Source organism: Bufo bufo, chromosome 3 (genome assembly GCF_905171765.1).
Source record: "Bufo bufo chromosome 3, aBufBuf1.1, whole genome shotgun sequence".
NCBI lineage: Eukaryota > Metazoa > Chordata > Amphibia > Anura > Bufonidae > Bufo > Bufo bufo.
Genome location: NC_053391.1, coordinates 674922587 through 675066765, shown reverse-complemented (window position 1 = coordinate 675066765; position 144179 = coordinate 674922587). Strand labels below are relative to the sequence as shown.

At 43.8% G+C, this 144179-nt stretch overlaps 4 protein-coding genes across 6 annotated transcripts in view; 1 reads left to right on the top strand and 3 right to left on the bottom strand.

The window, feature by feature from the left end:
- Positions 1-18280, bottom strand: part of DLG2 (discs large MAGUK scaffold protein 2) — a 1330756-nt gene extending 1312476 nt beyond the window's left edge. The window contains exon 1 of the mRNA XM_040426389.1: positions 18028-18280. Within this exon, the coding sequence (XP_040282323.1) occupies positions 18028-18046 (19 nt within the window). The 5' untranslated portion in view covers positions 18047-18280. The remainder of the gene's footprint in view (positions 1-18027) is intronic.
- Positions 18281-18317: 37 nt separating this feature from the next.
- LOC120996467 (transmembrane protein 126A-like) lies at positions 18318-29298 on the top strand. 3 transcript variants are annotated; one of them, XM_040426394.1, is made up of 5 exons: positions 18318-18867; positions 22784-22883; positions 24267-24460; positions 26325-26439; positions 28923-29298. In XM_040426394.1, exons 2-5 carry the CDS (start codon positions 22804-22806, stop codon positions 29116-29118), a joined length of 585 nt encoding a protein of 194 aa, XP_040282328.1. In that variant the 5' UTR covers positions 18318-18867; positions 22784-22803; the 3' UTR covers positions 29119-29298. The 3 variants fall into 3 exon arrangements, with proteins under 3 accessions (XP_040282328.1, XP_040282327.1, XP_040282329.1); XM_040426393.1 differs by having other exon boundaries at positions 18320-18862; positions 22782-22883; positions 28923-29296; XM_040426395.1 differs by lacking the exon at positions 18318-18867 and adding an exon at positions 22227-22250.
- A 7690-nt stretch (positions 29299-36988) lies between these two features.
- Positions 36989-43008, bottom strand: CREBZF (CREB/ATF bZIP transcription factor). Its single transcript, XM_040426391.1, has 3 exons — positions 42076-43008; positions 41563-41636; positions 36989-38608 (listed from the first exon to the last, which is right to left on the bottom strand). Exons 1-2 carry the CDS (start codon positions 42933-42935, stop codon positions 41621-41623), a joined length of 876 nt encoding a protein of 291 aa, XP_040282325.1. The 5' UTR covers positions 42936-43008; the 3' UTR covers positions 36989-38608; positions 41563-41620.
- A 26937-nt stretch (positions 43009-69945) lies between these two features.
- On the bottom strand, positions 69946-137898 carry SYTL2 (synaptotagmin like 2). Its single transcript, XM_040426396.1, has 21 exons — positions 137808-137898; positions 129958-130329; positions 119928-120082; positions 116760-116916; positions 115066-115141; positions 112358-112472; positions 109520-110275; positions 103724-103789; positions 99082-101559; positions 88024-93222; positions 87348-87443; positions 83094-83132; positions 80745-80827; positions 78256-78375; positions 75778-75947; positions 75319-75421; positions 74880-75041; positions 73106-73184; positions 72917-73022; positions 71273-71478; positions 69946-70639 (listed from the first exon to the last, which is right to left on the bottom strand). Exons 2-21 carry the CDS (start codon positions 130056-130058, stop codon positions 70494-70496), a joined length of 10413 nt encoding a protein of 3470 aa, XP_040282330.1. The 5' UTR covers positions 130059-130329; positions 137808-137898; the 3' UTR covers positions 69946-70493.
- Positions 137899-144179: the final 6281 nt, after the last annotated feature.

Here is a 144179-nt window from a genome sequence, read left to right as displayed (position 1 = left end):
GAAAACATGCATTATGGGAAACAGTCCAAGGTCATGTCAGTCAGAGAACAATCAAACTGTTTCATTCTCTGCAGTTTTGCCTGTGCATAACCTGCAGCATGACAGGCAGATGCGCATTAAGGAATTCAATGTATAGCTTGGTGAATGGTGTCTGAACCAAGGGTTTGGCTTTGTGTCTCATGTTAGCTCTCGTTGGAATGGAAAAGAACTGTACAAGAAAGATGGTTTGCATCTTTCTCTCAAGGGAATGAATGTCCTCAGTGAACAGTACAAAGTATTTGCTAAGGAGCATTTAAACTAGGAAAGGGGGGCAAAAAAATGATAATCCAGCAGTCCGACTGCCCCCCGGAACAATGCCAGAAGATGCCAGTAGCACATAGGTTAAGAAATTACAAGCTCTTGTCTACAAATGCTCGCAGTTTAGGGAATAAGATCAATGAACTTGAGTCTATAATGGCATCTGAGAATATAGATTTAGTGGCTGTTACTGAGACATGGTTCAATGGGAGTAATGACTGGGATATAACAATACCATGGTTCTCTCTATATAGGAAAGACAGAGAAGGCAAGAAAGGGGTAACTAGTGTAGGTGTGATATATAGACCACCTGGCCAAGTCAAAGAATTAAATGATCTATTACTTGAGGAAATAGCTAAAATGACATTGAAAGGGGACGTTATCATTATGGGAGACTTTAATCTTCCTGATGTAAACTGGAAAACCAAAATAGCTAGTTCTGCCAGGAGTACAGATATTCTAAATTCCCTAATGGGATTATCTCTACAGCAAGTAGTGGAGGAGCCAACCCAGAAGGAGGCCATTTTAGATTTAGTATTCACAAATGTGAATTTGGTATCTGATATTACTGTAGGAAAAGAACTTGGGATCTAGTGATCAACAGTCAGTGTGGTTTACTATAAGTACAGTGACTGAGTATCACGGATGATGTTGCAGAAAGCTGGAACTTATAAATAAACATCCGACTGGCTTGATCCCAAACTAAGGAGCATATGGGTGAACCCTATAAATCCCCTAGAGCTTTCCCTGACTACTATGCCCATGCAAGGGTCTGAATGGTAGACGATTGCATGCCCACGTACCTAATACTGTGTGACACCTGAAAACCCTATAATAGTGAGGGGACACGACCACCGGCTCCCTGCACTTAATACGGATAGAGTCAGGGTCACCTAGAATCAAGCCAGCAAGGAAACACAAATAAAGGAAAAAGCCTTATCTGAAGAAACAGCAGCAGCAGCCTCCAGCAGTGAACACCTCATCCAGGAAGTAGTATAAACCGCAAAGTGAGGCAGTATGGGAGGGAATATAAAGGGAGACAATTAGTCTAAATAGGTGACACCTGGGAGAAGGAAAGGAGATGACAAAGTGAAACCAAAACAAAGAACGTCATGCAAGAGGTAGAGAAGAACGTCTGCCAGACCTTCTCACAGAACTGGCGGTGACACTGAGTCACACCACACAAAAACAAAAGTTTTAGATTTTAGAAAAACTGACTTTTCTAAAATTAGATTTGTGGTATACGAGTCCCTATCAGACTGGAACAGTTTCAATGGAGTCCAGGAGAAATGGGACTACTTAAAAGTGGCATTATTGAAGGCAACAGATAATTGCATTAGGCTTGTCAGTAAAAGCAAAAAAAGGAAGAGACCACTGTGGTACTTAGCAGAAGTGGCCAAAATCATTAAAAACAAAAAGATAGCATTTAGTAATTATAAAAAACACAGCAAAACGAGGATGACAGGGAAATTTATAAGATTAGGCAGAGAGAGGCCAAGCAAGTTATAAGAGCTTCTAAAGCACAGGCAGAAGAGTAATTAGTAAAAAAGGTGATAAGACATTCTTTCAGATACATAAATGAAAAAAGGAAACTAAAACAAGGAATTACCAAATTAAAAACAAAAGAAGGAAGGTATATGGAAGAAGATAAAGAACTAGCTGACTGCCTCAATGAATACTTCTGTTCAGTTTTTACAAAGGAAAAGGAAGGGAAAGGACCTCAGTTATGGAGGAAGACTAATGAATCTTTTGATGCATGTGTCTTTACAGAGGAAGATGCTCTAAGTCAGCTGTCTAAAATTAATACAAACTCACAGGGGCCTGATGGGATAAATCCAAAGCTATTAAAAGAGCTTAGCAGTGAACTAGCAAAACCATTAACAGATTTTTTTAACCAATCACTGGTAACAGGAGTCGTCCCAGAAGATTGGAAATTAGCAAATGTGCCCATTCACAAGAAAGGTAGTAGGGAGGAATCGGGCAACTATAGGCCAGTAAGCCTGACATCAATAGTGGGGAAATTTATGGAAACCATACTCAAGGAGAGGATTGTGGAACTTCTAAAATCCCATGGATTGAAAGATGAAAAACAGCATGGGTTTATTTCAGGGAGATCATGTCAAACTAATCTTATAGATTTTTTTGATTGGGTGACTAAAATAATAGAAGGCGGAGGTGCAGTAGACATTGCTTATCTAGACTTTAGTAAGGCTTTCGATACTGTCCCACATAGAAAGCTTATCAATAAAGTGCAGTCTTTGTGCTTGGACTCCCATATTGTTGAATGGATTAGGCAGTGGCTGAGGGACAGGCAACAGAGGGTTGTAGTCAATGGAGTATATTCAGACCATGGTCTTGTTACCAGTGGGGTACCTCAGGGATCTGTTCTGGGACCCATATTGTTTAATATCTTTATCAGCGAAATTGCAGAAGGCCTCGATGGTAAGGTGTGTCTTTTTGCTGATGACCCAAAGATTTGTAACAGGGTTGATGTTCCTGGAGGGATACACCAAATGGAAAAGGATTTAGGAAAACTAGAGGAATGGTCAAAAATCTGGCAACTAAAATTTAATGTTGATAAGTGCAAGATAATGCACCTGGGGCGTAAAAACCCAAGAGCAGAATATAAAATCAGTAATACAGTCCTAACCTCAGTATCTGAGAAAAGGGATTTAGGGGTCATTATTTCAGAAGACTTAAAGGTAGGCAGACAATGTCATAGAGCAGCAGGAAATGCTAGCAGAATGCTTGGGGGTATAGGGAGAGGCATTACCAGTAGACAGAGGGAGGTGCTCATGCCGCTCTACAGAGCACTAGTGAGACCTCATTTGGAGTATTGTGCTCAGTACTGGAGACCATATCTCTAGAAGGATATTGATACTTTGGAGAGAGTTCAGAGAAGAGCTACTAAACTGGTACATGGATTGCAGGATAAAACTTACCAGGAAAGATTAAAGGACCTTAATATGTATAGCTTGGAAGAAAGACGAGACAGAGGGGATATGATAGAAACTTTTAAATACATAAAGGGAATCAACAAGGTAAAAGAGGAGAGAATATTTAAAAGAAGAAAAACTGCTACAAGAGGACATAGTTTTAAATTAGGCAAAGGTTTAAAAGTAATATCAGGAAGTATTACTTTACTGAGAGAGTAGTGGATGCATGGAATAGCCTTCCTGCAGAAGTGGTAGCTGCATATACAGTGGAGGAGTTTAAGCATGCATGGGATAGGCATAAGGCTATCCTTCATATAAGATAGGGCCAGGGGCTATCCATAGTATTCAGTATATTGGGCAACACATTCTATGTTTCTAAATACATAGAAAATGCACAGGTCAGGTAGCGGAGGGTCAGAATCCAGGAAACGGGCAGAATTCAGTACACAAGTCAGGGGCGGACTGGCCATAGACCCTACACGGAAATTTCCCAGCGGGGCGATGAATTAGGGTGCACGCTCTGGCCACTTATAACCATGGGGGCGTGTCACCTATGGGCAGGAGGGAGAGGCATAGCCGGCAGGGAGCAGGCTGTGATGCACATTGGAACAGAAGACCCGGTGGCCAGGCCAGGCCCACTAGAGGGAAGGAGCACAAAAGTGGAGGGTCTAGGCCGCTGGAGAGGATGGTTGGGTGAGGCGGCGCTCGTGCCTGCCAGGGAAAGCAGGACAGCGGCGAGCACAGGATGCAAACGTAATACATGGAAACCTAAAATACAAAAGAAGGCAAAAAAGAAATATCATAGAACAACCATGTTGGACACTGGATCTGCAATTTCATTCATTTCACAGTTTGAGAAGGCAGGGAAATCCTCGAGGAAAACCTGCTGCAGTCTGCAAGAGAACTGTGACTTGGCAGAAGACTTATTTTCCAGTGATAATATATCTAATCAACTCCTGCAGCTAATCAGGACATTTGTCACCTCCATGACTTAGATGTTTTACGGCCATGTAGAGATCTTTGGTCGCTTCCGTTTTTTTTACTTTATTTCATAATAGCATGATGACATAGAATCAATAATCAATAAACATGTATCGCACAAAAGCAAGTCGCGAGATGCAAAAGCGTATGGCTACATGGCGACATTTGTCACGTCACATGAATGCTGCACGACATTTCATATAATGTACTTCAATGATGTTGCAAAGCAATATGCTGCGCATAGATGGATTTTTTGGGACTGTGGCGTTGCTGCATGACGAATTGCGACACCATTGAAATGCATTATATAAATATCGCAGTGCGACACCATTGACTATCATTATAAAAAATGTCATGCGACTTTTTTGCGACACATGTCGCCGTGTAGCCCTAGCTGTATCCTCAAAATCCACAAACCAATCCCACCCATTGGCCGCTTTCACACGAGCATATTTGCAATCCGTACATGGCTCAGATTTTATGTACCGGAATCTGCTGCTAATGTTAATGAACAGGGCTATTCACATGGGCATATAATTCTTGTCAGTATTTAAAATCCGCAACATGTCCGAATTTCATGCATATTTGCTTTCAAATACACCCATTATAGTCTATGTGAGTTCTTTAAGAATGCAGGAAGGGAGGAGTACGCATAGAAATCCGGATGAATTACTGAAGCAATACTGATGACAATACTGATGGTATATGATCCAGAATCCGTGCGTAATCCAGAGCTGGAATAAGGACGGATTTCAATACGCTCGTGTGAAATCGGCCTTTAGAAGGAAAGAGAGGAAAATAAGTAAATTAAATAAAAACAAAAAAATAATTAAATATTTTAAATAATTCTAAGAACAAACTATATATCCATCAAGTTAAAAAATTTGATTTAATCAATATTCGATTCCATCTCAATTTCCATTTATTAGAACTTGCAGCCTTCAGAGATGCGGCCTTCTCAAGCTTTATGCATCTATACAGGATAGATTTCCAGTGATGCCTCCATGAAGATGTCCGTGATGGATCAGTGTGTGGTCGGTGTGTCCGGTTTTTGTTGTCCGTGTGTCATCCGTGTTTCACTGACCCTGCACAGCTGAAAAATAATTTTGAAAGCATCTCTTCCTAATGATCCGTGAAACACGAATGGCATCTGTGTTGCATCCATGGTTTTCACGGACCCATAGATTATGATAGGCGTGATGGATCCGTAAACACAGACAAAATATAGCATGCATCCGTGCTAAAAACACGGACCCACGGACCGTGGTAAAACACTGATGTCTGAATACACACATTAAAATGAATCGATACGTGTGCTGTCCGCTGAGAACACGTACAACACACGTACGTGGAACACTGACCTGTAGGGATAAGCAAACTTTGTGTTTCAAGTTTGGTGTACAAGGTTAACTAAGAAATTTGTTATGGATTCCGCTACCGTGGACCATATAACTCATGGTCCGTGGTAGCAGAATCCATTAGGGAATTCTTAGATAACCCGAACCTTGTATGCCGAACTTGAAACACAACGTTCGCTCAACCCTACTGACGTGTGAATGAGGCTTTATTGGGAGCCAAGTACGGCATTGGCCAGGTCTTTAAAGATGGCTCCCACTCTGGAGCGGGCGCGATAGGTTCCTGCCGTTTCATACATCAGATACCCACGGCTCATGTCCGCGGCCAGCAATAATGCCGGTTGCGGACATTTAACATTTTGGATGCCGTGGTCAATCCCGACAACGGCATCCGAGCACACGCTTCCAGGTATGCTCCCGCAACCTCCAGTGGCGATCGGAGGAGCCGGAGCGTGTTTGCAGCAGCCCCTGCCATTGAGAATGACAGGAGGCTGCTGCATAGTGTTAGGAAATCAGTACATTTCTCATAGACTCCAGTGCTAGTGCATTGGAGTCTATGAGAATATCAATCTAATGATTGCTTGTTATAGTTCCCTATGGGAACCATAAAAAAAAGTGTAAAAAAAAGAATGTTTTTAAAAATAAAAAAATATAAAAAATTCAAATCACCCCCTTTCCCCAAAATAAAAAAATTCACATCATGGGTATCGCCATGTGCGAAAATGTCCATATTATAAAATAGCCTGCTCCCCCATACAGCAAACAGTGAAAAGGTATAATGTCACAATGGCCGATTCGCCATTTTTGGTTGTTTCATTTCCAACAACAAATGTACACAGCCCAGAATGATATCAATGAAAAGTACAGATCACCCCGCAAAATATGAGCCCTCACACAGCTCCATACACATAACTACAAAAAAGTTATAGGGGTCAGAATATGGGAACGAAAAAATATTTTCTCAGTATCAAAACGCAATGAAAAACTATACAAAACTGTGGCGGAATTGCTTTTTTTTTTCCAATTTCCCCCCATTTGGAAAAAAAATTCCAGCTTCCCACTACATCATATGAAATATTATATTAAATGGTGGCATTGGAAAGTGCAACTTGTCCTGCCAAAAAAGGCCCTCATACGGCTAAGTGAAAGAAAAAAGAAAAAAGTTATGGCTCTGGGAAGGCAAGGAGCGCAAAACGAAAACGCAAAAATGAAACAACCTTTGGGGTAGAAATGATTAAACCCCATTTTTTAACTTAGAGAGGGATACTATACTATATACACACCTGGGAAATACACTGAGACAAAAACAAAGACATAGAAAAGATATTACTCAATATCCTATGGAACAGGATCTTTCTCCCAATTTTCTTTATCATATGTAAGCGGAACGAGGCTCTCAGTTCTCATCGGCATCTAATGTATTTTTGAGGCAGCCGATTTCATAAATAACATATTTAAAAGAAAACCACATTTCTCAAAATCTTTAAAATAAATATACTTATCGCAACCTATTTCTTTTAACCCAGATCTTAATTGAAAAAAATTTAACAATATGCTCTTTGGAAGATCATATTCCAGGGATAGTAAATCAAAACATTTAACCTCTTCTTGGTTATAGAAGTGACTGAGCCGTGTAAACGCAAATCTTTTGTACATGGATAAAGCGCCAACTTCTCTCAGACTCTTAAAACTCTCAATATTCCGCGATACATAACTGAACTTCATACATCATGTTTCCTGTAATAGTAAATTTTTTCCTTAACCCCTTAAGGACTCAGACCTATTTCACCTCAAGGACTTGGCCATTTTTTGCAAATCTGACCAGTGTCACTTTGAGTGCTGATAACTTTAAAACGCTTTGACTTATCCAGGCCATTCTGAGATAGTTTTTTCGTCACATATTGTACTTCATGACACTGGTAAAATGAAGTAAAAAAAATAAATTTTTATTTATAAAAAAATACCAAATTTACAAAAAAAATTGTAAAAAATTGCAAATTTCCAAGTTTCAATTTCTATACTTTTATAATACATAGTAATACCTCCAAAAATAGTTATTACTTTACATTCCCCATATGTCTACTTCATGTTTGGATCAATTTGGGAATGATATTTTATTTTTGGGGGATGTTACAAGGCTTAGAAGAAAATCTTGAAATTTTTCCGAAATTTTCAAAAACCCACTTTTTAGGGACCAGTTCAGGTCTGAAGTCACTTTGTGAGGCTTACATAATAGAAACCACCCAAAAATGACCCCATTCTAGAAACTATACCCTCAAGGTATTCAAAACTGATTCAATAAACTTCGATAACCCTTTAGGTGTTGCAAAAGAGTTATTGGCAAATGGAGATGAAATTTCAGAATTTCAATTTTTTGGCGAATTTTCCATTTTAATTAATTTTTTCCAGTAACAAAGCAAGGGTTAACAGCCAAACAAAATGCTATATTTATTGCCCCGATTCTGTAGTTTGCAGAAACACCCCATATGTGGCCGTAAACTACTGTACGGGCACACAGTAGGGCGTAGAGGGAAAGGTGCGCCGTATGGTTTTTGGAAGGCAGATTTTGCTGGACTGTTTTTTTTGACACCATGTCCCATTTGAAGCCCCCCTGATGCACCCCTAGAGTAGAAACTCCATAAAAGTGACCCCATCTAAGAAACTACACCCCTCAAGGTATTCAAAACTGATTTTACAAACTTTGTTAACCCTTTAGGTGTTGCACAAGATTTAATGGAAAATAGAGATACAATTTCAAAATTTAACTTTTTGGCAGATTTTCCATTTTAATATTTTTTTTCCAGTTACAAAGCAAGGGTTAACAGCCAAACAAAACTCATTATTTATGGCCCTGATTCTGTAGTTTACAGAAACACCCCATATGTGGTCGTAAACTGCTGTACGGGCACACGGCAGGGCGCAGAAGGAAAGGAATGCCATACGGTTTTTGGAAGGCAGAGTTTGCTAGACAGTTTTTTTGGACACCATGTCCCATTTGAAGCCCCCCTGATGCACCCCTAGAGTAGAAACTCCAAAAAAGTGACCCCATTTTAGAAACTTCGGGATAGGGTGGAAGTTTTGTTGGTACTAGTTTAGGGTACATATGATTTTTGGTTGCTCTATATTACACTTTTTGTGAGGCAAGGTAACAAGAAATAGCTTTTTTGGCACCGTTTTTTTTTTGTTATTTACAACATTCATCTGACAGGTTAGATCATGTGGTATTTTTATACAGCAGGTTGTCACGGATGCGGCGATACCTAATATGTATGCAATTTTTTTATTTATGTAAGTTTTACACAATGATTTCATTTTTGAAACAAAAAAAATCATGTTTTAGTGTCTCCATAGTCTGAGAGCCATAGTTTTTTCAGTTTTTGGGCGATGAGATGACGGTTTGATTGGCACTATTTTGGGGTGCATATGACTTTTTGATCGCTTGCTATTACACTTTTTGTGACGTAAGATGACAAAAAATGGCTTTTTTTACACCGTAAAAAAAATAAAAACGGTGTAAAAAAAGCCATTTTTTGTCATCTTACGTCAAAAAAAGTGTAATAGCAAGCGATCAAAAAGTCATATGCACCCCAAAATAGTGCCAATCAAACCGTCATCTCATCCCACAAAAAATTAGACCCTACCTAAGATAATCGCCCAAAAACTGAAAAAACTATGGCTCTCAGACTATGGAGACACTAAAACATAATTTTTTTGTTAGGGTTAGGTCATGTGATATTTTTATAAAGCCGGTCGATACGGATGCAGAGATACCTAATATGTATACTTTTTATTTATTTATGTAAGTTTTACACAATGATTTCATTTTTGAAACCCAAAAAATCATGTTTTAGTGTTTCCATAGTCTAAGAGCCATAGTTTTTTCAGTTTTTGGGCGATTATCTTGGGTAGGGTATGATTTTTGCGGGATGAGATGACGGTTTGATTGGTACTATTTTGGCGTACATGTGACTTTTTGGATCACTTTTATTACCTTTTTGGGAAGTAAGGTTGGCAAAATTTCAATTTCCTCATAGTTTTTATTTTTTTATTTTTATGCCGTTCACCGGGCGGGGAAAGTAACATGAGCATTTTATAGATCAGGTCGTTACGGACGCGGCGATACCTAATATGTGTAGTGTATTTTTTTATATTTTTTTTTATTCAGTGATAAATGTTTTTTTTTATCTTAACTTTTTTCACTTTTTTTTTTACCCAGACCCACTTGGTTCTTGAAGATCCAGTGGGTCTGATGTCTGTATAATACAGTACAGTACACTATATAGGGTATTGTACTGTATTTTACTTACATTTTGTCTGAACAGATCTATGCCTTTAGCACAGATCTGTTCAGCACCATGGACAGCAGGATGCCTGAGAAGGCGTCCTGTTGCCATGGGAACCTTCCCGTCTGCTCAGTTGTGGCCACAACAGACGGGGAAGGGTAAGGAGGGGGGCTCCCTCCCTCTGTCACCCCATTCTATCGGGGGGCTGCAAAGGCACAGCAGCCCCCGATGGGAGAGGAAGGGAGCCCCATCTTACTGTTAACTTTTTCCATACAGCGGTCCGTACGGACCGCGGTATGGAAAGGGTTAAACGGCTGACATCGCATCACAGATGTCAGCCGTTTATACCAGAGTATCAGCAATGTGCTGACACTCTGGTATAACCACTGTACACCAACGATTATTCAAGAGGAGGCGGGCGGGGGATCGCGATTGCGATCCCGCCTCCCGCACTGCCTGCAACACCCCCCCTGCACCACCCGCCGCCATAATATCATTCAGGGGTGCAGGGGGGTGAAAAAAAACTTTATATGGGGCATTTTAAAGTTTAATCCCCGCGGTCCCTCAGAATCGGCAGAAAGCGCAACAAACCGCAGGTCTGAATTTGAGAATTGGACGGATACAAACCACAGCGTGCAGCTATACCCTATGTACAGGATAGGGGATAACTATTAGATCGGTGGGGTCCTACCACTGGGACCCCCACTGATCATGAGGACAGGGGCCCCTGCAACCCCCCTGAAAAGAACAGATCGGACAGTCACACATGCACGTGGACGCTCCATTCATTTCTATTGGAGTCCTGGAGATAGCCGAGTACAGCACTCCACTATCTACAGAATTCCTATAGAAATGAATAGAGCAGCAGGGCGCATGTGTAACTGGCCGCTGCATTCTTCTCAGGAGGGCTGCAGGGGGTACAGGGCAGGGGTGCACCACCAATGAGGCCAGGTGAGGCGATCTCCTCAGGCAGCACCAGGTAGGGGGAAGAGGCTGAAGGGAAAGGGTTAGGTTAAGAAATTGGCATTGGGGAGGGAGGGGCGCCATTTCAGTTTTTTGCCTCAGGCAGAAGAAAGGCTAGGTGCACCCCTGGTACAGGGGCCCCAGTTGTGATTGGTGGGGGCCCCAGCGGTAGGACCATCACCGATCTAATAGTTATTCCCTATCCTATGGATAGGCGATAACGTGTAACAACCGGAATACATTCTGGGCACAACTGATCCATTGTTAAACCAAGTGCAAGGCCTGAGGAGGTGGCACAGGGAGGGAAAGAACACCAAAGAAAGCAACCTTGTGCCACGCTTCACCGCCCCAGCGCCTGCACCAACTATAACAGTGTCCTGAGGGCTCCTCCAACACTGACAGACTAGGAAGAACAGAAACTATGAGTGACGCACCACACTACCATTAAAACGCCGTATGGTATGTTAACCCTAGAAGGAAAAGAGGAGGAAATACTGTAAGATGTGATGTAGATTATGCAGAATGTTTCACTTGCATCTTCCAGAAATCCATGATTTTTTTTTTACAGCATGATGATTCATATGCATTAGATTTGAGACAGGTTTTGATGTGGATTCTGTGTCCAAATTCATGTTCAAGTGAATGACAATCCACTTCCTGCGCATGTGCAGTTCACGTCACAGAAAATGTCTGCAGGAATAAATAGCACGCTGCTTAGGCTGGGTGCACATAAATCAGCTGTGTCCGGCCGGTTTGATCTATGTGTACCGCACTATAGTGCACAGGTCCAACGTCTATAGACTGTAGCATGCAGCATTTTTCTATTACGACTGATGCGCTGGATGAATATGAAGGATCTCATAGTAAACTACGGCATCAGTTCGAGCGTCAGTTTCCCTCCGATGTTTTCTGCACCATGCCAAGGGGAAAACGGAAAAGGATTTCCTCAGATTCTGCAGAGAAAAGGCAGCGGATAAGCCCCGATAAATGAAGCTAATCCTTGTGCAGATCTACGGCACATCACACTGCAGATCCACAGCAGAAATCCGAGCGGAAGTCGCAGGTTTTGTAGAATATATGTCAGGTTTGCAATATGGTGTTGAGCTAATTGTGCTTCGGATCAGCGATCCGAAGTCGATTCAGTTAAACACTTTGATTTTAATACTGTTTTCTTACAGAATTAAAATGTATTGGCTCCGTGGAGCCAAACTTCGTTTCACCCGAATTCAGCAAACCCGACTTTGAATTCCTAATTTTAAATGTTTTTAAAGACGCAGAAATAAATACCGAATTCATTCACCTTGTATTACACGGCTGTCCGTCCACTAGAATAGGCACCATTTAATACTATATTTGTGAAGCCACGAGCATCTGATTACTAGGGGGTTCCAGTTCGGGACCTACGGCAATGAGGTCATCCCCTATAGCATCCATACTAAATGAAGCATATCATTTTCTATTAAAATAAAATAAAAAAATCGGGTTCTTGCCTGATACAGGGAAATAAGATTTTGAGATGGCACTGCAGACAGGGATTCATGTGAGGAAGTGTACCATGTACCATGTATAGCGCTGTAGAATATGACAATATATAATAGATAAAGTAAAATCAATAAAAATACACTTTATATAACAGGCCTCATTGAGCAAAACAAGAGAGCAGGCCTTGTTGCCCATAGCAACCAATCAGGGCTTAGCTTTCATTTCTGAAACTGCTCTGGGAAAATGAAAGCTGTGCTCTCATTGGTTGCTGTGGGCAGCAAGGCCTGTTTTTTTTCTGTTAAATTATGATGTGTTCACATGGCTTCTCCTTTTATATGATAGATCCTAAAGGCAACCAAAAGACATATAAGGGAGTCCATCAGAGTTACACTGAATAGTGCATCTTCACCAATAAAAAGTGATAAAAACCTCAACAGAGGCGTGTAGCTCACATGTGAACACAGCCTTAGGGCTTATGCACACGACAGTGTGCCGGCCGGGCCCGTGCTGTGGACCGCAAATTGACTTGAATGGGGTCCGCGATCCGCATCCGACTGTCCGCACCACAAAAAAGTAGTGCATTTTTTCGATCTGTGCCTCCATTCCGCGCTGCATCTCCCAGATTGCGGACCCATTCAAGTGAATGGGTCCGCATCCGTGATGCGGGGTGAACACTGCCAGTGCCTGTGTATTGCGGACCCGGCCAGGCAACGGTCGTGTGCATGAGCCCTTAACCTATGATGCTGTGCGCTCCCGTGCGCACGATGTATGCCGCTCCGGGACATATGGCCCGCTCACGGACCATATGTCTCGGAGGGTATACGGTCGTGTGCATAAGCCCTAACACAGCATCTTATACGTGGACAGGAAGCCAGTTTCTCTATGTAATCCTGTGGGAGTCTGATAGGAATGAATAGAGAAGTAACTGACTTTCTGCCCTGTGTCAGTTGGAGATCAGAGTGTTGGTCACATGACACAGCTGAGGATCAGAAGGGAGGAGATAACTCACAAATACAGTCACTAGTAGGAAGTTTACCTAACAGGTCAGAGACTTAAAGGGAGTCTTTCACCAAATATGACCATTACAGACCACTCAGATCAGGTTCTCCATCAGTGATGGCCAGTTCGCATTGTTCGCCTGCGAACATATGCGGGCTGCCATTTTTTTTCACAAGTCCGGCAAGGCACAGGTAAGCCCTTACCTGTGCCTGTGCCGCGAGCCGGTCTGAAAACAAATGCGGTCACCGGGAGCAGGCAGCTCCGAGAACAGCCGCCGGGGGCCTTCATCGGGCTGTTCTCGGAACTGCCTGCTCCCGCTGACCGCACTTGTTTTCAGACCGGCTCGCGCACAGGCACAGGTAAGGGCTTACCTGTGCCTCGCTGGACTTGTAAAAAAGATGGCAGCCCGCATATGTTCGCAGGCGAACAATGCGAACTGGCCATCACTGTTCTCCATTACTTTCCCCAGATTACTATGGTACCTTTCATATTGCCGTCCATCGCCGATTTGCTCCAAAAAACACTTTTATACCATATGGTAATTAGGTTCTGAAGATGCCCGGGGCGGCGTTCATGCGGCCGGTGCCCAGGCCCCTCTGCGCTTTTCTTACCAAACTCCTCCTCTCTCACCCCTCTGGCCTGCCCTTGTTTAATCTGATTACCTCCTCCTCTCTGTCTGAAATCCTGTGTCTCTGCCAGCTGGATCGGGTTGCGCAGGCTGGCGCATGCCCATTGAAAGTCCCTGTTCCTCTGCCCATAATGAGCAATGCAGTGCGCACTCGCCGGGAATGTGTTGAGCGGCGAGGACACGGGATTTCAGACGGAGAGGAGGAGGTAATCAGATTAAACAAGGCGGGCCAGAGGGGTGAAAGAGGAGGAGTTTGGTAAGCAAAGAGCAGAGGGGCCTGGGCACCGGCCGTATAAACGCCACCCCGGGCACCTTCAGAACCTAATTACCATATGGTATAAAAGTGTTTTTTGGAGCAAATCGGCGATGGACGGCAATATGAAAGGTACCATAGTAATCTGGGGAAAGTAATGGAGAACCTGATCTGAGTAGTCTGTAATGGTCATATTTGGTGAAAGACTCCCTTTAAAGTTTTTGAGGGAGTGCTACTTTAAGGGCTGGATAAAGGGGGGGTCTAAGGTCTGTGGTTTTTAGGGGGCCTTGTCTGGTGTCTCTAAGTTTAGGGGCTCTGGGGAATCTGTATTATTTATGGGATCTGAAGAGAGCCTGTATTTGTGGTCTGCATATGGGGGGCCTGCTTTGGTGTCTATGTTTATATAACGGGCTGGTGTATGGTAAGCTACAGTTATATTGAGGGACTAAGGTGTGGTCTGATTTATGGTATGCATGTATTTATATATAGAGTCTGATCTGCGAACTGTATTAATTTATGGGGGTCTGGACGGTGGTCTATGTCAGCTTAGGGGTCTGTATAAATGGCTGGTCTGGTATCTGTAAGTAGGTCTGGTTATGGGGTCTGTATAAAGGAAAGTCTGGGATCTGAGGTCTATTTTTGGGAGCCTGTCTTGGGCCTGTAGTTATTTAGAAAGTTTTGTCTGGGGTCTCTATACGTTTATGGAATCTGTGGAAACTGTATTTATATAGGGGTCTGCATTTATTGATGAGTTCTGTATTTTTTAGGGGGTCTGATGAGTGGTCTGCATTTATAGAGGGGTCTGGTTTGTTGTCTGTATTTATAGAGGGGTCTGGTCTGTGGTCTGTATTTATAGAGGGGTCTGGTCTGTGGTCTGTATTTATAGAGGGGTCTGGTCTGTGGCCTGTATTTATAGAGGGGTCTGGTCTGTATTAGTAGAGGGGTCTGTATTTATAGAGGGGTCTGGTCTGTCGTCTGTATTTATAGAGGGGTCTGGTCTGTATTAGTAGAGGGGTCTGGTCTGTGGTCTGTATTTATAGAGGGGTCTGGTCTGTGGTCTGTATTTATAGAGGGGTCTGGTCTGTATTTATAGAGGGGGTCTGGTCTGTATGTATAGAGGGGTCTGGTCTGTGGTCTGTATTTATAGAGGGGTCTGGTCTGTGGTCTGTATTTATAGAGGGGTCTGGTCTGTATTTATAGAGGGGTCTGGTCTGTGGTCTGTATTTATAGAGGGTCTGGTCTGTATTTATAGAGGGGTCTGGTCTGTATTTATAGAGGGTTCTGGTCTGGTCTGTATTTATAGAGGGGTCTGGTCTGTGGTCTGTATTTATAGAGGGGTCTGGTCTGTATTTATAGAGGGGTCTGGTCTGTGGTCTGTATTTATAGAGGGGTCTGGTCTGTATTTATAGAGGGTTCTGGTCTGGTCTGTATTTATAGAGGGGTCTGGTCTGTGGTCTGTATTTATAGAGGGGTCTGGTGTGTGGTCTGTATTTATAGAGGGGTCTGGTCTGTATTTATAGAGGGGTCTGTGGTCTGTATTTATAGAGGGGTCTGGTCTGTGGTCTGTATTTATAGAGGGGTCTGGTCTGTGGTCTGTATTTATAGAGGGGTCTGGTGTGTGGTCTGTATTTATAGAGGGGTCTGGTCTGTATTTATAGAGGGTTCTGGTCTGTGGTCTGTATGTATAGAGGGGTCTGGTCTGTGGTCTGTATTTATAGAGGGGTCTGGTCTGTATTTATAGAGGGGTCTGGTCTGTGGTCTGTATTTATAGAGGGGTCTGGTCTGTATTTATAGAGGGTTCTGGTCTGTGGTCTGTATTTATAGAGGGAGCAAATAGTAGTGTAGAAGCAGCACTATGCGGTCTCAGGATATTGCGTCTGTATCAATGCAGCAGCCTAACCGTAGGCCCTTGATCCATCAGGCCATATAGTATACATGTGAGAAAGAAGATGGCTTCGGCAGCATGTCGCAATATCAAAAAGATTCTTTAATTGTACCTCCAGACACAAATGGCAACGTTTCGACTGTACACCAGTCTTTGTCAAGCCTAATGACATACATTCTGGTAGGCATATATATACCCCCCACACATAAAATACACACCCCATTACATCATTAGTGCACATCACTGGGCAATAGAATACACATGTTCATATTACAACTCACAGTCAATGTCATGTATACCAAGTTCATGTTGTTCGTCTCGGCGTTCCCTTGTCTGTAATGCGCAGCCGCATCTCAATGCGGCTGCGCATTACAGACAAGGGAACGCCGAGACGAACAACATGAACTTGGTATACATGACATTGACTGTGAGTTGTAATATGAACATGTGTATTCTATTGCCCAGTGATGTGCACTAATGATGTAATGGGGTGTGTATTTTATGTGTGGGGGGTATATATATGCCTACCAGAATGTATGTCATTAGGCTTGACAAAGACTGGTGTACAGTCGAAACGTTGCCATTTGTGTCTGGAGGTACAATTAAAGAATCTTTTTGATATTGCGACATGCTGCCGAAGCCATCTTCTTTCTCACATGTATTTATAGAGGGGTCTGGTCTGTGGTCTGTATTTATAGAGGGGTCTGGTCTGTATTTATAGAGGGGTCTGGTCTGTATTTATAGAGGGGTCTGGTCTGTATTTATAGAGGGGTCTGGTCTGTATTTATAGAGGGGTCTGGTCTGTATGTATAGAGGGGTCTGGTCTGTGGTCTGTATTTATAGAGGGGTCTGGTCTGTATTTATAGAGGGGTCTGGTCTGTATTTATAGAGGGGTCTGGTCTGTATTTATAGAGGGGTCTGGTCTGTATTTATAGAGGGTCTGGTCTGTATTTATAGAGGGGTCTGGTCTGTATTTATAGAGGGGTCTGGTCTGTGGTCTGTATTTATAGAGGGGTCTGGTCTGTGGTCTGTATTTATCTAGGAAGAAATGTATTAGTTTATGGTGATCTGGTCTGTGGTATGGATTCACTTTAGGATGTGCTGGATGGATCCGTATGTACTATCTGGGATTCGAATGCCATCGATGAGCGCGACATACGGGCAAAACATTTGCCTTGCTGTGTGTGTTCTTCTTCAGGATCTCCAAAGCTGGCAATTATGGACTCAATGGCAGACGCACACAACTGTACGGCACATCAGCCTGAATGTACCTCATACATATCTTCAATGTTACACTTCAGATGTGTACGCCGAACATATAACATACGTGCACTGTAGACATATATATGTATCCATAACCTCACAGGACAATATAACAATGGCAGTGGAGGAGAGAAGGAGAATGGACATTTACTTACAACAAAAACATTTTATATATAAAAAATATGAATCAATAATTTATTATAAATCATTAGTTCACTAAACACCAGAAAAAAAACCAAAAAAAACCATACATATTTAGTGTCATTAAAAAACATTTTTCAAATATCCTTAAAATACAGTACAATATATATATATTAAAATGACATGAAAATTAAAAAAATATAATATATTTTATACTAAAATTCTAATAATTTTTATAATAATACAATTTTGTAGGTAATAATACAAACCGTGCACAACAGAAATAATATTTCAAAGCGGACATTACAGAATTTGTCATTTAATTAATACAATAATTATATATTTAATCATAGCTAAAAAATGAGTATATGGTTTACTAATTTTTTTTTAAAATATTTTAGCATTAAGATCATTTTATTATAATATACAGTAATAAAAAATAAAATTTGTAAAAAAATAAATAATAATAATAAAAATTATGTCATTTGGATATTCCAGAATTTGTAATAAAATATACATACTAATAATAATAATAATCATTAGAAGAAAGTAAATGCCCACCTTTCTTCTTCACTGGCATTCTCCCTGGCTGTTATAAAATGAAGTTGAATTGAAAATTATTGCAATTGTAAAATACATGAATTGCTTCCGATGGTTCCTTCTTTTGGCAAAAAACACACAAAGAATTTTTTTTTAAAAAGTCCCAGCCAGGAATAATTAATGAAATTTTGCGAAAAAATAAAAATGTGAATACATTTGAATTTTAAAAAAAAAGTAAATAAAATGGAAAAAATAGAATAAGACATTAAATATCCGTCAGCTGACGAGCAGAGGAGTCATTTTAATTGTCATGGCTCAGAAAAAAATAATGCATTGAAAAAAATTGATAATGCCATCTGGGAAGCTCCAAAAGTTTTTTGTTTTTTTTCCTGTTTCAAAAAGAGCGCATGCTGTGAGAGGAGGGCAGTGAGGGTGCCCTGCCAGGAATGCCAGTGCCCAGGGGTGAAGGGTACAGCAGGCAGCCCCTTGCACTGAAGAGGTGTATCCCAGAGGTGCCAGTCACCAGCTCATCCTCCCGCACTGAGGGTGGGGGGAGTTGTCACAGGGGTCTGGGGCAGCCAGGCAGGCATTTCACAGGGCATGGGAGCCCATCCCGGCTGCCAGGCCAGTAGGCAGGATCACACATGGCTGCAGGGGGCGCTGCCGGTCCCCCTCCTGTCATCGCACACACCTCGGGTCATGTCAGGTGCACTCACACAGCGCACAGGCTGCAGCTCAGGCTGGTCCAGGCGTCTGCGCGGTCACGTGACTCCCCCGCTTCACCCCACGTGACGGGCAAGATGGCTGCGCCCGCGAAGGCACGGGTCTGAAGGTGAAGCGCCCGCGATCGCTGGGGACTAGGTGAGGGCCTGAGAAGTGGGTGGTCTTGCTTTACGGCAGCATGGTGGTCCTTAGATGATACATATGGTCACTCTTCACACATTGTCTAACTGGGCCATTGGGACTCTTCTTCTATGATATCTGTGTAAAGAGTCAGCATGTCACCTCATATATATGTGATGTTGGGGGGTAAATGATATTTTTGCAGTAGCAGTGATTGATTCCCAGCCCTGATGCTGAGGAACGGCCACACTCCAGACAGCGACCATCAGCATCTAGCGGACATGTCATATACCCAGATACTGAGCTATGCCCCTGACCCGACCCTCCCATCTGGGCACCCATGGGCACCGTACCCGGCTGGTTGCCGTCTCCTCTTAGCTGCCCTGTGTGTTTTTATTTGGGGGCTGGGTGGTCGTGGATCCCTGCGGAAGGACCAATGAGGACTCAGAGCTGGACTCGAGAACGCCATCGTTAAATTGGTGAAACTTTTTTTTACAGGGGTTCCCTAGTGCTAAAAAGTTCGGGAACTACTGCCCTAGAGCCACGTCCACGTGGGACGGATACACTGCAGATTGTCCACCGGTGTAGAATCCACAGCGTTTACAGGAGCAGCAAAGTGGATGCGATCTGTGGGAAAATCCACGTGGAAACCGCATTATATCAAGTCCCTCCCCAGACTTCACCGTTGCAACATGTAGGATGAATTCCACACAAAGGGGGTCATTTTGTAAGACCAGAGTTTTAGACGCCGGTCTTAATGAAGCCCTTGCGCTGGCGGGGGATCGCCGAAGTTATGAAGAAGCTCCGGCCTCTTCATAACTCGAGCAGGATCCACCACCGCTTCTAAATGTACGACGGCTTCCTCGCTGTCTTACATTTAGACCTTTTTCTACGCCTAAAACAGACGTAGAAAATGGTAAATGACACAGGCCTGCCGTCCCCTTCCCCACCCACTTTTTTTAGACCTGGCGTGAGCGGGGATAAATCGCAGATTGTGGCGCAACCAACCATTGCACCACAATCTGTGCCTAAAATACACCTAATTTAAAGGGGTTATCCGACTTAAATAAATCTATTCTAATTGCATTTATTGTAGACCAGTGAAAGATTCTTAAAATCACTTTCATCACCTATCTATCACTGTTTGGCCAGTTCAGTTCAGGGTCATGTTACACCTGACGTCAGTAAGCCTGCTCTGCTGGTGACTTCTCGTTTACAAGCTTCTCTCTGCTTGAGGGAGTGTCCAGGCTGTGTAAACGAGACGTCAGAGCCTCTGGTGCCCTCCCCCCTCCAGCTCTCCTCACTGCCTCGGCTCTGCTATGCGATCGCTCATGTGCAGTACATACCAAGGTGATCTCTTCTCCAGCAGCACAGGGTATGTTTGTCCCTCCTGCATTCACTGGGGCGAGAGGTGGCAGTTTGTAAACGTTCCCCTCTGCATCTGGGGATCGTTATTACAGCCCTGGGTCCCCCCCCCCCCACACTAGTACACATTGAACACCCCCTGGGTAATATAAATAAATTATTGGCCATCATTATTATCATCATCATCATCATTATTCAGCTATATAAAATCCTTATCTGCCACCAATATATGGATTTATCTAAGCAATATCCATATTGAATATAGATATTGCTTAGATACAGATAATGCTAATGATATTTTCACACTAGCGGCAGGAAGTATCCGACAGGCTGTTCACCCTGTCGGATCCGCCCTGCCGCTATTTGACGGTGCCGCTGGACGGATCCGTTATTGCAATTCATTTCTAGACGGATCCGCAACTGGATCCGTCTACAAATGCTGTCACTTGTCACACTGATCGGCGGATCAAGCAGGCACGCAGCTCCGACGATGGAGCTGCCGTGCGGATCCGGCGTTGCAAAACAACTGAAGGACGGATCCGCCCTTCCGGTCTGCGCATGCGCAGAACATGAAAACTGTGAAAAAGACTGAAAGAGGGATCCGTCCATCCGCATGACAAGCGGATAGACGGATCCGCCCTTCCGGTCTGCGCATGCGCAGAACATGAAAAATGTGAAAAAGACTGACAGAGGGATCCGTCCATCCGCATGACAAGCGGATAGACGGATCCGTTATTGCAATGCATTTCTAGACAGATCCGCACCTGGATCCGTCTACAAATGCTGTCACTTGTCACACTGATCGGCGCATCCAGCAGGCACGCAGCTCCGACGACAGAGCTGCCTTGCGGATCCGGCGTTGCAAAACAACTGAAGGACGGATCCGCCCTTCCGGTCTGCGCATGCGCAGAACATGAAAACTGTGAAAAAGACTGCAAGAGGGATCCGTCCATCGACATGGCAAGCGGATAGACGGATCCGTTATTGCAATGCATTTCTAGACGGATCCGCACCTGGATCCGTCTACAAATGCTGTCAGTTGTCACACTGATCGGCGGATCCGGCGGGCAGCTCCGACGATGGAACTGCCTGCCGGATCACACTAACGCTAGTGTGAAAGTACCATAAAAAGTCGAAAATCCAGGACTTTTAGTCAAGTGGCCGCTCGCTGTGCACTGCCGTACTGCGCCATAGCTCCACCACCATCCCCTTTATAGTCAATGGGGACGGAGCGGCAGTCCAGCGGCTGGCCGGATCCGACAGGGTGAACAGCCTGTTGGATCGATCCTGTCTCTAGTGTGAGAGTACCCTTAGGCTCCATTCACACATCCGCAAATGGGTCCACATTTGTTCTGCAATTTTGCGGAACGGGTGCGGACCCATTCATTTTCTATGGTGACGGAATTTGGAATTAGTGCAAATACGTCCTCCTTGATATACTGTAATAACAGAAAGAACATTTTTAGACTAGAAACAAAACCAAACATGAAAGAAATGTATGTAAAATAACATAACTTACACTGTGCAGCTGCAATGTGACAGGGAGGTCTTCTGCCCTGTGGGTGTATTTATTTATTTTTATGCAAAGTGCAGAGCAGGGGGAGGGGAAGGTCAGGTTGTTCACGCCCAGAAATATTCATGAGGCAGAGTTCAGGCTTTGTTGTTACACGCCCCTCAGCATTGTACTTCAGCATGTAAACAAAGCAATGACAGAACCGTGAAAAAGTGTACATATGGGTTTTAACTTGATGAAATCAAGCTTAACCAAATTATATGTATATCCTGATGGATTTTAAGTGTTTTTTTTTTTTTTTTTATTAACTCGGATAACCCCTTTAATCATATTTCAGCTTCATAAATGACCCCCAAAATTCTGCATGTCACTTCTTCAGCAAATGTGCAACCAATATTTTCCGGTAGCAGTCTGGCGGACGTGACCTTATGACTGGCGCTATCAGAACATGCTGTTTACATCGGGCCGCCCTGCAGTTTGGCCTGAGATCTGCCGTGGATGGAGGTCTTAGGTTCCTGGGAAGGTGGGGGACGCCCACAACAAAAATCTCTATTTCTCACTGGTCCAGTATTGGGATTGGGAACTCGGTCTCTGGGAAATTATGTCTATGGCTACATTGGGGATATGTTCGCACGGCTAAAATCCGCAGCTGAAAACAGGTGGCAGATTTGTAGTTTGATGCTAAATGTATTTCGGAGGGCCACATCCAGTCCGCATTCTCTGCGGATCATGCACAGATCCGCTCATTTCTATGGTCCTCAAAAAATGCAGACAGCACATGGATGTCCAAATCATAGAACATGTCCTATTCTTGTGCGTTTTGTGGGCAAGAATGGCCATTGTGGCACGCACGCGGACGATAGCCCCATTTTAGGGATTCACGTTTTGCAGACCGTAAAACGGATACGGTCGTGTGCATGAAGCCTCAGACTTTTTCTTCCAGCTGTTGCAAAACTACAACTCCCATCGTGTGCTGTCAGGGCATCCCAGGATTGTAGTTTCACAGCAGCCAGAAAGCCACCGCTTAGAGACAGTATTTCATGATGTATGTTACAGGCTACAACACCACAGCTGTGATGGAACCCGAAGAGCGTCCGGAAAGTCAGTTTGCGAAGCTCTTACGAGAGAGATTCAATCAACTTCCTGCAATAGACCAGTGAGTAACACGTCATGGAGCTGATTTACTACTTTACTTAAAGGGGTTATCCAACCCCTAAAATGCCTCCCCATACGCCCGTGCCCCTCACACAGGTTGTACTTACCTCGCTCCCTGGCACCCGCGCCGCTTCTGATGGCCGCCACTGCATTTTCCCGTCGCGCGGATGAAAACATCCGGCTTGGGGGGGGGGGGGGGGGGTCAAGTGGGCAGCCAATAATAGACCATGGCGGGTGAAGCTAGGAAGGCTCGTTCCCGTCACCGCCTGCTATTGGCTGTCCGTTTGTGAGATCCGTTCAGGGCTCTCACAGGCGGTTCAAAACGGATCAGTATTACCCTAATGCATTGTGAATGAATAAAGGATCCGCTCAGAACGCCTCAGTTTGGCTCCGATCCGTCTCCATTCCGCTTTGGAGGCGGACACCAAAAGGCTGCTAGCAGTGTTTTGGTGTACGTCTGACAAAACTGAGCCAAACGGATCCGTCCTGACACACAATGCAAGTTAATGGGGACGGATCCATTTTCTATGACACAATCTGGTACAATAGAAAACGGATCCGTCCTCCATTGACTTTCAATGGTGTTCAAGACGGATCCGTTTTGGCTTTGTTAAAGATAATACAAACGGATCCATTCTGAACGGATGCAGACGGTTGTATTATCTGAACGGATCCGTCTGTGCAGATCCATGACGGATCCGCACCAAACGCGAGTGAAAGTAGCCATACTCGCAAAGGGGAGATGCAGTGGCGGCCCTGCGGGAGTCAGAAGTGACGCAGCTGCTGGGGAGCGAGGTAAGTACAACCTATGTGAGGGGCCCGGGCGTATGGGGAGGCATTTTAGGGGCTGGATAACCCCTTTAAAACCAGACTGGCCCCTTATGATATTAAACAGGAGTAGAAAAACATGGTTGCTTTCTTGCAAACACAGCGCCACCCCTGTCCACAGGTTGCCTGTGGTATCGCAGCTCGGCTCCACTGAAGGAAATCACTTCGTCCCATGTAGAATGATTTAAAATACTTGTCATAACCTATTGTAGACCTGGGACCTTTCTTAAAGGGGTTGGCCCATCTCACACGTTGGTGGCATATTGCTAGGATACACCCCCAATATCGGATAGAGGCAGGTCCCACCTAGAATGGGCCTTGAGGCATGACTTGGAAATTTAATAAGCCAGCGTCTCATCTGCAGATTGCCCCTCATCAGAGCAGAGGGTGAAGGGATGATTATTAGTTTTTGGCCCAAGGGTGGTAGTATTTCTGAAACTGCGCTGCGGTGAGAAAAAAAAAATATTAGTTCCATGAGAGTTGCTCAGTGAATATGTATATAAGGGCCCTGCTCTCAGTCTGTTATCCTGACGTTTTATCCCTTTCTGTCCTATAGGAAATATTTCCATTATGGAAGTCTAATAGTTGGTCTAAGTGCCTCGGCTTCTGGACTTCTGTCCAACAAGATATTCAGAGAAACCCTGAAGGTCAGACGGGGCTTCCTGTTGTCCTCTCTCGTCGTGACCAGCCTCCCACTGTTCCAGACCACCATCTTGTATCACACTGCTATACCCAATTCCATTATGGCTGGTAAGAATATATACATCGTATATGAGTGTATATTGGGGACTACAGTTGTTACAGGGGTTGTGCCAAGTTTTTAACCAGCTGATTGCTGGGGGTCCAACCTCTGAGACCCCCACCGATCATGAGGGTCCTGTTCCCCCCCATTCTGATGGGGCGGCAGTTAATTTCATTCATTTTCTATGGGAGCGCCAGAGATAGCGGAGTACAGCACCCAGGTATCTCAGTTGCTCCCAAAAAGAATCAATGGAGCGGAACCTGACACTCCATCAGAATGGGGATTGGGACCCTCATCAGTGGGGGTCTCAGCGGTCGAACCATAAGTTAGTTATCCCCTATCCTGTTGGCACAACACCTTTAACTCATGCTAAATATTCCATTCTTCTTTTTTTTTTTTTTTGGAGATCCATTTAGTAACTTTCCAAATATCATGTTTTACCTCCACACACACACACATATATAACTTTGCTGCTTTTACACAGTTGAGTCCCATTATTCTGACTGCTTCCCATGTCGGCAGCGCGTAGCTCTTGAAGGAACGTGTGCTGAGCGGGCTCGGTGGGTATATAAGGTGGGTGATAGGCTGTCCACACACACATCCTTCGTTGGTGTCATGGGTAAAAGGGGCGATTTATGAGAGTTGTGAAAAGGGATGATTATTGGTTTTCACGCCAAGGGTGTAGGTATTTCTGATACTGCGCAGTATCAACTGTTCTCTGCTACTGTGCTGACCGTGTATGGCGAGTGGACAAATGGCGCCCCTGTGAATAAGAAACGTGGAAGCTGTGGAGCACCCTGGTTGCATCGACAGAAAAGGCTTCAGATTTCACTGTAGTATCGGAATCTGACCTCTGCTGATTGGCAAAGGGTTGTCTTCTCCGATGAGTCACGTTTTCTGCTTCATAGCTTTGAGTGTCAGGAGAACAAACACCCTGCAACCATTGCTGGAAGAACACAAGCTGGTGGTGGCAGCGTTATGGTCTGGGGGATGCTCTGGACCACTCATCCATGTGGAAGGCGCTTTCTACCGATTTGGGTATGAATCAATCCTTGCAGATCACGTACACCCATACGTGCTGATTGTCTTCCCTGGGGCAGGTGGGATCTTCCAGCAAGACCTCACACGGCTAGAAAGTCTAACATTTGATGGAAGAGCATGACCAAGACGTCCAAGTACCACCCCGGCCCCCTAATTCTCCAGACTTGAACCCAATTGATCATCTGTGGGACCACCTCGATGGTCGTGGATCATCCTCCGAGCCCCCTCCAGCAGCTGTGGGATGCACTGCAGTCCGCATGGCTCCACATACCAGGACCTTATTGAGTCCCCGCCGCCCGTCTAGCTGCTGTCCATGGTGCACACGGTGGTTACTCTGGACATTAGCTGGTGGTCATAACAATAATAGGACTTGACATTGTAAAATGCAGTTGGTTACCCTTGGAAACAGACTTCTGCTGTCAGAAATAGCACCACACTTCGCATTCACACAACCGTGCCGTGTTTTGCGATCCGCAGAACACGGATACCGGCCGCGTGCGTTCCACACATTTTGCGGAACGCACATGGCCAGCGATATATATAGAAAATACCTACTCTTGTCTGCTATTTTTGAAATGAATGGGTTCACACCTGTTCCTTTGTGGAACATATGTGGACCCATTCATACGGTCGTGTGAATGAGCCCTTATCAGTAGGTTTCCAGCTCAGTCCCACTGAAGTCTATAGTGGCACTGTTTCTGAAAATGTTATACAACCCCTTTAAGACCAAGCTCTACACAAATGATGAATTTTTCCAGTCACACCAGGATTTGTTGGGGCCCCCACCTAATGTAGTACGGATTGTATTGGTTGCTTTTATCTCCCCCGCAGGTAAGATGAATTGTCCCCTATGTAACACGCTGCGTGGCACCACGGTGGGAGCTGTTGTTGGGGGTCTGGGATCAGCGTCCTTAGCTGCGTTAGTCAGCACAATGTACTTTCTGAAGTAAGTATATCCATCTCCACTTATTGTAGTAAGACGCTGCATTATATTCTCAGAGGAGTTAATGTAGCTGTATGTCATCTATGCCCTTAGTTAGCTTACAGTCATTCTAAATAGCCCCATACTGTAAAGGGCAGCCGTCAGCAGTTCTGTACCGATGACACCGGCTGACCTGTTACATGTGCGCTTGGCAGCAGAAGACATCTGTGTTGGTCCCATGTCCATATGTGCCCACATTGCTGAGAAACATGTTTTAATATATGCAAATTAGCCTCTAGGAGCAACGGGGGTGTTGCCGTTACACCTAAAGGCTCTGCTCCCTCTGCACCTTGATTAATAGGTCCAGACATGAAAACATCATCACGCCTGGCCCTATCATTCAAAGTGCAGGGGGTGCGGCGTTTACAGAGAGAGCTGAGCCTCTAGGTGTAATAGCAACACCCACATTGCTCCTAAGTTCATTTGTATATATTAAAACATTTTTTTCTCAACGACGCGGGCAAATATGAATAAAAGGGTTATCCAGGAATTGATTAGATAGGTCATCATTATCACATCAGCAAGGGTCCGAGTCCCCCCTAATCAGCCGTTTCAAGGTGGCCGCCGCCGCGCTCTCTGGTGGACACAACCGGCTCCTGTACATCATACAGCGGCACTGCTTGGTATTGCAGCTCAGCTCCATTGACTTGAAGGGGGCTGAGCTGCAGCCTTGGGCATGTGACTTATGTACGGTGACATCCCATGGCCAAGGAAAAGGCCGCAGCGCTCACGGAGTGCCTACATCTTCTAACAGCTGATTGGCGGGGGTCCTGGGTGTTAACCCCCTGCCGATCTGATCGGTCATCAATATACATTCCCAGATAACCCCTTTAAGCAGACCAGTCCTGTATGGAAACTTACTGGAGGCGCTCCATGGTATGGAGACTTATTGGCAATGTTCCATCCAGTGCCACCTCTTGGATCCAAGGCATCGCACCCAGCATCCTTCTCTAGACTGATGAGCGGCAAGCACCCTGAAACAGACGTCTACAGATGGATATCAGTTACATTCTCTTGTCAAATTCCAAGTTGTTGGAAAGTCAGATTTTGACTCATTGGGAGCCACTTCCAGGCAATGGGACTGAGCTACTGGGCATGTGTGACCACCATTACTGGACATATCATGTAGAACAGCAGGGACAGTAACACCAAGATGTACCAGAATTTAGGTTCCCGGTTGTTTGTTATGGCTGATATAAAATACAGTAAAGGGGTTGGACACTTGGCAAGTCTGATGGTCACTGCTCTTTTCTTCCTCGCTGCTGCTCCTGTATACAGCGGCTGTGGTGTGTTTCGGCGCCGCAGCCCTTACATCTGACGTCGCTGTGTTCGCTCCCACCTGGAATTGCACTCTCCTGTGCTTCCTTCTGCTGCGCAAGCGGCTTGCACAGTGTGCTCCAGACGCTTCACTTGACATCTGCGCACAAGAACATAGGACGGGACACTGAAGGCAGAGAATGATTGCACAGTAGAAGAGAGGCCAGAAGGGCTCAACGCTGGATGGTCGGGTGAGGGAGGCAACACAGCCACGTCAGATGTAAGGGCCACGGTGGCAAACCACACTACAGGAAGCGAGGGAGACCAGAATGTGGACGGAAGTGACCCACACAGTAAGTTACAGGAAAAACTTTGTAAAGTGGCCAACCCCTTTAATCTTTTTTTCATGGGTTTATCTGAATGGCATCCCTGCTGTGTGCCAGAGCCAGGCATGGCCGCTATACAGTTACATACCTGCTGCCGCTCCTGCAAACAGTTGACTGGCAGAGGCGCCAGGAGTTGGACCCTGTGGTTTGCATATTGATTTCTTAAATATATCTTTATACAGGTTGCAGCTTTGTTTCTGTGATACAGAGCTCATAGTTATGGCACCACTAGGGGGCGCTTATGGCTTACATTGAGGTCAATGATAGAGTATTTTGGGTGCTCCCCATTGTGTTTCTGGTGCAGACGCGGGCAGAAGTGCTCATCTGAGTGTCGTCCCCTGTAATCTGTCAGACTACAGACTTCCAATGAATCTGTGCAATGCTGAAGGGGATGCTCTGAAGGCTGAACTCACACGTCACAGAAATTTGTGCGACTGAAAATCAGATTTATTCATTTTGAAAAGGGCAGCAAACATGGACTTGTGCAGGTGAATGGAACCAATTTTCAGTTGTGGAAAATTTCTGCGAAATCCGTAGTGCGAGTGCATCCTAATAGCGCTGCTCTTCCTTTTTTTTTTTTTTTTTTAAAGCCTGGACCTCCAACCCATCAAAACTTCTGCCATGTCAGAAGTTGGTTAAAATGGCAGGAACCATTTCAGGCTCCATCTGATATAACCTGCTGCACTGCCTGTGTATAGAACGGGCCCTGACCCAATATTCGGTGGAGGTACAGAATAGACCCCCCTCCCCCCAAATCAGTGGGCGTCTACCAGGGGGCATCAGCATCTCTTTTCTTTGTTACAGGTACAATAAGAAGCCGCTGCCCAATGACGCGTTCCGCTTCTGCATTAACCTCTACAGATCTGCAGTGATGAGGATGAAGTATTTCTTCCTTTTTCAAGCTGTTCTGTGCATGGCGGTCAGCGCGAGGTATTACGCCGTGTACGAGAAGATGCTGCTGATGCCTCCTCTGCAGCACGAGGAGGGGCCGAAGGAATAAACACGCTTTTTTTATTTATTATCCAGAGTCTCTTCATTACAATGCTTGTCACACATCCAGCAATTATTTGTATCTCCTTTCCCTGTTTCTCACATTAGTGTGCCAAGTTTGATGTTTTAAAAGGGGGTGTTCCAGATTGGTGGAGGTGTGAAGCCCATTAGCCCCACCACCGGCACTGAAAGCAGAAGGTTCCATCCGCTGTATAGTGGCCGTGAAAGGGATGAAACATCCAAAGTCGATTCGCATAAAACTTCGTTCCAATACTGTACGGATCAGGAGCTCCGTACACTATTAGAATGTATCGGCTCCGATGATCGAAGTCTCGTGAGACTAATTAATTTCTACTCTGTTTCGGTTCCAAGTGGCACCTTGGTCGGTTCGCTCATCCCTAGTCACAGCCTTCCATCCAATGTATAATGGCTGATGCAGAGCGTCAGACCCCCCCACCAATCAGATACTGAGATCAATCCTGAGGATAGGTTATCAGTATCCACGTCCCAGAAAAACCCTTTAAGGGGGTATATTAACAATACACATTGCAAGAGGACCTTTCACCAATTTTTCTTTATAAAAGCAATACCTCACACTGTGGCCCATGTTCACTAGGTGTCATATCGCAAATTTTTTCGTGATCTGTTCCCCATATGCTAATAGAATCGGTACAAGGAGGTGGAGACATCAGCTTTTCTCAGTGGGCTTCTCCCTGGCCGTGGTACAGTCCAATTGCAGCAGACCGCGTCACAGCCGGGGAGAAGTTGAGCTGTTTTTTCCCTCCATGGCTGTGACTGGACCACAGCACAGCACAGCGAAGGTGATGACGCCGCCTCCTCTTTCCTGTACTGATGCTATTAATTAGCATACCAGGCGCCAAAACCAAACGGGTAGCGCAGCGGAGGAACATATGAAAAAAAAAATTGTGATATGACACCTACTGAACATGGGCAAGGTATTGCTTTTATAAAGTAAAAACTGGTGAAAGTTCCTCTAAAACTTAAAGCGGCCGTGACCAGGATCTACCTTCTTAAACCAGGCACTTCAGCACATGGCATTTATCATGTAGACAGAGTTAATACAAGGCACTTACTAAGGTATTGTGACTGTCCATAATGATTCCTTTGGCTGGCTGGATTCATTTTTCCATCACATTATACCCTGTGCATATCCAGGGTTAAGACCACACTATAGGAAAAAGCACCAGGCCCTCTGGTGGCAGGGACTGTGCATAGGTACACATGCGCAGCAGCTTCCAGCCTAGAGTTGCGACAGGTATCGATACGATAGTAGGCTGCGCAGCCTAGTATCAGTTAGAGAACATGGCACCCACTGCTCTCAGCGCGTGCCATGTTCTCTTCACTAGCACAGTGGTTAGTATTAGTATAATTGGTGGCACAGTGGCCACAGGTACACCCCCCAATGGTTATATTTATTAGTGGCAGTGGCCACAGGGTGCCCTCCATCGTGGGGCTCTGATTGGTTGCCCTGGTAACCTCCCTGCTGCTGTGTGTACTATGCACAGGGCAGCAGATCGTGAAGTCCTAGTCACCCGAATAGAGCTCTATTAGGCTAAATAAGACACAGGTTCTATTCCCTAAGGGGGGCTAATAGTTATTAAAGGCCGGCGCATGCACACTTCGCTCAACGAAGCCGCTGCCAGGAGTCTGCGGCGCATCAGGCTGAGCCTAGTGCGCAGGCGCCGGATCTAGCAGAGGGACGGGAGGATTGCGGAGGTGGGGCTGAGGTGAGGAAAGCGGCACTGGGCACCAGACGGCGAGGGGTGCGGGCTGGCTTAAACCCCTTGGGCACCTTAGGTAGGTGAGTGACAGCTTATAAAAACCTGTTTTTTGGGCTAATAGAGCCACAAGCAGGTTTAATAAGGGCAGTTTATGATTCATGTTATTAGTACGGACCTGGCCATATGTTTAGCTTATAGGGCTCAAATCTCATGACAGAATCCCTTTAAATAAAAAGTATAAAAAAAAAATAAAAAAAGCCAAAATAAGTTTAAATCACTCTTTCCCAATTTTACATATAAGATTTACAAACAATAAAAAATAAACATATTACATACCACCACACCCAAAAAAGTGCAAACTATTAAAATATTTCCTATGTGTTTCCAGGGGGAAAAAAATAAATAAAATTGGATAGGACTGTTCTATTATAAGCCGGACATTTCATAAAATAAAAAATTTGCATAGTATCGCAATACTTTTTTATGTTATCGTGATATCTCTATTCCATCCACCTCATATCTGCACTGCAGCCGTAAACCCCTGGATAGGAGCAGTGTATAACGTGATGGAGAAATGAACGACGCCAGCAAAGGAGGCGATAAGGACAATCACTACACATTAGTAAGAGCCTTGTATTAACTTTCTCTACATGATAAATGCAATTTGCTGCATTGAGACAACTCCTGTAAGGGCTCTTTCACACTTGCGTTGTTCTTTTCTTCCGGCATACAGTTCCGTCGTCGGGGCTCTATGCCGGAAGAATCCTGATCAGGATTATCCTAATGCATTCTGAATGGAGAGAAATCCGTTCAGGATGCATCAGGATGTCTTCAGTTCCAGAACGGAACGTTTTTTGGCCGGAGAAAATACCGCAGCATGCTACGCTTTTTGCTCCGGCCAAAAATCCGGAACACTTGCCGCAAGGCCGGATCCGGAATTAATGCCCATTGAAAGGCATTGATCTGGATTTAAGCTAAACGTCGTTTCGGCGCATTACCGGATCCGACGTTTAGCTTTATCTGAATGGTTATCATGGCTGCCAAGACGCTAAAGTCCTGGCAGTCATGGTAAAGGGGAGCAGCATACTTACCGTCCGTGCGGCTCCCCGGGCGCTCCAGAGTGACGTCAGCGCGCCCCAAGCGCATGGATCACATGGATCACGTCATCCATGCGCATGGGGCGCTCTGACGTCATTCTGGAGCGCCCGGGGAGCCGCACGGACGGTAAGTATACCGCTCCCCCGCTCCTACTATGGCAACCAGGACTTTAATAGCGTCCTGGGTGCCATAGTAACACTGAACACATTTTGAATACGGCTCAGTCTTCAAATGCTTTCAGTACACTTGCGTTTTTCCGGATCCGGCGGGCACCTCCGGCAACGGAAGTGCACGCCGGATCCCAACAACGCAAGTGTGAAAGAGGCCTGAGTCTGCAGACATATTAACCCCTTAGTGACCACCCATACGTGTTTTTACAGCGGTCACTAAGGGGCCTTGGGCTGGAGCGCCGCCTTTTTACGGCGGCACTTCAGCCCAAGTTAGCGATAAAATCAATCGCTGTAGCTCCGTGCCCGCAGCTACTGGAGGTAGCTGAGGGCTCGGGCCAGTGATCAGAGACAGTGACAAGCGGTCTCTGATCACATGATCGTCGTGATACACTTTATCACGGCGATCACAGAAAATGCCGGCAGCGGAGCTGCCTGCACTAAACGTTCTCCCTCTTCTCATGTAAGAGAGGAGGGAGAAAGTCTCCGGTGCAGCGATCGGGTCCCCCAGCGCTTCTGGCCCTAAGCTGGGTCCCGATCCTCACCCCCCCCCCCCCCTTACCCACAAGAAAGATGATGGCGGCCCTGCGCATGCACACTGAAAGCCGGCCGCCACTCACAGTAAGGTCTCTCTCCTCAGGAGAGGAGAGAGAAGTTCAAATTATGCCCCGATCGGGGCAATATGGCCCCCAGATGTTTACATAAAGTCATTAGCAGACAGCTCACTACACCAGGGATCCCTCCACATAGGTGATCAGAAGCCCCGGCTCACTACACCAGGGATCCCTCCACATAGGTGATCAGAAGCCCCGGCTCACTACACCAGGGATCCCTCCACATAGGTGATTAGACGCAGACAGCTCACTACACCAGGGATCCCTCCACATAGGTGATCAGACGCAGACAGCTCACTACACCAGGGATCCCTCCACATAGGTGATCAGACGCAGACAGCTCACTACACCAGGGATCCCTCCACATAGGTGATCAGACGCAGACAGCTCACTACACCAGGGATCCCTACACATAGGTGATCAGACGCAGACAGCTCACTACACCAGGGATCCCTCCACATAGGTGATCAGACGCAGACAGCTCACTACACCAGGGATCCCTCCACATAGGTGATCAGACGCAGACAGCTCACTACACCAGGGATCCCTACACATAGGTGATCAGACGCAGACAGCTCACTACACCAGGGATCCCTACACATAGGTGATCAGACGCAGACAGCTCACTACACCAGGGATCCCTCCACATAGGTGATCAGAAGACCCGGCTCACTACACCAGGGATCCCTCCACATAGGTGATCAGAAGACCCGGCTCACTACACCAGGGATCCCTCCACATAGGTGATCAGAAGACCCGGCTCACTACACCAGGGATCCCTCAAACTGAACGTGTGTCCAACCTCAGCACATTTACCAAAGGTGGGCATAGTAAAGGCTATTTAATAGAGACAGCAGAGGGCACTCTCCTAACATTATTCCAGGAATATATGTGAATATAACTACAGTGATCCCTCAAGATACAATGGCCTCAGGATACAATATTTTCAACTTACAATGCTTCTGACTCGGATCCATCCAATCAAGGACACTTTTCTGGTAAAATAATTGAATTAGTTGCAGGCTAGCAGCTATTCCTGACTGTTATATGTCATATTGCTTTATCTGTCTCAGTTATCTGCTTATTTTTCTTAACCCCTTAAAGGGAGTCTGTCACCAGATTGTGACCTTATAGACTGCTTACATAGCGCTCTAGCATAGCAGTCTGATTCTAATGGTACCTTTGATGTTTTCTTGTGAAGTTCCCCAAGGCAAAAACTAACTTTTATTCATATGTAAATTAGGGCTCGCAAGTGCCCAGGGCGGCGCTCACCTCGTTCAAGCCCAGGCTGTTCTGCCTCTTTTCGTCATATCCCCGCCCCAGCCGCTTCCTTTGCGTCCTTCTCTGCAGCAAGATCCCGCACCTGCGATATCCATAGCTTTGCCGGGGCATGTGCACTGCGATGCCCATTGTGGGCACAGCATCGCAGTAGCTACTGCGCATGCCCCAGCCAAGCAATGGAGAGCGCAGGATCTCGCTGCAGAGAACTTGAGAAGGAGGAAGCAAAGGAAGAGCGGGGCGGGCAGAGGCTGGTGACAGACTCCCTTTAAGGACTCGGCCCTATTTCACCTTAAGGACTTGGCCATTTTTTGCAAATCTGACCAGTGTCACTTTATGTGGTGATAACTTTAAAACGCTTTGACTTATCCAGGCCGTTCTGAGATTGTTTTTTTCATCACATATTGTACTTCATGACACTGGTAAAATGGAGTTAAAAAAAATCATTTTTATTTATTAAAAACAGACTAAAATTTGCCAATTTCCAAGTTTAAATTTCTCTACTTCTATAATACATAGTAATACCTCCAAAAATAGTTATTACTTTACATTCCCCATATGTCTACTTCATGTTTGGATCATTTTTGGAATGACATTTTATTTTTTGGGGATGTTACAAGGCTTAGAAGTTTCGAAGCAAATCTTGAAATTTTTTCAGAAATTTTCAAAAACCCACTTTTTCAGGACCAGTTCAGGTCTGAAGTCACTTTGTGAGGCTTACATGATCCCTGCCAAAAATGACCCCATTCTATAAACTACACCCCTCAAGATATTCAAAACTGATTTTACAAACTTTGTTAACCCTTTAGGTGTTCCACAAGAATTAATGGAAAATAGAGATAACATTTCAAAAGGTCACTTTTTGGCAGATTTTCCATTTTAATAATTTTTTTACAGTTACAAAGCAAGGGTTAACAGCCAAACCAAACTCATTATTTATGGCCCTGATTCTGTAGTTTACAGAAACACCCCATATGTGGTCATAAACCGCTGTACGGGCACACGGCAGGGCGCAGAAGGAAAGGAACGCCATTTTAACACCATGTCCCATTTGAAGCCCCCCTAGAGTAGAAACTCCAAAAAAGTGACCCCATTTTAGAAACTACGGGATAGGGTGGCACTATTTTAGGGTGCATATGATTTTTGGTTGTTCTATATTACACTTTTTGTGAGGCAAGGTAACAAGAAATAGCTGTTTTGGCATCATTTTTATTTTTTTGTTATTTACAACATTCATCTGACAGGTTAGATCATGTGATATTTTTATAGAGCAGGTTGTCACGGACGCGACAATACCAAATATGACTACTTTGGTTATTTGTTTCAGTTTTACATAAAGCATTTTTTTAATTTATTTTTTTATGATTCTTTAGTGTCTCCACATTCTGAAAGCCAGTTTTATTTATTTTTTGGGCGACTGTCTTGTGTAGGGGCTAATTTTTTTCGGGATGAGATGACTGTTTGATTGGCACTATTTTGGGGTGCGTATGACTTTTTGATCGCTTGCTATTACACTTTTTGTGATGTAAGGTGACAAAAAAGGTCTTTTTTTACACAGTTTTTATTTTTATACTGCGTTCACCTGAGGGGTTAGGTCATGTGATATTTTTATAGAGCAGGTTATTACGGACGCGTGATGTAAACTTTTTTTTTATTTACTTAAGTTTTACACAATAACATATTTTTTAAAACCTAAAAAAATGATGTTTTAGTGTCTCCATATTCTGAGCCATAGTTTTTTTTTTTTCTGGCGATTGTCTTAGGTAGGGGCTCATTTTTTGCGGGATGAGGTGACGGTTAGATTGGTACTATTTTGGTGGGCATACGCCTTTTTGATCACTTGCTGTTGTACTTTTAGTGATGTAAGGTGACAAAAAAAAATGGTTTATTTAGCAGTTTTTATTTTTTACGGTGGTCAGCTGAGGGGTTAGATCATGTGATATGTTTATAGAGCCAGTCAATACGGACGCGGCGATACCTAAGATGTATACTTTTTTTTCTTCTTCCTATTTTTTACCAATTTTTTTTTAACTTTATTTGGGGGAAATGACTTTTTTTTTTACTTGAAATTTAATTATTTTTTTTTGGGGGGGGGGGGGATTTTTTTTTTGGGGGGTCTAATCCCCCTAAATTTTGGGGGTCTGATCCCCTTTACAATGCATTCCAATACTTCTGTATTGGAATGCATTGGCTGTATGAGTAATACAGTGTGTATTACTCATACAGCTTCCTGCCTGTGAGTTCCAGGGGGCTGGATCTCACAGGCTCTTCACCGGAAGGCAGCCCCGTTGCCCAAGGATGGCACCGCCAATCCCAGCCGCAAGGACCCGTAAACCGCAGGTCTGAATTGATTCACAGGATTCCTCCACCTAGCAGTGCCCAAATGTAAACAAACAGCCCTGAGCGATGCAGCATAAAAAGCTCTGATGCTCCACTCATTCATAGTGAAGGAGTGCAGATCAGGTTGTGTCTAGATTCAGGTCTGAACCTGGAAAACCCCCTTAAAGGGATATTCTAATCGTAGACCTTTATGGCATAGCCACTGTGATTGGCATTTTTTCCTTTGCTGTCAATAGGCATTTGTGTGTGCCAAGTGGTGGGGTCACAAGACTCCTTACCTCATGAGAATGTGATAGCGTAGATTTGCACTTGGCATCGCCATAAGTACCTATGTTTGGAATACCTCTTTATACATACTAACACCTGTAGGCCATGCGTGTGCCTCTGTTATACCAAACCATAGTACACGTAAACCAGGGCAGACCATAACTGCACTTGTCGGGCATTAACAGGGTAATGCACCATCTGCTGCAGACGAGAGTTATGTACTCTGCAATCTACCGACTTCACCTCCATGTAATAGACGATGAGGGGGGAAGCTGTTTGAAACAAAGAGGAGATGTTAATTTATCAGGCTTCCTATGCAGATCATACGTCACACAGCCCCTCCCCCACCTATTTACTAGAATGAACATACCACGCAATGTGCAGCAACTGCTTTATTCCATCTTTCTCTTACACTAACCAACATAAGTCACATCCATGGTACATAGTAATACAATGACAATTGAAACATACGTGTAAGCGCCTGCATTTCTTCCAGTGCTGCCTTGTTCCCAAAACTGAGACAGAATTCAAGTAAAGTGTATACAACACGTGAACAAGTAATTGTACAGAACGGGAAACGTCATCCTCTGCAGGTTTACCCTCACCTCTGATTCACGTGTGGGGCTCATATTTGGAAGCAGATGGCCAGGTACTACACCCCATCATAGGCTGCACCCTAGGACGATATGGTGGAGTTAGCTCAGTCCAGTAAAACCTGGTAATGAATACCGAGATCTGCACTTCCCATACATCCACTGGATACGTTCTGAATGACCAAAGCTGTTAAATATCAAAAAAGGGTCATCTTCCCATTTGCCAGATCTCAATGTTGAGGTCTTTTTTAAAGCGCGTCTTAAAGGGGTTGGCCCTAGTGTTGAGTGAACTTGTGTTTTAAGTTCGGCGTCTAAAGTTCAGGTTATCGAAGAATCGCGTTATGGCTTCCGCTACCACGGACCATAACGGAATTTAGAATCCATAACGCGATTCTTCAATAACCCGAACTTTAGACGCCGAACTTAAAACACAAGTTCGCTCAACACTAGTTGGCCCATATCATACATTGGGGGCATCTATAGAACAGAATCCGCAAAGTAAAGAAGTTCCTGCATGGCCGCCCTCCATTCACTTCTACGGGACTGCCAAAAAAAGCCCTGCAACGCGCTCAGCAATTTTTTTGTAAGTCCCACAGAAATGAATAGGAAGTGCACCGCACAAATGCAACCACCGGCCCATTCACTTTTATGGGGGCTGACTGAAAAAGCCAAGACAGCGCCCAGCAAGTTTCGACACTCCAATAGAAATGGAGGGCGGCTGAGCATGCGCGCTCCACTCTCCTTCATTGTGCAGGTCCTGTTCTAGAGATAGGCACCTATCAGACACTGGGAGAATATCCTAGCAATATTCCCCTAATGTAGGAGACGGACCAACCCCATTAAAACTGCTTCGTTTACGTCCCAGCACATCTGTTAAAACAGGCATGCTCAACATGCGGCCCTCCAGCTGTTGCAAAACTACAACTCCCAGCATGCCCGAACAGCCTAAAGCCATCAGCCTACAGCAGGGCATTGTGGGAGTTGTAGTTTTACAACAGCTGGAGGGCCACAGGTTGAGCATGCCTGTGTTAAAAGGACTCAAAACGGATGATCTGTCCCTCATGGGCGCCCATGTTACCAGGATACTTTACAGGATGCCTTTATGATACAGGACTGTATATTAGGTCAGAATCTTGTGGCTGCCACTACTATACAGTCACTATAATGGGGTACAGCAGCCAGGCATCTGCTTTTATATCCAAGTCCCCAGAACGTCTGCCGTCCCCCACATTATAGACACATTGCAAACAGGGATAGAAAAACAAAATGGAAAAGAAAGCCCTGGGATTACCTCTGGTCTCCTCCTGTACCATACCAATACCATACTACCTTTTAATACAAAGCAGGACATGTGTGTTCAGCAGCAGGTCCCGAATCTTCCGCCCCATACAGCTGAATCCACTTTAGCATAAAGAAAAACAAGGATGCTAAATACACAAGCTCAATGGAAAGAAGCGAGATTTCAAAAGGTTTCAGGAAATGTTCCATTAATGGACTTTATAGTGAAGCTTAGAATGAGGGGCGATTCACGCGTCCACGGTTCAGCCCCTGATGGGGAGAGTTGTAGATGTAGTGGCTTCTATTCCACGTCACACTGTGGACGGGGCCTGGTCGGCAGTTCTGGGATCAGAGAAGATTTGGGGAATGTCCACAGACATGTACCAGAAGTTGTGGCGGTAAAGTAAGCTGCAGAAAGGGGAATGGATTTGACCCTCTCCATTGCACCGGGCGATATCCACAGTATTAAAAGACACGCTGCAGATTTCAATTCTGCGTCGCAAGTCAGTTGGCCGCCATTTTTGTACGCATCGCGTGGACGAGATTTCTTAAACTCCCGTCCACGTTGCTGGCACTGTAAAACGCTGCGGATTTGCAGCAACAGCAAAGGCGCAACTAGTCAGTCACGTGTGAACTCAGCCCAATGGCTCAATGCTGATCCCTTTTGAAATCTCACTTTACAAACAAGTTCAACTTTGCACAAAATTAACCCTCGCTAACCTTCCTCTAAGGCCTGAGTGACACCAGGACTCTGCCCTCTGTGCAACTTATATTCTAAAGGCAGCGTTCAGCAACCTCCGGCACGCCAGCTGCTGTGAAACTACAACTCCCAGCATGCACAATTACTCTGCTATTCTTGTAACTCCCATAGAAGTGAAAGGAGGATTCTGGGAGTTGTAGTAGTTTCAGAACAGCTGGAGTGTCGGAGGTTGCTGATCCCTGTTCTAAGGGGAAACGAGCACAGGAATGTTTCCTGTAATGGTAGCCATCACTGCCACATTGAACCTTAAAGGGGTTTTCTGGACTTTTAATATTGATGACCTATCCTCAGGATAGGTCATCAATATCATATCGGCGGGGGTCCGACACCTGGCACCCCCACTAATCAGGAAGTAGCTTTTGCAGGGTGCATGTGCCGTCTCTCTTCCCGTGTACGGCAAAGCAGAAGTGAGCAGGAAGGCAGACGGCATACAGCTGCGATCATACAGCTGATCGGTGGGGTTGCCGGGTGCTGGACCCGGTAGGTCATCAATATAGGAGAGCCCAGAGAACTCCTTTAATTTAACCGCATAAGGGTGCAGTCTGAATGGGGCTGTGACAGTTACTAAAATCCCCTATTACAGTCATACAAGGGTGAGCCCAACATAAAGCTGGCCTGTCCCCTTCAAACAGCGGACGAGAAGTTATTGTGGGGCCCCACAGATCTCCTTCCCTCTGCTGTGATCAGTTGCCGGGCTCCGTACAAAAGTTTCTGCCATTGAAAAATCCATTCTGTACATCTAAATGCAGTCGTTTCTACAGCGAGTGCATGGATTCCTGCAAAGCCCCATTCAGGCGACAGAGAGAATGGTAGAAATGTCTGCTAGAAGTCTACTGTATGGACGTGTACCCTTACAGTCCTAGGGACTCGTGCTGGTGACTCTGGAGTACTTAAAGGGCCCTGCCCAGAATTAGAAAAACATGGCTGCTTTAGACCATAAACAGCAGCACACGTGTCCACTTGGGGGTTGTGTGCGATATTACAGCTCAGCCTCATTCACTTCATTGGAGCTGAACTACAATACCAGACATATGGACAGTTGTGCTGTTTCTGGAAGAAAGCAGCCATGTTGTCGTAGTCCTGGACATCCCTTCTAACCCCCTATCCACAAGACAGGAGATAAACTGACTGGCGGAGGTCTGACCAGAACTGAGATCGCAAACGCTATGGCTACTTTCACATCTGCGTCTTTGCTTCTGTTACGATAATACAAATGTCTGCGTCAAACCTGGACGGATCCGGTTCTATTAGCTCTATTTAAGTCAATGGGTGCCGGATCAGTTTTCTTTTGTGTCTGAGAAAAAAGATCCGGCACCACTAACTTACATTGTGTTCCATGCCGGAACAGTCTCGCTCTCCATACCATGACGCACTGAAAAACGCTGCTTGCATCATTGTTTTTTTCTGTCCGGTATTGTAACGCAACCAAACTGAACAGGATGCATTCTGGCACAATCCGCTCAGTTTTGTCCCCATTGACCATGAACGGGGACAGAACTGAAGTGTTTTCCTCCGGTAATAAGATCCTATGACGGATCTCAAAAGTAGAAAGTAAAAGCGCCGATGTGAAAGTAGCCCATCTCGGACCGTGCTCAAAAAAAAAAAAAAAGTTGCAGTTGAGGGAACACCACCCCAGTTCTTCAAATTAGAGATGGGTCCAGCGGTCAGACCACCACTGATCAGCTATCCTTTATCCTGTAGATATGGGAATGGCTTCAAACCTTGGACAATCCCTTTAGGTCCCAGAGCTCAGATCCTGAGGACTATGGTTGATGCACTTCTTAAAGCCACAGCCGAGGGATCTAACATATTTGGCTGATGCCCAAGCTCGGGCCTCGTGCACACGACGTTATCCGCTTTGCAGTCCTGCAAAACTCAGATCCCGCATGTGTGCGCTAGAGGTGAGCGAAGCGAGCATCGGACATTACATCTGAAGTCGCTTTGTTCAAAACTTCGTATTAATACCGCACGGAGATCGGTACAAGCTGTAACCGAAGCAGAGTTCGATTTCAAGTTTTAAAGTGGTTTCCCCACTTTAAAAATCAGCTACCGAAGTTACACTCCGCTAATAACTAACCTCGGCTCATCGGAGCCCGTACATTTTAATATTGTATGGAGACTGATCTCCGTGAAGCATTGATCTGAGGTTTTGAACAGATGATGATGTTGATGATCTACAAGTATCTGGAAAGGGCGGCTTGCAATGATCTCCACCATGACAAGTGCTGGCGGCAGGGGTCCAGGTAGATAGACGACCCTACAGGTATCTGCACCTCACATAGCACTAGGCGTCTGCGTTAGCGACTTAGATCCTTACCAGGTTGCGAGACGTAAGGGACTGCTCTTTAACTCCTGCAATGGAGCAAGCCGACAGTTCACCTAAAAGAGAAACTGTCAAGAGAGGTTTACTAGTATGATGCAATGACAGCAGGTTCAGAACACATGCCCCCACATATAACACCATATACAGGTCCAACCCCCACCCCACCGACCACCATCAAGTGCAACAACCCAGTGTCAGATAAACAGTATGTAAAACATTGCCCGACCTGGGCTCTGCAATTATCCAAACCCATGATTAAGGGGGTCCTCCGGTATCTCAGGGTGTTGGGATTGACACCCTTTACATCTCTGCTCCCCTATAGGTAACTGGGGCATGCTAAGTCCTGGAGAACCCCCTTCTAAGGCCCTGGGTTAGGTACAGCAGCTTCCTCTGTCCATAACACGTGAGCAGCGGACCCCCATATCCCCCCCCCATCGTCTGTCCTCAGGACGTGTCCCATGGCCCCAGCTGGCCGGCACATAAGTCAGAAAGGCTACTTGACCCTACATTTTGGCAGAAGAGGCTGCGCTCCTGGCACAGGCCGGGCAGAACTCCACCGACACCTTCTCCTTGTCCACATGCAGGCACACTCCGCCAGAGGGCGCTGCCGCAGAGTCTTCTTCCGCCAGGTCACCGGCACAGACAAGTCCGGGCAGCGCATAGTCGTGGTCATCAGGCTTCTTAGGATGGTCGCGGAAAAGTGACGTCGACAGCTTGACTCCGCCCAGTCCCGTCAGCCGGCTCAGGAGCTGCGACAGGGCGCTGTCATTGGCCAGCACGGCTCTGAGGTAGCGCGCCTCCGACTCCAGCTCGCGCACGCGCACCCCCAGGGCCCTGCGCTCGTGCTCCAGCCGGGCGTTCTCGTCGGAGAGCCGGGCCACCTTACACTCCAGGCCGCTGACGTATTCTTTCTTGCGCATGCGGTTTAGGCGGGCCGCCACTGCGTTCTTATTCCCGGCGCCGCGCCCCCTCGTGGCCATCTGGTGCAGCGCGTCGGTCGCGCCTAGGCTTGTGAGGGAGGGCGAGGCTTCTTCCAGGCAGTTAGGCCTCAGCTCTGACAGTGCGCCGTGCTGAGCGCCGATGTGCTCGTCAGCCGCGACTAGTTGCTGCAAGAGGTCGGCGAGGGAAGGGTCCTCGGGGCGCTCGTCCTCCTTCCACCACGTCGCGGCATCCGGCACGGACAGCAGCTCGTCTAGTAAAGCTTCGTCACAGGGGTCACTCCACTCACCGGGCGTCTCCCGGGAGGACTCTTTCGGAGCCGCGGCACGACCCCGCCTCTCTCTCCTCCTCGTGCGGGCCGCAGCTGCGGGGCGCTCTCTCAGACTGCGTCTCATGGTGGCCTCCACAGCCGCTCTCCGCCGCGTCATGCCACGCGAGGGAAAGTCCGCACAGAGACGATGTAACGGCGTCTAAACGAGCAAAGCGGAAGCCGGAAGTAGATTGTCAGGTGATGCCGTACGTCATAACATAAACCCCGCCTTATTTTTTTGGCGGGAGGGAAGTGCGCGCGGCAGAGCCATGTGACCAGGAGCAGCCAATCAGAAACAGCGGTTCTGTGGTAGCCTAGACTAGAGCAACTCCATGCTGTGAGGGGACATTTTTTGCAGTAAAGTGAACTGAACAGTGTACAGATCGTGCAGTAAATACTAATAAAGTAAAGCGTATTATAATAATAATAATCTTCATTACTATAGCGCCAACATATTCCAGTTCAGGTACAAACGGACAACAAGTATGGCAGCACAATATTTCACATACAAACAATAAAACTGGGAAATAGCGATTATACTAAATTAAAGTGGTACTATACCTACTATAGATGAAAAAATAGAAGCTCTTTGCTCACATTTTTCATCAAACGTGTGTCAGGCCCATCTACCGGCGTCAAGGTGGCTTCTGCAGATGGGTACGTAACACTGACAGAACTGCCTGTCCAGGGCCTAACCTGAGCCTACACTTAGGGATGAGCGAATCGACTTCGGATGAAACATCCGAAGTCGATTCGCATAAAACTTCATTTCAGTACTGTACGGAGCGAGCGCTCCGTACAGTTTTAGAATGTATTGGCTCTGATGAGCCGACAAACCATTTCCCGAACTAGGGTTAGGTTCCAAGTGGTACCTTGGAACCCAACCCGGGTTCAGGAAATGTTTTTTTTTTTTTTTACGGTATAAATCAATTTCTGAAGTTATTACCCGAAGTCTTGCGAGACTTCGAGAAGCAATAACTTCGGCTCATTGGAGCCAATACATTCTAATACTGTACGGAGCGCTCGTTCCGTACAGTATTGAAACAAAGTTTTATGCAAATCGATTTCGGATGTTTAACCCGTAGAGGACCCGCGTCGAACATGTACGGCGCAGAAGTCCGTGACTTAAGGACCAGCGCCGTACATGTACAGCGCTGTGATCGGGAGGGTGCAGGAGATGCGCCCGCCCGATCCACGGCAGAGGTCCGGCAGTCACTGATAGCCGGGCTGCTGCTGCATGCGCCACATCAGTAAAATCACAGATGCTGGCGCATTAACCCTTGATGTGCCGCGGTCAGCGCTGACATACAATGTCCTTCCGGGTATCGGAGCTGCTGTGACGGGGACCCCATGGCAGGGAAGGCAGCCTGTTGCCTTCCTTAGGCATCGTGGCTCCCTTCCGGGAGAGCCTGTGAGATCCAGCCCCCTGGATCTCACAGGCAGCAGGCTGTAAGCGTATTAAAGTGTGCAATACACTTACAGCCAATGCATTACAATACAGAAGTATTGTCATGCATTGTAAAGGGGATCAGAACCACAAAAGTTGAAGTCCCAGAGTGGGATAAAAAATAAAGTGAAAAAAAAGTTAAAGAAATAAAGTTTTCCCCAATTTTTTTTAAAAGTTTCTAGTAAAAAAATAAATATCCTTTTGCCAAAATCAGGCATGCTCAACCTGCGGCCGTCCAGCTGTTGCAAAACTACAACTCCCAGCATGCCCGAACAGCTTACAGCTATCAGCCTACAGCCCGGCATGGTGGGAGTTGTAGTTTTAGAACAGCTGGAGGGCCGCAGGTTGAGCATGCCTGGCCAAAATAAAGGGAAAAACAATTGTAAAAAATAGGGAAAAAAAGAAAAGTACACATATTGGGTATCGCCACGTCCGTATTGACCGGCTTTATAAAACTATCACATGACCTAACCCCTCATGTGAACACTGTCAAAAAAATTAAAACTGTGCTAAATAAACCATTTTTTGGTCACCTTACATCACTAAAAGTGCAACACCGAGCGATCAAAAAGGCGTATACATCCCAAAATAGCCCCTACCTAAGACAATCGCCCCAAAAAAATAAAAAACTTTGGCTCAGAATATGGAGACACTAAAACATAGTTTTTTTTGTTTCAGAAATGCTGTTATTGTGTAAAACTTAAGTAAATAAAAAAAGTATACGTATTAGGTATTGCCACGGCCATAACGACTTGCTCTATAAAAATACCACATGACCTAACCCCTCAGGTGACCACAGTAGAAAAATAAAAAAGATGTCAAAAAAGCCATTTTTTTGTCACCTCATATCACAAAAAGTGTAATAGCAAGCGATAAAAAAGTCATACGCACCCCAAATAGTGCCAATGAAACCGACATCTCATCCCGCGAAAATAATATCCTACCTAAGACAATCGCCCAAAAACTATGTCTCTCAGACTATGGAGACACTAAAACATGATTTTTTTTGTTTAAAAAATGATATCATTGTGCAAAACTTACATAGATAAAAATTGACTTATTAGGTATCACTGCGTCCGTAATAACCTGCTCTATAAAAATATCACATGACCTAACCCCTCAGGTGAATACCGTAAAAAAAATTAAAACGGTGTCAAAAAAGCCATTTTTTTTGTCACCTTACACACAAAAAGTGTAATAGCAAGCGATCAAAAAGTCATTTGCACCCTATAATAGTACCAATCAAACTGTCATCTCATCCCGAAAAAAATTAGCCCCTACACAAGACAGTCGCCTAAAAAATACCGTAAATAAAACTACGGCTTTCAGAATGTGGAGACACTATTAAATCATTTGGTCATATTTGGTATTGTCGCGTCCGTAACAACCTGCTCTATAAAAATACCACATAATCTAACCTGTCAGATGAACGTTGTAAATAACAAAAAATAAAAAACTGCCAAAACAGCTATTTCTTGCTACCTTGCCTTACAAAAAGTGTAATATAGAGCAACCAAAAATCATATGTAAGCTAAAATAGTACCAATAAAACTGCCACCTTATCTGTAGTTTCCAAAATGGGGTCACTTTTTTGGAGTTTCTACTCTAGAGGTGCATCAGGGGGGCTTCAAATGGCACATGGTGTCAAAAAACCAGTCCAGCAAAATCTGCCTTCCAAAAACCGAATGGCGTTCCTTTCCTTCTGCGCAATGCCGTGTGCCCGTACAGCAGTTTACGACCACATATGGGGTATTTCTGTAAACTACAGAATCAGGGCCATAAATATTGAGTTTCGTTTGGCTGTTAACCCTTGCTTTGTAACTGGAAAAAATGGATTAACCTGTTCGGGACATAGGGCGTACCGATTTCCCGATTGTTAAGGAAACAGGGCGTACCGGTACGTCCTATGTATTTCCGATCACCACCGCTCAAAATCATTGAGGAGAAAGTTAACGGGGCCTTAAATGAAGGCATAATAGATACACAATTGGCACAGTTTCTGGTAGTGAAGTCCCCAGTGACTCCTTTGATATACGTCCTTCCAAAAATCCACAAGAGCCTGATTGATTCCCCCGGGTCGCCCGATCATCTCGGGCAGGGGATCAATCTTGTCCAATATTGCAATTTTTTTGGACAGAGCATTGAGGCAGTTTGCGATGGAAGCAAGGTCATATATCAGGGACACTGGAGACTTTTTGCAGAAGATTGCAAAGATTTCAGTTACAGAGGGTGTGATATTGACGTCCTTTGAAATTGTCTCGTTATACACATCAATAGGGCATGAACAGGGACTTGAAGCGGTACGTAATATGTTACAATATTCCCAATATACGGAACAGGCGAGGAGTTTTTTGCTTGATATGCTGGAGATCATGTTGCGGCATAACTACTTTGCTTTTCAGGACAGGTATTATGTGCAGAGGGTGGGCACGGCGATGGGTTCCAACGTCGCGCCCACCTATGTAAATATCTTTGTGCGATCATTGGAGGAACGCGTCATCTATGACTCTCCCCACTTCAGCAATGTGCTGGGGTGGTGGAGATTCGTAGATGACGTGTTCATTATTTGGAATGGTACCAGCGATTCGCTACATGTATTTCACAACTTTTTGAATAGTATGGATACCAATATAAAATTTACGTTAACAGCCTCGAGTGAACGGGTGCAATTCTTAGACACACAGGTTTATGTGGATAATGGGAGCCTACATACAGATTTAAATATTAACCCCTTAAGGACTCAGCCCTATTTAAGGACTTGGCCATTTTTTGCAAATCTGACTAGTGTCACTTTATGTGCTGATAACTTTAAAACGCTTTGACTTATCCAGGCCGTTCTGAGATTGTTTTTTTCGTCAAATATTGTACTTCATGACACTGCTAGAATTGGGTCAAAAAAGTTTTTTTTTTTTTTGCATAAAAAAATACCATATTTACCAAAAATCTTGAAAAATTTGCAAATTTCAAAGTTTCAGTTTCTCTACTTCTGTAATACATAGTAATACCCCCCAAAATTGTGATGACTTTACATTCCCCATATGTCTACTTCATGTTTGTAGCATTTTGGGAATGATATTTTATTTTTTGGGGATGTTACAAGGCTTAGAAGTTTAGAAGCAAATCTTGAAATTTTTCAGAAATTTACAAAAACCCATATTTTTAGGGACCACTACAGGTCTGAAGTCACTTGGCACTTTGCGAGGCTTACATAATAGAAACCGCCCAAAAATGACCCCATTCTATAAACTACACCCCTCAAGCTATTCAAAACTGATTTTACAAACTTTGTTAACCCTTTAGGTGTTGTGTTGCACAAGAGTTATTGGCAAATGGGGATGAAATTTGAGAATTTAATTTTTTTGCCTAATTTTCCATTTTAACCCATTTTTTTCACTAACAAAGCAAGGGTTAACAGCCAAACAAGACTGTATCTTTATTGCCCTGACTCTGCCGTTTACAGAAACGCCCCATATGTGGCCGTAAACTACTGTACGGGCACACAGTAGGGCGTAGAGGGAAAGGTGCGCCGTATGGTTTTTGGAAGCCAGATTTTGCTGGACTGTTTTTTTGACACCATGTCCCATTTGAAGCCCCCCTGATGCACCCCTAGAGTAGAAACTCCATAAAAGTGACCCCATCTAAGAAACTACACCCCTCAAGGTATTCAAAACTGATTTTACAAACTTTGTTAACCCTTAGGGTGTTGCACAAGATTTAATGGAAAATAGAGATACAATTTAAAAATTTCACTTTTTTGGCAGATTTTCCATTTTAATAATTTTTTTCCAGTTACAAAGCAAGGGTTAACAGCCAAACAAAACTCATTATTTATGGCCCTGATTCTGTAGTTTACAGAAACACCCCATATGTGGTCATAAACCGCTGTACGGGCACACGGCAGGGCGCAGAAGGAAAGGAATGCTATATGGTTTTGCTGGACTGGTTTTTTGACACCATGTCCCATTTGAAGCCCCCCTGATGCACCCCTAGAGTAGAAACTCCAAAAAAGTGACCCCATTTTGGAAACTACGGGATAGGGTGGCAGTTTTGTTGGTACTAGTTTAGGGTACATATGATTTTTGGTTGCTCTATATTACACTTTTTTGTGCGGCAAGGTAACAAGAAATAGATTTTTTTAGCACGTTTTTTTTTTTGTTATTTACCACATTCATCTGACAGGTTAGATCATGTGGTAATTTTATAGAGCAGGTTGTCACGGACGTGGCGATACCTAATATGTATACCATTTTTTTTATTTATGTAAGTTTTACACAATGATTTCATTTTTAAAACAAAAAAAATGTTTTAGTGTCTCCATAGTCTAAGAGCCATAGTTTTTTCAGTTTTTGGGCGATTATCTTAAGTAGGGTCTCATTTTTTGCGGGATGAGATGACGGTTTGATTGGCACTATTGTGGGGTGCATATGACTTTTTGATCGCTTGCTATTACACTTTTTGTGACGTAAGATGACAAAAAATGGCTTTTTTTACACCTTTTTTTTTTTTTTTACGGTGGTCACCTGAGGGGTTAGGTCATGTGATATTTTTATAGAGCCGGTCGATACGGACACGTCGATACCTAATATGTATACTTTTTTTTATTTATTTAAGTTTTAGGCTGGGTTCAGACCTGAGCGTCTTTGATATGCGCGTTTAACGCGCGTTTTTGACGCGCGTTTTTGACGAGCGTTTTTTGCAATAGTAAACGCGCGTTTGACGCGCGTTTGTGTGATTGACTGCAATGTCCTATGGCCACAAACGCGCGTCAAAACGCCCCAAAGAAGCTCAAGTACTTGTTTGAGCGTAGGGCGTTTTACAGCGCGTTTTTCAGAGCTGTAAAACGCTCAAGTGAGAACCAGGGCCATAGGGAAGCATTGGTTTTCATGTGTTGAGCGTTTTACAGCGCGTTTGAACGCGCTGTAAAACGCTCAAGTGTGAACCCAGCCTTACACAATGATTTCATTTTTGAAACAAAAAAAATCATGTTTTAGTGTTTCCATAATCTAAGAGCCATAGTTTTTTCAGTTTTTGGGCGATTATCTTGGGTAGGGTATGATTTTTGCGGGATGAAATGACGGTTTGATTGGTACTATTTTGGCGTACATGCGACTTTTTTGATCACTTTTATTACCTTTTTTGGGAAGTAAGGTGGGCAAAATTTCAATTTTCTCATAGTTTTTATTTTTTTATTTTTATGGCGTTCACTGTGCGGGGAAAGTAACATGACCGTTTTATAGATCAGGTCGTTACGGACGCGGCGATACCTAATATATGTAGTGTATTTATTATTTTTTTTTTTTATTCAGTGATAAATGTGTTTTTTTAATCTTAACTTTTTTCACTTTTTTTTTACTTTTTTTTGACCCAGACCCACTTGGTTCTTGAAGATCCAGTGGGTATGATGTCTATATAATACAGTACAGTACAATATATATTGTATTGTACTGTATTTTACTTACACTTTGTCTGAACAGATCTCTGCCTTTAGCAAAGATCTGTTCAGCACCATGGACAGCAGGATGCCTGAGACGCGGCGTCCTGTTGCCATGGGAACCTTCCCCGTCTGCTCAGTACTGGTCAGAACTGCGCAGACGGGGAAGGGTAAGGAGGGGATCTGTCGGGGGGCTGTCTGGGGGCTCTCTCCCTCTCCCATCAGGGGGCTGCAAAGGCACAGCAGCCCCCCGATGGGAGAGGGAGGGAGCTCCCTGAGCTGTTAACCTTTTCCATACAGCGGTCCGTACGGACCGCTGTATGGAAAGGGTTAAACGGCTGACATCGCATCACCGATGTCAGCCGTTTATACCAGGGTGTCAGCAATGTGCTGGCACCCTGGTATACCCACTAGACGCCAACGATTATTCAAGGGGAGGCGGGCGGGGGATCGCGATCCCGCCTGCCGCACCGCCCGCCTCCCGCACCGCCTGCGACACCCCCCCTGCACCACCCGCCCACATAATATCATTCAGGGGTGCAGGGGGGGTTAATAAAATTTTATTTAGGGCATTTTAAAGTTTGATCCCTCCGGTCAGAGACCGCGGGGATCAGAATCGACTAAAAGTGCAGCAAACCGCAGGTCTAAATTGACCTGCGGTTTTCTGCGATCGTCGATATGGGGGGGGGGGTCAAATGACCCCCCCCCCCTGCGTTGTTACGGGATGCCGGCTGAATGATTTCAGCCGGCATCCCGTTCCGATTAACCCCCGCGGCGCCGGAATCGCGAATTAAAGCCATGACGTACCGGTACGTCATGGGTCCTTAAGGGGTTAAAGCTACAGATAAAAATACGATTTTACATTTTGCAAGCGGGCACCCACGAAAAACGATCAGGTCATTACCATATGGCCAGATGCTGCGGGTAAAAAGAATTGTAGATAATGAAGAGCACGCGGAAGGCGCTTTAAAAAAATTGGAAAATTCATTTAATATAAGAGGTTATCCTAAAAAGGTTATTCAGGAGAATAGGATGAAAGCTGATCAAGTAACTTGTGATACTTTGTTGAAGGGCAAAACGAAACTTAATACAGAGAGGATACCATTTGTAAGAACATTCAATGAGCTAAGTCCGGCAGTGGAGCGGATTGTGCGTTTACATTGGGGTGCATTGAGGAGCGGATTCCCTGTGATTTCGGCCTTCGCTGCACCACCTTTGATGTCAAATAAACGCTTCAGAAACATCAAAGACCGAGTGGTGAGAACTGAGGTAGAGGGACAGAAAAAACAACAGGTCCAGCAGATTTTATTTAAGTCCAAGAGGACAGGTTGTTACCCATGTCTGCGGTGCATGAATTGCAAGTATCTGCAGAAGGGTAGGGAATTCACACATCCGCAGACTGGGGAACGTTTTGAGATTAAAGAATATTTGACTTGCGATTCGTCGTGGGTAGTATACGTTTTATGGTGCCCATGTCACTTACTCTATGTAGGGGAGACTACGTGTGATATCAAGGCGAGACTAAATAACCATCGACAGTCTATTAGAGATAAAAGGAAAGATCTGCCTGTGGCTAAACATTTTTCGGACAAACAGCATAAGGAAAAAGATCTGAAATTTGCAATTTTAGAAAGAATTAATGTGTTAAAAAGAGGGGGGGATAGAACTACTCTTTTGAAGAAATGTGAATTAAAATGGATACATCGCCTTGGTACATTGAAACCTCACGGTTTAAATATAGATTATCGTGTTACAGTGGGTATGAGATAGACGGTATTGGCTCCCGATTGCATGATCTCCGGACACATTATTACATTGAATGCAGGGCTCCAGACTAAAAAAATATTAAGGAGCCATTGGCTCCTAACCTGAAAAATTTAGGAGCCAAACGAAATTTTTAGTCGCCAAATTTAAAATACATAATATAACTGGGATGCTTAGGAGCATGGGGTTTTCTAAGCTACAGCCCACGCAGTTAAAGGGGTTGTGCACTCATTTCCATGACCTGTCAGACTAGCCAGATTCGCGTTGGTAATCCCTAGGTGCTGGGTCCAGGCTCATTCGCTTCCCGGCCTCCGCTGCTTGTCTTGGGTTTCTCCATGAAAACGTTTGGCTGCAGTGGCATCAAGACAATCTCTGGCCACGGTGGAGATCTGCTCCCCTGGCATCACTTGACCATTTAACATAATGCATGGGAAGCAGTGGTCAGTCATTGGCTGTAACACCGTCAAATAGGAGGTTTTCATGAAGGGACTCAAGACAAGCAACAAAGGCTGAGGAGCAAATGAGCCGGGATCCAGCACTGGGCATCAGGCAAGTATGATCACCAACAAAGGTCCTGCCAGTCTGAGGTCCAGAAATTAGTGTATCCAAACCCTTTAAGGAGTAATTTTTATATTTTTCTTTAAGGGGTTTCAAACCAGTATTATTCTATATGTGACACAGAATGAGTTCAAAAACACTATCCCCACTGCACTCCTTAAAAGGCCAATCACTTGAGAGTCGCCACTGCAACCAGTGACCACATCAGCCGGCATCACGTGTTGACGGGACCAGCATGACAGTGGGGGGAGGGCAGCTTTTTTTTATTTTTTTACATTAAGAAAAAATATAACAGCTAAAAATATAATACTACACGAGCTTTACTCTTTATTCTCAACCCCTCTGCTTGCCTGTCAGTGAATGAAAACCTCTTGTTTGCTGTTGTTTCTTGAGGAAAGATCGCCCATATTCTAGTGCTGCTCACTGTGTAACTGTGGCTGGACATTCAGTCTGTCAATGTCAACCTTAAAGGTTTCCATTCACTGCCAGCAAGCAGAGATGTAGGAAAGCTAGGGGACCTCCTCTGGCAGCTGAACTAGCCTGTGCTTAACCCCTTATAGGCTGCTTCAGTGCCATTTTCCCTCTTTTTAACTCTACCACATGTCTTTGGCACAGAAAGGAGCAGTTAAGGGCTCTCTGCCCATCACCCCCGTGTCAGTAAGGAGCCGTGCACGGACATCGCAGTATAGGCGGCAATCTCTCCTTGTCAATTGGTTTCACACCGGAGTCTGTCTGCAGGAGCTCTGCACTGCGGGGTCGCAGAGCATTATATTGATTTATGATGCTATGTAACCCTTACAGTTCTGGAATGTATCGGACAACACTGACCGCATTAGGTCAGTGTTATCCAGTACATTCCAGACCTCTAAGGGTTACATAGCATCATAAATCAATAAAATGCCATGCAGACCAGGACAGCGAGTGTTAAAGCAGCACAGCCGGTGCTTATACTTGTTCTTACGGATCTCTGCCTTCTCCTTGTGACCCCAGGACCCAGTCCTATAAAACACACTAATAAATCTGCATACGGGTGACTCGCCTCGTGTTATCAGCCGTGGACTGTGCGGCCCTAGTTGAAGTGTCTCCAGCAGCTCAGCGCCACAACACAGACTCAACTCCAAAACTTGCCAGACTGCTGGAAGCGGGAGCACAAGCCACGCCCACCCTCTATGCCGGGTAATCTGAGGGGCGGGTCTTCACCCAGCAGACGGCTGCAGCGTGTCTCTGTCTGCTGGATGAAAGCCTTTTTTTTTTAAGAGGCAGAGCAGCGAGCGGAGGGTCTAGGCGCAAATGGCGACAAGACTACAAAGTCTTGTCGCCATTTAGCAGTTCTAAGTCGCATTGGCGACCATTTTGGTCGCCATCTGGAGCCCTGGAATGTATAGACCAGTTATGAATTCTTGCAAAAAAATGATCTTTTTTCTGTATTACAGATATGGAGTTTCATGGGATGAGAGAGGCGTCCTGCAGGATGATAAATATGACCCAAATTTTTTTTATGCGACACTTGATTTAGACGGGAAGTATACACAATGCCGCATGCGGGTATTGACGGTAATTCGCACCGACTCTCAAGCATGCGTTTGTTTGTGGGGAAGCGTTGTCTATGTGATGTGGATGAGTGACTGCACATGAATTATTCGTGCATTGAGGTGGAGTGCAATAGAAAGATATAATTTATTAGAATATGAGAATAGAAGATGATTCCAAATAATTTTTTCCTGGGGGGAGAAATGGTCATCTTATGCGCAATTTAGGCGCTACATGATCTCACGTTACTAGAGTACTGTGCGGACTGGTCCGCACCTCAAGAGATAACATCGGCATGAGCGTTGATATAAATAAATAAAAAAAAATATTTGTACCCTGCAGTTGGATGGTGTTCACACCATGCGTTTTAAAAAAAAAAAACAGCAAGTTGGATGAATTGCATTCAATTGCAGCACGCGTCTCTCTATCCTGATGAACTGATGAATTTATTATAGCCAAAGTGATTTTATTGTGATTTTAAAATGCACTTGCACTTTTTATAATATGCGATTGTTTATGTATACCGTACTTTGATGTGAAGCTACACCTTATTGGCACAAGCACTTTATATATATAGATGTATGAGAATATATAACAAGATCACAATACAAGAAGATACTGGAAATAGTGGAATGGAATAGATCGATTTTTAAAAAAAAGAACACTTGATTTTGTATCAGCTGTCACTAATTGTAATCACTTGATTAAATGATGTTGTACACATGTATTGAAAAGCTGGATATGTATTTAGATGCCAGCATGCTGTTGGTCTGTGCACTTGGCATGAGAAGGATCCCGGAAGGGGATTGAAACGTTGCCTATTTTGTGTCACATGTGTGAATAAAGACACTGCGTTTTTTTACAAGAAGAGTGCTGCGTTGATTTTCTATGAATATATATATATATATATATATATATATATATATATATATATATATATATATAAAAAGAAGATATCCCGAAAAGTAAAACCAGGGAGGGACCACAGCCTGAAGGACCTTACGTCCGAAGGAAAGATTAGACACCACAGAGAGATGTAATCTATAATGTCTATAGAACGTCAAAGCAGAAGTCCAAGTGGCCACCTTGCATATGTCTTGGCTGGAAGCTTCTGCTGTTTTTACCCATGAGGTGGAAATTACCCTGGTTGAATGGGCCGTCCATCTCTAATGCAGCGTGCCAGACCGCAGGGAAAAAACACGTGAGGCTCACAGTGGGCCGATGGCAGCAATAAGGAGATTTTTGTATAACTTACCAGTAAAATCTCTTTCTCGCTCTTTATTGGGGGACACAGGAACCTTGGGTATAGCTATGTCCTCTAGGAGGCGTTAACACTAGATAAAGCTCCTCCCCTGGCAGCTATACCCCCTCCAGCCTGGAAAGAGAGCTTCAGTTTGTGTACAAGCAGTAGGAGAAGCAAGCCAACCAAGAAAAACACCAACCATGTCAAAAGACCCAACGGGGTTCTAACCAGCAACAGCTACAACTGTGGCCGGACAACAATATTGGGTGGGTGCTGTGTTCCCCAATGAAGAGAGAAAAAGAGATTTTACTGGTAAGTTATCCAAAATTCTCCTTTTCTCGCCCATATTCATTGGGGGACACAGGAACCGTGGGACGTCCAAAAGCAGTCCACAGGGAGGTAAAAAACCACAGACCAATGGAAGCAAGTGTCCCTGCAGGCATCAAGAACTGTCGCCTGCAAGACTACGCGGCCCAAGCAGCGACCGCCGATGCATAAGTATGCACCTGGTAATTTTATGTGAACATGTGTAAGGAGGACCAGTAGCCACCGTACACAATTGTGCAGCCGAAGCGCGATTCCTCCGAGCCCAAGAAAACTCCCACCACCGTAGTGGAGTGAGCCGTGACACCTAAGGGCGGAACCCTGCTCCGGCGAGGTATGCTTCAGCACTTGCATACCGAATCCAACGTGCAATCGCCACCTTGGAGGCCGCCAATCCCTAGCGAGGACCCTCCGGAAGACAAAAAGGGGTTCCGTACGCCGGAAGGGACTGGAGGCTGCCAATAATGATTAGAGCTCTGACAATGTCCAATAATGTAACTCCCTTCCGTAGGGTGTGAAGGAGAGGGACAGTGAAGGAAGGACAATTTCTTCATTAATATGGAAGTCAGAGACCACTTTCGGGAGAAGAAGGAATGGGCAGGAGGACCGCCTTATCCTTGTGAAGAACCAGGGAGGGGATTTGCAAGAGAGCACCCCCAACTTAGACACCCGTCTAATGGATGTGATAGCCACAAGAAAAACTTCCTACTAGGACAGGAGCCGTAGTGGAACTCCCGCAAGGGCTCAAGGGGAGAAGACTGGAACGCTGAGAGAACTATATTCAGATCCCAAGGCGGTAAGGACGGTACGGAGGAACCGTGTGTGCCACTCCCTGAAGAAAGGTTTCCATGGGCACCAGGGGAACCAGAGGACGCTGGAAGCTGCCCCAGGACAGAAGCGCCAACACCTGACCCATCAAGGAACTAAGGGCTAAACCAAGGTCCAACCCTGATTGTAGAAAGGATAGGACCGTGGGGAGAGAAAAAACGGAGTGAGGGGATGTCCCGGCTTTCACAGTAGCCCAGAAAGGACCTCCAGGTCCCATAATAGATCCTGGTTAGATGCAGGCTTCCTGGCCTGAATCATAGTGCGGATGACATCCGCCGAAAACCCTCTCCACGTCAGAATGGCAGTGTCAATAGTCACGCCGTCATCTAAATGCTGATGTAAGACCGGACCCTGTGAAAGAAGGTCGACTCTGAGTGGCAGTGACCAAGGGACGTCTCCTAGAAGGAGAACTAGGTCGGCGTACCACGCGCAACGGGGTCAATCCAGAGCGACTAGAATTTGTCGGAATGTCCTCCATCCTGATCTTCCGTAGAACCCTCGGAAGGAGGGTTAGAAACACGTAGGGAGGGAGAACTCCTGCCAAGGAGAAATTAGGGCATCTACGTCGCATGCTTCCGGAACTCCGGCTCTGGAGAGAAAGGTGAGAAGCTTTCATGTAGATACCGTTAGCACACCCGGACCAATAGAATATTCCCTGTAGGAGGAGGGATGTGGAGGGCGCCACAGCCCACCAGTCGTGACCGAAGTGTGCCTGGAATGGAAGGCCACCAAACGAATACCCCGTGCAATGCACGGGGAAGGTAGTAACGTAGGAACTACCAAGGCATTCGGGGTGGCTATGAACCATGAGCCAGAGGAGGAAAAGACAGGAGAAGAATAGGCTAGGTCTAAGCCTATTCCCAGTCTGAGACCGGCGATATACAGAAGTAGCCAAGGATTAAGTGGCTGTGCAAAAATTCCGCCTGAGAAAGAAGCCAGGCAAGGGGAGTCACACTGTATTGCAAGCCCCATACCCCAGCAGAGGAGGGGGGCCACCCACAGAGGCCACCGAATTCAGTGCTAAAAAGAGTCCACCGCCTGACGAAAGAGCTGTGCAGTAAGAACCCAAGTATGTAGTGGTAACGCAATACCGCTCCCACAGTAGTCCCACAGTAGTAGCCAGCGCTTGTCCCGTCAACGCAAAACTGAGGGGGAGACCTGAGACTATCTGTAGAAGCCACGTACCATACTGCTCCAGTTAAGTAGAGCGAACCTCAAAAACTCTACCTGGAAGGGCACTGAACAGGCGCAACTGCCAAGCTAGCGCCAGGGTAGGACCCCTACCTGAGGGGGATGTCCCACTGCAGCGACCACGAACTCGAACATTAGCAAAAAGCTGCACCTGTGGAGGATAACAAGCTGTAGCAGCTAAACCAGAGTGCCCGCATAACCACTTTCCCAAGAAGGAGTGGTGGATAGAGAATACAGAGTCAGTGAACACTCGACTCGCTGGAACATACTTACGATATATGTGCAATGGTGTACGCACTACGTATTGATGCGGGCCATATCATGACCGACTGTAACAATGGAGGCCCATGGAAATGAGGGGTCTCTAGGACACATAAGTGATGCTAGGTAACCCCCTGCCCAAAACCAGCACCAAAAGAAAAAGGATACAATGAGGAATAGCCACCGTATCCACTAGCAGCACCCATATACCACTAGAGAAAGAGTAGCGGGTACTGACCGTTGCCACGCCCCCTTGTGAACTAAGCGAAGGCAACTAGAGCCGTGGCGCAGTTGAATTGCAGCATCCGAAGACGCTTAGATATTCCCCAGCTAGTGGATCACTTGTGGAAGGGGAAAATGCAACAGGAAGCACAGTGATGTGCAACACTCCGCCTATGGAAGGATAGCGCAACAGTCGGACTGTATCCAATGGTGGAGCAATTACCCTACCTATGGAAGGTGGAATGCATACGGCAAGTACCGAAGCCAGTGGTAGGAAAAAAATTACACCTATGAAGTGGGTTAATGCCCACAGCGAGAACTAGTGCATGTGGCGAGTCCTGTACCCCGTGGGAGTGCAATTAATGCACCTAAGTAAGGGGGTAATGTACAGTCGTGGCCAAAAGTTTTGAGAATTACATAAATATTGGAAATGGGAAAAGTTGCTGCTTAAGTTTTTATAATAGCAATTTACATATACTCCAGAATGTTATGAAGAGTGATCAGATGAATTGCATAGTCCTTCTTTGCCATGAAAATTAACTTAATCCCAAAAAAAACCTTTCCACTTCATTTCATTGCTGTCATTAAAGGACCTGCTAAGATCATTTCAGTAATCATCTTGTTAACTCAGGTGAGAATGTTGACGAGCACAAGGCTGGAGATCATTATGTCAGGCTGATTGGGTTAAAATGGCAGACTTGACATGTTAAAAGGAGGGTGATGCTTGAAATCATTGTTCTTCCATTGTTAACCATGGTGACCTGCAAAGAAACGCGTGCAGCCATCATTGCGTTGCATAAAAAGGGCTTCACAGGCAAGGATATTGTGGCTACTAAGATTGCACCTCAATCAACAATTTATAGGATCATCAAGAACTTCAAGGAAAGAGGTTCAAATCTTGTTAAGAAGGCTTCAGGGCATCCAAGAAAGTCCAGCAAGCGCCAGGATCGTCTCCTAAAGAGGATTCAGCTGCGGGATCGGAGTGCCACCAGTGCAGAGCTTGCTCAGGAATGGCAGCAGGCAGGAGTGAGCGCATCTGCACGCACAGTGAGGCGAAGACTTTTGGAAGATGGCCTGGTGTCAAGAAGGGCAGTAAAGAAGCCACTTCTCTCCAAAAAAAAACATCAGGGACAGATTGATCTTCTGCAGAAAGTTTGGTGAATGGACTGCTGAGGACTGGGGCAAAGTCATATTCTCCGATGAAGCCTCTTTCCGATTGTTTGGGGCAAACGGAAAAAGGCTTGTCCAGAGAAGAAAAGGTGAGCGCTACCATCAGTCCTGTGTCATGCCAACAGTAAAGCATCCTGAGACCATTCATGTGTGGGGTTGCTTCTCATTCAAGGGAGTGGGAATGGGCCCAAAAACACAGCCATGAATAAAGAATGGTACCAAAACACCCTCCAACAGCAACTTCTTTCAACAATCCAACAACAGTTTGGTGAAGAACAATGCATTTTCAAGCATGATGGAGCACTGTGCCATAAAGCAAAATTGATAACTAAGTGGCTCGGGGACCAAAATGTTGACATTTTGGGTCCATGGCCTGGAAACTCCCCAGATCTTAATCCCATTGAGAACTTGTGGTCAATCCTCAAGAGGCGGGTGGACAAACAAAAACCCACTAATTCTGACAAACTCCAAGAAGTGATTATGAAAGAATGGGTTGCTATCAGTCAGGAATTGGCCCAGAAGTTGATTGAGAGCATGCCCAGTCGAATTGCAGAGGTCCTGAAAAAGAAGGGCCAACACTGCAAATACTGACTCTTTGCATAAATATCATGTAATTGTCGATAAAAGCCTTTGAAACGTATGAAGTGCGTGTAATTATATTTCACTACATCACAGAAACAACTGAAACAAAGATCTAAAAGCAGTTTAGCAGCAAACTTTGTGAAAACTAATATTTGTGTCATTCTCAAAACTTTTGGCCACGACTGTATACAGCACACATTGTAGCTAGAGATAATGTCATCGCGCCACCCAAGGAAGGGGCTAATGCATACGGCAGGTACTGAACCCAGTGGAGATGGAATTCAGCCACCTACAGAAGGGGGAAATCATACGTCCGGCACTGAAACCAGTGATACTGTGGCAGGGGACAATGTATAAGGCAAGTACTGCATCCTGAAGTAGTGCAAGTATTCCGCCTATGGAAGGGCGACAAGTACCGCTGGCCACCGTAGACGCAATCTTGGGAGATTGCTTCAGATTCATGTCAGGGTCTGAATAAGTGATTCTCTCCCCCCCTCGGACGGACCCTCTCCTGTGAGGTGTGTCTGAGCATGACCCAGGGAGGAAGGGTGGGGTTGCAAGGAGAAAGATGTGCTGTAGCTCGCACGCACGTAGGTGTACCCCGCAGAATCTCGCCTCTGGCAGTTGCGGACTGCGCAGGTGGGGACTTATCAACCAAACGACCCAGGGGGTGGAATGGGAATTCTAGATGTCTGTCCACTGGATCGCGCAGGCGGTGCATTATCAATCAAACGACTCCGGAGGGTGGATTGCACAGGTGGAGAATTATCAACCAAACAACGGGGAGGGTGGATTGGGAAGGTCTGAGGTCCTTAATTGAATGGCACCGGCTGAGAATTATCAACCAAACGACCCCAGAGGGTGGACTGGGAAGTTCCAGCGGGCCCCCACTGCATTGCGCAGGTGGGGAATTATCAACCAAACGACCCAGGGGGGTGGATTGGGAATGTCAGAGGTCCCTTATGGAATGCGCTGGTGGAGAAGTATCAACCAAACGACCCAGGAGGGTGGATTGGGAATGTCAGGGGTCCTTTATTGAATGCGCTGGTGGAGAATTATAAACCAAACGACCCAGGAGGGTGGATTGGGAATTCCAGAGGTTCTCCACTGTATTGTGGAGGTGGGGAATTATCAAACGGCCCAGAGGATGGATTGGAATCCTTCAGAGGTCCTTTACTGAATTGAACAGGTGGAATTATCAACCAAATGACCCAGAGGGCGGATTGGGAATACTTCAGCTGTCCTCCACGGGATCTGCGAAGGTGGAGAATTATCAACCAAACGGCCCCGGAGAGCAGATTGGGAACTATGAGAAGTCCTCCCTATCCAATATGACACGGCCCAGCGTGATACCACCAGACAGTGTGGTCCTGCGGTAGTGAGGGCAGAAGAGGGGGACCCATATGGCGCACATTTTTTTATTTTTAAACTAAGATGCCGGCCTCAAGCGCACAAGAGGCAAGAAGAGGTTAAGTTTTTCCACATTACAAAACTTGCACTAGAGTAGATCCCCAGATATGCCGGCCTAAGAGGTGGCTGGGCAGAAAGGGTTAAGGCCAGTTAAGGACCGGGGCGGAGCTCAGCATGTTTCTGGGGGAGGGGGAAGTAGGGCGGGAAGAGTTCGCGCCAGAGAGCCCCCCCCCCCTCCTGGGGACTAAGTTTGCGGCGAACCAAGCCCATGCGCACAGCCGATTAGGGCATTGCCAGTCCCTGCATCGGCCGGCCACAGAGAACAGAGCAGCGGGCGAATGCGCCGGGGAAACAATAACGTGGCCGGAACACCATGCGGTGCCGGTCGAACGCATGGCAGTTAACCCCAGTTAAGGGGTGGCAATGAGGTAGGTGCCGCAATAGTGAAATCCCTTCTCGTATGTGGAAGAATTACTGTCGGGGAGCGGGAGACTCTTGCGCTCCCCTCTCTGCATGTGCGCTCCAGATGGCGGTATTAACCCCCTATGTGCCGATGTCTCCCGGTTTGGAGGACAACAAGAAGGGGAGTGAAGGGAATGACATCAGGGGTGCTGGGAATGACTCCAGAGCTGGGAATGGCCTCAGGGGTGCTGGGCTATGCTGAAGCCCTGTGCTGTTGAAGACTATTGCCACCAAGAGAGAGGGAGGGCCAGGAGTGTTAACATACTCACCTAGTCCCATGTACTCACCTCTCTTCTCTTCCCTGCCGCCATCTTCCCCTTTCTCTTCTCCAGCAGGGTCACCCCTTCAGCTACTGGCACCGTAGTGGCAGGATGCTGGAAAAGGGGCTTGGATGGGTGACCCTTCTGCTGGCGGGATGCAGGGGAGCGAGGCTGCCCTGGTCCACCTATTCTTGTGGAGGGGAGGAGGCAGCGTAGAGAACCAACGCTGGCGTGCTCCCCCGGGAGAACAGGGAGGCGAGGCGACCACTGTTTCCCACCTGAAAACGGAAAATAAAAAACTAAAATAAAAAATCTTTAGGAGCTACCCTGCAGAGCAGGGAGGTCTTGCCTCCTATTGACACTAGAAAAAACTGAAGCTCTCTCTCCAGGCTGGAGGGGGTATAGCTGCTGGTGGAGGAGCTAACAGCTTTTACTAGTCTCAATGCCTCCTAGAGGACATAGCTATGCCCACGGTTCCTGTGTCCCCCAATGAATATGGGCGAGAAATTTCATGTACTCACGGTTAGCAGATGCCTCCCTGGGCCGGCGTGCAGTGGATGGGAAGACAGCATTAAATCCTCCGGGGCACTCTCTGTTGCAGGGAACACCAGCCAGATGTTGGTTGAGGTGCCCTTGATGGTGGTGATGTTTAGGGTGCTTGTGGCTGGGCCCCTGTGTTCGTGACTCCAGCACTGTTAGGTGCAAATGTTGAGAGTAGTAGTTGTAAGAATGAGGAGTCAGTAATTGTAAACCAGTTGAACATTTACTGAAGATCAATAGTCTCTGGACAGTTGGTACAGTTCATCAATGGACAGCTTTTGTATGCATAAAAAGTTCAATGGTATTCTAGTCTCTGGTAGTGGCAAATGTATTCAAGGAATTGTCCTTTTAGGAGTAGACTTTTGACAGGCAAGGATCCTGATAGAAATCCTATATTTACTTTACAGCACACTGGCACTGAAGATGCTAATAATTATTAATCTAGGAGTATTCCTTTAAGGGCGTCCCCCTCACGGCAGGCAAACACATCTGCTTAATTCTTTGCCAGGAAACTCTTCTAGAAAACGGGTTTTATGGTTTCTCACTACCACCTGGAAGGTTAAGTCTATGATAAATGACAACTTGGCCTAAGTTATCTGGTTGTGTCCAGGCACTCTGTAAGCTTCTCCTGGTCACTGGTGCTAATGAGGTCTATAAACCTTGGTTAGCTGTTACCCTCAATAGTCTCCTTGCATCTCTGTGTATAGACTCACTGTCTGGTGCTGGTCTTCTGTAGGTATCTTCTCCAGGCTTGATCAGGGCCCAGAGGAAAATAAAGCAGCTACATGGTGAATTTGGCCTGTCTCCTTCCTCCATGGCCTTGCTTCTTACTCTGACTACATTCTAATCTCAACTCTTTACTCTCCTCTCTACGCTAGACACACCCCACTATATACACACTATGTGGTGCCAGCACCACCTAGGGTCGAATGGATGTAATTACATTGCCAGCCAGAAAATAAAGAATACTATACATTACAATTCAATAGGTACAGATATTCAGATGTCTGAAGTGTCCCTTTTTCACACATATGTGGGACACTGCACATCCTGATGTAATGGGTTTCTGCATGGAAAGCTAAGCTTGAACAGGGTTTCTCAACTCCGGTCCTCGGGACCCACCTACCAGTCATGTTTTCAGGATTTCCTTAGTATTATGCAGGCGATGTAATTCGTGTCCATGCATCAGGACTTACCACAGGTATTTATTCTATGGGATATTCTTAAATCATGACCGGTAGGTGGGTCCCGAGGACCGGAGTTGAGAAACCCTGAGCTAGAGAAATAGCTTGTTTATTCCATCTAGCTAAAGTCCCCTTGTTCTGACCTGAAAATAGTACAAACAAGGAAGAGGATTTCCTCCAGTCCTTAGTAGCCTCAAGATACGCTAAAACACATCTCCTGACATCTAGACAGTGAAACTCTGCTTCTTTCCGATTTTTCGAGGCTGCACAGAAGCAGGGGAGGACTATTTCTTGAGCCTTGTGGAAATCAGATACTTTGATTTATGATTATTATTATGTCCCATTACTTTTGGTCCCTTAACAAGTGGGAGGCCCATATGCAAACTGTTGTAATTCCTACACCGTTCACCTGATTTGGATGTAAATACCCTCAAATTAAAGCTGACAGTCTGCAGTTAAAGCACATCTTGTTTGTTTCATTTCAAATCCATTGTGGTGGTGTATTGTTAAAGATGTGTGAATTTGACTGTTAAAGATGTGTGAATTTTATTCTATATTCAGTATCTCTAGAACTGTAATGAGTTAAACTTTTTCTTCTCCAAGTGCCTCCCTCCCACCCCTCTCTGTCTCAAGCAGGAGAGGAAGGGGGGCAAAGTGCTGCGGGCAGTGTCTGATTTCTCACCTTTCTGCAGGTGTCCCATGGAGTGTGGTGGAATGCTTAAACCAATCACATGACTTGATGATATATGTTGTTCACTGCCTATAGAGAAGCACCTCTTTGAAGTGTCACATATGACGTATGCAGTAGTAGTGTTAGACCGTCCACCATTAATAAATGGCGACCCTTAGATGTTTACATTAGCTTAACATTCCAAAGTGGTACCTACTGCGCAGATGTGAAGAGTGTTATCTCTGTTTCTCTTATCTCTTCTTAACTTTGACCAATGAAACAATGGTTTGTGTCTCAGTGAGGACTGCCCTCTTCTGAAGATATATATACGCTTACCTGATGTAATAAAAGTTAGAGATTGCTTTGACCAACTTCTGTGTCAGTGTTCAGTCTCTCAGCCGTGCGTGGATATTAACCCCCTGGGGGGGTACATTGATCAGGAACACCAGAGTGCATCTAAAATGCCCTAATTTAGGGCTGCTTTAACAAATGGCCCCCAACATGGGGGCCCCAAGGCGAAGGGAGCATCAACAGCCGACACACAAGAGGCCCCAGGACTTGACGAACGGCAGAGAGGAGATGGCTGGCTTTCATAGAACGGTAAGAATACTCTTACCTGCCTTTCTACCTTTTAGTTCGTCACTTCATGTTGGCTTAGTCTGCTGTGAGGTGGTACCCATGTAAGTATAGTAGTCGGCTGTAATGCTGAAAGCCTGGGGTCCATAGAACCATAGTCTGAAATCATAGATCATTCTGGTGTGTATATGTTTTGTGTGTGTCTGTGATTTATGTGAGGAGTGAGTTGAGCACAGACGGTAAAACCACAGACAAAGGGAGGGGATAGTAACCTCCTGGTTTGGAAGGGGGCGCTGTAGCGCCGAGGTGTGGGACAAAGGAACTCCGGCTGACCTGACCAGGAAGACGGTAGTTCCACATGACTCATTGATCAAAGGGAAGACTGCGGAGACTACCTGACCTGACCTGACCAGATTTGAGCAAACCATTGGGGAGGGTGAATCCTTTGTCTGCGGAAGAAAGGGCTAAAAGGTGCTGATCACTCCTCTGTTGTGTGTGTGTCAGTCTTAAATACTGTTTTAAGATGGGTTAGTCCCACTCACATGGAGAAGGAAAATATACTGCTCCTCAGATTGTAGCGAGAGAAGAAGGAAGTCAACATGTGAAGAACAATAAGAAGTTAAGGGAGATTATAGGATGTGATATGGAGAATTGAAAGTTAAAATGTGACAAAGAATGTTAGAGAAAGTGTGGCCTCGGACAGAAGGTCGGCCGGCTGGCAACAGGGATGAAAATCTGTAAGAAATTGTGAAGTTAGAGCTTACAGACTGAGGGCATCAGAACTCCTGTGATGTTAAAGGGGGAGTTTTAACGAGTGAGAAAACAGAGCAGTGTCAGGATGATAATTAATGGCATTAGCAAGAAAGAAAGTGCCCCAGTGTCTGCAATCAGAAAGGCGCTTGTGTTAAATGTTCAGAAATGAACTGGTTAAATAGGGAAGATCCTAAAGGAAGGTCAGTTAATGGAACTGTGAAATAGAGAAATTCATTCCCCCCCACCTTCACACAGAAACATTCCTGAGATAAGAGGAGCAGGGAAAGGGGGGAGGAAATCATGGGGGCAGGGAATCATGCAGAGTAAGTGATGTTATATGTGTAATATATTATACAAGACAATTCTGTTCAATAACTTTTTCTTCTTTCCCAAGCAGTGTACTGTGGGAATCCAGCTTTTAACAAAATGACTGTATGATTATAACATGTATATTGTCTTACAGCGACAGACCATCAGCAATTCTGGGTGTGGTGTGGCTATCTGTTTCCAGGAAAGCTGTGTTTGTCTGTGCTGCAAGTTTTTGGGATGAAAACAGTGTGGCTAGGTTGGAAGACATAAATGATTCAGTGGAATGTGAATGGGTGTGGCTTTGTGACTGATGGATGTTTTTAGCAGAGCTGTGAATGCAATTCATATTTTATGTGTAAGGGCGTGGTTATGAGCTGTTAATGAAAACGAGTACATGAAAATGTATATGAATGCGTGTGGAGTACGGTATTTTTTTTAAAATATGCGCATTGAGGATTTTATTTTCTTTTTCTTGGAAGTTTTTGGTTTTTATTGGTGCCAACAGCATTGATCAAGCTGTACATTTTTTTTTTATATCGAAGTCAATGAAAAGTTTTTATGGGCCCTTTGTGTGTTCATGTCTGTATTGTCAGATCTGTTTGTCAGATGTTTGAAGTTACGTGTTACATGTTAAATGTTGTGCTAAACATCAGAGCTCTGTTCTTATAGATAGCTGGCACATTACTGATGGACAAAAAGGAAGACCACAGCGTCCGACTGAAGGGGGTGGACTTAGATGACTCAGAGCGGAGGGAGGAGGATAGGGGTGGACGTTACAGACAACGACAGCCCTTGTGCCCATCCCCTAGTTATAAGACACTCCCATGGAAGATGAGAAGTCCTGTTTTGTTTTCCAGTCTACTAATTCCGCGATAGGGAAAGTTGGATACTTCTGTAAGCTAAAATGCAGAGTAACATCAAGCGGCATTGGGTGGTTCAGTGCTGCCAACCATAGGTAGTGTTCCTTAGGCATTGCTACAGCCCTGATGTCAAACGCCTCATTGAAGTGAGGAAAAAGTAAGTCTGCCACCCTATGATGGGCCTGCAGAGTCTGTGGGACCCAGATCCCAGAAGAGAGAGTGTTGTGCTGTGTGTGGTACTCCTCGTCCACACCACACGAGAGGATTGTATTCTATGTTGACCATGTCCGGATCACTGTCCGTCCCCACAGACACCCATGTTTTTTTGTCATAAGGAGAACACAAAGGCAGGTAAGGGGGGGGGGGGGAGTTAGATCAAGATTAGGAAACAGGAAATCCAGTATCTGCTCTACTTTTAAACATTTTAAGCAGATTCAGTCTGGCCCAATGATATCCCCCACTCTGGGTGATAAAAAAGTAGTCCCGTTTTTTGATTGATACTGGAGCAGCCAAGACAGTTGTGCACAGCAAACATGGCCTCCCCTGATTTACTCTCCAAGGACTCCAGTCTTTGGGTAGAAGTGGATGGGAAAGTAGTACGCTCCTTTTTCAACAGAAATCATCCATATTAGATTTGCCCCTAACCAATATGCGCTTGCCCGTTTGCTGGTCAGTGGTAACGCCCCTTGTTGCCTCCTGGGTGCAGATTTGCTTGCAAAAGAACATGCTGGTATCTCACATCAGGAGGACGGCACTGTGAAGCTTACAGGTGCCCTCAACGACCAGGAACTTTGTTTGTTGGCCATTAGTGATAAAATTCCCTGGTCCATGTTTGTATCAGTACTCCCAGAAGCTGAGAAAAGCAAAACCACTCACCATTGGATGGTACATGACCTACATGCCGTTAATGAAGCCACAGTTTCTAACACCCACATCGTGCCCAATACACACACACCTTGTTGGCTCAGGTTCCCATTACCCCTACTCACTCCACTGTGATTGATTTGTCCTTTAGTCCCTACCGCCTCACAGATGAGGTGGTAGATGCTTTTTATGCCTAGAACTGGCAATTTTGTGTTCCCCCACAATGTACTATCAGATTATTACATTTAGATTGTATTGTTATGAAGTGAGTGGCCATGACTCAGCTGTCCTCACCCAACTGCATGGCCAGCAATAACGCCCCGTAGCATATTATTCAGTCAGACTTGATCCCGTGGCCAGAGGTGACCCTTTCTGCATCAGAGCTGTAGTAGTTGTACTAGCTATGCTTGATGAAAGCTCGGAGATCGTTCTGAACCACAAAGTGATGGTGATATTACATCTATCCTCATGAACATACAATCCAAATGATTGTTTTGTTGCCCGTTATTTGAGAATGCAGTGTTCCATTTTGTTGCCTGACAATGTTGCTCTCCAAAGGTGTAATACTTTGGACCCAGCCACCCTGTTGCCTCTGGACCAAGGGGGGAGGGAAGAGTTAGGGCACCGCACTTTAAACTTTTCTTCCAGATTCAAAGGAAGAGGCTCCTGACTGTTTGCAGATGTCACGAGAGGTAGTGGGATTTGGTAAATCAGCCATTAGGTAATCTAGATCATGTGCTCTTTGTGGATGGATCGAGGTATGGCCAGGATGGCAGGTACTACACAGGTTGGGCAGTGGTGATTAAACGTGAACTACCACACATGTCTGCTCAAGAAGTGGAGCTAAAAGACTGAAGATGGCTTGCAGATATGCAGATGGAAAAAACAGCCAACATTTACACTGATTCCAGGTGTGCTTTTGGGATAGCCCATGACTATGGGCCCATATGGAAAGCCAGAGACTCCTTGATCGCTTCAGGTAAACCCATTGAAAATGGGGAAGCAGTGAGGTCTCTGATGGAAGCCCTCTTGTAACAGATTATGTGATCAGTTTTGTACAAGCATTTGACTAAAGTACATTTTCGAGTTTTTGCTTCACTTCCAGGTTTTGATAAAGTACCAGGAACCCACCCACTTGTGTCTGGAGATTGGGTGGTAGAAAAAGACACGTTAGAAAAGTCCTAAAACCCTGGTTTGATGGTCCATTCCGAGTGTTGTTGACCACAAGCACAGTGAAGCTCAAAGAAAGCATAATTGGATTGATTTCAAGGAAGTGTTGAGACTGGTTTTCCCTTGTGTGACTGTTAATCATGACTCAAAAGAATATGGAAAAATTGTATGAAAACATCGATCCGGAAAATCAGAAGCATTGATGACCTCCAGTCCCCCCATATAATGTCAACGCCAGTTAGGGAAAGATCATCTGACTTCCCCGTGCTCAAATCCAGTGTCACGGGAAGCTGTTCGCTAGGAAAGACTTGTCGTGGAAGCTGGTGAAGAGGAGGCGGAGCATTGGGACAGATGGTTAGGTTTAGGGAGAGAATGAAATTCAAGGGGGGACTGTTAAAGATGTGTGAATTTGATCACACATCTTTAAAAAAAAAAAAAAAAAGAAGATGTGTGAATTTTATTCTATATTCAGTATCTCTAGGACTGTAATGAGTTAAGTCTCTCAGCCATGCGTGGATATTAAACCCCTGGGGGGGGGGGGGGGGGGATAATTGATCGGGAACACCAGAGTATCTAAAATGCCATAATTTAGGGCTGCTTTAACAGTATAGAGCCAAAAATGTTAGAATTGTGTCCATGTCCCAATATTTATGGACCTATGTTCTCCTCGTGTTTGCGTAGGTTTGCTCCCACACTCCAAAGACATACTGCTAGGGACAGGGGCATAGCTATAGGAGGTGCAGAGGTATCAGTCACTACTGGGCCCAGGAGACTGAGGGGGCACAAAGACCCTTATGCCACATAAGAAGACACTGGTTTTATAGAAAGTGCATGAAGGTCAAGCTACACCTCTGGCTGAAGCGAAGGGGTTAGGTCAAGAATATGGTGTGTGTGGGGGGCTGCTATTTCAGTTTTTGCCTCTGGCAGCATGAAAGCTATGTGCTTCCCTGCCCCTGGCCACAAAGCACTGAGGAAAGTGGGGCCGAAGCTAAACTCTTGCACCAAGGTCTATAGTCTTTAGCTATGCCCCTGGATAGGGAACAGATTGTGAGGCCCATTGGGTACAGCTTGATGCTAATGTCTGTAAAGCGCTGCAGAATATGTCAGTGCTATATAAGTGCATAATAAAATGTGCATTTAGCTGATAGGCAGTCAAAAATACAAACCACAATCATTTTTTGAAAATAACAAAAATAAAAGAAATATTTGGTTTGGAATTCAATCACTTTATTGAGATAATTACATATATACATTTACATTCTAAGTTTATTTTTCCTCTAACGCTCTATTTTGTATAAAACCCATAGACACAAGTACATGTATCTAGCCGTAGTTTACCTTTTACATTTATAAAATACAGAAAAAACAAAGAAAACTTCATACCACGCTGAAAGTCGGAATATTTAAACTCTTCCTACCCAGTCGCACCAGTATAGACACAAGGCAGTAATAATTAAATATTTATAGAGATCTATATTTACCATATTTTACACCATTTGCCCCCATTTTTTGCAAAAAGCTCATAAGTAGAGGAAGAAACTTACAGATCCAAAAAATAATTCAAAACAAACAAAAAACAAAACAAACTCATGACATAAATCTTGCCCACGGTAGTCACATGAAGCCTGAGCCATAATGGTAGCAGCGTAAGTGCAGGGAGAAACAGAACAGAATGTTGACCATTAAAATGGGTCTTCCCCTTTAGCTACAGGGGGATATATCATGAAGACATAGGTAGCATTTAACGGGGATTCTTCATCTTGGACCCCAAATGATTTCAGATGCAAAACAGCCATGACCCTAGGTAACACCCCCGGACCCCTTTAGGTATATTTGTGAAACAGGGCATCTCTAATAATGGTTGCCTTCAGACATCTCATGGACTTTGATGGCCAATCCAGGCTCGAATAAATCATTGGAGCTGCCAAGCCACATGAATTTTCTGAATTTGTACCCCTGTTTTGGGGGATTCGGCAGAAAGAGAGTGAGGATCATAGTGAGGATCATAGTTATGGAAAGTGATCACAGTGCCGCAAAGTTATGGAAGCATATACAATATTTTCTCATTTATTTAGAGAGCTTGGCCATCTTTAACATGCGTAGTGGCAGAATCGCATCAATACAGATGTTGGGCGAGGTGATCATTTTTTCCCAGATGATTGATTCCTCATGACTAGAGTCCATCCAGTCTACAGGTGTTCCATAGCTCTTTCCTGGGGGAAAAGTAACAGTCGGTTGTAAATGACAAGGTTATTATTTTGCTGTATCCCTAAAAGATGGTCCCAGGAGAGGGAGGTTCTCCTACTAAAATGAATGTTTATGTTTGCCTGGACAAAGCAGGATTACAAGGTGGGCAAAAGTCTCTGCTACCTGGCTGATAGGAAGGGTTTTTGTTTATGAGGTTACCCCTTATAGGACATGTGGAAGTCATAGCAGGGAGTCCTGATTTGGATGAGCACCTCTTGCTCTGGCAGAACCAGCCTCTCCTCCTAATTCATGGTCAACCATTTATCTGATGACCAACACTTTCTGTGTTGATAACTTTTGAACCACTGATTGCAGCAATCGATTTCTGAGAAAATTCTGGTCTTCTTTGACATGCTACATGAGCCATTTCCCATTGGAAAAAGATTGCCCTTTATCCAACATGGCGGCCATATTCTGGACATAGCCTAAAAGATAGGCTCCCTCACCTGTGACTTTTGACTCACCCATTCTTTTTACCTCTTGATCCGGACTACAGAGGGCTGTACAGCACATTGGGAGCAATACTCCCCCCCCCCCCCCCCCCCCAAATCCTATAATTATGACATCTACTATAATAACTCTGCTGCTCCTCTTCTTACCTGTTCCAAATCCTATTCTTGTGCCTCCCAAGAAGTGATTGGTCAGCTTGTTGTTGTCCCACACTGTCAGCTCCACGCAGGCTTCTCTCAGGTCGTCTTCCCTGAACCCATCGTAAATCATCTTGTGGTTAAAAAAAGGGTTTGGCGTTTTGCCCACAGTTCGTGTTTTCTGGCGACTTTTCCTGCTTGTGTCCGGTAATATAGTGCTGCAAACATGGTTAATAAAAGCGTAAATAATTCAGGGTCAGACATGAGAGAGAATACAACGGTCATTACACATTAGATGTATGATGGCCGAACCCACCAATTTCGGCAGGACTAGCCAATAATCTAACGTAGGGATCAGCAACCTCCGCCACTCCAGCCGTCCTGAAACTATAGCCAAGCATGCATGTGTATGTGGGGGGTCAGGAGAGATAGACGTTGGCTAAATGAGCGTTCAGCTGACAGCTATTTAAAGGGGTTATCCTGGAAAAGATAATGACGACTTATCTTCAGGATAGGTCATTATTATCACATTGGCGGGGATCCCAGCACCCCTGCCGATCAGCTGTTTCAAGGAGCTGCTGCGCTGACTGGAGCTCTGGTGAGTAATGCAGGCTCCCAGCTTTCCGAGGACAGCGCCGTACATTGTATAGTGGCAGTGCTTGGTATTGCAGCTCAGCACCATTGACTTGAATGGCGCCGAGCTGCATCTAGGCCATGTGACTGATTTACAGGGATGTCACTGGCCCTAGAAAAGGCTGCAGAGCTAAACAGGGGTCCCAGGTGTCGTACCTCCGCAGATCTGATAGTGATGACCTATCCTGAGGATACGGTAAGTCATAAATATATTTTCCTGGATAACCACTTTAAAGGGGTTGTCTCATCTCAGACAATGGGGCCATATCGCTAGGATATTGTCTTATAGGTGCAGGTACCTCCTCTGGGCCTCGCACCTATATCAAGAACGGAGCCCCGAAAGTGGTGGAGAGCGCACTGAGCATACGCAGCTGCCCTCCATTAATTTTCTATGGGGCCACCGAAAATAGCCAAGTGCTGGCTTGTCTATTTCCGTCGGTCCCAGAGAAGTGAATGGGAGCGGTGGCCGGTCATACGCGGTGAGCTCCCATTCACTTCTAATGGTGAGAGCGCATGGTGGTGGCCGGATCAGAAGTTCTCCAGCCACCACTTTGTGGGGCTCCATTCCCAATATAGGTTCGGGTCCCACCGCTGGGGAAATATCCTAGCTAGCGATATGCCCCCATTGTCTGAGATAAGACAACCCCTTTAATGTGTATGACCAGCCTGACAGTGACTATTCAGAACCTTTAAAAACATTCCTGTAATAGATTAGGAAATTGTAGGAGCATGCTGGGATCTAAAGTTTGGAAACCACTTCTCTAGGAAACTTACCTATTTTAGGCCGTTACCTTAAGGTGCGTGCCGTCTAACAGAAATTCCACACAAATGTCCACGTGGATTTTAAATGTCGTAAGAGATTTTCACAAGATAGGTATCACTTCAGTCAGCTGGATCAACCCTACCAGACAGGCTGTACGGTTGATGCAATAGGGCCAATCCTGCTGACAGGTGCCCTTTAAATTTGCCTAATATAAAATTCTGCCTTGGAGCGATAATGGAATAGCGGTGAAGCAGAATTACCATTTTACGAAGGCGTTGATCTTGTTTTCCCGCAGCATCGGCAGCTGGATACACTCCTTGATCCAGATTTGCACTTCTCCAGATGTGTTCGGCTTTTTACCAACTTCTAGATTCAGGACAAGATTAGAATATCCTGTTATCTGTCAGAGAAGCCTGGATGGATGGGAAATTGTTAATAGCAGTACTTACCAGCAGAGGACACCGGACTATACTGCAGGGACAGACTTATCTCTCCTCTGTTCACTAGCCCAATACCAGACGCTGGTGTCTAGAAACAAAATGGGTGTGTTCAAGCAGAGTTTGGTTACTTAATGATAGTTTTTTCCTTAACTTTTTATCTCCACATTTTTTTTAGTTTTTTTTATGAATTAAAAAAAAAATATATTTTTATTATTGACCTATGAGGCTTGCTATTTGCTGGATGAGTTGTACTTTTTAATGGCACCATGTATTTATCTCTTTTGCTTATATAGCTCACCAGTGGAGCTCACTATCTAAATTTCCTTAGCCTTTGGAGCGTAGGAGGAAGCCAAAGCACCCAGAGGAAACCCACACAAATACATGCAAACTTCATGCAGAAGATTCCTTCTGTCTGGTTAAAACCCAGGGCTCCAGCGCTGCCAGACACCAGTGCTAAACACTGAGCCACCGTGCTGGCCCAAGTATGCCATTATGTTTTTTTGGACTTTCGGGGTAATTTATTAAGACTGGCATTTTAGACTCAGGTCTTAATATCCCCTATAGCTGGCGGTGTATTCGGCGGAGTTATGAAGAGGCACCGTCCTATGTATCCACCGCCGATTCTAAATGTAAGACAGCTTCCTTGTGGTCTTCCGTTTAGACCAGGGATGCTCAACCGGCGTCCCTCCAGCGGTTGTAAAAGTACAACTCCCATCATGCCCTGCTGTAGGCTGTCCAGGCAAGCTGGAAGTTGTAGTTTTGCAACAACTGGAGGGCCGCAGGTTGGGCATCCCCGATTTAGACCATTTTCTATGTCTAAACCAGGCATAGAAAATGGTAAATGAGACAGGCCTGTTTCCTTCCCCGCCCACGCCACACCCACTTTTTTTAGACCTGGCGCGAGCGGGAAAGTGTCGCAGATTGCAACGCAAAAGGACCTTCTGCGCCAGAACTATGCCTAATATAGGCGTACTTCTGGTTAGTAAATGACCCCCTTTGGTCTTATTTTGTTTACTGTGCGTTATAGATAACTATCAGTTTGCAGCAGTTCCAAAGTTACAGCTTTTTTCAGGTTTTCTTTTGTACAATAAACCACTAGAAATAATGAAATATTGTTTTTTACGTCCCCATATTCCAAGACCCAAAACATCTTTATTTTTCCATTGATGGAGCTGTGAGGGCTACTTTTATTGGCACCATTTTGGGGTACAGATGACTTTTCAATCAGTTCTAGCATTTATTTATTTTTTTACAGTGTTCAGGACAGACATGTTCATTTTATTGTACCGGCGGCCATTATGGACACAGTGATACCAATTATGTATAATTTCATTTTTTAACATGGTACAGGACTTTGTAAGGGATAAATTATAGGCACCCACACATGGCAGACCTGCCACTGAGCCACCGTGCTGGCCCAAGTATGACATTATGTTTTTCTTTTGGACTTTGGGGGGTCATTTATTAAGACTGGCGTTTTAGACTCCGGTCTTAATATCCCCTATAGCTGGCGGTGTATTCGCTGGAGTTATGTAGAGGCACCGCTGATTCTAAATGTAAGACAGGTTCCCTGCTGGGGGGGGGGGGGGGGAGGGGGGTGTCTCCAAAATATATTCCATACACTACTCTGAGTTTGTTCTTAAAAAAGAGAGACCGTTTTTTATTCACACTGGATGAAACTTTCTGGCTAAATTTTGTATTGTAGACGGAAGATTTATGGACAAACTGTTCCACCTCGTTTGGAAAGAGCGAAGATAAAAGACTAGTGCAGGCCGCTACTTACTCGTGCCTCAAGCAGGTACCAGTTCTTCTGTTTATTCTGCCAGTCCCATGTTGACAAATTTACATTGACTTCACCCAGGAAACTGTTTCGGCCGAGGACATCATGATGCCACACAGATACGTTCAGCGTCTGAGCCTCAAGAGATTCTTTCGGGATCTTGTACTGAACAAAAAGAGAGTAAAAAAAGCAAATCAGATCCCAGTACTATGGCACCGTCACACGGGGTCACAGCTAAGGGCTCGCGGGTAGGAGTCCGAGACACCGACAGACCTCTCTGTTTTGGCCACAGTATCTGGATTGAGGGCACAGAGTAGTAGGAAGGAAAGTCTAGGTATATATTTCCAAGCCAGACATAATGGTGGGTAATGAACATGTTGGATGGGCCTTCATAAGTGAACGACCCAAATGTTACTTTACAGCCGCCATGATGGTTTCTTACCCTCAGTACTTCGTTATACACAGGGTTAAGGATCTTTTTCTTCACTGCGCTTTTCCTTTTCCCCATCTTTGCTTTCTCTGGAAGTAAATACGTCTTCACGTACCTGCAACAGAGAGCAAACAGGTTGTAGCTTCCCCTACGTATAGTACGTCATCTGCCTACAGTCGAGGCGAGGTTCATGGGGTCTGGACAACAAATAAAATTGACAGATGGTTCAGTCATAAAGTTGCCTGCCTAAAAAGCTAAAGATTCAGAAAAGATGTGATTTAAGAATTTTTCAAATTTTTTTCTTGAACTTTTTCTCAATGTGTCCCATGGACCCGTCAGCGCTCCTGCATGGTAAGGTGCATACTCCCGCATGGTGGGCCCTCCTGACACGTCTGTTGTAGTATTCTTCATAACATATCAATTCTAGAGCATATTGTCTTAGAACAGAGGAGCAAGACCTATTGCACTCACGGGTCAGAACGCTGCTTCTTGACGTCTACCGCCGCCAGGTCTTTGCACTGGTAGATAAAGATTTGGAATTCCTTCAGCTCTTGCGCATAGTCAATGGCAAATTCTATGCTGCCTTTAATGTCCACGTTGCCAAAATCACCGCTGTACACGCTCATGACGCTTCCGCTTACCTTAAAATATGAATGAAGGTAGGGAATGAAACACGTTACTACTTCATAAGTATCTTATACTGTAGAGTAGTGACCACTCCCCATGCATTATTTTTGCTTAAAGAGGATATCCATTGCCTATCCTATAGAAATGGGTGAAGAGAACACTAATGGAGGACTTTAAGATGCATCTTTGGCCATAGAGACGTGTCAGAAGCTTTAATCAGTGGTGGTTGGTAAGCCAGGAAATTTCCCCCCCCCCCCCCCCCCCAATCAATGAAGTGACAAGGCAAGTCAAAGAACTTAGATCTAAGGCCGGTATGTAGTGCACATACTAAGAGACTCCCACTACAGAAAACTTCCCTAAGACAGGTCAGGGATACAGACTGGAGGTGCAGAATAGCTAAATGCGTTTCTAAAGCAGTTGGAGCTGTTTTCCTGAAACAGAGCTCCAAATCCCCCTCCATAAAAAGAAGAGTTCAATGATTAGACTAGGACTCCCTGCAGCCCCCACTAGGGGTAGCTTCGGAATTAATTCATAACTTCTTATAAACTGAACTTAGGGTACTTTCACACTAGCGTTATTCTTTTCCGGTATTGAAATCCGGTAAAGGGTCTCAATACCGGAAAAAAAAAAAAACATCATGTTTGTCCTAACGCATTCCGATTGGAAAGCAATCCGTTCAGTATGCATCAGGATGTCTTCCATTCCGTTCCTTTTACGGTTTTTGACTGGACAAAATACCGGTATTTTTTCCAGACAAAATACCGGAACAATACCGCACTTGAATTAATTTTCATAGAGATGTATTAATGCCAAGTGTTGTGGAAATTGCTGCATCAACGGATCCGGTTTTCCGGTCTGCGCATGCTCCGGGACATAGGAGGTGCTATTTTTCGCTTTTGATCTTAGGAAAAATTTAAATACCGGATCCGTTATTCTGCATGAGACGGATCCGGTATATCACCGGATCCGTCTAACAGATCCGGAAAACAAGGGTATCCGTTTGTATACAGTTTGCTGGATCCTGCAACGGAACCGCCTGCCGGATTCTAACAACACTAGTGTGAAAGTACCCTAAGGTGTAATAAAGCAGTAACCTCCCTCTAGTGGCTGCAGGTAGACAGCAATTTGTAGAAGGAATGGATTGTAAGCCGTGTCCGAGAAACAGAGTTTTAAACCACTACAAAGCTTTGGACACTTTACAGTTGCTTCATTTTGGGAGTCATTGGATATTCAGGCTTGGATTGACCCAAATTAAATCAAAATTAAAATATGGATATCCTCTTTAAATAAGATGGAGCAAATATATTTCTGCAGAAATAAATAATAAATCTTAAAGGAAACCCATCACCAGAGCCTTTAAAGAGTCACACAATTTCTTTTTATTTAATAGAGAATGTTAACAGCAAATTACTAAATCGCTTCATTTTAAAAATCTGCCTGCATCCACCTGAAAAAGTTCTAAAGTCATGTCCACTAGGGGTCTCACTTTTACCCAATTTGCAGTCCACTACCTGCTGTCAGGCAAGATCTATCTCTAGACTCAAAAGACGGCTCACAAGAAATGAGGGAGTGACAGCTAGCCGAGATCCTGAGCCTGATAAAATAACCGCTTCTACAACTTGAGTATTATAGTAGAGTCCTGCATAGGACATGTTCTACATTTTTTGCAGGGCTGCGGAATGCACATACGGATGGGGACAGCGGGCATTTTTTGATGCCCCTTTGAAATCAGTGGGTCCGCATCTGATCTGCAAAAATACACTCATGTGAATGGGGCCCAAGTGTGATCTCCCCCTTTCTGAGACCTCCAGAGCTGAAATCAAACATAGTACAGTTCTGGCAGACTTAACAGGAGGGATATGCCCCCTGCTTCTGAGTGAAATGCATCTCGCTGTGCAGTGAAAAAGACTTTCGAGAAGCACCAAAAAAAAAAAAAACTCTTCCTTCACAGTTATGATAAAAAAATATTTTATTTTTTTTTAAAAAGGGCACGTTTAAATCAGGACATATTAAAAATATTGTACCAAAGCTAAACTAATAGGGAACTTGCATGCACTAAATGAATCCTAGAGTAGCAGAAGAACTCTGCCTTTGCTAAGAAACCTCTTCATGGGTCACATCTGGGACCTCAGGCTCACATAGGGTGAGGAGCATAAAAATGATATGCAATATGATGCAGTCTACAAATCAGATCCACTTTTAGACTTAACCACACGTCTATTATTATCATTACTATTAATTGATTATTACATACAATGAACGATTCATAACAGAAGCAGAGACATTGATTAGTTGAAGCACAAGAGTTACACTTTTACATACAGAAGACATTGACGCCATGCCAGACGAGCCACTAAGATTGGTTAGAGAGCTTGGGCTCTTCTTGTGTCTGCCAATGTGAAAACTGCTTTCTGATGCGGAATCTGTCTCTCTGCCATCAGTCTAGAAGACATCACATGTGAAGGGTTATTGGACATATTCAACAACAAGACAGGTTACAAGGAGACATGGTGGCTTCATGCAGACTGAAGAGCCTAAAGGACCAGTCGCTGAGGCACAGGCAGCAACGTCCTGTTATACACTTACTACTGGACCAGAGGCTTGCAGATTACCTGGGACCCATGTATGGCAGCATTAAGTGTCAGGTTATGGTAAAACGGCCGATAAGAAGTGTAATATATATATATATTCATTATATAGAATGGTGTAGATTAGTGGCTCCAAATTCTGCTAAATAATTCAAGGGGTTTTCCAGCTTTGTGTAATCAAACCTTAAAAGGGTTGTCCTAGATTTTATGTCAATATCTGATCAGTTGGGGTGCAACTCCCAACACTGCCGAGGCCTGGTCACAACTCACCAAGCACAGCGCCATACCTCATATAGTGGCTGTGCTTGGTATTGCACCGATTAACAGGACATCACTGGCCTAAGAAAAGGCTACTGCACTTCAAACAGCTGATTGGTGGGGGTGCTGGGGCTACAACCCCCACTGATCAGATATTGGTGGTGACCTATCCTGAAAATAGGCCATCAAATCCCAGGACAACCCCTTTAAAGGGGGTGGTCCTCTTTGTAAATTATCTTTTGTTTCAATAGTTCCCGAGTAATAAGAGCGCCTATTGAAATTAATGATTTAAAAATAGGCTAGTAAAACCCATTTTCATACACCCGATTAGGGAAGTTTATGTTAATGGTGGTGTCCCTGTTCAGGATCCTTGGTCAGGGAGGTGAGCAAACACTGCCAGGTTCTCCACAGATCATAGCTGATCGCTGGAGGTCCAGGAGGAGGACACTGATCAGCTTATTGACAAGGGACCCTTTTAGCAAGTAGGGACTGTGCAAATGCAGAGAACCCTTTTTGTTAATGCATGTATGTATATGGACCTCCAGAGTGAGTTTTTCAGGATCTCTGCCTGCTGTCAGTGGATGGAAGCATTCAGAATTTACATTTCAGAATCTGAACACCCACAAGCGAAGGGCTTGATACGGTGTGTCAGAACGGACATGATCGGGGCTGGTCAGCCTCTGAATTGGAGCATAAGGCTGGTTTCAGGTGGTTGTAATAAGACCATATTTAACCATTCATATTATGGATTAGACCTGGACATGCACTGTACCCCATGGAGGGGGGTTGTTCCAGGTATTGCTGTAGTAATAGGAAGATTACACGTGCGATATATCGGTCTTAGGTTTACATTCAGTGCACTTTGTCCAACTGTGTGTGCATCTAATGTACTGTATGTGTATTCTGGGCTATATTTTAGGACATGCAATACATGCACAGACATATGTAAAGCCAATGGAAACAATGAAGGATCAGGGGTTAGCCCTTCATTCAGTTAGGTGACAACAAAGACTTATATACCAGGAGGAAAGGGGAGGGTTATGCAGTTACATAGTCAATCAGATTGTCTACCGTCATTTTATATAAATCAGCAAATCAATCATTAAATCTGACATTTACAAAGCGAAGATAAGTTTATAAGGCTAGGGCTACACGACGACAAAAAGTCGCGCAAAACATAGTGCACAACTACACTGCAACATTGATGTCTCGCGACAATTTTTATAATGATAGTCTACGGTGTCGCACTGCGACATGACAGTCGCAGAAAAATCCACCTTGGATGGATTTTTTGCTACGGTCGCAGGTGCAGTGCGACACCATAGACTATCATTATAAAAATTGTCGCGCAACACATGTCGTCGTGTAGCCCTAGCCTAAAAGACAAACCACCTAAGGCTCGATATAAGAAGTCATGGCATTGCCTGCAAGGCATAGTGATATTGCTCCTCCAAGCTGGACATACATTTGAGATAATGATTGGCTGCACTGCGGCTGATCAGTGGTCCATGAGATCGTTTGTATGAACGATCCCACCAACTGAACTGCCCGACCAGGGAGTCAGACTCCCCGATGCTAGAGCACAATGGCAAGGGATCAGCTGAATTCAGCCAATCATGTCATCGACATGCAGTTTTGGCCATTAAACGACCAAAGTTTTTCCTTTCATCTCTATGGGACTTTCCGAAAGAGCTGAGCTCAACTATTTTTGAAACTCCCATAGAAGTAAATAGCGAGCATGCGCTGTACACAACCTTTCACTTTGGAGTTCCCATTCTAGAGGAAGGCACGGGTCTCGGACGTGGTACGCCGCTCCCATCTGACATTTGTGGCATATCCTAGCGATATGCCACCAATTTCTGAGACGAGACAACCCCTTTAAATTTAAAGTAAGGTTCTATTAACCATATATAAAAAGAGTACAGAAACGGTGTAAAGATACAGGAATTAAATGTAAGGACTTACATCGTCTTGAAGGAAAGCCGGCACAGACTGACTCATCCGCTTAAATTTTTCAGCATTTTCTGGGAATGAGTTTTCCGTAGGACCTAAAAAAAAAAAAAAATATAATAAGAAAAGGTTATTCTTTGATTTGTCTGACGTATTACACAGTCTTCATCCTAATGATCACTCCGTATGTAAGAACAGTCGAGCCATTCAGATTTGAATGGAAGTGGAGGCACTTTAAAGACATACTCCACATCGATTTTCTTTTGTATATGTGCAATTGTGTCTGTGAGCGGAGACTCGCAGCCTTTCTACGTCATAGGCTACAGATAAAGAATAGGAACCTTTTCATTCAAGCGCCGTTGCTTTCTGTCGCTGTGTTTAACATATGCCGTAAAGTAGCACCGTACTTGGGGAACAGTTTTGATATGTCATCGCAACATATCAAAGGTAAAAACGAGCGAATGGATTCATAAGAGTTCTTCATCTGCAAGGGCCTGTCCCCACTGCTGACGAAGCTCTCCTCTGACATCTCGCCCAACCCTGACGACCTCAAGTACCAGCAAAAACACAGAGGCTCTACTTCCAGAGCAGCGACAGTTCATGTGCCGTCGGCATGATATTCTCAGGGTCAGAGATATCCGGCTCTGTCAATCAAGCGGAGGGAAAGCTTTATCAGAAGCAGGGACAACCCCTCGCAGGTGAGGAACTCATTAAGATAAAACTAATGGATTCATATGAACAACATTTTATCAGTAATCAAATTTTTTGATTGGTGGGGATTTGAGCGCAGAGATCCTTGCCAGGAGAGGGAAGCACTCACATAGCATGCTTTCCATCCTCACTGTAGGAGACTGAAGCAATACGGACTCAATAGAAAGTCTATGGGCCCATCTCATTTTGGTCTCCTGCAGCAAGGAGGGAGAGAGTGCTATGTGAGCACTTCTCTTTCCTCCCACTAGAGATCAGCGGGGGTCACAGCATTTGAAACCCCACAAATCAAAAGTCACTGTGACATATTAAAAAAGTTTTCCCAAAGTACACTTGTCACTTTAACCCCTGATGTATCTGAGCCCTTGCAGAACCTTAAAGGTAATTTAATCGCGCTCCTTCAGCTGTGATTGGCTTTGCTCAGCTCTTCTTGGAGACACAAGCGGAGGTGTACAGATTCAGATCATTTCTAGTGATCTGTAGACCACTCTGCTCACCTTTCCAAGGAGAGCTGATCACAACAGAAGGAGCAGAGCACTCAGTCAAGCGTGCTCCCTCCCCCCTCGCCCTTTGGTGGGGGTTCCAAAGATCCAGCCCCCCCTCCCAATGGTTTCATAAGTTCCATTACATGCTATCCTTTAAAGCCTAGTAGCATTTGCTACCCCTTTAAAGGGGTTCTCCGGGCTTTTAATATTGGTGATAGACATAGCAGCAGGAAGAGAGACTGGAGACGGCACATGCCCACTGTTCACATAGTCTCTTCCTACAGCTGATTGGCAGGGGTCCCGGGTGGCAGACCCCCGCCGATCTGATATTGACAATCTATGCCGAGGATAGGTCATCAATATTAAAAGCCCAGAAGACTTTTCCGGCTCAGACTTTCACAAACATTATAATGAGACATTTCATAATTCTGCAACTTTACTGATAGTGATTTTTTGTATGAAATGTTCTTTAATGAATGGAAGGGAAGAAAGGATGCAGGGTGTCTGAAGGTTTTCATTCATTCAAGTCTTGGTATATCAGTAGTAATAAGTCAGAGCAACTGGATTTACCGTATATTTTTTTCTTGAGGACATTTTGCTAGTCATCCGACTGACTTTCTCAATTAGAATGGTTTGTACGAGAAATGTCTGGCATTTAATACTGGCGACTCGTGCTTCAGTCACCGAGGTAAGATGTTCATTGCATTTGCATGACTGAAACTGTTATGCGGATTAAACTGCCTTGGGAGAGGTGTTAGAACAGCATTGTAAGTGGAAAAGGACACATTTGCAGAGAAACGTTAGCATTTTAGACACAGTGGAGGACTGAAGGCGTGAAAGAAGATGGTTGTGTTAAATTAGAGAAACCAAGCTTGAATAGAGGTGGAGGATTGCAACACCTACTGTATGCCACTTACAATGCTGTTCTAACACCTCTCCCGAGGCAGTTTAATCACACCTAAATCGCTTAAGTCATGAAAATACAATCAAGTCACCAGTATTTATTGCTGGACATTTCTCGCACAAGCCATCCTAACGGAGAAAGCTAGTTGTATAACTTGCGGAACGTCTTCAAGAAAAGTCCAGTTGCTCTGACCTTTTACTACTTGCATTTAAAGGATGCAGGGGTCAAGCTGCAGATTTCTAATCTTCACAGAGTATGTCTTCTTACCTAGGGTGTCTGCTTTTTGGTTGTTCAGGTTGTTTTGATCTGTCCAGGAAAGAGCAAAAGAATGAGAAAAATGTACAAGCAACTATAGTGAGATGCGAGCCAGTACCGGAAGGGACAATGTTAGAATTAGTTTATCGTACACACAAAAGCACAAACCTCGTTGTTAGTTTAACTTTTAGGCCAATGACAGATGTGTTAACCATAACCATCAAGACCAAGATGTCTACTGTAATCCAGATTTACTGGACTACAATAGTAATGAGCGAAAACTTACCTTGCCCGGCCAGAATAGAAATACGTGATTTAGACTGGGTGGGAAAAGTCATTAGTGCTTATCCTTCATTAACTCCAGAATGGAGAATGTGATGTGGAACATGATGCGGGTGAAGTGCAGTGTACTCTGTGTCACGTCTCTACCTCAATGACAACCCAGTATGGTCTCACAGACCATTATGCAACGCCTCCCTGTGCTGTATACCCAGTTGGTCTTGCTGTGGTGCTGCTAACCTGACCATTATGCCCAACCACTAGAACCATCAATCCTTTAAAACCATGAAGCCTGATGGTTTTCTCTGCCCAGTATACCCAGTCTGTCAAATTCATACTGTTGCCCTGCAAATACTCTACTCCTTGTCCTATATACTCACCGTCATGTTTGCGGTCTTCACAAAGTTTCCCTTTCTAGCCCACCTACTACCCTTTGCCGTCCGTTAAGTAAACTAACCCAGCCATTTGTTTTCTTTGAAATAATATACCCCAGTTGCTACTCCTGCCCTGCATACCAACTGTACCACCTGCCTAGTCATTTCCCTTAAAGGGGTTGTGCCATGATTAAAAAATTAAAGTCAGACATCATATAATGAATGACAATCTCTTTCTAACAAAGTTAGAACCAGCCCTGTACCTCACATGGATCCTGAGATCTCCCCATTAATTGCACCAGCAGTTCTGCTAGCTTTATTTCAGGCTGGCAGCACAGGGAACGTGTCCTAATTTCTATGGCTCTTTCCCTAAGACAGTTTACAATTTAAACTGAGCATGTGCGACCACCTCAGTGAGATGGACAAGAAATAAGGAAAAGAACAAACAGCAGGTGGCGCTATACAGATACATTTTATCGAATAGCTCAGTGGCTATGCTAAAATTTTAATTACATGCCATTATAAAAGTATTCAGATCCAGGTGCTGGTTTGAAAAATGTAGGATTTTTTTTTATGGCACAACCAATTTAAGGGAAATTCTTTGCTAATAATATGAAGAATGCTATTCGAGCAGTTCGTTGATATTTTCAGGAACATCGTTCCATAGGTGGCCCTACATGTTAGTCTCACACATCCAATGTATTTATTCTTCTGTACTTTGTGGTAGACACCTTGTTTAGCTTTCCATCTTTGAACTTGCTCATATGGAACCAGCAGTACAGGGGCAGATAACGAGACTGATAGCAGAATGGGCTAGCGTGCTGCTTTTGTAGAAGACATTTCCACTTGTGATTATGTTCTCGAGGGTGGGTGCGTGTAGTGGACAAGGATCTAACACTCTGTAGCCATATGAATAGTGGTAATGGTTACAGCAAAAAGGTGAAAGAGGAATCTAAACTCGTGGGAAACAGAGACCCGACAAGCCAATACCTCTCGATTATGTTCAGGAGATCAGGTGTTCATGTGATGAGGGTTTTTGTCATTAGTTGGGTAGAAAAGATCATCCTGTAGCCAACAAGCCCATGGGAATCATGATGACATCAGGAGGGGAGTGTGCCGACCTTGTGGGGGGCAATGGATTGGTCACTCGTGTGACGTTACTGAGGACAAGGTTGTGTGAAGTAAACATGGATATAGCCTGTGTAGCAATCTAAATAATGGGAATGTTTACAGCAGCAGGAAAAGAGTGTGCTGATCATGTTGGAGACAGTGACCTATGTCCTCTTAGCAGAATTTTTGTGAGGAGAGGGCTGTATGAGAGGAAGAGTGTCACAGGAGTATGAGAGGAAGAGTGTCACAGGAGTATGAGAGGAAGAGTGTCACAGGAGTGAGCAGTGTTAGAATAAGCTATATGAGATGATAGCAGCAGGGGAGGAGTGTGTTGACCCTATCTTGTAAAGTAATGTAAGTATGCAAAGAGGATGGCTGTGTCAGAATAAGCGGGGAGGAATGCATCAAGGTGCATAAAAATCCCCTAGTAACACATGTGGATTTTGGTGCAGAAACCCTGAGAAATGTGCAATAAAAGCCACACGGAAAATTCTGTTTGTAAACCTGGTACCCTAATGGGGTCAAATTGATGGCAAGTCTGAAGCTAACTCGGCATGTTCACTACAGATTTGCAGAAATATCCACAGTGGAAAAATCTGCTGTGTGAGGACCTACCCTCAGATGAACACAAATTTAAAGGGGTTGGCCACTTTCTGGTTACTGTTGTCCAATGTGTTTGTGAGATTATTATATTGGCACTTACTAATATAGTCCTTGTTAAAAATCTGCACCATTTTCTATGTTTCAGAAGGCATGCCCCTTGCTTACAGGGTCTTATGTGCTGTCCACGCAAAGTTCCTGTCCCTAAAATGGCTGCTGATGGAGGCTCATGTGACAAGGCAAAGCACCTCCACGTGATGCCACCTCCATTCAAACACACTGCACCTGCCATCTTTACTTATACAATTGGGAGTTTAGTGCAGGTGCATGGTGTTTGAATGGAGGAGACATTCCATGGAGGTGATTTGCCCGGTCACATGACCCTTCATAAGCAGCCATTATATGGACAGGACCTCTGTGTGGACAGCACAAAAGACTTTGTAAAAAAAAAAAAAGGGAGCATACCTTATAAAATCTAGAAAATGGTGCAGATTTTCAACAAAGGCTATATTAAGAAGTGCCATATAGTTATCTCACATACACATTGGTCAACAGTAACCAGAAGGTGGACAACCCCTTTAAGAAATTACAGAGCACCTTAAAAAGGACATCCTGACACTATTAAAGACCTCTTTAAATGAGACCATCAGTTTGACCACCTAATAGACTGATACAATTACACTTAAATAGTATCTATTAACGATCCCCCAATGTGATAAACGGGGGAGAGATGAGGCTGAAAGAAAGTATTTCCTGGTTTTGTGGATTGACATGATCCTTTCAGTCACAGGGTGCATCACATGATCCTTTTCAGAGCAGCTGACTGGCCAAGATAGATCATGTGAAACACCATGTGACCTTACAGAACCAGGAAGAACTTTCTTATTAGCCCATATTTGGCCATTTAATGGGTGTAATTGTACCCAGTAGTATAATACTAATTAGGGTATTATGCCAATGTCCTGATTTTGATAGATCTGTTAAAATGACATGTTCCCTTTAAATGCAACAAATACTCGGGGCTTGGAGCCGGGCAGCATCTCGTATTCTCGTTCTCAAATAAATCAACTCTTAGCTGTATGAAACAAATGTTGTTAAAATATATTCCTGTTAATAATTCCTACAAGGTAAGAAAATAAATGAAAGGGGAACAAAAGGTTACTTTTTAAAAGCATTAGCCATGCGGTCCAAAAATAAGTCATTAGACATTTTCTCAATAAATACCGATCCTGGAAAACTTTTTGGTTAATAAATTAACTGTAAACTCAATAAAGACTTAGATTGAAATTTAATATTCTAGGGTCAATTCATGCGTAGGATATGACCATGGCTGTGGCTTAGCATGCCAGCACGATCAATATGGAAAGGAAAAGATGATCAATTACAAATTTGCTCATAAAAAGTGGGTTGTTTAAAGGGCGAGATGTGCAAAATTGCAAGAAGGGACATGTGGTGGTGTGAACGAGCCCACATTTTGACTTTATCTAGAGGACTTGCTCGATGTCCCCATTTTTAAGGCACCCTTACTATATTGGAAGCTTTCAAAACCTTAAATGTTCTATTATCCACTTTGGCCACTCATTGAGAAAATGCGAAATGTTTGTAAGTAAAATTTTGACTTTTGACATGCAAAGTTTGAAAGTTTTTTTGTTTTAATAGATGTGACCAGAGGCATCGGCTATAAGGCTTTAACAGAAAATACATTCTTTTACGATATACTTGTCCTATAAAAACTTTTCATTGCCAACGTCTCTGGTGACATCACAAAGTGTAGAGTCAGGAGACTCAGAAGAACACTTCATGAGAAACCTGGACTTCTACAGAGCGGTTAGTGTAACGGATATAGAGCATGTTAGCTGGTTTAGTATGGCCTTAAGAGACAGCAGACATGCTACATCCTCACTTGTACTTGTGGGGGAAACTTCCAGTACAGCTTTGTTAAGCGTTTTAGCTGTGCTCCTTTTCAGCGCGCTCAAAACGGGGTTTGAGTTATCCATACCTGTTGTAAAACAAAGTGGGTGAGCACTGTACAAAAAGGAAAAAAATAAAATTTGCTATACTCTAACATGAGAGAATTGTAAAAAATAAAATAAAAAAGCCATTAAATATAAGAACCTTTTTCATTTTTTTGTTCACACTCTCTAGCAACTTTAACCAGATACAGTACATTATATTTATAGTTTCTATAGGGAACTTTTTATTCACCAAGAATATTTTTCATGCCCCTTGTTACAGCACAGTTCATATCAGACCAACCATAGATCTGTGGTTTCCCTAAGCGGAAAACCTATAATCAGTGTAGTTTAACGTGCCGTATAGCGAGTTGCCCCCCCCCCCTCCAAAAATAAAAATAAAAAAAGTTTAGATCAAATGTCTTGGCAACATACACTGATAGCAAAAATGGTCAATATTACAAGGACTCTGTATCGATATTCTTAAGAAAAAGTTACTAGACAGAATGTACAAACCAAAATACAAACAATTAGTCCTGCAAAAGAACTGTAAAAGTTACCGCCAGACAAGCAAATGTAACAAAACACAACATAATTCTACTATAAGGAGAAAGACATAAAACCTACATTTGTTGGCATCTGAAGGAATATATTCAAAAGTGCTGAAATCTATACTTTTTGATATTTCTCTTCGATATGGTGCTTCCAGATAGAGTTCCAATGTACTCCTTCGTAAAGATCCGTTTTTTTCTTTTACAGGTGTACTCTGTCTATCAGACATGAAGGTTACTCTTGTTTCTGGAGTTCCTTCTTCATGTTTTTCATATCTGGCAGGTTCGGTTCCCTCTAGCGTATGGTCTTCTTTTTCTCCAGGAATAGTTTCAGAAATGCTGTTTCCTCTCAATGCTTGATCATTCAGCTTGGAGATGGACTCATTAAGGGTCATGTGACCAGAAGAGACATTTCCTACCAATTCCCCAGCTTCCTCATTCTTGGCCTCTTTTTGAAGTTCTTCTAAGCTTTTAGCATTCGATATTCTCTTTGGTGCTACAGTTTTCTCAATTGTTTCATTTACTTCCTGCAGCAAAATATCCGGAGCTTGAGAACCAGAAGGAGCACTTTCATCAGTCAGTGTCTCCCGATCAGCTGATATGCTCTGAGAAGACTCCAAATTTACTGTAGACGACTTGAGGAATGTTTTTTTTGGTTCACTAGAATACAAATAAACATTGGCTTCACTCTTTACCCCAGCATGCTCATTATACTCAGCCACACTGTCTGCAGTCTCCTCAAGATTAGGCTGAGAATTTTGTAACTCTTCATACAGTTGTTTAAGTTTCTCATCAAAATAACTAGAACGAGTTTTGGGTAGGACAACCGGCATCTCAATTCTTTCTATAATTTCTTTTTTGCATAGCTTTTCTGGTTGAGGAGCATTATACTTATCGTTTGGTTCAGATGATATCTCATTTACTTCAGGTTCCCTGGATAAAGAACCTTTTAGTTCAGATGCAAGTTCTTCAGAAGTTATATTTGTGACGTCACTGGAAGGTAGAGCAACCGTTTGACCAAGTGCAGTGGGGATATCAGAATATACATGCCTAATTAAACTTGTTTCAGTGAGATTGTCCTGCTGAGGCTGGGTTGTATCCTTATTCCCAATCTCTGTCTTTTTGGATGAAATATTGATTATTATAGGCTGATTGTCCTTATAGGGTCCTGATGAAACGGCCAGGACTTTGCTAAACGTTTGGGCAGGTTCGTCTATGCCCATATACTCATGTGCGGTCAGATTTCCATTTTTAAAGTCTACTGTATTCAGAGATTCATTGTACAGATTTTGTAATTTTCTATCAAAGTCACTAGGGTCATTTTTGAGCGGAGTGACAGTTTTTTCAATATTCTCATTAACAACCTCTCTCAAATCAGATGCTTCATCTTTTCCTGTAGAATACTCATTTTCTGAAAGTTCTTTGTTTTCCTGTAGAGGCTCAGCTACATTAGAAAGTACAGGTGAACCAACATCAAATCCATTTTGTTTTACAAGAAGCATTTTTCGACCCTTCTCATTCATTTCCCCATTTTCTTCATCTCGATACACACTTTGAACATCGGGACAATTTTCAAAAGTTGTGGACTGGGGCTTTTCATCTGGTGAATTAATATTTTTACCCAATAACTCACCCTGTAATGTTTTCAACCCTAGGCTAGTTTCACTTTCTGCAATCCTTTTTGGATCAACTGAATTTTCCAAAACTTTTGTAAGTGCCCTTTGCTTTTCATCAGATATGCCAGAACCTTCTTTGGCTTCACGCTTATCAGCAACTGTACTGAAGGATTTCTGATAGTTGGAGGGTATCAAACTTTTCTGAAGCACTACATCAACTGATCTTATTGGCTTCTCAGGTTTATCATTTCCACCACTAGTGTGACTAGGATTCATCTCAGTTTTGTTTACCGACTTCTGTTGGTCTTCCTTTTTACCATTTCCTCTGCTAAATTTCCTAGAAGTAGGTTCTGCATTATATGCCTGAAATTGAGAAACAGCTGATGGGTCCTGTCTAATATCATGCAAACTCGTTGCTGCTAGTCTACTTTTAGCTTTTAATATGAATGGTTCTTTGATTCTTAGGTCAGGATTGGAACCAAACTGCTTAGTGGTGTTTTCTGGGAGGGTTTGATTATTCCACTTATTGTCCGATTTATTTGATGTATTCCAGAAATGTTTTAAACTTTGGAAGGATGTGGATTTCATGCGATCTTTTAAACTTTCATTTGCACTTTCACCAAGTGAAACATGTCTTCCAGGAAGATTTTTCTCTGGGTCAGTAGATTTATCCGTTTCAAATAAAGTTTGTATTGAGTGCCGCGTTTTGAATTTTGACTTTGGATCTGCCATAGGTGCCCCTTTGTGCTCAGTCCAGTTATCATTCTCCATGGACTGTCCATCTGGTTTACCTTTCGTTGTATCTTTGTTCTTATCATTTTCCCAAAATGATTTTAGTTGATTAATAGGGGATATGGGGTCATCTTCATCCTCCACTATCACTTTTTTAAAAGTCACAAGGCTTGCACCATTCTGGTAATCGCCGTCAAAAGAATCGCTTTTTGGGGTAATTGATTCAACTGGACTAAAAGGACGTTTTATATCACTTAAGACTGGCTTTTTGGTTACATCTTGAGATGGCTTATCCCCTTCCCACAATAGTTTAATATCACTTACTCTCCTTTGTGGAATTATAGATATATCCTTCTCTGTTTTTTTGGAACTTTGGTCTTCTTTTTGTTCTAAAGTAGGAGTCAAAACCTTAGTTTGGTCTTTTACCTTATCCACTGGTGTTTCTCTTGTATCATCCTCATCCAAAGAAGCCACCTTTTCCTTCAATACACTACTCTCTTCCTTTTCAGCTTCCAAACGTTTGTCATTTTCAAATACAGAAAGTTGTGGATATTTTTGAGGGGAATCATCATTTATGGACCTACTCTGAAGTTTTCCACCTCCACTTCCACTCTTTCCAAATCCCAATAATTCAGTTAAACTTTCTTTTTCTGTTTCAGATACTTCTCCCACATCAAGTTGTGGATCTTTTTGAAGGGAATCCCCATCAAAAGAACCGCTTTTTGGAGTAGTAGATAATTCAAATGGACTAAAAGGATGCTTGACATTATTTATGATTACATCTTGAGATGTGCTGTCCCCTTCCCTCAGTGGTTCAACATCACTAGCTCTTGTTTGTGGAATGATTTCTACATCCTCACCTGTGTTTTTTAAACTTGTGTTTTCATTTTGTTCTAAAGTGGGAATCAAAAACTTAGTTTGGTCTTTTACCTTACCCACTGGTGTTTCTCCAGTGTCATCCTCATCCAATAAAGTCACCTTATGCTTCAGTTCACTACCCTCTTCCTTTTCAGCTTCCAAACTTGTTTCGTCTCTCTCAAATACACCCCCCATGGAAAATTGTGGATATTTTTTAAGTGAATCCTCATTAACTGATGAGCTACTCTGAATTTTTCCACACCCACTTCCACTCTTTCCTAACTCCAATAATTCTGTTAACCTCTCTTTGTCCGTTTCAAATACTCCTCCCACAGGAAGTTGTGGATATTCTTGAGGGGAATCACTGTCAATAGAACCACTTTTTGGAGTAATGGATAATTTGACTGGACTTAAAGGATTCTCAGTATTACTTAAGACTGGCTGTTTGGTTGCATCTTGAGATGATCTATCCCCTTCCCACAATAGTTTAATATCACTAACTCTCCTTAGTGGAATGATTGATATATCCTTCTCTATGTTTTTGGAAGTTTGGTCATTTTGTTCTAAAGTAGGAGTCAAAACCTCCTCTAGTTCTATTAGCTTACCCACTGGAGTTTCTCCTGTATCATCCTCATCCAAAGAAGCCACCTTTTCCTTTAATTCACTACCCTCTTCCTTTTCAGCTTCCAAATTGTCTTTTTCAAATACTCCACCTACAGGAGAGTGTGGATGTTTTTGAATTGAATCATCATTGACTGAACTACTCTGAATTTTTCCACACCCACTTCCACTCTTTCCTAACTCCAATAATTCTGTTAACCTCTCTTTGTCTGTTTCAAATACTCCTCCCACAGGAAGTTGTGGATATTCTTGAGGGGAATCACTGTCAATAGAACCACTTTTTGGAGTAATGGATAATTTGACTGGACTTAAAGGATTCTCAGTATTACTTAAGACTGGCTGTTTGGTTGCATCTTGAGATGATCTATCCCCTTCCCACAATAGTTTAATATCACTAACTCTCCTTAGTGGAATGATTGATATATCCTTCTCTATGTTTTTGGAAGTTTGGTCATTTTGTTCTAAAGTAGGAGTCAAAACCTCCTCTAGTTCTATTAGCTTACCCACTGGAGTTTCTCCTGTATCATCCTCATCCAAAGAAGCCACCTTTTCATTTAATTCACTACTCTCTTCCTTTTCAGCTTCCAAATTGTCTTTTTCAAATACTCCACCCACAGGAGAGTGTGGATGTTTTTGAATTGAATCATCATCATTGACTGAACTACTCTGAATTTTTCCACATCCACTTCCACTCTTTCCAAACTCCAATAATTCTGTTAAACTGTCTTTGTCTGTTTCAGATACTCCTTCCACATCAAGTGGTGGATATTCTTGAAGGGGATTGTCATTGATTGAGGTACTCAGAATTTTTCCACATCCACTTCCACTCTTTCCAAACTCCAAGGATTCTGTTAAACTTTCTTTGCCTTTTTCAAATTCTTCCAGAGGATGTTGCAGATATTTTTGAAGGGAATCTTCATTGATTGAGCTATGCAAAATTTTTCCAGATCCACTTCCGCTCTTTCCAAACTCCAAAGATTCTTTTAAAGGCATCTGATGAGGTGGAACGAATTCATCTTCTACAGAAGATAAAGAGTTTGTATTCATAATCTCTGGCTGGTCAACATCCATAGTCTTCATGTCATCTTTGGATTCCAAATTCCTAGCCATTTGGGGAGTGGGATTCATCTGTTGTGTGGCTTCACTTCCACGGACTGAATTATCAACATCATGTCTAGAGGCCTTATCTTCCAATTTGTCAGCATTAGTAATTAGCTTTTGGGGACTAGTTTTTGATTCCTCCAACAAACCCACAGATGGCATTTGGTCATCAACCGAGCCAGAACTTCGACTAAACCAATCTAGAACTTTACTTATGGACTCATCCTGTGCCTTCATGACCTCAATTGTATATTTATCTTTAGATGAACTGGAGTCACTTGGGCTGCCTGCAAGAGCTGGCTTACCTTGCTTAGAGTTTGATACTCCGGAACTGCCTGGCTTCTTATCTGAAACATAAAAAAGAAAACAAATGCCTTTCTATAATTTGGACAAATATCGGTTTCTATTCTACCTGACCTGTAGTTTCATAATGGGGCCTCACACAATTCAATCTTACACAAATACAGTAGAAGAAAAAAAAAAAACACAACACGTGTTCACTGGTCTATGTTTTAGCTTTATCTTTTTTTTTTAATCCTGGAGTTATTTTAAATTACTGAAATTAAAAATAATATACAAACTATTGACTTTGTTAAGAACAGGGCATGATCAAATGCTACAGTACAGATACAAAAATACATTTTCTAAGCTACAAAATATATACAAATGAAGGCTAATCCCTTATTAAAAAATGAAGGCTATGTCCTCCATCACAGCAATTTTTATGTTCATTAAAAATGTACTGTTTTGTATATACAGCTCCTATGCAAACCTATGTGTCTCCATTGTTACAGACTACAGATAAACTGTATATTCTGACCCCGTAGCCATACTTCCTTTCTTCAGTCTCATACGTCATGCAAACATACATCTAAATGAGTTTTCCAAGATTTTTTAGGTCATCTGCATCAGATCAGTGGGGGTCCAACTCCCAGGACCCCCACCAATCAGCTTTTTGAGAAGGCACATCGGCGCCCGGAGTAGTGGCTGTGCTTGGTATCGCAGTTGAGCTCCATTCACTTCAACAGAACTGAGTTGCCAGGGGTGGGCAACCTGGCTGTTGTGAAACTATAATTCCCAGCATGCTTCATTTATTTCTATGAGATTTCTGAGAGAAGCAGAGCAAGTATGCATGCATGCAGGGAGTTGTAGTTTCACAACAGCTGGAGTGCTGCAGGTTGCCCACCCCTGGTCCAGGCCATGTGACCGATGGACATGACATCACATTGCCCAGGCAGGGGGATGTGTCAGACCCCCTTGTACAAAAAAAAAGAGCAAGGATTTAACAAGGTAAAAAAATCTCATTTTATTAATTATAAATCACATGAACATTACAGGTGGGACTCAAAAGGGACAGAACATGGAGACTGGGCCACAAAAGGGCTCTGCAATGTGGAGAATCACAATGGGGGATAATGTGACCATATACAGCAGGTAACAGACCTGCTGTATATGGTCACATTATCCCCCATTGTGATTCTCCACATTGCAGAGCCCTTTTGTGGCCCAGTCTCCATGTTCTGTCCCTTTTGAGTCCCACCTGTAATGTTCATGTGATTTATAATTAATAAAATGAGATTTTTTTACCTTGTTAAATCCTTGCTCTTTTTTTGTACAAGTTGCAGTAAGTTGGGGAGTGAGGTTCGGTTTTTGGGTTATTGTAGGCTCTAAATGTGTCAGACCCCCACCAATCAGATACTGATGACCTATAAACAGGGACTGATTGAAAAGAGTGACTTTAGAATCAGACTACACAGAGCTTGTTTGTAGTCTGTAGCTATAGCAACACATATCTGTATAGGAGCTATGGCCCAAAAATGTAGAATATTTTTTATGAATTTGCTTCAATACTTTATAAAAATAAAATAAAATTATTGGACATGCTTTGGAGCAGTAAATAGGGGAAAAAAAATACAGAAGAGATGGACAAACTCGAAGGAACCAATATCAAATGATAAATAATGTAAAGGCCGTTCATACACAAAAGACAAGTATTTTCTTAGTATTCCTTAACCTTACTTGCAACCCTGCATCTGAAATCTGAATTGTTATATAGGCAACATTAATTTAATTTCCAAAATTAAAGTTATTAAAAGGATTTTTAGTCATATGTAAATAAAGCTTAACCTCTGGATAGATCATCAGCATCTGATCGGCGGGGATCAGACACCCGGTGATCAGCTGTTTGAGAAGGCAGCGGCGCTGCAGGAGCGCCGCGGCCTTCTCACTGTTTACCGCAGGCCCAGTGACGTCTCAACTAGTATCAACTGGCCTAGGAGTGGCTAAGCTCCATTCAAGTGAACAGAGCTTAGCGGCGCCCAGGCCAGTTGATACAAGTCGTGACGTCACTGGGCCTGCGGTAAACTGCGAGAAGGCCGCAGCGCTCCTGGAGCGCCGCTACCTTCTCAAACAGCTGATCGGCAGGGGTCCCGGGTGTCGGACCCCCGCCAATCAGATGCTGATGAGCTCTTCAAACGAAGGAGAAAAACAAAACGAGCGGCACTCACCGATTGTAGAAAGGTACACTTTATTCCATAGCAGGAGGGGGGTGCATAAGGTGCAAACACAGCATTTAAGCTTAAATGCTGTGTTTGCACCTTATGCACCCCCCTCCTGCTATGGAATAAAGTGTACCTTTCTACAATCGGTGAGTGCCGCTCGTTTTGTTTTTCTCCTTCGTTTGAAGATATTTTGCATACTTACTGCTGCTACAGGCTGAGCACCACCGTGAGGCATCACTCCTCGGTATCGGCATCCAGAAAAACTATAGGTTCGGTGTAGTGCCACTGGTTTATCTCCTCTACATTTTGAGATGCCGATTATCTATCCAGAAGATAGATCATCAGTTTAAACTAACTGCAGAAGCCCTTTAATCGTCGTATGAAAAGTTAAGCCGCATCCAAATAAACTAAGACTCAGGTTCTCACCATTGTCAAAATCTCTGTTTGCCATCAGAAAATGGTAACCTCTTTTCACCCCAAAACTTATCTTGCCACATATCTGCCGACTGATATAATGTAGCAGCCAGGCAATTCTGCTCTTTCCTACACTGATGCAGTGAAACCTTCTGCAGCTAAGTGAATGTAGAAATTTGCATAGAATTGTTGTATTCACTGACAACAAGCATTCATTTTGAAAATGATGAGGAACTGTAACACAAAGTGTATTAAAACATTGCGGAACCTCATTATACAGGGTCTAAAAGATAAACTTTGGGATAAGCGGATACACTTTCTTATTCCCAGGGCAGAAATCATTGCAGATCCTGTGAATAAGCAGGAATTTTTCCAATGCAAATATGTATAATTAAGATATACTTTTCAATATGAGGTTGCGATTACATAGAATTAAAGGGGGGTTCTCACTAACAGCACATGTCCCCCTATGCATTATAGGGATCAGGAGTCCTCTATTCACTCCATTCACTTTTATGGGACCGGAAAGTACAGTTCTAGGTGCCCTTTCTGGCAGTTCCACAGAAATAAATGGAGATGTGATCTTGAAAGCGTAACACCACTCCATTCTCAGAGGACTCCAGGACCCCCGTTTTTCCCCAGCAGTCAGATCCCCTTTCTTGAGGATAGCGTATAATTATTACTAGTGGAAACCACTGGGAGAAGCAAGTGGATAAGTCTGAAATACATTTCCTTTGGATTTTGCGACTGACAACTTTGGACACAATCTTGTAAATATGTACTACAATACAATCATCCTTTCAGTAAGGCCTCATGCACACGAATGTATTTTTATTCCGAGTCCGTTCCATTTTTTTTGCGGACCGTATACGGAACCATTCATTTCAATGGGTCCGCAAAAAAAAACACGGAAGGTACTCAGTGTGCATTCTGTTTCTGTATGTCCGTTCTGCAAAAAAAAAAAAAAATGTCCTATTGTCCGCATTACGGACAAGGATTGGACTGTTCTATTAGGGGCCAGCTGTTCCATTGCGCAAAATACGGAATGCACGCGGATGTGATCCGTATTTTTTGCAGACCACAAAATACATACGGTCGTGTGCATGAGGCCCAACCATGAGGAGCACCATCAATGCAGAAGGCAGTTAAAAAATTCTAATTACATACTGTAATATTTATTTTTTAGGATCATCTACCATTAAAAATCATTAAAAGGCACAATATTAGAAGAAATAAATTGCAATAGAGAACAAAAATACTTAAAAATAGTATGCAACAGCAAAATACTAATCTGACCAGTTGCTCCTAGGTAACTAAGGGTACTTTCACACTTGCGTTTTTCTTTTCCAGCACTGAGTTCCGTCCTAGGGGCTCAGTACCGGAATAGAACTGATCAGTTTCACCCCATGCATTCTGAATGAAGAGCAATCCATCCGGATGCATCAGGATGTCTTCAGTTCAGTCACTGAACGGCGTTTTGGACAGAGGAAATACCGCAGCATGCTGTTGTATTATCTCCGTCCCAAATTCCGGATCAGTTGCCGGAATGCATTATTTACATTGAAATGTATTAGTGCTGGATCCGGCATTAAAAATACCGCAATGCCGGATCAGTCCTTCCGGTCTGCACATGCGCAGACCGGTAAAAATGTGAAATATATATATATATATATATATATATATATATATATATATAAAACAAGAAGGGACACCGCAGCACATCCGTAGGTGAAAAATAGTGGATCTTTATTCACCCTTGCGACGTTTCAGTCCACTTGCTGGGACTATTATCGATAATAGTCCCAGCAAGTGGACTGAAACGTCGCAAGGGTGAATAAAGATCCACTATTTTTCACCTACGGATGTGCTGCGGTGTCCCTTCTTGTTTTATACTATACACCTTGGTAAGGTGTTCACACCGCTGGCACCCATCTTTTTGTTACAAGGAGTGCTGCCCTGATCCTACACAGTCATATATATATATATAACGGATCCGTTTCTCCGGACGACATCTGGAGAGACGGATCCGTTTCTAAAGCGACGGAAATGCTTGCCTGATCACTCTGCCGCAAGTGTGAAAGTAGCCTAATCTCACCTAGTGCCTTCACTTTCCTGGAAACAGGAAATACAGGACCACCGACAGGTAGAGATTTCTCCTTTTCACTGTGGCTTTTAAATGTTAGTGTACTGGCTGTATCATACTTCAGGGGGCGCTAACAGCTTTTGTTCCATCACACATAGTAAGTACAAAACACAGGGGGTCAACTATGTTAGAGTAGCTACGAAGCAGATATATAGATATAGATATATATATATATAACATACATATACACACACACACACACACACACACACACACACAAGATTACCATGTCACAACAGGCCGCACTGGATGGACAAATGTCTTTTTTCGGCCTTATGTACTATGTTACTATGTTACTATGGTACTATGTTACTATGTTACTATGTTACATCCACCCACCAGGCCAAAAGGAAAATTCTGTATTCTACAAGTTACACCTGTTGTCACATAGTTAAAGAAAGCCTCCAGGCATAATAAATAACAATGTTATGCGGAGAGCAGAGCCCAAGGCTGAAATACAAGACACTGGGATTCAAACAGCTTGACAGAATGTTGTCATGTCCCACCCAGTCACGTCCTGCACTAGGCATAGCTGTGTATACTGTATTTTTACTTGGAGCGTTCCTTTAATTCTGTTCAACAGATTTGTTAAAAAAATAAAATAAAAAAGCATTATATTTCTCTAATTACCATTAAACCAGACTGAGTCAAAAGTCATCATTTTCTAGTTTTTGTTAAAAAAAAAAATTATAATAATTTTTCTTGGACATAAAAGGTTCTACACCAAAAACATTTTTAACCTTCGCAAATGTTTTGACAAGTCCTTATTTTAGTTGCGATGTACATCATCATTTTGCTAAACTTTTTAATTCTTTGTCCTTCTGTCAGTGAATAATTTTTTGAGAACAAAAGGTTCCCGACTACTACCAGAGAGGGCATGTGGTAAATTTATTATTTATGACCATGTAACGCACAAAAAGTTTGAGTCCACTGGTGTCATATTTGGTGTCCCCCGTTTGCTAGCTACTATCGACTCTGGCTCATAGACAGGGGTCCTGGGTAAGAGCCCCCTCCCAATGACATTTATATGCCCTAATGGGAATATAGACATAAGTACCTGTCAACACATTTCGGAAGAAAACAAACAGGATTTGGTGGAGAACCTCAAGAATAATAAAAGTGATAAATAATAATAGTAAAAATCTCACATAGCAGATTTCCTGCGCTTCCTGTGAAAGAGCCAGACTGATCAGATGGAGATTGAGGATTATTTGCCAGCTCCTTGTAGGCATAGGGTTGCGGTTGACTGAGGTCCTTTGGCATACCTCTTGAAGAAGGTAGCTCAATTGGCATTGATTCACTGTTAAACACTTTCTTTGAAATAAATACTTCCTTTGTCGGAGCCGGTGAAACATGGAGTGGGTCATCAACTGATAGATCTTCCAGTTCTTCTGGGAACAAAGTTGCTGCTTCTTCTTCCAGATGCATTAATCTGTTCTTATAGTCCGCATTACTCTCTTTGGTATCAATAATGGTCTTTTCTATGTTTTTTTCTTCCACTGGAAGATTTTCTTGTCCATAAAAATAATATTTAGGTTTTTCTTTTTCAGGAATTGCATTGGTCACATAAGCATCCTTAGCTTCCACTGATGACTTTCTGCTTCTGTTAGAATACAGAGGATCTTCGAATGCCAATTTCTTTTCCATGGAGTCAGATGAGGGAGCCATGTTTTGTATATCAGACCTTGGAATTTCAAAGCTTTGCACAGCAGAAGTGCTCCTTGCACTTTGCAAAGTTGGAGTTATTTTTGGCTTTTCATAGTTATCCTCTGGTTCACCAGGGTCAATGGCAGCTGCTTCCTGCTCTAGTTTCTTCAGCGCAGCACCAAGATCATTTTCATCTACTCTACTTGGTGCTGATGTTTTCTCCACCACTTCTTCAATCCCATTTGTATCTTCATTAATGTGTGGAGATGACTGAACTGTGTAATTTACACTGGATTTCTGAGGAGATTCATATGTATCCCCTTCGGCTGGCATGAGATGTTCAAAACCAATTTGAAATGAAGACTTCACAGGACTCGCCGAGTTCTGCATCAATATTGTTTCAGGTTGCTCATCCTGTTCTTCAACGATAGATGGTGTGGAGGCTTCAATTTTCAACCTATTCAGTGCTGCAATAAATTCTTGGTCATTCCCTTTGGGAACAAAGGATTTATCTATGATCTCTTCCGTTTCAATCAGTTGTTGCTCCTTACCTTTTGAGTTTGGGTCTTCTTGGTGTTCCCGGTCCGATTTGGTGGGCACAGATTCATATTCTTCCATCAGCTTCTGAAAACCAATTTTGAACTCATTTGCCGTTTTTGCCGGTGCAACACTTCTCTCTACACTTTCTTCAATTTCTTCTTTTGGATACTGTTTAGGGGATGTATTTGTTTCTTTAGCAGGGGATGGTGTGTTACTAATTTGTACAACGCGTTCATAAAACTTTGTAGGAGGAAGCTTCTTTTCTGCCGAAGATACTGAAAATGTAGTTGTATTTTTCTTCTGATCCAACAAGTCCGACTCCTTAAAAGGAGAAATCTGTTCGTCTTTACTCTTCACATATTCAGGTTTTGTAACCTTGGGTGTTTCTAAAGCTTCATCTGTTAGTTTCTGAAGGGCACTTGAAAACTCTTCAGCTTGGTTTTTCCTGTTTATCACCGTCTTATCAATGTTTTCCATAACTTCTTCACCAGGTTGGACTTGATCTTCATCAGCATTCAATTGCTCAGCCCCATAAACAGAAGGAGTCTGTGCTAACCAAGAAGCTACTTTCTGAGAAGTTTGTTCCTCCTCAGATAGGCTGTCAAATGAACTGGGGAGACTGAGGTCACTTACAGGGATCTCTTTAGAATTTCTTTGTTTAAAGTCAGCTCGGATGGGCTTGTTTCTCTTTGAGACATCTGTAAGGATTTTTTCTGGTGATGTAGCTACATCTCCCTTAGACCAATTTTTGTCTTCTACATTCCAGAAATGCTTTAAGCTCTGAAACTGGGATGGGTTGGACAGCTGTTCACTTGGCATATCATGAATTCTATCTTTCAACGACATTACTTTGAAGTTGGCAGACTTTGGGAAGTCAATTTTTTCTGGACTGTCACGTAAAGTTATTTCACGAGTTTGGTAATCTGGACTTAATGGCCTAGACGACAATGGTAAAGTTTGGGCTACTGGAAAGTTGGATGAAGGTGCTGCTATTTTACCTTCAACTTCAGGTGTATTTTTAAGAAACATGGACTTATATTTAGTATCTGTTTTGTGTTCACCAGGTGAATACTTTGAATTCGTTCTATTTTCAGGATAGGGTTTAACAAATCTGTCTGCCAATAAATCTTCATTCCCCGAAGTATATGGACGTCTCCACTTTGGGAAATAGTCACCATCATAATTGCTGGGCTTTGGTTCATCTTCATAAACATTATAAGATGACCGCGTATTTGAGGCCTTTTCAGGAGCCAAAATGTCTTCATTGGTGGAAACTTGTCCTGGTTGGATAATGGTATCACTGGATCCATAGTTTATTTTACCACCTCCACCATAACTTTTTCCAAACTCCAGTGATTTTTCTCTTTGGTAAGTTTTTTCAGTCTTGCCTCTTTGGTCAAGAAGTCTTGGCTCCATGAGAGCATCTTCCATTGCAAAGTCTGTGGGAAAACCAACATTAACTGTTTTTTTTTTTCCAGAGGCTACAAGATAACAAGCATCACACAGAATTCACGCATAATCTAGATTAGATATAAATTAATTAGATTTTTGACCAGCAAAACCAAAAACATCCAAAATAGAAATACGCCCAGAATAAATAGGAATATGGCAAATTCTGATAATCCCAAAATACCATTGGTCCAGCATGTTCCCAAGTATAGGGACTAAAACGCAGTATTAACAGATCGTCAAGGCTGTATAATCCAGGATGAGAGACCATCATAAACTTTCTTAATACGTTTAAAACCATAAAATCTGTTATCTACATGTTTTGAATATATAATTTTTGCCATCAAATCATTAAATCAAACATTCTGACAATTTTAACAAATAGGGAGAGCATCAGTTTAAATTAGGGTTGTTTCAGGTATCGAATTTTCGATACCCAATCGATACTTTTGCCGCACCTGAGGGGTTAACCGCCGCTGATCGCAGCTCCCTGTCAGAGGTCGGGTGCCGGCAATGTGTTTCTGCCACCGGCTGTATTTGTATTAAACGTTAACCATCATTGGTGAGCCCGCCCTCTCCCCAATTTTAAAAACATTGGTGGTGCAGTGCGCCCGCCCCCAAGCCCCCCCAATATTAAAATCATTGGTGGCGCAGTGCGCCCTCCCCCCTCCCCTGTATTAAAATCATTGCTGGTGCAGTGCGCCCCCACCCCCCAGTATTAAAATCATTGGTGTCAGTGGCCACAGAGTCCCCTCACCTCCTCATTGGTGGTGGCAGCTTCTGATTAGAGCCCCAGCAGTGTAATACTGGGGCTCCGATCGATTACCATGGCAGCAAGGACACTACTGAAGCCCAGGCTGCCATGGTAACCTCCCTGCTGCTGTGTGCACAGAGCACAGGGCAGCAGGGAGAGTGTGAGGTCCTATTCACCCTAATAGAGCTCTATCAGGGTGAATAGGACAAGGGATTAGAAGATCCCAGGTTCTAGCCCCTAAGGGGGGAAATAGTTATTAAATAAAAAGTAAAACACAAAAATATTAAGTATAAATCACCCCCTTTCCCAATTTTGCATATAAAATATATAAACAATAAATAAACATATTACATATCACCACATCCGAAAAGTCCAAACTATTAAAATATTTTTAAATTCTCCTATGCGGTGAACGCCGTAAAAGAAAAGAACGTGCAATTCGACATTTTTTTTTTAGTCAACTTGTCCCCCCAAAAAATTGGATAGGACGTTCCGTAAAACGCGGAATGCACGTGGCTTTTTTTGGAGTTTTCTTTTTTTTGCGTGGTATCGAATGGTATCAAGTGTCGCAATACTTTAAAGGTATCGAAACTGAATCAAAATTTTGGTATCGAAACAACCCTAGTTTAAATTATTATCACTCCCTCCTGTGTCCCTATACCTCCTATTGTTTTTATACTATGATGCAAATATACTTTAGGAACTATGGTGGTCAAAAGGCCAGCCACCTTTACCAGTGTATAGGGACACCCCAGGATTGCCAAAATTATTGTAGACTGCTTATACTGAGCAGGCATGAAATACCCACCACCCCTGTTCATGATAACGTTCTGTGGAATGTCAAAGGAAGGCCATCATATGGAACCTCGTATTATAGGTCTATTCTCATCCCTTTGGACAGGTACACCAGGGAGGTTATCCCGGTATTGAGAATTATCACCTATCCGCAGGATAGGCCATAAACATCTGACCGTTGGGACCTCCACTGGTCAATTGAATGGGAGTCTTTCTTCTCACTGCAAGACCACAGTGAGGAGGCATTTAATGGAGTGGCAGTTACCCACGCATGCCCTCCCTCCACTTAAAGTCTATGGGAATGAGAGAGCTACCGTAGCACAGTGCTGTACTCCATCTTGGTCAGCCCCATGGACAGTGAATGGAGCAGCAGGCCACATGCCTTGACTGCCACTCCAATAAAACTCATTAATTCTAGTGATCGTTGGGGGGAGGGGCACATCAGCCCCCCCCCCCCCTTCCTTTCCTTAGCAGTTAGACATTTATCACCTGTCTACTGGATAGCTGATGAATGCAAATTGTGGAAAACCTTTTTAAGGGCTGTTCCATGTAAAATCAGGTTTATGATGCTTTGGCATTATAAAACAGACAGAAGAGGAGTTTACCTTTTTCTTGATTCGAAGAGGTAGACTTTGAAGGTTTCCTCACTTCAGCGTAAATGTTTTCTGTACCTACAAGATAAAACCAGTGTTTTTTGAGTGGAGGGAACTTTTATATGCGTTTGGTAGATTAAATAAAAAAAATAAAAATTGTATATATTTTTCTTCTTCTTCCTTGACAGAAAAGAAGATAGATTTAGTAGATCAAAGCGTCCATTTCCAAATCGTATTGTTTGCGGTGGAAGGTAACCCCTTCTTTTCCCACTATTTTTCATAAATAAGCCTCTATGTTACTATTACAGTAATAAGTCATTGAAAAGGGTTCTCTACGTTGGAAATCCCTTTTTATTAGGGTCCATTCACACGTCCGCAAAATGGGTCCGCATCCGTTCCGCAATTTTCAATGGGGGCGGCAAAAGATGCGGACAGCACACTGTGTGCTGTCCGCATTCGCACTTCTGTTCCGCGGCCCCGCAAAAAAAATAGAACATGTCCTATTCTTGTTCGCATCCACGGAGAAGAAAAGACATTTCTATTATAGTGTCGGCCATGTGGAACCCACATGGCCGGTGTCCGTGTTTTGAAGATATGCAATTTTGCAAACCGCAAAACAGTTGGACGTGTGAATGGACTCTTAGAATGATTCCCTAGTGAACGTGCAAAACCCACCAGGAAGTGTTTCATTTCCCTGCATCTCCACCACACAAGAATGGATGCGTTACACATTTTCCATTGAAATTGAATTTGAAATACCATGGAATGCATGGACATGCTGGGTCCTCCAGCGCAGGACATGCTCTTTGTAGCTTGTGGGACCCCTCCCCTTCTATTAAATAGTTTACCCTAATAATATTTTGGAAAATATTTTTTCTAAACCAGACAAGCCTTAAAAAAGAAGATATTAATATTACAAGAACTCAGAATGGTAATATCTACAAGTAAAAAAATAAAAATTCATTAAACGGTTTATGAAGAATTGAGGCATGAAACTTGATTCAGCAAACGTATGCAAACCAAAGTCCATACTGTCCAACCAGCTGTGTGCTCATTTCATCTAAAGCAGGCATGCTCAACCTGCGACCCTCCAGCTGTTGTAAAACTACAACTCCCACCATGCCCTTCAGTAGGCCGTCCGGGAATGATGGGAGTTGTAGTTTTGCAACAGCTGGAGAGACGCAGGTGGAGCATGCCTGATCTAAAGGTTACTAGCGATATGACTTATTACCTATTTAAATGGAACCAGGTGCCAAGAAATTCAGCTAAACTAGTCACAACGGTCCAGATTTACCAATGTGTCTGCGTGTAAAGTCTTTCAGACATGCTTGACAAGAGGGTGGGACTTAGCTGGAAGGGGTGTGGCCTAAGTAGCACTAAAATTGCAGCAAAATTCTGCCATAAAAATCTTGCTCAAAGTAAGCCAACCATTAGTTGGTATAGAGTCAGAGAAAAGTGTGTATTTCTGTCCATCATCCAGCCTGAGCCCCTGTGATAAATCTGGTGCAGGTCTAGACAGCCGGACTAAGCATCTTTAGGATTAGTAAATCTGGGCCAATCCATTGCTTAAAAAAAAAAAAAAAAATTGGTACTTTTAATCCATATGCAAATGAGCAGGTAAGTGCACCAAGGTCTGTCCTATGACACTGTGCACCCTTGCTCTTCCTGCTTTCTCTGCCAGCCCCTACCCCGCCTTGATTGACAGAGCCAGGTCCCTTCATAGTCATCTCTCATCTGGTCCTGTCAATCAAGAAGAGAGAGGAGCTGACAGAGAAAGCAGGAGGGGCAAGGGTGCACCGAGTGGCTTGGGCCAGCTCTTGGTGCACTTAACTGCTTATTTGCATATGGATTAAAAGTACTGTTTCTCCAAAAAGAAGCAACAGATCGCTGAGCAAAAGTTACGATTACATTCAGCAGAGTTAGCTCTTTAAAGACATTGTGCCTGGTTTAATCAGTGAATTTCCTGGTGACAGACTCCCTTTACACGTAATAGTTTTTCTAGAGCTCCGATTGGCCTTACAGGGGTTCTCCAGGAATTAATAAAATGAAAATACGTAAATATTACTTTATTATAAATACATTTCTTAAATACTATTCAAAAGTTATGATGGCTCATTTTGTCTGCGGAGCAATCATTAGGAGAAATAAAATGGCCGCCGTCCTATTAGTACACACAGAACCTGTCCTAATCACACAGCAGGACAAGTTACTTCAGACCACTGAGCTAAAGAGTTGCCTCATCCTCCTCTCTGCTCTACTTGTCAGGAATTATGGTCTTGAATACTATTTAATATGAATCTCTGAAGGAACGGAGTTCATGAGGAGACAAAATACAGAGAGGAGGTAGGGATGTGCCTGTTGTGTGATTAGGACAGGTTTTGTGTGCACTAATAGGACAGAGGCCATTTTATTTCTCCTAATGATTGCTTCCCAGACAAAACGAGCCATTATAACTAATGAAAGGTATTTGGGAATATATTTATAATAAGTAATATTTAGGTATTTTCATTTTCTTAACGTGATTCTAATCTGGTTTTAAATCTTAGATGATCAGCTTTCAAATATGACCAGGCCCATATCTATATCCGACACATTCTATGTTTCTATCCTGAATTATGAAAAATTAAAGTGGCCCCCTTTCAGCTGGCTGTGATCTCAGTGGGTGAGCTGACAGCCTGCAGGAGAAAAGTTTTTAAACACACTATATGTACCTCAAAAAAAATATTTTTTAAATATAATATATACACACATACATCCATACACACACACACATCCCTCAAAATTCAAGATCTCATACAGCTAAATTGAAGGAAAAAAAACAATAGTTCATTAGGACGCATACCCAATACACCATACTCTAGTTGTGTGCAGCCGTTACACTAAAAACCCAACTTTTATTGGTATGCAAATGAGCCTCTAGGTGCTATGGGGGGGTCTTTTCAGCACCTAGAGGCTCCGTCTACTCACCCTGTATTCCGCCCCGCTCGTCCCTCCAGCCCGCCCATCTCTAGATTGGATGAGATGGAGGCTGGCAATCTAGAGATGGGCGGGCTGGAGGGACAAGCGGGGCGGAATACAGGGTGAGTAGACGGAGCCTCTAGGTGCTGAAAAGACCCCCCCATAGCACCTAGAGGCTCATTTGCATACCAATAAAAGTTGGGTTTTTAGTGTAACGGCTGCACACAAAGGTCTTAGAATAGCATGGTTAGGTAGATCAGACACTAGCAGATCACTAGTGCATTTTTAACCAATGATTGATATTTTAATTGTATCCTTAAAGGACCAGTCACATTTTTACCCCTCTGTGTTCCATCAGGTTTTTTTTTAAAAGGGTTTTAGTTTTTGTTTAGATGTGCATGTCTGCATCTCTATAGGGTAAAAAGAGGTGACAGAATCCCTTTAAGAGGTTTTACAAGACTATAAATGTTGATTCCCCATTCTTAGGCTAGGTCATTTATATCAGATCCATGGGGTCCAACACCCGGGCCCCCCAACAATCAGCTGTTCACCACCGGAAACCATACATACAGAAAATGGAGCTGAAGCAGACAGCTCCACTCTGTGTGTGGTGGTAGTGCCGGGTTACTGCAGCTCAGCTCCCATTCACTTTAGTTCACCTCTATATAAATTTCTATAGCGCGTTCAGTAACTTTGCAAATAATTTGTTTCCTATATCTTGTACACTTTTAGATAAAATTAGCCAAAAGCTTTTAAATTCTACTGGTTGGGACTGGAATCCGTTTTCGGTATATCAACAGATATGACCCTAGCAGTTCTGTACTTTGTAGGAGACTGTGTCGAATAAGAATCATTCAGTAATGATCATGGACCCCTTAACACTCAGAATGTAAAAAAGCACTTTAATATTAGGTGGGGCTTAGCGGAAGGGGGGGGGGGGGGGGGGGGAAGGGGCTCCTAGTTCATCAAATTTAACATAATCTGAAGGATTTTTCCATGAAATGACAACCCCTTCAACTGTATGGCTATTTGGAAGGTTGCAGGAGATACATTGTAGCATACAAGAAAATGTGGAGTTCCAGCTCCCACAAGACAATTCAGCAGACCCTGCTTTCTAAAGGTACCGAAATAGCACGCAATACTGCGAGTTACAAACAGATGTCTAAAAATTGTAAAAAAGGAGCCCTGGGCTATACCACATGGTGTAAGAGAAGATCAGTGGAGGATTAGGCCGCCACAATATTTGCAAAGTTACCCTACGTCAGCTGCGTTAGAAGGCGACGCTACCCTGTTAGAACATCAAATATACTATACAAATATATAAAGTAATTTTATAATTGTAATATGTAGAGGATACGGTCGGCACTGCTGTAGGAGTGGACTTAATGATCGAATGTGAGTAGTGGTGGTGCTCAGCATGAAAAACAAGTAGTATTTGCAACACTGGAGAGAAAAGAAAAAAGAATGCGGCACTCACCAAAAAAAATACTCTTTGCAGCTTTAGTCACATAAAAAGTTCAGCGTCATGCGGGCCAAATACAGCTAGAAGGCAATTGCCGTTTCGTGCTTGTTGCGCTTTTTCAAGCCATCAGTGACTGAATCGGCGTGGTTCATAAATACTCCCACACCTTCGTCACTGATTAGATGAATGACACATGTATGAAGACCAATCAGAAGACAAGGCAAACAAAAAAACTACTAATACTACAAAAAAACACTGCTACCGTAGGTCGTTCTTATTTAATCCCAGAGGGCCCATCGCTCCACTTTTTATAATCCAGGCTGCTTCTTTCTGGAGTAAAATACGACCTCTAGCACCTCACAGTGTTAGGGGCTGGACAACTTCAATTCCTGCACATTTTAAAACGTTACTATTACCTCCATGTATTTCCTGTACGTGATCAATCTAGTAGCCCCAATTCTGGTCACTAAAGATCCACTGTGTTCTCTGAATCTGATGTAGAAACATCTAATTGGTTTTATCCATTATACTATACTTCCAGTAGCGTTGCGTCTTCCACAATGCCGATGCGAACAGAGCCTTAGAACGATCTACCACATGAACCAACTTAAAAGGCGTTAATTCAGTTTTGCTGGAGAAAACTGGATAACACATGGGGATAAGCCCTAAATAAAGAAGTGATCATTACTTACCTGGCTTCAGCAGTGCATCGAAAAGGCCAGTGATTGGCTGCAGCGGTCAAGTGTTGTCAATGTGACATCACCTCTGCAGCTGGGTAAACTAGAGCAGTAGGAGAACTAGAGCAGAGGTGCAACATCTGCCAGGTGAGTAATGATCACATTTTTATTGCAGACTGATCCTGTGTTGTCCAATTTCCTTCTGAAACTGGACAACCCCATTACCTATTGATCGGTGTGCAATACATGTGATTGCTGAAGGTGTATCCACCGGGACCAAAAAGTGCAGTGCGGTGGCCCGTGTTTCAAGCCCTGTGTTTCACACAATAAGTAGCAACAAGGCCAGTGCTCATCTCTATCTATAGGTGTTGAGAGACCCACATGTAAGAAGAAATTAGATTTTAAACCAGAGTGACTCACACTTTACCAAGATGTACAGATGGGGGGGGGGGGGGGCAAAAATGTGATAGACAGAAAATATTCTAAACTCTAAATTGAGTGTAGTAATACAAATTCATTATCGTTACTACTATTATTAATCGAGTGAAGCAATGTTAAGGCAGACTGGTGTCCTAGTACAGATGTTCCCAGGTTTAGACACAGCAGCAGCAACATGCTTGTTGGAATATATTCAGTCGAATGTATGCAATTTCATGTACAAGTGTGACATAGCCGATTTGTGATGCATATCATTCCTTAAGAAGTCCTTACCAGCAGAATCAACGTTTATCTCGAGGTGTCTCTCATCGAGAATGTCATATATTCGGTCGTCCTTTATTTCTCGCCTTCGGTCTTCCATTTTCTTCTCGTCGTCCAAGATCGGAGCTGAATTTAAAGACATCTGAACAGTTGGCTTCTCTTCAAGGGAACTTTGGTCAACAGCTTCCGTTGAGTTGTAAGAGTATCGGTTTGGTTTGAACTCTTCGTAATGAGGGTGGTCCACCATTTCATAATCCAGTTCATTTTGAGAGGAACTAGGTTCAAGAATTCCAAATTCACCTATTTCGAGCACGTTATAGGATTCTAGGTTTGGAGTAGGTGGCTTCTGAAGAACTTTCTCAGAGAATCTCACTTGCTTTTGCTTGTCTGGTGAGTTTTCTGATGATGAAACTTGGTCATCAAATAAATAAGGCTGATCAGCTTCCAGAATAGGTAAGGCTGGCAAAGCCAGTTTCATTTGTTCGCCATTTGGAGGAATTCTTATGCTTTCCGAGTCCGTTGAGCTCGAACTCGACCCACGTTTCAAAATTCCTCTACGTTTGTTTGTGCCATTAAGAGAGTCCTCTCTCTGGAGTGATGAGTTAGAGCGCTCTGGAGGCCCCCCGTTTATTAACCGCTTTCTAGGTTTTGGCACTGGAGGTTGCTTCATTGAAGAGTCCTCTTCAGCCTCCTGTGCAGTCTGCCTGTCACTGATAGGTGCTGCGTAAGGTAATCTCACACCGTACTTAATTATGGAGGACATGATGTCTGCAAAAAAACATGTAAATAAGGGCAAGGATGAAATAATAGACTGCATGCATAACTTAAAAGCAATGCATTGATGAAGCATAGAAAGCGGAAAGGGAAAAATCACAAATAATTTCAGACGGACAGGATTGTTTCCAGCTTTTATTTTTTTTTAAAGAGCGGATTACACAAGAGGAAGCGTAAACTGACAAAAAAGCGGAAATGTACAAAATAAAAAAGGCAGAAAATACAGACAGAATTACAATTACACAGCTCATTGGACAATCACCCCATACATCATCATTTGACTGTTGTAAGGAAGGCAGCAGTTCTAAAAAGACCAAAATATACATACACACACACACACACACATATATGTATGTAAAATAGAAGCCGCAATCACCAACTACAAAGAAGAATGGACAGGACCTGTTTCGGAGGTGTCCATTATCGAAATGTTCATGAGAACATACTAGAGCCATAGCTTGGAAAGCTAACGGGACTTATGCCAAGGGTGATGGGTGCCAGGAGAATGGGGTGCCTTGGCCAGGGTAATTTGATAAAGGGCTAGGGCAGGGAACACAATCTTTGCCCCATGTAAAGAAAGCTTAAATAGGATTTGTTCCCGAAAAAAAAAGATTACAAGAGATTAAAACAAAAGTCAACTCTTTTTTAATCTCTTAATGCCTGGTATTGGAGATCAACTTTTTGTGTAATCAGTGTGGGTGAGCTACAATACCAAGCAAATCCCATGGACAAGAGTGGTGGGTTTTTTTTTGGGGGGGGGGGGGGGAGGATTTTACCAATTATGGAAACCCATTTATAGGGGTTGTCTTGGATTTTAAGAAAGTTCCCCAAGAGCAAAAAAATTGTACAAATAAATAGGTGTTATTCCCCCTTTAAATCCCCGGTGCCACTATTCTAGTGGTCCTCACAGGTCCTGCAGCAATGATGTCATGTACATCACTCATGTGACTGGCTGGCAATTGGCTGCAAAAGTCAAGAGAATGATGTATGTGACATCACCAGTAGACTGGCATGGATTGATGGCACTGGGGCAGTAGGGATTTAATGGTAGGATAATCATTACTTTTTATTTTATGCCATTTTCTACTCTTGGAAAAACAACCCCTTAAAAGTGCCTCATTTTACTCTATATGTTCAGGTCTCTAAGATTATTTGAAATTATTCCAGATACCTGAAAACACGGGAGCCCTGTGCTTACATAATGGTTTCAGATCATTTTCATAACACAAAAAATAAATAAAAAATAATAAATCACAAAATACAATTAAGATTTTCATAATCATTAGAATCATGCCCAGAATTAGAACAGAATCAAGCACATGAAATAATTGAGTCAATCGGTCAGTACTCTGATGTATGTCTAATGATTCCTTGTGACAAACATCATACACACATACACTTTCTATGTAAAGATCTGGAACCAGTTTCATCAGTCCAAAAAGTCCGATATTTGAAAAAGTTAAAAGGAGATTAAACATTTAAAATATTACAAAAGACAAAAAATAAATAAATAAAATTGTGTAAAAATTCTTAAAAAATAAAACAGAAAACGCACACTTTGCTATATATTTTTATACCCAACACCCAATTTGTATCTGTTTTTACACAATTAAATATTTTGATTTATAGTCAGAAATAAAAATTTCATCTCTTTCTATAGAGGAATATACTCCAGGCAAAACAAATGCACTGTGTAATGCCTAGTGCTGGGGCGGAGCACGACCCAGGGATTTGGAAAACACGAAAAAAAAAGAGTCCCTGTGTCCTGCTGCACCCCCTCAAGACCTACAATCGGCACAACACAGTATCACTGTTGCCTGGACTGGTGCTCCTTTATTTGCATATTTATGTTTGGGCTAAGCCAGTCTTGTAAAAACAGCATAATAAGCCATGAGGGAGCATCCAGGTCATCCATCACATACCATACCATATGCAACACTGCAGTCTCCCAGGTCCAGCTAATAGGGGTGTTCCCCAGCTGATCCCTTTACTTGTTAAAATGATTAAAAGTTGACCAAAACTAAACCACAATGGATCCAGATACAGGATGGAATGGCTAAGAAAGAGTTAACTTACTTCTCGTTGTTCCTTGCCCATTCACTTGGCCATCTTGAGGACTTTGGTTTGACATCTCGGCATCATGGTCTGTTGCATCTACTGGATTTTCAGAGTTGAAAGGATTTTTTCGTTGCTGAAAACATAAATTACAGATGTATTAAAGTGGTGCAGCTTCTCTTCTTTGTCTATCCCTTTAGTATTACAAAGGAATCTCTAGTTTTCACAATTTAAGGAAGAAATGGTGAAAAATCTTAAGATTTCAGAGCGCACCATGAACTGCCAGACATAATCACACTACGCTTTTGTCGTCCCCTTTAGTAAAATGCCTTAGCTACGCCTACTTTTATCGAGCTTCTGTATGCTCTGCAAACATCATGTGAGAGGTCTGTTTTGCTAAGGCAATAACATGATCTGTAAAAATTATTGCTAGAATACATTTCCATCGTGTTTTTGCTTTTAAACCAAAGATTTATTTGCAAGATATAAAAAATAAAAATAAAGAATTTCAATTTTGGACAACTGGTCGCCCTTACTGTAATGGGGTCTCACAATACCCCATATGTTTTTATTTTATACTTTTTACTTATACCAGGGATCTGCAACCTCCGGCACTCGAGCTGTTCTGAAACTACAGCTCCCAGAATTATCCTTTCACTTCTATGGGGGTAACAGGAACACAAGTGTGCATGCTAGGAGTTGTAGCTTCATTGTAGCTGGAGTGCCGAAGGTTGCTGATCCCCGACTTACTCTCACCATTACAGTAATAGTCTTGCTAAAACCCGTATACATTCTAAGTTAGACCATCCCATGTTAAACACCATACAATTTTTACTTTGTGCACTTTTACTCCAACCACTAGAATAATTATTAGGTCTAAAAACCCCACACATTTAACTTTTCTCACATTTAGGGCTCATGCACACGATCGTATGTATTTTGCAGTCCACAAAACACTGATCCGCAAATCAACGCCTGACATCCGTGTGATGTCCGCGTTGCATCTGTTTGTTTTTTTTTGGTGGATCCATTGCAACAATACCTGTCCTTCTCCACAAAATGGACAAGAATAGAAAATGTTCTATTTTTTTCCGAATGGACATACGGACACGGAATGTACACAGAGTCATTTCCGTTTTTTATGTGGCCCCATTGAAATGACTGGTTCCGCATATGGGCTGCAAAAAATATGTTCGTGTGCATTAGCCCTTACTATGCTAAACTCAATACATTTTAACTATGTTTAACTGTGCCACCACACAAAAAAAAAAAAAAAAAAAGAATGTGTATTAGACTCCATTATGAACTTTGGTCATTCCTACTCCTGCCTCAAGAACAGTAATGGGGTCTTGTTCTACTCCACACATCATTTTTCACATTTATTCCCAAAACTGGAAGAGTAATTAAGCCTTGCTTAACCCAGTACACTTTAACTTTGTTCACTTGCACTCCTACCACTGAATATGAATGTATGACATTTTGAAAGTTCCAACTTCTGCCTCAAGAACAGTAATGGGGTCATGTTAAACCCCCATATATTCAAACATTGGTCAACCTATACACCAAGCATGAGGAATTTAAGGGAGCCCTTCTAGTTAAGACTTCTGGGGGGGGGAGGGGGGAAAGAAGCTCAGGAATCTCAGAGGTTTCCAGGCCTCTCTGGGGTGAAAGGGGTTGTCCTAATTACAAGGCTCACCTGTTCACATTTACTGATGTTTCATGCTTGCAAAAACATTTTAGTGAACATAAAACTCCAAAGGCCATATGGCTTGTTAATGTTAGCGGTATAAACCATGAAGGGAATTTTTGAAGGTCAGTTTTGCTTGAATCTGCATTAACATAATTTGTGTCCAACTTCTGCCTCAAGAACAGTAATGGGGTCTTGTTAAACCCCATATATTCACACTTTGGTCACCCTATGCACCAAATTTGAGGGATTTGGTGGAGCCCTCTTAGTTTAGATTTCTGGAAAAAAAATTAAAAAAAATAAGAAAACAGTTCATGAATTAATCTATAAAACTAGGGCTCCTTGGGATGACGGAGATTGTCCTACTAATTACAAGACTTTTCACATTTACTGATGTTTTATGCTTTCAAAAACTATTTTTGTGAACAGGACACCTCAAATAAACTTAAGGGGGAGATTAATCAGGAGGGGAATTTTGGAGATCGGTTTTGCTTGAATCTGCTTTGCCATAATTTGCACAAAAATTTGCAAAATTTGCACAATATTTGATAGATTTGGTGCATCTTTAAAAGGGACACTTAGCTATAGAGAGGTTACTCCAGTAGGAGATTGTCACAGGTCACCTCCCCCCCCCTCCCTGCACAATGACCTCAGCAGATGTCAGAGAGCAGGTCTACAAAATGCTAACATAGGAGTCAATGAATGATAATGTAAAGCATGTCAATGAATGCTGTTAACAGCGGCCCCGGCAAAATGGCCAACCCATAATCATGTACAGAAAATAGAATTAAAAAAAAATCTACAATGAGAAAATGAAATTTTTAGGTTTGGAATAGGTCATAGGACAAGAATGGTGCACGTCGCAAGTTTCTCTGCATGGACCGACTGAAGTGCGACTTTCACCACTTACTTTAATGGGTCCATGTGCTATGTGGATGCAGGCTGCATAGCACACAGATGGAAAAGACTGCCTTCAGAATCAAGCTTTAAAGGAAAAAAATTTCACGAGAAGACGGAAGAACCATTAGGACACATTGCTTACCTTTGCAGGGGAAGCAATTCCATTTGGTAGCACTCCTTTGTCAGTATCTGGAGAGCTGAAGCCCACTCTTTTTGCACTAATTAGAAAATAAAAATCAGTTTTTGAAAGCAGACACTAATTAAGAACCCCTTTTGGGCTATAGTTAAAGGGTTTCTGTCACCTGAAAAATGGGTATTAAGCTGGCGGATGTTAGCGATGTGCTAATGTCAGCCGAACATAACTATATTAGCGCCATCTCACTGCCTGCCGCCGTTATTGAGAAAAACAAACTTTTATAATATGCTAATTAGCATCTAGGAGCAGGGGGGGCATTGCCCCTGCTCCTGGAGGCTCAGTTCTCCCACCTCTGGCCACGCCCTGCTACACTAGATTGACAGGGCCAGGCAGCCTTTACCTCCTCCTGCCGGCCCTGTGCGCTGGGGAAATCTTGCGCCGTTCAGTATTCAGCGCAGGCGCAGTGAGGAAGCTATAGTTCTGTTCAGCTGACATTAGCACATCGCTAATGTCAGCCAGCTTAATACCCATTTTTCAGGTGACAAAAACCCTTTAAGTCCAGATTTATGCCTTTTACTTGGTGCCTCATCAATACAGGCTACTTTTCCAGCCACATTCATTGCACTTTAGCCATTACAAGAGACGCCGATCTAGATTTATGAGCCAAATATCCATACTTCAAACAGCAAAGTCAATACAAACTAAAAAAAAAGACCTCATTGTAGACATGAATTATGGCTGCTGCAGGTTCCTGAAGTCCTTTAAACAAACATTGCTTCTCAAGAGTGGTACGATACTGATCTTTGGTTTGCTAGGTGTGTAAAGTTTATTTTTGGGAGGACAATATGAACTATTTGAGTATTTATCACTGACTCAAAGTGTCAACATGGGAGACCTAGAAAACAACCCAGTTTCCTTAAAAGAACGCCTTTTTCCTAGTAGCCAGAATAAAAATTTGACAGACCTGATCCTGAGTTATATCCTGTATCTTACTTCAGAGCTGCGCTCATTATTCTGCTGGTGGAGTCACGGTGTACATACATTACTTCTCCTGTACTGATCCTGAGTTACATCCTGCATTATACTCCAGAGCTGCACTCACTATTCTGTTGGTGCAGTCACGGTGTACATACATTACTTATCCTGTACTGATCCCGAGTTACATCCTGTATTATACTCCAGAGCTGCACTCACTATTCTGCTGGTAGCCATCGAAGACAGTGGACAAGCTTGGCAATAGACACACCCCTAATAGCTTAGCGGTTAGGTTGGCTTTAAGTTAGGTTTTCTTAGGCGACTGGTATAAAGAACCCTTTCCATTAGTCAAAACTCCAGAGCAAGCTTTGTGCAGACACTTAAAGAAGGAATACTGGGAGATTTCAGCTCTGAAGCCTGCAGAATTGTGAATGCAGTGCTGTAGCATGAGCTGTAAGATAGAATCAGTACAAGGTAAGCAGTATTGTAGTGTGTGTACACACAGAGTCAATGTTTTGTGTAGATTCATTTTATATGCATCTTATTAACTCTTTGTAGAGAAGGATAGACGTTCCTGTTTGCTTAGTAAATATAGATCTGGTATTTCTATTGCTGTCCCTGACAGTTGCATACAGCCTGAGCCCGCACATACATTCTGGTATATTCCACATGAGATCTATATAAACTCCTACACCATTAACAAGCCATCGACGCGGTGGTCGTACCTGTTGTTGGACTCGGCTTTAGTAGCCATTAGGTCTTCTTCTGTTTCATCCGGTGGCTCCATGACACCGTACTGCTCTGGAGGAATAAAAATGTCTTGGTTGATACTGTTCACCCAGCTCCTCTTTGATCTGTCCTTACTGCTCTGACCTAGCTCAGCTAAAACATAAAAAATAGCCATTATTCTACATTTCAAGTCAACGTCATGCAGGGAAAGGGGACACGGAGTACTGTATCCAGACACACAGTCATTCGGGGTCACAATGTATTGTAGGGAAAAGGTTTTCCAGGAGTTCAATATTGATTGGTCATTACTATTTGATCGGTGGGAATTAGACTCTTGATGATCATTTGGTGGAAGGGGCTGAGGAGCTTGGCCAAGCGTTGTAGCCCTTTCCCAGGTCCATCGGTCATAAGGTCTTTGTGCAGCTCAATCCCATTCAAGTGAATGGGACTGAGCTGCAATAACAAGCACTGCCTCTATACAACATACGGCGCTGTGCTTGGTATAGTATGAATGTTGAGGACCTATCCTATTCTCAGGATAGGTCCTCAACATGAGATCGGTGGGGGGGTCTGACACCTGGCACCCCCACCAATAAGCTGCCAGTACAGGAAACTATACAGTGAAAGAAAGGCTCTGTCCACTGTGTAGTTTCTGGGACCGGTGTACTGCAACCATTCTTTTCAAATTGTACCAATTGTTCCCCTAGCCACAGGATCAGATCAGTGGGAGACCTCCCACTGGGATCCCAAACCGATCATCAGAACGGGTACCCAGTATCCTAAAGGGCCCCCTGAAAAGGTCAAATGTGTGCACTGATGCTCCGTTCATCTCCATGGGAGTAGTGTCATTTTGTGGGGCCCCATAGGATAAAAGGTCCCCACTCATGAATTGTGGGAGTCCCAACTGTAGGACCTATCGATCCAATAGTCGTCCCCTATCCTGTGGAAATGGGGATAATTGGCCTTCACTGGAATACCCTTTAAGTTCTCTAACCAGAGATGGATAGTCAAAGGTTGAGGGGGAAGGAAAGGAAAAAAGGAAAAAAGGAAAAAAGGAAAAAAGGAAAAAAGGAAAAAAGGAAAAAAGGAAAAAAGGAAAAAAAGGAAAAAAGGAAAAAAGGAAAAAAAAAGAAAAAAAAGGAAAAAAAGGAAGTAGACAAAGGTTGGGGACTACTGAAATGGAGTTGCTTGTCCCATATTGTTCCATCTCCATCATGGGGGTTTTAGGTTCATCCTTATAACATGAGTCCCTTGTGGGGCCAACAACAGAAGATGACGGACTTTATGGACGTTATGTTGCAGCAGTTCCTTGTTGCCTTGAGATTCAACTAGAGATTAGCAAATTCTTTTACCCGATACAATAGTCATCACTGTGTAAATTGGTTTACAGTTCACCACCCATTACAGAAGGCATCACCCAAAACAGTACGTAGACGAAATGTTAGAAAATTCCAGTGTCGGGTCATAACGTTTTTTTCTTACTTAAATATTAAGAGCGTTCTGATGAGTAGCGGAAGCCATTTTTGTAAAACTGACAACAGGAAGTGCAGCCATATTGGTTTTCACATATTGACAAAATGGCAGTAGATAATAAACAAGTAAATCAAAAACAAGCGACAGTCTCACCATCAGTTGCTGAAAATATATTTTAAAAGTGACAAACCAATATGGCCGTTCTTCCTGTCACAATGCTGCAAAAATGGTCTCCAACACCAATCAGAAAAATTCTAAGCTCTCTAAGTAACATGAGCATAATTGTCAAACTTTGCCCTCTGCTCTAACTTCTCATCCACTAATATATGGACTGCACATTTTAGGCAGAAATCCCCTTAAAAGGGCAGGTCTATCTTTAAAGGACTTCTTCATGTCACAGGATTACACGGTAGGAGTCTGTGACATCCACCCATCTCTAGAACAAAGGGACCCATCCTGTTCTAACACCAAGATCTTGCCTAGTCACACCTAGCGACCTTAAAAGCATACATGCCAACGGTCCCGATTTTGGCAAGGGAATCCTGGGAACCAGACCACAAAAGGAGCAGGAGTTTATGCAAACTGCACCCAGTAAGGTTTAATATCCTTGCAGCGCCCCCACAGGAGACATGAAGCATTACACAGTGGCCATTAATATTGATATAGGGAGGTTGTTGGGGTAAATGGGGACCTAAACCATCTGTACTTTTCACAACCACAAAAGTACAAATATCATTATTCTGGAGACTTACCCCCTTCTTGATGGAAGGTCACATTTCACCGATAAGAGCAGCTTCATAAATAAATTGGTCTTAAAATTCACCATAAAAATTCTAATATTTATTTGCATTAGACAATATTGGAGAGTATAATTTAGTGTACAAAATCAGCTTTACAAAAAGGCTCAGAACAAAAATTTTCACAAGATGGCTTACAAAATTAACCGTGCATTAAAAAAAGAATTGAAAAAAAAAAAAAAAAAAATATCTATAGGGAGCAGTATTATAGTAGTTGTATTCTTGTACATAGGAGGCAGTATTATAGTAGTTATATTCTTGTACATAGGAGCAGTATTATAGTAGTTAGTCTTGTACATAGGGGCAGTATTATAGTAGTTATATTCTTGTACATAGGAACAGTATTATAGTAGTTATATTCTTGTACATAGGAGCAGTATTATAGTAGTTATATTCTTGTACATAGGAGCAGTATTATAGTAGTTATATTCTTGTACATAGGAGCAGTATTATAGTAGTTATATTCTTGGACATAGGGGCAGTATTATAGTAGTTATATTCTTGTACATAGGGGCAGTATTATAGTAGTTATATTCTTGTACATAGGAGCAGTATTATAGTAGTTATATTCTTGTACATAGGAGCAGTATTATAGTAGTTATATTTTTGTACATAGGAGCAGTATTATAGTAGTTATATTCTTGGACATAGGGGCAGTATTATAGTAGTTATATTCTTGTACATAGGAGCAGTATTATAGTAGTTATATTCTTGGACATAGGAGAAGTTATATAGTAGTTATATTTTTATGCAATAGGGGGCAATGTTACATTAGCTTTTCCTGTTTAAATGCAGATTAGTCAACAGAACAGCAGAATGATCTTAAAATAACAGAACCACTTTTCAAACCCAGAATTGCACTCAACTGAAATATATATTAGATATGTCACTTACCTATAGTTGCCGGCTTTTTCCGCTTCCTAATTGATGCTCTGACCAAGTCAGCTCCATGTATTTTATCCCTGTGTCGTCTTGATTTGGCCTCATAAAACCATTGGCCGCTTTTATACTTTAACTCATTCTCGTCATCGACATTAAACTGTAGTTGACTACAAACCAAAAAGAACACGCTTTTAATATATGATGTAAAGCCAGCGAAATTCTACCACTGGAAGTCTAAAGATAAAATACAAAGGAAAACCCTGCTCTCCTCTCATTGTCCGTTTTAATAAAAAAGTTTGCTTCCTTTTGTAGCATCTTTTCTTAGAACTTCTGTTATTCTTCTTGTAAATGCATGAAAATTTATATTATATATATATATAATTTATATTAGAAAGGAAAGAAGCAGCACACAAAGAAAAAGTGCGGGTGCAAAAAAATCCCCCTGAGGGACCTGCGACCAAGATCCCAAGTATGAATAATAAAGCAAAGGAAGGCAGCACTCCAAATGATAATGAAAAAGTGGACGGTTTATTCACTCATCAGCAACGTTTCAGCTCTCTCACATTGGAGCCTTTTTCCAGCTGAGTAACATGTGCAAAATGACATTTATAAATAGTGCGGGTGATTAACAAAGTACAAATTGATACATCATATAATAAAGTGCAAATGCATAAATATTACAACCATATTACAAGTACAATCAGTATATCATCGTGGTTCAATATAGCAGCAATATAAATATAGTAATAAAAATTCCATAATGTGATAAATTATAATATAGAATCACCAAAATTCCATAATTACTAATCAAATGTGACAAGTGAACAAGTGTGTTTGACATAATATAACAATGAAAAAGTTAAAAACCTTTGAATAAATCACTTTAGGCCGAGTAGACATGGTGGGAACTGTTGGCGTCCAGAAGAGAAGACGGCGCATGCGCCGCTCCAATCGTTATCGCGAGATTCACAAAGGTAGTACGTAATGTACAAACCACATCAAAGATGGCCGCTTTTGAACATTGCTTTAGGGCGCATGCGCATGCCAATACATCCGCCCATGTAGATTTGACAGACACTTGTACAGTGCCTGAGCGCCGCAGCATATAGCAGACAAAGCTGATCCAAGCATCGGGGACCGGCGAGTCAACGTCGGTCACCAATAGGATATCTGTATCAGCGGGATGATGCGGTATTCACACCGTAAACATCCCGCTGTCCAGAATGACAGCAAATCCACTCCATGTCACTCACAGCCACACAGTAAGCAGGATCCACAGTATGCGAGTCCAAAACAACTGTCAGCTGAAGGGACACGGACAAAACTGCATCGGGGCTCATGGTATATTAATATTTTATTTATATTAGATATGACAGCAACTCCCGTCTGTGTAGATGCCACCCAAGTCCCATGGGGGGGCTGGAGTCGCACCATCGCACAGACAGGGGCTGTCCTCAAGCATTAGCTATACATATTACAAAATACAAAGGGGGAGGATCACCAACATAGTTCCTCCAGTCTTCGCCATACGTGAACATTCGTACTTTGTATTTCAAAGTAATTAGAAAGTAAAGTATTACTTTGAAATACAAAGTACGAATGCTTGAGGACAGCCCCTGTCTGTGTGATGGTGCGACTCCAGCCCCCCCCATGGGACTTGGGTGGCATCTACACAGACGGGAGTTGCTGTCATATCTAATATAAATAAAATATTAATATACTATGAGCCCCGATGCAGTTTTGTCCGTGTCCCTTCAGCTGACAGTTGTTTTGGACTCGCATACTGTGGATCCTGCTTACTGTGTGGCTGTGAGTGACATGGAGCGGATTTGCTGTCATTCTGGACAGCGGGATGTTTACGGTGTGAATACCGCATCATCCCGCTGACACAGATATCCTATTGGTGACCGACGTTGACTCGCCGGTCCCCGATGCTTGGATCAGCTTTGTCTGCTATATTCTGCGGCGCTCAGGCACTGTACAAGTGTCTGTCAAATCTACATGGGCGGTTGTATTGGCATGCGCCCTAAAGCAATGTTCAAAAGCGGCCATCTTTGATGTGGTTTGTACATTACGTACTACCTTTGTGAATCTCGCGATAACGATTGGAGCGGCGCATGCGCCGTCTTCTCTTCTGGACGCCAACAGTTCCCACCATGTCTACTCGGCCTAAAGTGATTCATTCAAAGGTTTTTTACTTTTTCATTGTTATATTATGTCAAACACACTTGTTCACTTGTCACATTTGATTAGTAATTATGGAATTTTGGTGATTCTATATTATAATTTATCACATTATGGAATTTTTATTACTATATTTATATTGCTGCTATATTGAACCACGATGATATACTGATTGTACTTGTAATATGGTTGTAATATTTATGCATTTGCACTTTATTATATGATGTATCAATTTGTACTTTGTTAATCACCCGCACTATTTATGAATGTAATTTTGCACATGTTACTCAGCTGGAAAAAGGCTCCATAGAGAGAGCTGAAACGTTAATGCACTAAGACTGAGTGAACAGGTGACTGTGTGAACAGGGTCTAATACATGACGCCAATACTTACTAATAAGCAGTGAAGAAGCTCTTAGCGCATATTATTGATCAAAAATATGTCGGCCCATCTACCAGACCCTGTTCACACATTCACCTGTTCACTCAGTCTTAGTGCATTTACTAGTGTGCTACTACTTTATTTTGTTTGCTGTATTATTGCCTGGTAGCTTGCACCTGCGATTGTGTCTGGAGGTGCTGTTCCGTTATTTGAGATATATAATATAATATAGATACACACACACACACACACACACACACACACACACACACTGCTCAAAAAAATAAAGGGAACACTTAAACAACACAATGTAACTCCAAGTCAATCGCACTTCTGTGAAATCAAACTGTCCACTTAGGAAGCAACACTGAGTGACAATCAATTTCACATGCTGTTGTGCAAATGGGATAGACAACAGGTGGAAATTATAGGCAATTAGCAAGACACCCCCAATAAAGGAGTGGTTCTGCAGGTGGTGACCCCAGACCACTTCTCAGTTCCTATGCTTCCTGGCTGATGTTTTTGTCACTTTTGAATGCTGCCGGTGCTTTCACGCTAGTGGTAGCATGAGACGGAGTCTACAACCCACACAAGTGGCTCAGGTAGTGCAGCTTATCCAGGATGGCACATCAATGCGAGCTGTGGCAAGAAGGTTTGCTGTGTCTGTCAGCGTAGTGTCCAAAGCATGGAGGCGCTACCAGGAGACAGGCCAGTACATCAGGAGACGTGGAGGAGGCCGTAGGAGGGCAACAACCCAGCAGCAGGACCGCTACCTCCGCCTTTGTGCAAGGAGGAACAGGAGGAGCACTGCCAGAGCCCTGCAAAATGACCTCCAGCAGGCCACAAATGTGCATGTGTCTGCTCAAACGGTCAGAAACAGACTCCATGAGGGTGATATGAGGGCCCGACGTCCACAGGTGGGGGTTGTGCTTACAGCCCAACACCGTGCAGGACGTTTGGCATTTGCCAGAAAACACCAAGATTGGCAAATTCGCCACTGGCGCCCTGTGCTCTTCACAGATGAAAGCAGGTTCACACTGAGTACATGTGACAGACGTGACAGAGTCTGGAGACGCCGTGGAGAACGTTGTGCTGCCTGCAACATCCTCCAGCATGACCGGTTTGGCATTGGGTCAGTAATGGTGTGGGGTGGCATTTCTTTGGAGGGCCGCACAGCCCTCCATGTGCTCGCCAGCCCTGCCATTAGGTACCGAGATGAGATCCTCAGACCCCTTGTGAGACCATATGCTGGTGCGGTTGGCCCTGGGTTCCTCCTAATGCAAGACAATGCTAGACCTCATGTGGCTGGAGTGTGTCAGCAGTTCCTGCAAGACGAAGGCATTGATGCTATGGACTGGCCCGCCCGTTCCCCAGACCTGAATCCAATTGAGCACATCTGGGACATCATGTCTCGCTCTATCCACCAACGTCACGTTGCACCACAGACTGTCCAGGAGTTGGCAGATGCTTTAGTCCAGGTCTGGGAGGAGATCCCTCAGGAGACCGTCTGCCACCTCATCAGAAGCATGCACAGGCGTTGTAGGGAGGTCATACAGGCACGTGGAGGCCACACACACTACTGAGCCTCATTTTGACTTGTTTTAAGGACATTACATCAAAGTTGGATCAGCCTGTAGTGTGTTTTTCCACTTTAATTTTGAGTGTGACTCCAAATCCAGACCTCCATGGGTTGAAAAATTTGATTTCCATTTTTTTATTTTTGTGTGACTTTGTTGTCAGCACATTCAACTATGTAAAGAACAAAGTATTTCAGAAGAATATTTAATTAACTCAGATCTAGGATGTGTTATTTTTGTGTTTCCTTTATTTTTTTGAGCAGTGTGATATATATATATATATATATATATTATAGAATATCTCAGTGGTGCATGCCGCTGGTGAGGCACAGGGCAACGTTGTTACATAAAGCCATGCAAGTGGTTAATATAGCCATTAACATTAATTAAAGCTGTCACCATGAATTACATTAGATCCGGGTCCAACACTAGCATGCATCCTCTAAAGCTCATGTTGCAGCAGGTGGCACTGTGATATTTCAGGTTTTATGCTGCTCTTAGGCCCACTTAACACATCAGTTATTTGATCAGTTATTTCCATGAGTTTTTGTGAGCCAAATCCAGGAGTGGAGGCGACACAGACATAAGGTATAATAGGAGATCTGCTCCTGTTCTGTGTTTTTAACCAGTACCTGGTTTTGGCTCCCAATAACTGATCAAATAACTGACGTGTGAACAAGGCCTTAAAAGGGGACTTAAACATATGTTTTTGCACCATTCATCCACAGTCACGTCCTTATGCAGCTGGGGTTTATTGTTCCAAACCTGCCTATAATAAAACCTGCCATTGCTGCATTAAGTCTAGGACTCCTTTCCATAGTTTATTTACTAATTTTCCTGGATGGATAATAAGGAAGTACAATTCATCTATTTACACGAGTGCCGCGGTTTTATATATATCACATGTTCATTGGTCTTACCGCTGAGCACCGGAACATACCTAAGGAGTGCCTTCTAAACAACCTCTAATAGGACTCCTTTCCAGCGGCTCTGAGGGCACGTGCAATGCGGCGATGAAGCTGAGGCCGCGCAGCTCGCTTGGCTGCACATCTGCTCAGTGAATAGAGGTGTATTGCTCTCCGGTAAAAATCGGCAGCTGCCTAAAAGGATCCAATGGTGGTTTAGAGGTCCCAAACCTACTGATAGGCTCCCTCTCAAGGGACTGTCCACACCTTTATTATTGACAGCCTATCCTCAGGATATCTGATTGGCGGGGATAGCTTCAATGCTGCTGAAGCAGTGCTGCAGTAACGAGCTCTGTCCACCCCCAATGATCAGATATTGATGGCTTATTCTACGGCAAGACATGGGGATTTAAACAACGCCAGAGGGAATCCAATTTTTCCTAATGGAATGGAGTCGGCATGGGAAAAAATTGGGAAATTGTTGCTAAAAACACATTTGAATAGTCTTTCGAATGAGAAATGATTGTATTGATATCAGTCTCACAAGAGCTGTGGCCCCTTCAGTGGGGGACCCCAGTACTCAGAGCCCCACCCATACCATTACCCGATAGGTCTCCATAATATATTGGTACAGACAAAAAAGTGTGCAATGGTGAAAATGTATCAGGGACCCCAGCAATCAGCTGTAATTTGTTGGATAACCAGGCAGGAAGTGTCCAGTTTCCCTACAGCTCCCCCACAGGGGAAATGAAGTATTGCACACTGCCTATTAAAATCATCTCTGTAATGCAGGAGAGGGCAGGTTCTCCAAGGTGATAGTCCTACAAGTACAACCTATATAGACACAGACAACCCACTCGAGACCCCCTCTATCAGCCACAGTGGAAAGATATATATCACAGTGCCATGCTCCCCCCATCCTCCAACCCATTGGTGATCACTATGGCTTCATGGGAACTACCGTAATGTAAGACGGTTGCCCAAAAGGACCAACCCCTTTAGATAATACCCATCAGACCAGAACCAGCCCAGTAGACAGACCATTACATACCATTCCGCAGTCCAGTGACCCGCACGGCTCAGTGAGCTTTTCTCTGTAGGTTTAGATCATATGGTGTAACGATGCTGAACCCTTTGCATCCCACCATGTTTAAGGACAAAAGCAAATACCAGCAATAAGAAGATTTGAGCGGATCAGCCGGGGCAGTCCGCACGTCAAGTGACTTCTTAGCTCACATGATAAAGTAATACGGAGGAATGCGTTGGCAGCTTTAAGGAGCTGTGAGAATTAAGAGATTAGAATAATGGCTCTTTCCATTAGAGACCTGCTGTGAAGCTCACAATCTAAAATCGCTCACAACCTGCATGACACCTGCGGAGAGATTTAATCAAGGACCGCAATGAGAAGATCCAAGAACGTGGGACTTTACAGCCTCCATACTATACAGCTACAGGAGAACTACCAGAACCAGAACAAAAACACTAAATTGTGCCCCCTAGTGGTGCTTATTCGTACTATCAATCCTTACTAATCTAAAACAGTACAGACCAGTAGCTGTTGCACTTGCATGCTGCCAATAAATGCTTAATAATACTTCCACAAAATGCCCACAAAATACAGCCAGCCTCCAAATAATAGTGCCATACAGTGTTCACATAACACTGATCATACAGCACATATAATACCACCATATAGTGCCTAGATAATACTGCCATACAGTGTTCACAGAATACGGATTAAACAGCCTATATAATACCACTACCTTATAGCGCCCAACCAATAGAGCCATGCAATGCCTACATACTGCCATACAGTGTTCACATAATACCGCCATATAGTGCTCACAGAATACTGCCAATATTGATTATACAGCCCACATAATACCACTATATAGTGCTCACATATTTATGCCATACAATGCCTAAATAGTACTCCGTACAGAGTGCACTTCATACTACATACAATACCATCATATAGTGCCAAAATAATATTCAGTATTCAAATACTATGTTTTTATAGATCATCACGCCCTATAAAGCTCACATAATACTGAAATATAAATTAAGTTCCCAAATAATACCGCCATATACTCTTTATTAACACTAGATGATGGTAGAGTGTTGTAACTGACCAGAGATACTGGGGGGGGGGGGGGGGGGGGGGTCATTAAAGTCTGCCACTTCAGCTTTTAGAGTTAAATAGTCCCTAGATCCCATTTTGACACCTGTAAGACAATTTTTTTTTTCGCAAGGGCTTTTTTCTACGGCATCCTTCCTCACCACTTAAAGGGGTTGTCCGGGTTCAGAGCTTTACTGGGACATATCCCCATCTTTACCCCTCTGATACCAGCATTTCATGCTCCAATGCTCTCCCTTGCCCTGCGCTGTATCACGCAGGGCAGGGGCTTACTTTTACACTGCTAGGCAGAGGCTTCCACCTAGCAGTGTTGCCGGTGACATCATCGGCACTAATGGGCGGGCTTCAGCTCTGCCCAAGCTGTTTTACAGGGTCCCCAGAAAAAGCCTCTGCCCCGAGCGATTCAATGCAGGGCAAAGGAGAGCATCAGAGCATGAAATACTCTGATGCTCCCTGGGTGAAAACGGGGATATGTTCGGAATCCGCTCTGAACCCAGACAACCCCTTTAAGAGGCAGGGACATATTAGTCATTTTCATAGACAAATCCTTCGGCAGCGCAGGCAGGAAACAAAGACGGGTGTAAAAAGCCGGTCTTTGTAAATGACCCCCACTGACTGTAAAGTGATTTGTTTTTCCTCACTCCAGACTCTTGTTGCTCCTGAGGATCCACAGTCCACAGCAGCCCTGGGAAATCGCCCAGTCTGCCACCCCCTAAAACTAGTCCTGCTGTGCAGGTTTACATAACCCATAGGAAAGTGGGATTGGGAAGCCCCCCCAAGAAGGTCCGTCTAGCCATAGTAGCATACTTACCATGTATGCAGTGGTGAGAGGGCGCCCAGCAATGAACTCATGACATAAAACCATGTCATTTTCCTGCAACCGACACCAGGGGAGCTCAGAGTTTGACAATGTCTATTGAGTTCAATGGTAACTGCATGAATTTCAATGTACTGGCTCCCCCTAGCTGTGGCAGCAGGCAGCCACTTTTAGATGTGTACTATACAGAGAAAAGCAGGAGACCTTGAGCTGTATGGGGAGGATTTAATTACTCTGTTTATGCCAGTTAGTTGGTGAAAATACCGTATATCGAGAAAGATACTGTCCAGAATGAGTGCCATATTTATGATGCAACTGTTTGGTTGGAGGTGGGAGCTGGAGCGTGACTTTTTATTAAAAAAAAATAATAATAATTATATTTGGCGTTGCTAAGTTTTGCTATGGGGCGCTATGTTATCCATGTATGCACCCGACTACGGCCAGGGCCGCATGATGAGCATCTCGCCTCAGGCAGTGGCCAACCTGCCTCTGCGAAGGAAGGGCGAAGGAACAGCAGTTTACGAATTCTGTGGCAGTAGAATGGTGCACAAAGGCACAATGACTTCCCCGCGGCCTCCTGAGGTCACTTCATTCAGGAGATCGCAGTGATGTCATCATGATCGCCTGTGCCGGGACGTGGCAACTCAGGCCACTGACATGTGGCCTGCATTGCGGGGAAACAGGATGGACTACAGCAGATGCCTGGCCCGTCTCTACGGTATGCATGTTAGCTGTACTTACACTCTGTGGTGACAAGTTTCCATTAGACCGCTCCGAAAGGCTGTCACCCAGCTTTCCAGAGATTGTGAATGATATATAAATCTGTATTGTTTTCATAAAGGGGTAAAAGTAGTCAGAATTCAACTCCCCCTTACCCACGTGTGGCACGCCACCTGCAGTAACTAATAATCTTATCCACAGTAGTTGCCCTGAAGCCTTAGCCCAAAACCCTAATACCGCCATCTACTCCCCTCTGACATGACAGACAACTAAGTAAATATACATTAGAGGGATCAATAAACCTTCTGCAGGAGCGGGAACCAGGAAGACTCTGCAGACAAATGAAGGGCAGAAAGTCGGAGGAGGCCGAGCAGACCGCACCGTCATTAAAGGCGTTTAGGGAACAATTAATCACCAGGTTATTAGTCTGCAGCTCCTCTAGGAGGACGTCTATAGCTCATCAGTCACCTACTTGGAGAAGGACACAATATATACACCTATAGGAAAGCCATCAGAAGAAAAAGGGGTTCTTTTTATGAGAAGTTTGGAACTATGGAACTGGCAAAGGTCAGATACATAGGGGGTCATTTATTTAGACTGGCGTTTTAGACGCCCGGTCTTTCTAACTCTTTGTGCTGGAGGTGGATTCACTTTGGCGCATCCACCGCCGGTCTAAATCTACGCCAGCTTCCTTGCTGGCTTAAATTTAGACCATTTCCTACATCTAAAATAGGCGTAGAAAATTATATAGATGAGATGGGCTGGCCAGCCCACCCCCCCTTTTTTAAATTTTTTTTTTTAGACGTGGCATGAGCGAGAAAAAGTCGCAATCTGCACTAGATATTTACGCTAGAAAGCTGGCATATCTGATAGTAAATGACCCCCACAGTTTTGATCTCTTTAGGCTACCTGCACACATTACCAAGGTTTTTCCATGTAAAAAAAAAAAACAAAAAAAAAAAAACAGGACCAGAAATGGATTTTGACATGTAAATTTTGGTGTGGAAATGAACAGAATTTCTACAATGGGAGATGGGTAAAGATTTTTCTAGGACTCCTGCAGCAGACCCATCCCTGACCCCATATTGCAGAATAAGTAAAGTCATCAGTCAGGGTCTGGGACAGTAACAGAATTCCGTTTTCTGCAGCACATAGCAGAGCTGACTTTGTTCAGGCTGCATGCTCAGAGATATGATAATGCAGGAGCTTTACCTGCTTTGTAAAACCACTCGTTACACGGCAATAAAATGATCCAAATGATACATTCAGCTCTGCTACATCCTAGCACTGCTACAACATACACAGCCATAATGTCGCTTACCGTATGCGCTGATCCTCTGCCTTCTTGAGCACTGAGTCTCGGTTCAGGACTTTCAGGATGGCCTCCTGCTCGGCTTCCGTTAAAAAGCTCAGATCAATCATTTTGTCTTTCAAAAATCGATAACTGGGAAACTATGAAACAAGAGCAGAGCGGTGTCGTCCTGCAGACAGGATCTCGGGGAAGGGGGGGCTTTAGTGCAGCACACAGAGGCCTGGTGCAGTCCAGATGAGGGGCTAGTCAGAAAAATAACGGGTCATTACTTTTGGTCAGGAGATTCTTGGGAAGGAGCCACATTCCCAGTTACACAGTTCACATGCTCCCAGTCAGACAGAGCCAGCTTCAGATGGAGGCAGAGATGGGCACCAACATCACCTAGAAGGAGAAGAAGAATAGTGTTACCATATGTAAAACGCAAATTATAATAGCTGAAAATTTACTACAATATATTATACACATCACAATGGAAATTATGATAATCATACAAAGGAGACCTCTAACAACTGTTGGCATCAGTGAGGTCGTCTCCCGCCTAGACTACTGCAACATCCTCCTATCTAGCACCCGTCTAGCCTATCCTCAGCTCGGCTTCCAGGCTAAGCCACGTCTCTCCCCATTACTCCTCTGTCCCTTATCTCTGCCAACCCCTTTACTGGCTCCACATTGCCAGAGAATCCAGTAGAAAACTGTCATACTAGCCCTGTCCCCTCCATACATCCGAGACATGATCTCCCGATACCTTCCCACACACAGTCTGTGATCCTCACAAGACCTTCTCTACTCTGCACCTACCGTGTTTCCCCAAAAATAAGACCTACCTCTAGTTTTGCCTATCGCTGTAATATAAGGCATCCCCCCGAAAATAAGGCCTCCCCGATAATAAAGCATCCCCCGAAAATAAGGCCTCCCCGATTATAAAGCATCCGCCGAACATAATGCCTCCCCGATTATAAAGCAAGCCATCCCCAGAATGTAAGGAGCTCACTGATTGGCCGCAGCCGCCGCCAGGACAAGCTGCCGCCTTCTTCCGCCCACTGCTCGCTCTGCCCTGATGGAGTCTCACAACTTGGCTGGCACGGACACACAGGGGACGGGTGACAGGTGGGGTGGGGGGGGGTGGGGAATATCTGATGGAAGGTGGGGGATGTCTGGTGAAGATGGGGGGGGGGCGACGACTAAAAACGGTAATTAAAATGACACCGGGTGATCAGAGGGGGGAATCAAAATGACACAGGGTGATCAGGTTGGGGAGGGGGATCATTTAAAATGACACAGGGGGATCAGAGGGGGGAATCAAAATGACACAGGAGGATCAGAAGGGGGTACTAAAATGCTATAGTAATCCCCCCCTCTGATTCTCCTGTACCATTTTGATTCCCCCTTCTGATCCCCCCCATGTCATTTTAAGTGATCCCCCTCCCTACCCCGATACCCCTGTGTCATTTTGATTCCCTTCTCTGATCACCCTGTGCCATTTTAAGTGATCCCCTCCCCACCCTGATTTCCTTTTTTTTTGTTCAACAATAAATGTGTACCGTATTTTTCTTCATGGAAAAAATAAGACATCCCCTGAAAATAAGACCTAGCGCATCTTTTGGAGCAAAAATTAATATAAAGACACTGTCTTATTTTCGGGGAAACAGGGTATGTGCTGTACAACAATATAACTACTATAATACTGCCTCCTATGTACAACAATATAACTACTATAATACTGCTCCTATGTACAACAATATAACTGCTATAATACTACCCCCTATGTACAGGAATATAACTTCTATGTACAAGAATATAACTGCTATAATACTGCCTCCTATGTACAAGAATATAACTACTATAATACTGCCTCCTATGTACAAGAATATAACTACTATAATACTGCCTCCTATGTACAAGAATATAACTACTATAATACTGCCTCCTATGTACAAGAATATAACTACTATAATACTGCCTATGTACAAGAATATAACTACTATAATACTGCCTCCTATGTACAAGAATATAACTACTATAATACTGCTCCTATGTACAAGAATATAACTACTATAATACTGCTCCTATGTACAAGAATATAACTACTATAATACTGCCTACTATGTACAAGAATATAACTACTATAATACTGCCTCCTATGTACAAGAATATAACTACTATAATAATGCTCCTATGTACAGGAATATAACTCCTATAATACTGCTCCTATGTACAAGAATATAACTACTATAACACTGCCTCCTATGTATAAGAATATAACTACTATAATACTGCTCCTATGTACAAGAATATAACTACTATAATACTGCCTCCTAAGGAAATAATTATAACTACTGCCATCATTATAGTTCTGACTACTCAGGTTATGCATCAGTTATATACACACACTAGTGGCTATAAGGAGTATTGCACTTTCAGATGGTGCGGTTTTCTTTGTTCAGATCTTGTACAATGATTATTTAGACTCTTTTTTTTAGGGATACAGATCAGTGCAGAAATCAGGAAATGGGAGGTGCAGCGCCTGAACCCATTAGTCACATATGCCCAACGCTGCACATGACTGCACCATGAGTCAAGCACAAGATCTTTATATTAATACGTTCACACTCTCTCCTAGATCCCATTGCTGACATATACGAGGCGGCGGCTGGTAGCTATAGATTACAACAACCGGACGTGCAGAACTCATGTCTGACAACTGTCCTGGGATTTTTTGGCAACTCTCTCCTTCTCCCCCGATGATGGGTGTGTGCACATAAAATGTATGATATATGCAGATAGATGACAGTAGAGACTGCAGCAAATACTCTCGAAATACAAGATCGAATGTTATTGAATAGAAATTGTGTATACAGCTCCTATGCAGAAGGAATGAAACTTTTTTTTTTTTTTTTTTTTTTTTAATACCCTGTATTTTTCGCCCCTGGGTCCTATGGGGCAAATACGAATGAAGTGCTTCCATTTTGGAAGCGCTTCATTAGTACCGGCTGCTGTCTGCTGTAAAGGGCTGCGCACCATGTGACCTCACTGTGCGCAGCCTTCACAGCTGACAGCCGAGATCCAGGAAGAAGAAAGAGCGCTGGTGGTGAGGAGCGGCGGCGTCCAGGAGCGGCAAGTTATTATTTTTTTATTTTATTTGCGCTGATGGCGGGCATGATATAGCTGACATGGGGGGGGGGGGGGCGGCGGCATGATGGCTGACATGGGGGGGCGGCATGATGGCTGACATGGGGGGGCGGCATGATGGCTGACATGGGGGGGCGGCATGATGGCTGACATGGGGGGGCGGCATGATGGCTGACATGGGGGGGCGGCATGATGGCTGACATGATGTGCAATGGAAAACTTTTTTATTATCCTCCTCTAAAACCTAGGTGCGTCTTAGGGGCCGGTGAGTCTTAGAGGGCCAGGTGAGCTGCGAGGAAGGGGTGGGCGCCAAAATGTAGCTTCGCTTGTGTTGGCAAAAATCCTTGAACCGGCCCCGTCTCCATGCTTACACACTAGAAACAATACCTGCATGGTATGAGTCTGCATTACTCCTTCCCATCTGCCCTCCTCTTCTACTATCTGGAGGTTATCAAGAAGAGGAGGCAAATAAGACTTTTGAATAATGTCCTCGCACCTTGGGCTGGACAGTCTTGCGGCGCGAGTTATAGAGGCTCTGCCTCCACTGCTAGAGCACCAACCAACTGGGCGTGCACCGCTACACTTGCAGGTAGACGTGCATGAGCAGTTACTGCTCTGGAAGCAGAACTTATACACTTGTGCCGCTACTCAGGGCAGCAATGCAGGTGCGAGACTGTACGGCATTGCCAGTCAAGAGGCAGGAGAGCCTCCTTACTTGTGGGGGCAGCCCCTCATAAGTGCAGAAGTTGTAGAACTCCAGTTCTTACCAATCAATTTGATCATCCCTAATCAGGATCATTGCCTTCAATTTTACTTCAAAATACAAAAGTATACATATATAAAAAGTGCAAATACATCAGTGGATGGAATGTGTGGGCACTGAATGGCGGTATTATATAGGCAATAAATGGAATATACAGTAAGATCATCAGCCCCTTCTGTACCTTTAAGGCATTGCTACAGAAAACTGTACTCTTTTCCCTTTTGTACGTCCACCCAGCATGTGTTTGTTTTGGGCCCTTGGTTTTTCAGTCGAATACTGGATTTGCTGGTTCCAGTTGATGTGAGTCACTGGTTCCTGATGAATAGGAAAGGTCATTGAACAGGGAACCAGCTTTTGTATGTATGATACAGTGCGCTCACAACAGAACTCCCCTCTGACATGTCCAGCCGCATCCTCGAGGTTAAAGGGGGTCTTCTAAGACTTAAATATTTATGACCCGTCTTTGGTGAGGGTCTGATAGAAGGAGCCATGGCTCGTCAGAAGTAGAATAGTTTGCTATACAGTGTAGTGGCAGGAAATGTACTGCAGGCTCAGTCCCGTTCAAGGGAGCCCTGCTACGTCGGGCGTGCCGAGGCTCCTTCCGTAGGCTGATCGGCGAGGGTGCTGGGAATCGGACTTCCACTGATCGGATACTGATGACCTATCCAAAGGACTCTCTGAAAACCTCATCACAGAGGAGACAGGGTTGGCCTCACATGAGCGTAATGCAGCCATAGTAGGTCTGGGTCTAGTGCTCTAAACTTGCAAAATCATAGATCCCTACATTGCCGATAGTTCAGGTCAGTTAGACCAGCGTCGGGGCAGAATATGCAGCTGTGGTACTGGTGTAAAGCCAATCAAAAGGCTACGACTCCTAGATAGGAATTGGCGCCATGGGGTGGAATTTTTTATTTATCTAAAAAAAAAATTTTTTGTGCAATTCAAATATTGTGCCATTTACAAGGGCAAGTCAAAAATTATCCTGGTGACTGTGGTGGGAGAAACAACAGAGCAGCGATTTTTAATTTTCTGTGATCCGAGGGTGCATCTGGTGCCGATATTTATCGAGGACTTGGTGCACAGTTGGGAAGGGTTGTAATAGGTCTATGGCAGAGAGGATGTGCGCCTTGCACTAGTGCGAGCCACAAAGACCCTCCCCATATTCCTCTCTTCCACGTTGCAGAACAGCGCGAGTGTCTATTTACCCTGAGGACAGTAACTCGCTCAATGTGCTGACGGCTGCAGTTACGCTGGGTGCTGGCTGAGGCAGGGGAACTTCTAACTTTTTCAATACATAGACTCCAGCATCGAGTCTCCTGGCAGGCCACAGGCTGCACCGAAGATGGACGGGCTCTCACACTGCTCTCAGGACAACTCTTCACGTTGGCAGGGCCCAGGTGGCAAGGAGGAGGGAAGGAAGACAGGGACCCATGTAATCAGGTCAGAAAGGGGGCGGAGCCATGTAGCCTGGCCGGGCCCCCCCCCCCCAACCACAGGGGCCCCATAGCCTCTGCCTCTATTGACGGTATGCCACTGGTTTTTGTCCTGCATTAGTGCATATTAATGCGTAGAGAAGCTCAAGGAAGGTCGCACAAGTGCCAGTCATGGGGAAGGAGACGGGCGCCCTTCCACAACACAGAGCGCTGCGTGTGAACCGATTCTGTTGGATGGAGGAGAGACAGTGGATTAGGTGGCAAAATTATGTGCAGCGCTGGGATCCTAGGTTCAAATCCGACCATGGACGACATCTGCGTGGAGTTTGTATGTTCTTCCCATGTTTGTGTGGGTTTTCTCCCACAATCCAAAGACATACTGATAGGGACCTTAGATTGTGAGCCCCATTGGGGACAGTTGAATGATAATGTCTGTAAAGCGCTGCAAAATATAGTAGCGCTATATAAGTGCGTGAAATAAATAAATAATTTGCAAGTTAGCCATGACTCTGCAGAGAAGACAGCGGTGCATTTGTGGCTCACATCTCAGCCTTAAATAGATTTTTTAAATAAGGGAATTTGAAAGCTTGTCGGGAGATGGACAGTGTATAGAAAAAGCAGGGAGATTATGTCAAAAAATTATGTATTTTTCTTTTTTTAAAGCAAAATAAATTCTACAGCCAGAGTGCGGATAAATATTTGACTTTCTACTCTACATGGTAAATATAATTTGCTTAAGTAAGACAGCTCTTTTAAAAGGGAACCTCTCGCCTGGTTTGGAGTGACTAACACCCCAGCATGCTACGTCCGTGGTGTGTTGCGGATCCAAAACACACCCGCCCGGCGCCCCTATAGAAAGGCCTATTCTTGTCCGCAAGCTGCGGACAAGAATAGGACATGTTCTATCTTTTGCGGAGCTGCGGACCTGAAGATCGGGGCCACGCTCCGCAAATGCGGATGCTGACAGCACACTGTGTGCTGTCCGCATCTATTCCATCCCCGTAGAAAATTAATGGGTCCGCATTTGGGGACGTGTGAATGGAGCCTAAAAGGGTCACAGATCTTCCCCATATCAAACCCATCTGTTCCTGAAACTAATAGTAGATTAAAATCCAACCGGGAGAAGAGTCCAGGACTCCTTTCCATCAACACTGCAGTGATAAAGCATAGGAGGACGGTGCACTTCACTTTACTGCACATGTATAGCGGCGTAAGCTGTACGGTCCTCCGCTTGCACACACGACCTATACCGCCATAGAGGTGTCCAGGACTCTTCACCTGATAAGTTACGCTTTCATTTGCTATTCTTCCCAGGGACAGAGGGGTGCGATATGAGCAGTTTGGAGATCCTAAACCCCAGCTGCATAGCAGTATGCTGGTAGTTTAGTGGCCCCAAAACCAGGTGATAGGCATGCATGGTTGCCAAGAATGACCCACTTATGAGCCCCAAAGCGGTTTGTCAAAAAGCAAGAGTCACAGATCTCCTAGTCCGCTATAGCTGCACCACCTTCTCCTTCTGGAAGGTTTCAAGCCCTGACTCTCAAAACACCCAGACATCCCCTTTCGAGACAAATTGTCACCTTTTTGTGATCTGCTGGTCCACTCCACACACTATTGAACCCAGAATGGAGCCAGGACACAATGCTCCCAGGAGCAACCAGTGGTTGCTGTTGGGTTGGCTTTAGGTCCCCTGTTCTCTCTCCAAACATGGGGGAACAGATGAAGAACATCCACCCTGATTCTTCACGAACAGGATTCATCCAAATTTATTTACGGATGAGCTGCAGTACCAAATACAGCCAAAAGACTACAGTGGCGCTAATTCAGGAACAAAAACAAAAACTAAAAAATAACCTGTCTCCGAATCCAGTAACAGACACTAGGACCTCCTCCTTCTGAGGATCAGCAATGACCAATCCACCCAGTAAGAATAGAAACTGCTCAGGACAGAGGTCACCCACCCATCTGTCAGACTTTTATGCAAGTTTGATGTGCCAAATAAAGTGCATAACTCTTTAAATTTAAAGGGGCATTTTTATCTTGTAAATCTCATCACTTTAAGATCAGTAATCTGACGTCTGGGACCCTCAAGGTCCTGAGAATAAAAGCACTGCTGTAGCATTGTGACGCTCACCCAGATCCGGGTGGCCAGGAACACCTCTGTGCAGGGAAAACAAGGAATGGCGTGCAGCACTAGACCAGCACCGTGGCCCCTACATTCTACATAATCAGGGGAGGGGGATCTGACCTTGTAGGACACCCCCTGATCTAAGGTGTTGCCGTACCTTCATGTATGCCATCACTTTACAAAATGGGAACGTCTCTTTATAAGGAGCTGACGGGTTCACGAGTGTTAATTTCTGACGAGGGAATGCAATAAAAGAAGCTTTGTCAAAACTTCCGCAAGGATCTCTGCCAGAAACAAAGCGAAGAACATAAAAAAAACAAAAGACAAAAGAAAGCAACGACGTGAAATAATATACATGGACAAGAGCCAAAACGTGAGCGAGGGGTCTAGATGTGCGAGCACTTACAGCACTGGTCCTGGCAGACGTTCATGTTCGGGATCGGAGGCTGGAATGAAACATTTGGGACGTTTCTGGTGAAGAACACACTGGCGACAACTGACTCAACCTGTTCCGGTTTTACAACATTCATTAACTATACTTGTAGCCCTGCGATTCCTCCTGAGAAAACAGGTGACAGAAGCCAAATAGGCAGCCTGTAGCCATTCCACGGAGATGCCGTCACTTGCATATAAAGGGACCGATACATTTTGTACCGTAATCATACATGTGGCGGGTTTATAACATGGACACAAACCATATTCACACCTTGCGGTCATGGCACGTACATTACACAACCATCTCCTCACAAATCTCGAAAACAAAAAAGGTCCATGGTGTAGATTTTTCCTAGTCCCAGCAGGAACCCTATGCATATAGACCATACATTATGATCAGCTTCACTCAGGGACGTACATAGAAAATCACTGGGCCCCAAAGCAAGAATATAAATTGGGCCCCCATGCCCCATTCATAGCCCATCCCACTACCCGTTCCTGGCCAGTATATACAGCAGTGTACTGATATGTGAAGTATGACGTATAAATTACAGCTTATACCTCACATATCAGTGCACTGCTGTATATACTATATATCTGTTCCCACTGCATCTATATTACCTCGTACCTCACATATCAGTACACTGCTGTATATACACTGCTCAAAAAAATAAAGGGAACACTTAAACAACACAATGTAACTCCAAGTCAATCACACTTCTGTGAAATCAAACTGTCCACTTAGGAAGCAACACTGAGTGACCATCAATTTCACATGCTGTTGTGCAAATGGGATAGACAACAGGTGGAAATTATAGGCAATTAGCAAGACACCCCCAATAAAGGAGTGGTTCTGCAGGTGGGAACCATAGACCACCTCAGTTCCTATGCTTCCTGGCTGATGTTTTGGTCACTTTTGAATGCTGGCGGTGCTTTCACTCTAGCGGTAGCATCAGACGGAGTCTACAACCCACACAAGTGGCTCAGGTAGTGCAGCTTATCCAGGATGGCACATCAATGCGAGCTGTGGCAAGAAGGTTTGCTGTGTCTGTCAGCGTAGTGTCCAGAGCATGGAGGGGCTACCAGGAGACAAGCCAGTACATCAGGAGACGTGGAGGAGGCCGTAGGAGGGCAACAACCCAGCAGCAGGACCGCTACCTCCACCTTTGTGCACGGAGGAACAGGAGGAGCACTGCCAGAGCCCTGCAAAATGACCTCCAGCAGGCCACAAATGTGCATGTGTCTGCTCAAACGGTCAGAAACAGACTCCATGAGGGTGATATGAGGGTCCGACGTCCACAGGTGGGGGTTGTGCTTACAGCCCAACACCGTGCAGGACGTTTGGCATTTGCCAGAAAACACCAAGATTGGCAAATTCGCCACTGACGCCCTGTGCTCTTCACAGATGAAAGCAGGTTCACACTGAGCACATGTGACAGACGTGACAGTCTGGAGACGCCGTGGAGAACGTTCTGCTGCCTGCAACATCCTCCAGCATGACCGGTTTGGCATTGGGTCAGTAATGGTGTGGGGTGGCATTTCTTTGGAGGGCCGCACAGCCCTCCATGTGCTCGCCAGAGGTAGCCTGACTGCCATTAGGTACCGAGATGAGATCCTCAGACCCCTTGTGAGACCATATGCTGGTGCGGTTGGCCCTGGGTTCCTCCTAATGCATGACAATGCTAGACCTCATGTGGCTGGAGTGTGTCAGCAGTTCCTGCAAGACGAAGGCATTGATGCTATGGACTGGCCCGCCCGTTCTCCAGACCTGAATCCAATTGAGCACATCTGGGACATCACGTCTCGCTCTATCCACCGTCACGTTGCACCACAGACTGTCCAGGAGTTGGCAGATGCTTTAGTCCAGGTCTGGGAGGAGATCCCTCAGGAGACCGTCCGCCACCTCATCAGGAGCATGCACAGGCGTTGTAGAGAGGTCATACAGGTACGTGGAGGCCACACACACTACTGAGCCTCATTTTGACTTGTTTTAAAGGACATTACAACAAAGTTGGATCAGCCTGTAATGTGTTTTTCCACTTTAAATTTGAGGGTGACTCCAAATCCAGACCTCCATGGGTTAAAAAATTTGATTTCCATATTTTTTTGTGTGATTTTGTTGTCAGCACATTCAACTATGTAAAGAACAAAGTATTTCAGAAGAATATTTAATTAATTCAGATCTAGGATGTGTTATTTTTGTGTTCCCTTTATTTTTTTGAGCAGTGTACTATATATCTGTACACACTACATCTATATTACCTTGTACCTCACCCATAAGTACACTGCTGTATATACTATGTATCTGTACACGCTACATCTATTATACCTTGTACCTCACATCAGTACACTGCTGTGTATACTACATACATGTGTCCATTACATCTATTGAAGGTGCAACCGTAACTTAGTGCATGGCCTCATAAGCCTCAGTTTGGGCGTCCCACTGAGCCGCATCATCACATCATCCCGCGAGACCTGGCGCAGGAGATCACGATGCGGGGCAGAGTTTAAAGTGGCCCTGGAAAAAAGTTGGGTCCAAATTAAAAGAAGGCAGGGCCAGTAATACCATATTGTGGCACATTACACCACCCCAACAGAGCCAAATACCACAGTCCATCTCAAAATACTGCCAGCAGCACAAAATACCTCCCCAAAAACCTCCACTAGCCAGCAGCCAAAAGGAGTGTCCAGGCGACCCCCTAGGCATCGGCCCACCGGGCAATTTCCCTTTAAGGTCCACGTCCAATCCGCCCCTGTCACGATGTCATCGCCAGGTCTTGCAGGATGACGAGATGATGTGGCGCAGGAGGGTATGGGGATGTGTTTGCAACGCCTGCTCAGTGGGAAGCCCCAACTCAGGCCACAAGCAGTGGCGGAGAGCAGAACAGAGGAGGTAACAATAAAAAGTTAAATACTTACCTCTTCTATTTAATATTGTACTACAATGCATTAAAACATATGGGGAAAGGGGGCCACGATCCAAAGTTTTCCCTGGGGTCCATAGAACTCTAGTTATGCCACTGATATACAGTACAGACCAAAAGTTTGGACACACCTTCTCATTCAAAGAGTTTTCTTTATTTTCATGACTATGAAGGCATCAAAACTATGAATTAACACATGTGGAATTATATACATAACAAACAAGTGTGAAACAACTGAAAATATGTCATATTCTAGGTTCTTCAAAGTAGCCACCTTTTGCTTCGATTACTGCTTTGCACACTCTTGGCATTCTCTTGATGAGCTTCAAGAGGTAGTCCCCTGAAATGGTTTTCACTTCACAGGTGTGCCCTGTCAGGTTTAATAAGTGGGATTTCTTGCCTTATAAATGGGGTTGGGACCATCAGTTGCGTTGAGGAGACGTCAGGTGGATACACAGCTGATAGTCCTACTGAATAGACTGTTAGAATTTGTATTATGGCAAGAAAAAAGCAGCTAAGTAAAGAAAAACGAGTGGCCATCATTACTTTAGGAAATGAAGGTCAGTCAGTCAGCCGAAAAATTGGGAAAACTTTGAAAGTAAGGGCTATTTGACCATGAAGGAGAGTGATGGGGTGCTGCGCCAGATGACCTGGCCTCCACAGTCACCGGACCTGAACCCAATCGAGATGGTTTGGGGTGAGCTGGACCTCAGAGTGAAGGCAAAAGGGCCAACAAGTGCTAAGCATCTATGGGAACTCCTTCAAGACTGTTGGAAGACCATTTCAGGTGATTACCTCTTGAAGCTCATCAAGAGAATGCCAAGAGTGTGCAAAGCAGAAATCAAAGCAAAAAGGTGGCTACTTTGAAGAACCTAGAATATGACATATTTTCAGTTGTTTCACACTTGTTTGTTATGTATATAATTCCACATGTGTTAATTCATAGTTTTGATGCCTTCATAGTCATGAAAATAAAGAAAACTCTTTGAATGAGAAGGTGTGTCCAAACTTTTGGTCTGTACTGCATATATCTTGAGATATGAGTATAATGGGAATGGGGTGCCAGGAAAGCAGGAGGACCTAACTACTCTAGTCTCAGTGGAGAGCTCATCTTGCAGTCCTCCATACTGTTGGGGGTTGAAGGACCTGTAATGATGATCTGTGCAGGTCATCACAGGTCCTGGCAGGTAGTCCTATCTAACCTCAGAACTACTTCATTCTTTGTGCAGTTCCTTTACTACATGTACAGGACCTGGGATGACATCATCACAGGTCCTTTAGCTTTCTCCACTGATGGAGACACTATACTGGAACTGGACAGTAATGAGTAATTAGGGGGCAGGGTCTTTGGTTCACTGCTAGTCCCTTTTCCCCACGGGCCCCATAGCTGCTGCGTGGTCTGCCTCTATTGCAGATACGCCACTGGCTTCCCTCTAATGGCCTCAATGTTGCACATCAGTGGTGCTAAGACAGTGCCATGCACACTACGTGAAGAGGAAACAAACCCTACTCAGAAAACATACTGGTCAAAAGGACAATCCCATAGACCCAATGTCCGGAAAAACAGGAGAGCCCTTAGACTCCAAGCAGAGTCACGAGTCAACGCAACAGGAGCACTCAGTCTTGGCGGTAGATTGATGATTAATGGAGGCTACCAGTCTGGCAGGCGCCAAGCTGGAGGCTACTGTTCTCGGAGATGCCAAGCTAAAGGCTACCGTTCCAGCAGGCGCCAAGCTAAAGGCTACCGTTCTTGTCTGTACATTACAGAAAGAAAAGATTGATTTCAATGGCCACTGTGTAATGCTATATGTCTCCTGTGGTGACTCTGCAGGGATATTGAGCACTTGCAGCCAGGTTCCATCACAGACTACAGCTGATTGCCAGTGATTAGCTGTGATGATGGCGGCACGTTTCTAGACAAAAACAAAAAACACAACAATGGATTGTCCAAAGCAGAGCTGTTGCGGTATTACAGGCTTCTTCATTATAAGCACTTTTTCTTCAGGAAAACGTAAAAAAATTTGCAAACTAAAAAGCAACAAGTGTGCAAGAATCACAAGCACTCCGAGCAGAGAAGAATGCAGCTCGGGGAGGCCTATGAACTCCTTATTAGGAGGAGAACAGATTCTCAGTCTTGCTTTATTGATCTGGAATGCAAGTAGAAAACACGCAGGCATTCCATGTATGTATCATATTACATGGCATTACTGCCTCCGCCAGTGCACCAGAGGATCCCCACGATTTACACCGATTCTAGTGTTCTCCACTGTGCTGCCAAACGACTACTGAGTGTACATCTCATCTAGTCCCAAGGATCCGATTAGGTTAGAAGGCAAGAGGAACATTATAGTAGTTCTACTGCACCCTATGTATAAGATGATTAGTAGGAGCAGTATTATAGTAGCTATATTCTTGTATATAGGAGCAGTATTATAGCAGTTATATTCTTGTACATAGGAGCAGTATTATAGCAGTTATATTCTTGCAGCATCACAGCATTTATAGTAAAGGGTTTATCCCATGATCAATGTAAAAAAAATGAAAATCAGACATCATATAGCACATAGTCTCTTTCTAACAAAGCTAGAACCAGCCCTGTACCTCACATGGATCCAGAGATCTCCTCATTCATTGCTCCATTTGCTCTTACGATTCTATTCAGGCTGTCGGCTCAGGGGCATGTCCTTTCTGCTGCAGCTTTCTCCCTGTAAGTGTCACAGCTTCTAACAGTAGATACGGCTGGTTACAGCTGAAGGATGCAATTAAGCGTGTCTGACCAGTTCTGTAGGTGGACATGCACATTTCTTTACAGATTGGACACCAGGGGCACCATTATAATAAAGAAAACTGTGTCACAAGTTGAGCATTTTTGTATTTCATGCTGAATTACATTAAATACATGTAATGGTGGCACAACCCTCTTAAGCATGTAGCTAGAGTTGTATCATGTAATTAGGTCTATGGGGGGGGGGGGGGGGGATTTGGAAAAAACGTTATAAAAAGGGTATATTCATGTGTGGTTGAGGTGTCGCAGAAATTTCTGTTCCATGCACAAGAATGCAGTTTTTTCTGCATCATACACTGCTCAAAAAAATAAAGGGAACACAAAAATAACACATCCTAGATCTGAACTAATTAAATATTCTTTGTAAATACTTTGTTCTTTACATAGTTGAATGTGCTGACAACAAAATCACACAAAAATTAAAAATGGAAATCAAATTTTTCAACCCATGGAGGTCTGGATTTGGAGTCACACTCAAAATTAAAGTGGAAAAACACACTACAGGCTGATCCAACTTTGATGTAATGTCCTTAAAACAAGTCAAAATGAGGCTCAGTAGTGTGTGTGGCCTCCACGTGCCTGTATGACCTCCCTACAACGCTTGTGCATGCTCCTGATGAGGTGGCGGACG

Excerpts from the sequence above, each read along its gene's own strand:
- CREBZF (XM_040426391.1), bottom strand. The coding sequence starts at position 42,935 with ATGACGCGGCGGAGAGCGGCTGTGGAGGCCACCATGAGACGCAGTCTG.
- SYTL2 (XM_040426396.1), bottom strand. The coding sequence starts at position 130,058 with ATGATTGATCTGAGCTTTTTAACGGAAGCCGAGCAGGAGGCCATCCTG. Across the intron at positions 93,223-99,081 it reads AAGCGCAGGAAATCTGCTAT|ATAAGAAGCCAGGCAGTTCC; the intron begins GTGAGATTTTTA and ends TTTATGTTTCAG. Across the intron at positions 73,185-74,879 it reads GGTACCTGCTTGAGGCACGA|ACACCAGCGTCTGGTATTGG; the intron begins GTAAGTAGCGGC and ends TTTTGTTTCTAG.
- LOC120996467 (XM_040426394.1), top strand. The coding sequence starts at position 22,804 with ATGGAACCCGAAGAGCGTCCGGAAAGTCAGTTTGCGAAGCTCTTACGA. Across the intron at positions 22,884-24,266 it reads CAACTTCCTGCAATAGACCA|GAAATATTTCCATTATGGAA; the intron begins GTGAGTAACACG and ends TCTGTCCTATAG. Across the intron at positions 24,461-26,324 it reads ACCCAATTCCATTATGGCTG|GTAAGATGAATTGTCCCCTA; the intron begins GTAAGAATATAT and ends TCTCCCCCGCAG.